The 136,903-nt window shown below is 44.5% G+C and overlaps 8 protein-coding genes, 1 long non-coding RNA gene and 2 pseudogenes across 16 annotated transcripts; 5 read left to right on the forward strand and 6 right to left on the reverse strand.

Annotated features, from left to right (window-relative positions):
- The first annotated feature begins 659 nt into the window (after positions 1-659).
- LOC106583104 (adaptin ear-binding coat-associated protein 2) lies at positions 660-5,430 on the forward strand. Of its 3 annotated transcripts, none has more exons than XM_014166925.3 (8): positions 660-845; positions 2,352-2,452; positions 2,601-2,705; positions 2,890-2,971; positions 3,092-3,200; positions 3,322-3,463; positions 4,460-4,544; positions 4,819-5,430. In XM_014166925.3, exons 1-8 carry the CDS (start codon positions 745-747, stop codon positions 4,856-4,858), a joined length of 765 nt encoding a protein of 254 aa, XP_014022400.1. In that variant the 5' UTR covers positions 660-744; the 3' UTR covers positions 4,859-5,430. The 3 variants fall into 3 exon arrangements, with proteins under 3 accessions (XP_014022400.1, XP_014022401.1, XP_014022402.1); XM_014166926.3 differs by lacking the exon at positions 660-845 and adding an exon at positions 1,331-1,433; XM_014166927.3 differs by lacking the exon at positions 660-845 and adding an exon at positions 1,671-1,900.
- Positions 5,431-26,326: 20,896 nt separating this feature from the next.
- LOC106583103 (uncharacterized) lies at positions 26,327-52,066 on the forward strand. The gene is made up of 36 exons (XM_082967807.1): positions 26,327-27,205; positions 27,337-27,482; positions 33,509-33,700; positions 34,108-34,189; positions 34,353-34,416; positions 34,512-34,677; positions 34,781-34,887; positions 35,020-35,304; positions 35,520-35,610; positions 35,698-35,784; positions 35,919-36,131; positions 36,381-36,580; positions 36,852-37,034; positions 37,145-37,289; positions 37,448-37,594; positions 37,797-38,027; positions 39,794-39,987; positions 40,035-40,204; positions 40,503-40,672; positions 41,013-41,192; positions 41,349-41,483; positions 41,608-41,751; positions 41,839-42,077; positions 42,242-42,401; positions 42,605-42,772; positions 42,947-43,382; positions 43,527-43,702; positions 43,944-44,064; positions 44,228-44,391; positions 45,829-46,044; positions 46,206-46,430; positions 46,545-46,694; positions 46,889-47,089; positions 48,063-48,194; positions 50,175-50,348; positions 50,443-52,066. Exons 2-36 carry the CDS (start codon positions 27,348-27,350, stop codon positions 50,527-50,529), a joined length of 5,970 nt encoding a protein of 1,989 aa, XP_082823933.1. The 5' UTR covers positions 26,327-27,205; positions 27,337-27,347; the 3' UTR covers positions 50,530-52,066.
- A 104-nt stretch (positions 52,067-52,170) lies between these two features.
- LOC106583102 (microfibril associated protein 2) lies at positions 52,171-59,318 on the reverse strand. Of its 4 annotated transcripts, none has more exons than XM_014166920.3 (9): positions 59,188-59,318; positions 56,496-56,557; positions 56,257-56,307; positions 54,101-54,127; positions 53,874-53,957; positions 53,678-53,713; positions 53,442-53,529; positions 53,272-53,345; positions 52,171-53,105 (listed from the first exon to the last, which is right to left on the reverse strand). In XM_014166920.3, the coding sequence occupies exons 2-9, from the start codon at positions 56,524-56,526 to the stop codon at positions 53,002-53,004; spliced, it is 495 nt and encodes a 164-aa protein (XP_014022395.1). In that variant the 5' UTR covers positions 56,527-56,557; positions 59,188-59,318; the 3' UTR covers positions 52,171-53,001. The 4 variants fall into 4 exon arrangements, with proteins under 4 accessions (XP_014022395.1, XP_014022396.1, XP_045561148.1 ...); XM_014166921.3 differs by having other exon boundaries at positions 56,496-56,574; positions 59,188-59,306; XM_045705192.2 differs by lacking the exon at positions 59,188-59,318 and adding an exon at positions 56,683-56,889 and having other exon boundaries at positions 56,496-56,574.
- A 497-nt stretch (positions 59,319-59,815) lies between these two features.
- Positions 59,816-74,848, reverse strand: LOC106583101 (succinate dehydrogenase [ubiquinone] iron-sulfur subunit, mitochondrial). Of its 2 annotated transcripts, none has more exons than XM_082967462.1 (8): positions 74,736-74,848; positions 64,880-65,013; positions 63,617-63,702; positions 63,086-63,222; positions 62,859-62,975; positions 62,622-62,725; positions 62,359-62,479; positions 59,816-62,239 (listed from the first exon to the last, which is right to left on the reverse strand). In XM_082967462.1, the coding sequence occupies exons 1-8, from the start codon at positions 74,805-74,807 to the stop codon at positions 62,159-62,161; spliced, it is 852 nt and encodes a 283-aa protein (XP_082823588.1). In that variant the 5' UTR covers positions 74,808-74,848; the 3' UTR covers positions 59,816-62,158. The 2 variants fall into 2 exon arrangements, with proteins under 2 accessions (XP_082823588.1, XP_082823589.1); XM_082967463.1 differs by lacking the exon at positions 74,736-74,848 and adding an exon at positions 74,034-74,161.
- Positions 74,849-75,241: 393 nt separating this feature from the next.
- On the forward strand, positions 75,242-78,327 carry LOC106583065 (uncharacterized). Its single transcript, XR_014382156.1, has 3 exons — positions 75,242-76,271; positions 76,473-76,523; positions 77,820-78,327. It is a non-coding gene; the product is annotated as an uncharacterized LOC106583065 (long non-coding RNA).
- Positions 78,328-78,856: 529 nt separating this feature from the next.
- LOC106583100 (ATPase family AAA domain-containing protein 3-A-like) lies at positions 78,857-86,524 on the forward strand (annotated as a pseudogene). The gene is made up of 16 exons (XR_014382157.1): positions 78,857-79,163; positions 80,180-80,256; positions 80,376-80,477; positions 80,841-80,900; positions 81,015-81,084; positions 81,337-81,502; positions 81,594-81,663; positions 81,829-81,984; positions 82,134-82,194; positions 82,418-82,542; positions 82,613-82,737; positions 82,930-82,981; positions 83,439-83,494; positions 83,621-83,770; positions 84,813-84,905; positions 85,312-86,524. The product of XR_014382157.1 is annotated as an ATPase family AAA domain-containing protein 3-A-like (transcript).
- Positions 86,525-86,629: 105 nt separating this feature from the next.
- Positions 86,630-94,218, reverse strand: LOC106583099 (transmembrane protein 240). The gene is made up of 3 exons (XM_045705732.2): positions 93,078-94,218; positions 89,018-89,226; positions 86,630-87,875 (listed from the first exon to the last, which is right to left on the reverse strand). The coding sequence occupies exons 1-3, from the start codon at positions 93,161-93,163 to the stop codon at positions 87,730-87,732; spliced, it is 441 nt and encodes a 146-aa protein (XP_045561688.1). The 5' UTR covers positions 93,164-94,218; the 3' UTR covers positions 86,630-87,729.
- A 1,179-nt stretch (positions 94,219-95,397) lies between these two features.
- LOC100217353 (SSU72 RNA polymerase II CTD phosphatase homolog (S. cerevisiae)) lies at positions 95,398-100,150 on the reverse strand. Its single transcript, NM_001142720.1, is given in 5 exon segments — positions 95,398-96,301; positions 96,644-96,762; positions 96,922-97,061; positions 98,637-98,780; positions 99,884-100,150. Coding segments are annotated over 5 exon segments (585 nt in total). The 5' UTR covers positions 99,964-100,150; the 3' UTR covers positions 95,398-96,199.
- A 1,951-nt stretch (positions 100,151-102,101) lies between these two features.
- On the reverse strand, positions 102,102-103,407 carry LOC106583064 (uncharacterized). Its single transcript, XM_014166845.3, has one exon. It carries the CDS (start codon positions 103,305-103,307, stop codon positions 102,192-102,194), a length of 1,116 nt encoding a protein of 371 aa, XP_014022320.3. The 5' UTR covers positions 103,308-103,407; the 3' UTR covers positions 102,102-102,191.
- Positions 103,408-107,024: 3,617 nt separating this feature from the next.
- Positions 107,025-108,016, forward strand: LOC106583058 (olfactory receptor class A-like protein 4; annotated as a pseudogene).
- Positions 108,017-108,977: 961 nt separating this feature from the next.
- LOC106583057 (olfactory receptor class A-like protein 4) lies at positions 108,978-110,636 on the reverse strand. The gene is made up of 4 exons (XM_014166839.3): positions 110,373-110,636; positions 109,757-110,020; positions 109,345-109,599; positions 108,978-109,208 (listed from the first exon to the last, which is right to left on the reverse strand). Exons 1-4 carry the CDS (start codon positions 110,634-110,636, stop codon positions 108,996-108,998), a joined length of 996 nt encoding a protein of 331 aa, XP_014022314.3. The 3' UTR covers positions 108,978-108,995.
- Between the last annotated feature and the right edge of the window lie 26,267 nt (positions 110,637-136,903).

Below are 136,903 nucleotides of genomic sequence, written 5' to 3' on the forward strand. Positions count from 1 at the left end.
TAATTATGCGAGAAATCTCGGGGCAATAACCATCATATCGAAATAAACTTGGAGTCACGCAATGACATGTTGTGTGGTCCTCCCACTACGACTCGTTGGGAAAGCATTCAGTATATTAAACTACAGATTAAATAAATTATAATGAACATCCCAGGGTGGTGAAAGTGTAAGGTGATGAGCTTGATGCGCCTTTCCAATAAATATCGAGGGTCTTATTCTGGTGACATGATAATCGATGCTTGGCTGCCGTTTGACAATTAAAATAATCTCTCTCTTTTGTCCATAATAATAATATCATCATGTAGGCTATACGTCTGCTCTAGCCAAGTGTGCGCAAGATAGCGCTGTTGGCTTGAGCACACGTGCCAATACCATCAGTAGAGGTGAAAATGCAATGAGAACCCATTTAATTAGTATTTTTTATTAGGTACATGGGAATTTAACAGCAAAATCTATTTGTATGTGCATTACGTCATCACGCAGCCACTTTTATTGAAACACATCTCTGGTGTGAAAATTCGCATATTGTTTTTATACGGATTTTAGAGTATTCGCCATGAAAATATTTCGCCAATTATTGGATGGAAACGTAGCTTGTGTCATAAGCACCATAAAAATTGTCGGTCTTTGAAAGCTACTGTAGTAATCATCCTCTCCAAAAGAGTCGCTCTTGAGCTGTACAGTGCAGACTGGTTCACCCTCCCCCATGGCAGTTAGAAGTTTGGAAGTTTTTAACTTGCCAAAATGGCACTGGCAGACGACAGCGGTTACGAGTCAGTGATCTGTGTAAAGCCAGAGGTTCATGTGTACAAGATCCCACCCCGCGCCACTAACCGTGGATATCGGTGAGTTTTTTTGTTGTTGCGGTCCGCACTTTGATAATAAACTAACTACTCAAATGTCAACCTGAAGAAGTGGAGAGGATCCATCAAGGTTGTTGCTAGCTAACGCTAGCTTGACATGATTCAGTTATTAAATGCATAACATGGCGAGAAGATGATTACTTTGGGGATAACGTTTCAATTAATTTAGCTAGTTACCTTTCAATATGTGTTATAACGTGGCACTGTTATGCTCTCTAGCTGCTAGCTAGTTTCTAATGCTAGCCAGGTGAGCTAGCTAGGTAAGATATAACAGTTAAAATAGGCATGTCAGCATTATTTTCAAGCGGTGTGCAATGCTAAACACATCTGCTGTGTCAAATATTTGACAGGAAACGTTAGCAGGAGGCACGGGACATTCTACGGTGGCTCAAACGTTCAGTCAGTCAGTCATGGTACAGTCATGTCACAGAACAATGAGAGAGATATTTCACCGGATGTATAAATGTGAAGCATCCGCTTGGCGTTTCCACTCACTATATGGTAGTGAGAGGAAGCCCAGTGCCTGGCAATGGGAGAAGATGAAAATATATGGATTTTGGCCGACATTCGGTACATTTTCTCATCGATTAAACATTTGATTTCAATATAGTTTTCTGTTCCCAAAACTAGAACCAGTTACGAACAGAGTGGGCTAAGTTTTGTAGACTTTCCCTAAGTTATTGCGCACTTCACATTGTAGTCGTTCCCTAACGGAAATATGCAAATGTCCTGCTAGAACGCGCCGATAGGACCTCGCTAGCGCGTGCTTAGCTCTGCCCACTATGACTCATTTGTTCCCGTTAGACCACAGCCCGTCGTGTCAATCTTCGTTTATTTATAAAAGTATTTGGTTATGTACTATAGCTAGTTAACATTACAGAGGAAAGTGGAAAAGTGTATCTAATGAAAATCGATCCTGGTTCTTATGTAATGATATGTAGCTAATACTATTTTATAGCTAGATCCAGGCTTCATCACATCCGGCCGTGATTGGGAGTCCCATGGGGCGGTGCACAATTGGCCCAGCGTCGTCCGGGGTAGGCCGTCATTGTAAATAAGAATTTGTTCTTAATTGACTTGCCTAGTTAAATAAAGGTTAAAAAAAATACAATTTTATATATATATATATATATAAGTACACAACCAAAATGAAAATCATTCTAGTAGTCTGATGGGCTTATTTCTAATAAGAGAAATAAGGATATATCTGTACTTATGTCAATAATTGTAAATTGTATGCTCTTATATATCCAATAAAAAAAAGAATGCTTCTTCGGGCAAGCAAAAAATATACAAATACTCCTGATTTGCTGGGTGAGAGTGTGATGTTATTTATTTAGCCTAAGACTAATTCTGTTTCATAGTTTGAGATTGCACTAATTATTGAATTACACAGTTTGAATATGTGTTTTTGTGTAGTAGGCCCAATAGCCCTGTAACATAGTGAAGTCATGACATGCAGGTATGGTGCTTCTCTTTGTTTTTCAGAGCAGCTGACTGGAAGCTGGATGAGCCAGCATGGACCGGCAGGATGAAAATCATATCCATAGGAAAGCTTGCCTATATCAAGCTAGAGGACAAAAACTCAGGTAGGTTAACTACTAGATGTCCGACGGTCATGGCTACATCTGCCAGTACTGCTGTTGCGCTCATGTCTGTACTGGCTGTCACCTTGTCTGCTTCTGATCCATACCATCATATCCAACTTTGAGGCAAACTGAATTCTGTATTTCTTAGGAGAGTTGTTTGCCCAAGCCCCAGTGGAGCAGTATCCTGGATGTGTGGTGGAGGCAGTCACAGATTCCAGCAGATATTTTGTGGTGCGGATAGAGGACGGCAGTGGTAAGGTGCCTTCACATCAGAAAGACAGCAGCAGAAATACACCACCATGCAAACTGATATGCTATGCTGAAAATATTTTTTGCGGAAAACAGTACAGTCTGGTATGGAAGGTTAATTGCAGATTAGTCATTTAAATACAGTATGCTTGTACATCTGTCTTCTCATGCACTTCTGTTTTATATAGGACGACATGCATTTATCGGCCTGGGGTTTGCTGATCGTGGCGACTCCTTTGACTTCAATGTGGCTCTTCAAGACCACTTCAAGTGAGTCAACCTCTTATACCTGTCCTCTCTTTGGTCTGGTATCAATGTCCATTTTCAATATAGATCTTCACATTGGAGCATGAAATAAAATCAAACCTATCTCTGTGTCCTTTTCTACAGGTGGGTAAAACAGGAAGGTGAGCTGGCGAAAGAGGAAGCGTCTCAGAGCACAGCACCCAAACTGGACCTAGGCTTTAAAGAGGGCCAGACGATCAAGATCAGCATTGGGGTGAGCATTTGAGGTTACAGAAATAGATGGGAAACATGTTGAAAGGAGAGGAGAAACAAAATGGGATGTGAAGAAAAAGTGAGGAAGACATTTAAAATGTAATAATTTTTCTTTGTCTTAGAACATAAAGAAGAAGGATCCAGGTACCAAGTCTCGGCCCATGGGTAGTGGCCTTCTCCTTCCTCCACCAATGGCTAAGGGTGCAGTCCTTGTATCACCTCCTGGAGGCCAGCAATCACCTCCACCTACACACTCCAACACAGGTAACCTCTTTAGGCTATAGAGCTCAATGATCAAAATGTCCCATTATCACTGCCCTTTCACAGCTTAACATGGATAACCTCCCTGCATTCTAAATCATCTGTGGGGGCTAATTTCTGCATTACCAAATGAGGAGAGTTAAACACACCAGTCTGAGTTAACTACATCTTTAATAATTAAGATACTTTTGCAAAAGCCTCTTTGACCCTCAATAATGCACTCTCTCGAATGAACCATGGAATAAGGTGATTACACAATGGCTACAGAGATATTTTATAGCAAAGATACACCCCCTTCAACGTACATTGACAAACCACAGATACATAGAATGGGTCACAAAGGTTAAGTTTTGTATGACAGATATCCATAAAACACAGCAGGCAGTAATTGCTATGTCAACAGGGTTCATTGTATAGCCCAGTATCTGGTCCCCTTAGAACCGTCCCTCCCTGGTACTTCATAGAACAAAAACACAATTTCATCCAATGGCATATATCAATTGTCAACTCTAGATACTCCCATCTCAAGCAAACCCCCTCTTGACCCCACTCCTGGACAGGCTCACTGGGGGGAGTGAGCCTCTAGGCCATATACTATCACAGGATAAGTGTGAGATCTAAGAGAGGACACACAATTCCCAGACACTACCATAAACCTCCCCACAATAAAGAAAAGGAGGGAGTGACTTGCTCACAGACATTGTGGAGACAAGTCATTGGTTCCCCATTAATCACGCCATCCCTTCACATGGTTCAAGAATAGATAAAGACACATTCACATATAAAAGACAAGTCTGACCTCGCCCCTCTCTGGGCCCCAAGTGACTGAGCCCCAGCTAAGGGAAACATGCAACTAAAACATACCAGAGTCCAAAGGACACTTTCTAATGACAAGTATCTCACATAAGCATATTATACTAATAAAACATCTTAATTATCTATGTTACCCAACTAATTCTGATTCATCCACGACACATCTCTTTGTTTTTACCCCACCAGCTTCTCTTTTAGATTTCGGAGGCCGGGTCCCTGCCGCCCAGCCTACTGCAGACCTGTGGGGAGACTTCACAGCGGCTGGCGCCAGGTCAGTCTTAGAAGAGCTAATGGTTTAGAACAAAGAAGTTGGCAGGCCTTCGGAATGGTGTTGTGGCAAGGGAAACTGACTAGGGATCACAGGGTTACTAGCTCAAATCCCTGATGGGTTCAAGTCTCTCATCACCTTGAGTGAAGCTTTTAAACAGTTTGGTGATTATGGCGGTGTCTATATTAGCATTTTATTGTCATCCATCCATGTTGTTATTGACATTCTCACATTTGTCATTATCCTCATCATCCACTGCATCTCCCCCTCTCCACAGCTCCAGTCAAGACACTGCTAAAGGATGGGTGCAGTTTTAGCTGTGAAATGGACCACATACACACACTCTCTCACACACTCAGGCTCCTTACATTCCCTGGACAGAATGATTGTGGCAACAGAAATGAGAGGTGGGGGAGCTCTGTCAACTGACAGGCTGCTTGACACATGATGCTGTACGTTACCTACACATTTTGCATACTAGATGTATAGATTCAAACTATCAAGTCAATGATTGACCAGCACATCCTTTGTAGACACAAAGACAATATTACTATTTTTAGATACTTGAACTATGCAGTCAGAAGTGACACTTCATTTTGTCGTTGAAGTATTGATACCTATTTTGATGTCACTCTGACCAGGTGAAAAGTATGTGCATTCCATGTTAATAACACCTTAAGGTGGCGGTCCGCTCATTATCTTTATATATCCATCCCTCAAAATGTCTCTCAATTTTTACAAAAATATGGATGTCAACATCTCGCTGTCAACCTTTCCCCTTATCTCTGACCCTTCACCTCATACTACTAACTCTTGCCAGCATCATTCATCATCTCATTGAGTCATCCAACGTTTGGTGTTCATTTTAATATTTGTATGCCTTACTTTTTTATTTGTGTTGGAGAGGGTGAGGATTTGTTTTCTTTTTTATGTTCAAGTATACCTTGTGTCCTTCACTTTTATTTGAGAGAATATGAAGGACAGGTGTATGTCTTTTCACAAGGTTGGGAGTTGACTCTGCTTCAATGTTGCTCCACACCCTCCTTTAAACTGGCCTCTTGGTTAAGATAAAGTATAGTATCTGTTCCTATCAGTCTGATGTCTATAGCAGCCAGATCAAACCAATGTCTTGTTTGGATTTTGGTAAATATGAGGAGGTAGGTCAGAGAAAGGCAACATTGACAGTGTTTTAGAAGTTAACCAGATAAGTAGAATTCTGGTAGATGTGTGTGATGTTTTGTCTTTTTTGTTATTTGTTTACATATCATAAATCTTTAGCAACCTTTCCTGTCCTTTTTGTTGAGTTTCTGTTTGTCATCCCTTATTTTACCCTAGGAGTGCATTTTCAGCGAATGGGGGGAGTTATTGAGGTTTTGGCTTTAATTTGCAACAAATATTTGCTCCAAGTGACTTACGCAAATCAAAATCACCTATATAAAATGTAAAGCAACATTTTTTACTGTAAATAAACAATTTGTCGTTCAGTTCTTCCCTTTATGTTTGCATTGTCAGGTTAATTCCCACTACACAGGCAATGCAGCAGTGGTAAGCTTATTTAACACGTAGTTAGTTTGACTTTAGACGTGGTCTTCATGACTGGTGTTTGTCTGAAGTATGACATACACAAGCCTCCACAACTGTTTTGCTTCAGTGAACAAGAGAGGGAACTATGCCAGTGTGTCATCTGACACCAGAATTCAGGATTATGATTGTCTTAAGGTGTCAAGACTGCCTGGACTAAAACTTGTCTGTCACAGTGGTTACTTTGGAGAAGGTGCCAGGGAGAGTAGAGTGAGTATTCATTTTTATCTTCAGTGTCATTTTATTTCCCGTTGTGTTATGATATATTGCAACATACATCGTTCAAAAGTTTGGGGTCACTTAGAAATGTCCTTGTTTTTGAAAGAAAAGCCCCCCCCCCAAAGTCAAATTGTTAATGTTGTAAATGACTATTGTAGCTGAAAACAGCAGATTTTTTATGGAATATGTACATAAGTGTAGCTAGCCCATTATCAGCAACCATCACTCCTGTGTTCCAATGGCACGTTGTGTTAGCTAATCCAAGTTTAGCATTTTAAAACGCTAATTGATCATTAGCACTAGCGGTTCTGGGGGGGGGGGCAGTGCCCCTGTGACAACAATTTTGGACCCCCTAAATGTGAAGTATGAAATAATTTTTACATAACAAATTTTTGCTATCGTTCTTTTTTTACATCCATTATTAGACAGTGGCAACGATGATGATTATGAACATGGTCTTTTGCCTGCTAATGCCTGCAATGCAGTGAAGAAAACGATATGACAACAATAACGTCTAATGTAACTGGCCCCTCTAACAGTACAACTGGCCCCAGCTTGCCCCCCCCAGTTGAAATGGTCTAGAACCGCCACTGATCATTAGAAAACCCTTTTGCAATTATGTTAGCACAGCTGAAAACTGTTGTGCTGATTTTAAAGAAGCAATTAAACTGGCCTTTAGACTAATTGAGTATCTGGAGCATCAGCATTTGTGGGTTCGATTACAGGCTCAAAATGGCCAGAAACAAAGAACTTTCTTCTGAAACTTGTCAGTCTATTCTTGTTCTGAGAAATGAAGGCTATTCCATGCGAGAAATTGCCAAGAAACTATGGATCTCGTGAACAGTGCAAACTGGCTCTAACCAGAATAGAAAGAGGAGTGGGAGGCCCCGGTGCTCAACTGAGCAAGAGGACAAGTACATTAGAGTGGCTAGTTTGAGAAACAGACGCCACACATGTCTTCAACTGGCAGCTTCATTAAATAGTACCCGCAAAACCCCAGTCTCAACGTCAACAGTGAAGAGGCAACTCCAGGATACTGGCCTTGTAGGCAGAGTTCCTTGGTCCAGTGTCTGTGTTCTTTTGTCGATCTTAATCTTTTTCTGGGCCAGTCTGAGATAGGGCTTTTTCTTTGAAACTGCCTAGAACTGTTGACGTTGAGACTGGTGTTTTGCGGGTACTATTTAATGAAGGTGCCAGTTGAAGACATGTGAGGCGCCTGTTTCTCATTGGGCTGTCTTTGCTAAGCCTTCGATGAAGACAATTGACTATGATTTATAAAGTTAAGAGACTCAGACTTTCACGCATATGTTACAGTACAGTGCCAGTCTCAGTTATCATTTATCAAGTCCCTCCCAGGAAAGGGTTTGGAGAAGAGCTGGAAACAAATTGGCGTCAGCAGCAAATTGCTGACTGCAGTCTTGTAAAACATTCGAAATCCTCAACAGTAGTCAAAGCGTCTTGCTGTCGAGTACGAATGGAGCTGAGAACTATGGACTCACTCCTTATTAATTCTAGGTAAGCTAATGGAACACATGTGTTAATGGGCTGTGATTTTAAAAAGGAAGTAGTGAATGTAACCCATTGGCAGCTTGTAGACTGCTGTTTATTACACAAAAGTAGTATACTCTATTTTCAATGGATGGCAGCGTTTAATTGGGAACATGATCCATAAATTATTGACCCATTCATTCAAGAAGTCGGCATCTTGGCCTCTGTGGAGACAGCCAGATGCGACAGTATCTGACTGGTGATGGGATTTCAATGCATGACTCTGTTTACGTAGCCGGTGTCGCGCACACCGGGTCATAACATTTTGTCACTGAAATTATGTGTTTTGCTCAGTTTGGGGAATACATGATGAACAAGCAATAGGTACGTTTTGCAGATGCGATGAATGTAAAATTTCAGTACCGCTGGCGTTACTCTGGTTGACCTAATTTCTCGCTATTCAACATTGTTTCCGAGTTTTTGAAACATTGATTGGGCGTGTCCGAGGTGGAGGTCTGTCACTGTGATGTGGCCATTGTTGTGGTTGCTTGGTCACAGAAGTCTGGGTTCCACTAATTCAGCAATCAAGTAACCATAGCCTACAACAATGTACACTGAACAAAAATATAAATGCAACCATTTCAAAGATTTTACTGAGTTACAGTTTACATAAGGAAGTCAGTCATTTTAAATAAATTAAACCCTAATCTATGGATTTTGCTGGACTGGGAATACAGATATGCATCTGTTGATCACAATACTTTTGTGTGTGTGTGGATTCTGCTATTTCAGCCACACCCATTGCTGACAGGTGTATAAAATCGAGCACACAGCCATGCAATCTCCATAGACAAATATTGGCAGTAGAATGGCCTTACTGAAGAGCTCAGTGACTTTCAATGTTGCACCGTCACAGGATGCAACTTTTCCAACAAGTCAGTTCATCCAATTTTTGCCCTGCTAGAGCTGCCCCAGTCAACTTTGAGTGCTGTTACTGGGAAGTGGAAATGGCTCAGCCACAAAGTGGTAGGCCACACAAGCTCACAGAACGAGAACGCCTAGTGCTGAAATGCGTAAAAATCGTCTGTTCTCGATTGCAACACTCATTACCGAGTTCCAAATTGCCTCTTGACTCAATGTCAGTACAAGAACTGTTCGTCTGGAGCTTCATGAAATGGGTTTCCATGGCCGAGCAGCTGCACACAAGCCTAAGATCACCATGTGCGATGCCGACTGTCGTCTGGAGTGGTGTAAAGCTCTCTGCCATTGGACTCTGGAGCAGTGGAAATGCGTTCTCTGAAGTGATGAATCACGCTTCACCATCTGGCAGTCCGACGGACGAATCTAGGTTTGGTGGATGCCAGGAGAACGCTAACTGCCCCAATGCATAGTGCCTACTTGGAAGAGGAATAATGGTCTAGGGGCTGTTTTTCATGGTTCGGACTAGGCCCCTTAAAGCTTGACGCTACAGCATACAGCATACAATTACATTCTAGACGATTCTGTGCTTCCAAATTTGTGGCAACAGTTTGGTGAAGGCCCTTTCCTGTTTCAGCATGACAATGCCCCCGTGCACAAAGCGAGGTCCATATGGAAATGGTTTATCGAGATCAGTGTGGAAGAACTTGACTGGGTTGCAGAGCCCTGACCTCAACCCCATTGAACCCCTTTGGGATTAATTGGAACGCCGACTGCGAGCCAGGCCTAATCGCCCAACATCAGTGCCCGACCTCACTAATGCTTTTGTGGCTGAATGGAAGCAAGTCCCTGCAGCAGTGTTCCAACATCTAGTGGAAAGCCTTCCCAGAAGAGTTGAGGCTATTTATAGCAGCAAATGGGGGACCAACTCCATGTTAATGCCCATGATTTTGGAATGAATGTTCGACAAGCAGGTGTCCACATACTTTTGGTCATGTAGTGTACCTTTAAAAAAAAAGTAGGGGTGTGGAACGGAAAACCAGTCATTATCTGATGTGACCACCATTTACCTCATGCAGTGCTACACATCTCCTTTGCATCGAGTTGATTAGGCTGTTGATTGTGGCCTGTGAAATGTTGTCCCACTCCCCTTCCAATGGCTGTGCGAAGTTGCTGGATGTTTGCGGGAACTGGAACACGCTGTCGTACACGTCGATCCAGAGCATCCCAAATGTGCTCAATGGGTAACGAGTCTGGTGAGTATGCAGGCCATGGAAGAACTGGGACATTTTCAGCTTTGAGAAATTGTGTACAGATCCTTGCAACATGGAGCCGTGCATTATCATGCTGAAACTTGAGGTGATGGCGGCAGATGAATGGCACAACAATGGGCCTCAGATTCTCGTCACGGTATCTCTGTGCATTCAAATTGCTATCGATAAACAGCTGTTGTGTTTGTTGTCTGTAGCTTATGCCTGCCCATAACATAACCCCACCGCCACCATGGGGCACTCTGTTCACAACGTTGACATCAGCAAACTGCTCGCCCACACGATGCCATACACGCTAGCAGCCATCGGGTATACAGTGCCTTGCAAAAGTATTCATCCCCCTTGGCGTTTTTTCTATTTTGTTGCATTACAACCTGTAATTTAAAAATATTTTTATTTGGATTTTATGTAATGGACATACACAAAATAGTCCAAATTGGTGAAGTGAAATTTTAAAAATTACTTGTTTAAAAAAATAAAAATAAATAAGTGGTGCGTGCATATGTATTCACCCCCTTTGCTATGAAGCCCCTAAACAAGATCTGGTGCAACCAATTACCTTGAGAAGTCACATAATTAGTTAAATAAAGTCCACCTGTGTGAAATCTAAGTGCCACATGATCTGTCACATGATCTCAGTATATATACACCTGTTCTGAAAGGCCCCAGAGTCTGCAACATCACCAAGCAAGCGGCACCATCAAGGAGCTCTCCAAACAGGCCAGGGACAAAGTTGTGGAGAAGTACAGATCAGGATTGGGTTATAAAAAAATATCTGAAACTTTGAACATTCCACAGAGCACCATTAAATCCATTATTAAAAAATTGAAAGAATATGGCACCACAACAAACCTGCTGCCCACCAAAAGGGGGCCGCCCACCAAAACACATGGACCAAGCAAGGAGGGCATTAATTAGAGAGGCAACAAAGAGACCTCAGACAACCCTGAAGGAGCTGCAAAGCTCGACAGTGGAGATTGGAGTATCTGTCCATAGGACCATTTTAAGCCGTACATTCCACAGAGCTGGGCTTAACGGAAGACTGGCCAGAAAAAAAGCCATTGCTATAAGAAAAAAATAAGCAGACACGTTTGGTGTTCGCCAAAATACATGTGGGAGACTCCCCAAACATATGGAAGAAGGTACTCTGGTCAGATGAGACTAAACTTGAGCTTTTTGGCCATCAAGGAAAATGCTATGTCTGGCACAAACCCAACATCTCTCATCACCCCGAGGACATCATCCCCAAAGTGAAGCATGGTGGTGGCAGCATCATGCTGTGGGGATGTTTTTCATCGGCAGGGACTGGGAAACTGGTCAGAATTGAAGGAATGATGAATGGCGCTAAATAAAGGGAAATTCTTGAGGGAAACCTGTTTTTCTTCCAGAGTTTTAAGCTTAGATGGAGGTTCACCTTTTAGCAGGACAATGAACCTAAGCATACTGCTAAAGCAACACTTAAATGTCTTGGAATGGCCTAGTCAAAGCCCAGACCTCAATCCAATTGAGAATCTGTGGTATGACTTAAAGATTGCTGATCACCAGCAGAACCCATTCAACTTGAAGGAGCTGGAGCACTTTTGCCTTGAAGAATTGGCAAAAATCCCAGTGGCTAGATGTGTCAAGCTTATAGAGACATACCCCAAGAGACTTGCAGCTGTAATTGCTGCAAAAGGTGGTTCTACACAGTATTGACTTTGGGGGAGGGTGAATAGTTATGCACGCTCAAGTTTTCCGTTTTTTTAAATCTTATTTCTTGTTTGTTTCACTCCCCAATAATATTTAGCATCTTCAAAGTGGTAGGCATGTTGTGTAAATCAAATGATACAAATCCCCCAAAAATAGATTTTAATTCCAGGTTATAAGGTAACAAAATAGGAAAAATGCCAAGGGGGTGAACACTTTTGTAAGGCACTGTTGTTGAAGCCAGTAGTCATCCATGAAGAGCACACTTCTCCAGCGTGCCAGTGGACATTGAAGGTGAGCATTTGCCCACTGAAGTCGGTTACGATTCCGAACTGCAGGAGGACTACGAGCACGCAGATGAGCTTCTCACAGTTTTATCAGCTGTCCGGGTAGCTGGTCTCAGACGGTCCCGCAGGTGAAGAAGCCGGATGTAGAGGTCTTGGGCTGGCATGGTTACACGTGATCTGTGGTTTTATTTCACTACAAGGACTATGCGAGACTATGTTAGCCTCCCGGATAATTGTGTTACCTGTTGCTTATTAGCTTCAGCTGGACGCTAGCCTCTTCTCTCTGGAGATGGAGGATGGGTACCGCGCCTACCCAGGCTAGGGGAGACTGTGTTATCTAGCTATAGCTAAGCACCATTGCTCTCCAGAAGTAGGACAGGTGGTTGCCAAGTCGCACCTTAATGTCCAGGCTTCTCATCCTAACTAGCATACTCTCTTACTGGCTCGAGGTGCAGCTGTTGCCAGAGTCTGCCCCTCCCAAAAGATAGAATTTGTAGATAATTGGCCCTCTTTCTGGGACTCACCCACAAACAGGACCAAGCCTGGCCTGTTGAGGAGTGACGGACTCCATCCTAGCTGGAGGGGTGCTCTCATCTTATCTACGAACATAGACAGGGCTCTAACTCCTCTAGCTCCACAATGAAATAGGGTGCAGGCCAGGCAGCAGGCTGTTAGCCAGCCTGCTAGTTTAGTGGAGTCTGCCACTAGCACAGTCAGTGTAGTCAGCTCAGCTTTCCCCATTGAGACCGTGTCTGTGCCTCGATCTAGGTTGGGCAAAATTAAAGATGGCGGTGTTCGCTTTAGAAATCTCACTAGTATAAAGACCTCCTCCATTCCTGCCATTATTGAAAGAGATTGTGATACCTCACATCTCAAAATTGGGTTACTTAATGTTAGATCCCTCACTTCCAAGGCAGTTATAGTCAATGAACTAATCACTGATCATAATCTTGATGTGATTGGCCTGACTGAAACATGGCTTAAGCCTGATGAATTTACTGTGTTAAATGAGGTCTCACCCCCTGGTTACACTAATGACCATACCCCCCCCCGTGCATCCGGCAAAGGCGGAGGTGTTGCTAACATTTATGATAGGAAATTTCAATTTACAAAAAAAAAACAATGACGTTTTCGTCTTTTGAGCTTCTAGTCATGAAATCTATGCAGCCTACTCAATCACTTTTTATAGCTACTGTTTACAGGCCTCCTGGACCATATGCAGTGTTCCTCACTGAGTTCCCTGAATTCCTATCGGATCTTGTAGTCATAGCAGATCATATTCTAATTTTTGGTGACTTTAACATTCACATGGAAAAGTCCACAGACCCACTCCAAAAGGCTTTCGGAGCCATCATCGACTCAGTGGGTTTTGTCCATCATGTCTCTGGACCTACTCACTGCCACAGTCATACTCTGGACCTAGTTTTGTCCCATGGAATAAATGTTGTGGATCTTAATGTTTTTCCTCATAATCCTGGATTATCGGACCACCATTTTATTGCGTTTGCAATTGCAACAAATAATCTGCTCAGACCCCAATCAAGGAGCATTAAAAGTCATGCTATAAATTCTCAGACAACCCAAAGATTCCTTGATGCCCTTCCAGACTCCCTCTGCCTACCCAAGGACGTCAGAGGACAAAAATCAGTTAACCACCTAACCGAGGAACTCAATTTAACCTTGCGCAATACCCTAGATGCAGTTGCACCCCTAAAAACTAAAAACATCTGTCATAAGAAACTAGCTCCCTGGTATACAGAAAATACATGAGCTCTGAAGCAAGCTTCCAGAAAATTGGAACGGAAATGGCGCCACACCAAACTGGAAGTCTTCAGACTAGCTTGGAAAGACAGTACCGTGCAGTATCGAAGAGCCATCACTGCTGCTCGATCATCCTATTTTTCCAACTTAATTGAGGAAAATAAGAACAATCCGAAATGTATTTTTGATAATGTCGCAAAGCTAACTAAAAAGCAGCATTCGCAAATGGAGGATGGCTTTCACTTCAGCAGTAATACATTTATGAACTTCTTTGAGGAAAAGATCATGATCATTAGAAAGCAAATTACGGACTCCTCTTTAAATCTGCGTATTCCTCCAAAGCTCCATTGTCTTGAGTCGGCACAACTCTGCCAGGACCTAGGATCAAGGGAGATACTAAAGTGTTTTAGTACTATATCTCTTGACACAATGATGAAAATAATCATGGCCTCTAAACCCTCAAGCTGCATACTGGACCCTATTCCAACTAAACTACTGAAAGAGCTGCTTCCTGTGCTTGGCCCTCCTATGTTGAACATAATAAACGGCTCTCTATCCACCGGATGTGTACCAAGCTCACTAAAAGTGGCAGTAATAAAGCCTCTCTTGAAAAAGCCGAATCTTGACCCAGAAATTATAAAAAACTATCGGCCTATATCGACTCTTCCATTCCTCACAAAAAATTTTGAAAAAGCTGTTGCGCAGCAACTCACTGCCTTCCTGAAGACAAACAATGTATACGAAACGCTTCAGTCTGGTTTTAGACCCCATCATAGCACTGAGACTGCACTTGTAAAGGTGGTAAATGACCTTTTAATGATGTCAGACCGAGGCTCTGCATCTGTCCTCGTGCTCCTAGATCTTAGTGCTGCTTTTGATACCATCGATCACCACATTCTTTTGGAGAGATTGGAAACCCAAATTGGTCTACATGGACAAGTTCTGGCCTGGTTTAGATCTTATCTGTCGGAAAGATATCAGTTTGTCTCTGTGAATGGTTTGTCCTCTGACAAATCAATTGTAAATTTCGGTGTTCCTCAAGGTTCCATTTTAGGACCACTATTGTTTTCACTATATATTTTACCTCTTGGGGATGTCATTCGAAAACATAATGTTAAATTTCACTGCTATGCGGACGACACACAGCTGTACATTTCAATGAAACATGGTGAAGCCCCAAAATTGCCCTCGCTAGAAGCCTGTGTTTCAGACATAAAGAAGTGGATGGCTGCAAACTTTCTACTTTTAAACTTGGACAAAACAGAGATGCTTGTTCTAGGTCCCAAGAAACAAAGAGATCTTCTGTTGAATCTGACAATTAATCTGGATGGTTGTACAGTCGTCTCAAATAAAACTGTGAAGGACCTTGGCGATACTCTGGACCCTGATCTCTCTTTTGAAGAACATATCAAGACTGTTTCAAGGACAGCTTTTTTCCATCTACGTAACATTGCAAAAATCAGAAACTTTCTGTCCAAAAATGATGCAGAAAAATTTATCCATGCTTTTGTTACTTCTTGGCTGGACTACTGCAATGCTCTACTTTCCGGCTACCCGGATAAAGCACTAAACAAACTTCAGTTAGTGCTAAATACGGCTGCTAGAATCCTGACTAGAACCAAAAAATGTGATCATATTACTCCAGTGCTAGCCTCCCTACACTGGCTTACTGTTATGGCAAGGGCTGATTTCAAGGTTTTACTGCTAACCTACAAAGCATTAAATGGGCTTGCTCCTACCTATCTTCCGATTTGGTCCTGCCGTACATACCTACACGTACGCTACGGTCACAAGACGCAGGCCTCCTAATTGTCCCTAGAATTTCTAAGCAAACGGCTGGAGGTAGGGCTTTCTCCTATAGAGCTCCATTTTTATGGAATGGTCTGCCTACCCATGTGAGAGACGCAGACTCAGTCTCAACCTTTAAGTCTTTACTGAAGACTTATCTCTTCAGTTGGTCCTATGATTATGTATAGTCTGGCCCAGGAGTGTGAAGGTGAACGGAAAGGCTGGAGCAACGAACCGCCCTTGCTGTCTCTGCCTTGCCGGTTCCCCTCTCTCCACTGGGATTCTCTGCCTCTAACCCTATTACAGGGGCTGAGTCACTGGCTTACTGGTGTTCTTCCATGCCGTCCATGGGAGGGGTGCATCACTTGAGTGGGTTGAGTCACTGACGTGGTCTTCCTGTCTGGGTTGGCGCCCCCCCCCCCCCCCCCCCCCCCCCTTGGGTTGTGCCGTGGCGGAGAGCTTTGTGGGCTATACTCGGCCTTGTCTTAGGACGGTAAGTTGGTGGTTGGAGACATCCCTCTAGTGGTGTGGGGGCTGTGCTTTGGCAAAGTGGGTGGGGTTATATCCTGCCTGTTTGGCCCTGTCCGGGGGTATCATCGGATGGGGCCACAGTGTCTTCTGATCCCTCCTGTCTCAGCCTCCAGTATTTATGCTGCAGTAGTTTATGTGTCGGGGGGCTAGGGTCAGTCTGTTACATCTGGAGTATTTCTCTTGTCTTATCCGGTGTCCTGTGTGAATTTAAATATGCTCTCTCTAATTCTCTCTTTCTCTCTTTCTTTCTTTCTTTCTCTTGGAGGACTTGAGCCCTGGGACCATGCCTCAGGACTACCTGGCATGATGACTCCTTGCTGTCCCCAGTCCACCTGGCCGTGCTGCTGCTCCAGTTTCAACTGTTCTGCCTGCGGCTATGGAACCCTGACCTGTTCACCGGACGTGCTTGTTGCACCCTCGACAACTACTATGATTATTATTATTTGACCATGCTGGTCATTTATGAACATTTTAACATCTTGACCATGTTCTGTTATAATATCCACCCGGCACAGCCAGAAGAGGACTGGCCACTCCTCATAGCCTGGTTCCTCTCTAGGTTTCTTCCTAGGTTTTTGGCCTTTCTAGGGAGTTTTTCCTAGGGAGTTTTTCCTAGCCACCGTGCTTCTTTCACATGCATTGCTTGCTGTTTGGGGTTTTAGGCTGGGTTTCTGTACAGCACTTTGAGATATCAGCTGATGTACGAAGGGCTATATAAATACATTTGATTTGATTTGATCACAATACTGTCACTCCTAGCGGGGACAGCATGGGAACTACCAACTGTCACAGGCGGAGGACACATTCTGGCATCCGAATTCCTGCAGCTGTGGGCCTGGCCGCTGAACAGCAAAAATGGTCTGGTTTAGATATTGAGCCCTCTGTTAACATCTTAGAGTGCCAGGGCCCGTCCACCATGTCAACCTATGACACGAGGTGGCACGTGTTCTGCCAGTGGTGTGGGGGGGAGCAGAGGTTTGCTCCAGAATCATGCGGGATAAAAACGGTGCTCCAGTTCTTGAGGTTGTTGTTCGATGTTGGCAGGGCTGCATACACACTTAAGGAACAGTATATGCAGCAGCCATTTCAGCATGTCATGATGAAGAGCAGGATGGTCTGCTTGGCAGCCATCGGCTCATGGCAAGATTTCTTAAGGGAGTCCGTCGATTACGCCCCTCAAGAGCCTACTCAGTTCCCAAATTGGATTTGGATCTGGTTCTTGGAAGTACAATCCAGACCTCCCTTCCCTTTAAACCGTTAGAAGCTATAGACTTGATACATCACTCTCTTAAGATTGCGTTTCTGGTGGCCATCGCTTCTACCAAGAGTGATGGCGAGATCCATCCGTTATCAGTTAATGATGAGTGTTATCGTCTTATTCAAATCTAATTTTATTGGTCACATACACATATTTAGCAGATGTTATTGTAGGTGTAGCGAAATTCTTGGGTTCCTAGCTCCAACAGTGCAGGAGTATCTAATAATTCACAAAAATACACACATCTAAAAGTAAAAGAATGGAATTAAGAAATATATAAATATTACGACGAGCAATGTCGGAGTGTCATTGACTGAAATACAGTAGAATAGAATACAGTGTGTGTATATATATATATATATATATATATATATATATGAGATGAGTAAAGCACTATGTAAACATTATTAATGTGGCCAGTGATTCCATGTCTATGTATATAGAGCAGCAGCCTCTAACGTGTCGGGTTGAGTAACTGGGTGGTAGTCGGCTAGTCGGCTAGCTGTTTAACAGTCTGATGGCCTTGAGATATAAGCTGTTTTTCAGTCTCTTGGTCCTAGGTTTGATGCGCCTGTACTGACCTCGCCTTCTGGATGATAGCGGGGTGAACAGGCCATGTGTCAGTAAATGCTAGGAGTGGTGGTAGGAGTCAGGCGCAGAGAGCAGAGGTAAGGAAATAATGTGTTTATTCCGTAAAACACAAAAACGGTCGACGCCAACACAACCGGCGTGAAATGCGAAGTGCCCAGAACAACAGGTACACAGCACACACATAAAATAACACTAGTCGATCGCCAGCACATCCAATAACAAAAACACACTCTGACGCAAATAATCCCGCACAAACCTGGGCGGGCTACACAGGCTTAAATAACCATAAATCAAGAGAACCAAATGAGGAACAGGTACAAGCAATAAGACATACCAAACGAAAAGGAAAAAGGGATCAGCGGCGGCTAGTAGGCCGGCGACGACGACCGCCGAGCGCCGCCCGAGCAGGCAGGGGAGCCACCTTCGGTGGGATTCGTGACAGTACCCCCCTCCTGACGCGCGGCTCCCGCAGCGCGCCGCCACCGGCCTCGAGGGCGACCCGGAGGACGAGGCGCAGGGCGATCCCCATGAAGGCGGTGGAATTCCCTCAGTAGTGGGGGGTCCAAAATGTCCCTCCTAGATACCCAGCACCTCTCCTCCGTGCCGTACCCCTCCCAGTCGACGAGGTACTGTAGGCCCCCCCCCGAAGTCTGGAGTCCAGAATGGCACGTATCTTATACGCCGGGGACCCCCCAATGTCCAGCGGGGGTGGAGGAACCTCCGGCACCTCACCTTCCTGCATGGGACCAGCCACCACCAGCCTGAGGAGAGACACATGAAACGAGGGGTTAATACGGTAGTAAGATGGAAGTTGTAACCGGTAACACACCTCGTTTATCCTCCTCAGGACTTTAAACGGCCCTACACACTGCGGGCCCAGCTTCCGGCAGGGCAAGTGGAGGGGCAGGTTTCGCGCCGAGAGCCAGACTCAATCCCCTGGTGCATACACAGGGGTCTCACTGCGGTGCTGGTCAGCGCTCTTCTTCTGCCGTCCACTCGCCTTAGTGAGTGCGTCTTGGACGGCTCTCCAAGTGTCCTTCGAGCGCTGCACCCAATCCTCCACCGCAGGAACCTCGGTCTGGCTCTGGTGCCATGGAGCCAGGACCGGCTGGTAGCCCAACACGCACTGAAACGGTGACATGTTGGTCAATGAGTGACGTAGAGAATTTTGGGCTATTTCTGCCCATGGGACGTATCTCGCCCATTCCCTGGGCCGGTCCCGGCAATACGTCCTTAGAAACCTACCCACCTCTTGGTTCACTCTCTCCACCTGCCCATTACTTTCGGGGTGGAAACCCGAGGTCAGGCTGACCGAGACCCCCAACCGTTCCATGAACGCCCTCCAAACTCTGGACGTGAACTGGGGACCCCGATCAGAAACGATGTCCTCGGGCACACCGTAGTGCCGGAAGACATGGGTGAACAGGGCCTCCGCAGTCTGTAGAGCCGTAGGGAGACCGGGCAACGGGATGAGACGGCAGGACTTCGAGAACCGATCCACAACGACCAGGATTGTGGTGTTCCCCTGAGATACGAGAAGGTCAGTGAGGAAGTCCACTGATAAGTGCGACCACGGCCGCTGTGGAACGGGTAGGGTGTAATTTCCCTCTAGGCAGGTGTCGAGGAGCCTTGCTCTGAGCGCACACCGAGCAGGAGGAAACATAAAACCGCACGTCCTTACCCAAGGTGGGCCACCAGTACTTTCCCCTCAGGTTCCGCACTGTCCTCTCGATCCCAGGGTGACCCGAAGAGGGGAGATTATGGGCCCATCGAATCAATCGATCACGGAGACCAAGCGGCACGTACTGAACACCTGCCGGACACTGCGATGGTGCAGGTTCCAACCGTAACGCCCGCTCGATCTCCGCGTCCAACTCCCATACCACCAGAGCTACCAAGCACGACGCTGGGAGGATGGGAATTGGATCGATGGCCCTCTCCTCGGTGTCATATAGGTGGGACAGTGCATCGGCCTTCGTGTTCTGTGAACCTGGCCGATAAGAGATAGTGAAACGGAAACGGGTAAAGAACATGGCCCACCTGGCCTGACGCGGATTCAGTCTCCTAGCTGCCCGGATGTACTCGAGATTACGGTGGTCAGTCCAGATGAGGAAAGGGTGCTTAGCCCCCTCAAGCCAATGTCTCCACACCTTCAGAGCCTTGACCACAGCTAACAACTCCCGGTCCCCCACATCATAGTTCTGCTCCGCCGGCCGAGCTTCCTAGAAAAGAAAGTGCACGGGCGGAGTTTGAGTGGTGTGCCCGAGCGCTGTGATAGCACGGCCCCCACCCCAGTCTCGGACGCGTCCACCTCCACTATGAATGCCAAAGAGGGGTCCGGATGAGCCAGCACGGGAGCGTCGGTAAACAGTTCCTTCAGGCGACTGAACGCTCTGTTCGCCTCTGCTGACCAGCGCAAGCGCGCCGGACCCCCCTTCAGCAGTGAGGTAATGGGAGCAGCAACTTGACCAAAGCCCCGGATAAACCTCCGGTAGTAATTGGCAAACCCTAAAAACCGCTGCACCTCCTTTACCGTGGTCGGAGTCGGCCAATTTCGCACGGCTTTAACACGGTCATCCTCCATCACCACCCCCGAGGTGGAAATGCGATACCCCAGGAAGGAAACGGCTCATTTGAAAAACTCACATTTCTCAGCCTTAACGTACAGGTCATTCTCCAGCAGTCGCCCAAGCACCTTGCGCACCAGGGAGACATGCGCGGCGCGGGTGGCGGAATAGATCAGGATGTCATCAATATACACCACCACCCCCTGCCCGTGCAGGTCCCTGAGAATCTCGTCAACAAAGGATTGAAAGACGGCTGGAGCATTCTTTAACCCATACGGCATGACAAGGTACTCATAGTGGCCGGATGTGGTACTGAATGCGGTTTTCCACTCGTCTCCTCCACGGATACGCACCAGATTGTATGCACTCCTGAGGTCCAGTTTCGTGAAAAAACGCGCTCAGTGAAATGATTCCACCGCCGTAGCGATGAGAGGTAGCGGGTAACTAAACCCTACTGTGATGGAATTTAGACCTCGATAATCAATGCACGGACGCAGCCCTCCATCCTTTTACTTCACGAAAAAGAAACTCGAGGAGACGGGTGACATGGAGGGCCGAATGTACCCCTGTCTCAGAGATTCCGTGACATGTGTCTCCATAGCCAACGTTTCCTCCTGTGACAATGGGTACACGTGACTCCTGGGAAGTGTAGCGTTTACCTGGAGGTTTATCACGCAATCCCCTCGTCGATGAGGTGGTAATCGGGTCGCCCTCTTTTTACAGAAGCGATAGCCAAATCGGCATATTCTGAGGGAATGCGCACAGTGGAAACCTGGTCTGGACTCTCCACCGTCGTCGCACCGATGGAAACTCCCTTACACCTGCCTGAGCACTCCTCTGACCACCCTCTGAGAGCCCCCTGTCTCCATGAAATATTAGGATTGTGATTGGCCAGCCAGGGAATCCCCAGCACCACCGGAAACGCAGGCGAATCAATGAGGAAGAGACTAATCCGTTCCCCATGATCCCCCTGCGTTACCATGTCCAGTGGCACCATGGCCTCCCTGACCAGCCCTGACCCTAATGGTCGGCTATCTAAGGAGTGCACGGGGAAAGGTTGGTCCAACGACACCAGGGGAATCCCTAACCTTAACGCGAGCCCACGATCCATAAAGTTTCCAGCTGTGCCTGAATCGACTAGCACCTTATGCTGGAAAGAGGGAGAAAACAAGGGGAAAGTTACTAATACAAACATATGACCAACAGGGAGCTCTGGGTGAGGTTGGTGCTTACTCACCTGAGGTGGACGAGGAGTGCTCCGCCTGCCATCCCGATTCCCAGAGGAGCTCCCCCAGCACCGGTCGGCAGTGTGTCCTCTCCGACCACACTGGGTGCAGGAGGAGCCTCCTCCTCCGGTTCCCCTCGACGCGGCCCCCCCTAGCTCCATAGGGATGGGAGCTGGAGGGCCTGGAGGTGGAACCAACAGGGCCCGGTCTGGACGCCCGCGGGCAGCCAGCAGGTTGTCGAGACAAATGGGCATGTCTATTAGTTCATCCAGTGAGAGGGTAGTGTCCCGACAGGCTAGCTCCCGGCGGACATCCTCCCGGAGGCTACACCGATAGTGGTCCATCAGGGCCCTGTCGTTCCACCCCGCTCCAGCAGCCAAGGTCCGGAACTCCAGAGCAAAGTCCTGTGCGCTCCTTGTCTCCTACCGCAGGTGGAACAGCCATTCACCCGCCGCCTGGCCCTCTGGTGGGTGGTCGAACACGGCCCGGAAACGGAGGGTGAACTCGGGGTAGTGATCCCTTGCCGAGTCTGGGCCATACCACACTGCATTGGCCCTCTCCAGGGCACGTCACGTTAAGCAGGAGACGAGGACGCTTACGCTCTCCTCTCCCGAGGGAGTCGGACGAACGGTAGCCAGGTACAACTCCAACTGCAGCAGGAACCCCTGGCACCCAGCCGCCGCTCCATCGTACTCCCTGGGGAGAGCCAGGCATAGGGCTCCGGGTCCGGACGCTGGCGGAGGGGTAGCTGGTGGAGGGGGAGTTGGTGCTGGGGATGCGGTAGGAAGGCCACTCCTCTCCCATCGGTCCATCCTCTCCATCATCTGATCCATCGCTGAGCCGATTCGGTGGAGAATGGTGGTATGATGGAGGACCCTTTCCTCCATTGATGGGAGAGGAGGGGATGCTGCTCCTGCTGACTCCATAGCTGGTGCGGGATTCTGTCAGTAAATGCTAGGAGTGGTGGTAGGAGTCAGGCGCAGAGAGCAGAGGTAAGGAAATAATGTGTTTATTCCGTAAAACACAAAAACGGTCGACGCCAACACAACCGGCGTGAAATGCGAAGTGCCCAGAACAACAGGTACACAGCACGCACATAAAATAACACTAGTCGATCGCCAGCACATCCAATAACAAAAACACACTCTGACGCAAATAATCCCGCACAAACCTGGGCGGGCTACACAGGCTTAAATAACCATAAATCAAGAGAACCAAATGAGGAACAGGTGCAAACAATAAGACATACCAAACGAAAAGGAAAAAGGGATCAGTGGCGGCTAGTAGGCCGGCGACGACGACCGCCGAGCGCCGCCCGAGCAGGCAGGGGAGCCACCTTCGGTGGGATTCGTGACACCGTGGCTCCGGTGTTTGATGTCGTTGATTATATTTTTGGCCTTCCTTTGACATCGGGTGCTCTAGCTGTCCTGGAGGGCAGGCAGTGTGTCCCCGGTGATGCGTTGGGCAGACCGTACCACCCTCTGGAGAGCCCTGCGGTTGCGGGCGGTGCAGTTGCCGTACCAGGCGGTGATACAGCCCTTAATTGTAAAAGTTGCTCTTAATTGTAAAAGTTCCTGAGGGTCTTAGGGGCCAAGCCGAATTTCTTCAGCCTCCTGAGGTTGAAGAGGCTCTGTTGCGCTGCCTTCACCACACTCTCTGTGTGGCCGGACCATTTCAGTTTGTCAGTGATGTGTACACTGAGGAACTTGAAGCTTTCCACCTTCTCCACTGCGGTCCTGTCGATGTGGATAGGGAGGTGCTCCCTCTGCTGTTTCCTGAAGTCCACGATCAGCTCCTTTGTTTTGTTGTCATTGAGGGAGATGTTATTTTCCTGGCACCACTCCGCCAGGGCCCTCACCTCCTCCCTGTAGGCTGTCTCGTCATTGTTGGTAATCAGGCCTACTACTGCTGTGTCGTCTGCAAACTTGATGATTGAGTTGGATGCCACTCAGTCATGGGTGAACATGGAGTACAGGAGGGGGCTGAGCATGCACTCTGGTGGGGCCCCTGTGTTGAGGATCAGTAAAGTGGAGGTGTTGTTTCCTACCTTCACCACCTGGGGGCGGCCCGTCAGGAAGTCCAGGACCCAGTTGTACAAGGTGGGGATCAGACCCAGGGCCCTGAGCTTAATGATGAGCTTGGAGGGTACTATGGTGTTGAATGCTGAGCTATAGTCAATGAACAGCATTCTGACATCAGTATTCCTCTTGCCCAGATGGGATAGGGCAGTGTGCAGTGCGATTGCATCGTTTGTGGATCTATTGGGGCGGTAAGCAAATTGAAGTGGGTTTAGGGTGTCAGGTAAGGTAGAGGTGATATGATCAGAGGCTACCCAGAACATATCCCAGTCCGGGTGATCTAAACAATCTTGAAACATGGACTCTGATTGGTCAGACCAGCGTTGAATAGACCTTAGCACGGGTACTTCCTGGTTGAGTTTCTGCATATTGGAATGGAGGAGCAAAATGGAGTCATGATCTGATTTGCCGAAGGGAGGGCGGGGGAGGGCCTTGTAGACATCTCGAAAAGGCGAGTAGCATTGGTATAGTGTTTTTCCTAAGCGAGTACTACATTCAATGTGTTAGAACTTCGGTAGCGTTTTCCTCAAATTTGCTTTGTTAAAATCCCCTGCTAAAATAAATGCGGCCTCAGGATATGTGGTTTCCAGTTTGCATAAAGTCCAGTGTAGTTCCTTGAGGGCCGTTGTGGTATCGGAAAACCGATGAGTGGTCGAGGAGTGTGTCAATTCGTTAGTAGGCAAACGGACAGTCCTCCCCTCCTTGATAGCCTACTTTTGGCGAGGAAGCATAAGTGTATCCTACCGCGGAAGAGTTTTGATATCTGCCACAACCCCTTTGAATCAGCTGTGGTGTTGTCGTCGTCTTCGGAAACCATGCACACGTTTTAAAACGATAGCCAGCATATTGTTTTTATCTATAAATTGTCTTGCAAAACTAACTTCATTTGTTTTTAGTCACTCTACACATTTATTTTGAGAGCCACCTCTGTAAATGTTATTTCTCTGGGTGGAGAAGGACCGATTCATTTTTATACAAGCTCATTTTTGTCCACATTCCATCTCCTCACTACCTTTGACCTTTTTTAAAAAGAGCCGAAAAGAGGTTTGAGAACAGAGACAGAGGATGTGTTGATAAAAGGCCCTTGAGGTAAATGTGTCCCTTGTGAGGAGAGGGGCCTATATACAGATTTTCAGGGCTCTAGTTCAAACGGGGTTAGGGGCATGAGCTTTCAAAGGTTTGCATTTTCAATCACTTGTTATAGGCCAGAACATGATTATAATAATTTCTACATTGCTGTTGCCGACCCCTGTTCTAGGCCTCACCAACTCACAGGAATTTACATTTTTTCACTAAATCGTCAGAAGGAAAATAATAATAATCAACTTCAACAAATACAATAGGGTTTCACTCAGCTTCGCTGCTTGAACCCCTAATTAGTAATTTATAATACTAACATAGTTTATTTAACCTTATAGCATACCTTTGCTTAGTAATAAAGGACCACTTAAGGCCATGCGTTTTTACTCTCTGCATGACCTGACAAGGAAAAATGCTGTGCCCTTAGTTGTAGGCCATAATATATTTGTTATGATTAACCTAATACTATGTTTCCAAGTTAATTTATTCACATAGATTAACATTCTGATCGTGCTCAATATAGTATCTAATACCCTTGAATGTAGTATCTTGTACCCTTGCTTCCATACAATGCAGCACTGCGGGAAACCACAAGAGGGCCCTTAACCCACCAAAAACGCCAGAGTAAGACAAGAGAAATTGAATGATGTGTGATATTTAACATTGTCCAAATATACAATAGTTTTGCAGCAGAATAAAATGGCTGAATATTTGATGCACATCTCTTTTCAAAATGAGAACATGCTGAAAGTTGTGGGCCTGTGGTTAAGGCTGTGCTTTGTGAATAGAGGGGTCTGGTATTGGCATTCTGAGTCCTTCTCTTTTGTGGGCATGTCTGTTACCATGGTATTTCAAGCATTGAAGTGATGTGGCAGGGAAAGTAGTCGAACTGGGCCACCAGATACTGTAAAGTGGATCAAATTGTTTGTTTTTTCCCTTCTTGTTAATTATGGTGTGTGTTTAATTAGTGCCACATTATAAACAGTGACTGACATTTCCCATTCACAGAAGGGTGGATCATGCATGCCCCTTAACGTGCCATCGTCATCTTTATTCTGTGTAGCCTAACTCTTCTTTGGCACATATTCTATAGTATGACTGAAGAAACTATATCATTGATAGGAATGATGTTAATGATGTCTTGATAAAAAACAGCGGAGCTCATTGCGCAGGGTCTGCTAAAGAAATTATATTGTGTGCCCTACAAATATCCTACATTGATTTAGTTGATATCATCAACATTTGCAGCTCATTTTTAATCCAATAATACTGTGTATTGTGTTTCAGTGTAATTGAGTGTAACTATTTTATGAAGGACATGGCTATCTAATTAAACCGCAAGGGTGGCCAGGCGAAGAACGCGAATTGAAAGCTCTCCTCGTGGAGGAGGGAGGGGGAATTTACATTCTGCTAATCCCCTTGTCCTCAATCTTTCTCCGACAGTCCTGTAGAGGATGGAGCAGGACGCACCTGTGGGACGTGACAGAAATCCTGAGATTCCAACTAACTCACAACTTTCTGAACTGTCTGTACAGCAGACATATATTTTTTTGTTTTATAGTTGCTAGTGTGTCGTTCATTTAGATGCGCATTTAACCGCGTGCATCCGTTAATTTTGATCTAAATCGAACGGTTAATCCTATTTGATAACGCTACCAGCGCATGGGACTGGAGCGAAACATTTCTTTTTCGGCCCTTTCTTGCTGTTTTTGGATTAAAATCAACCGTTTCTGAATGAGCGACACGGAAAATTACAGCTCGGATTCCAAATTGGAATCTATAATACAGGTCTTGTCATGGCTCGTGCACTTTTGCACTTCTATTTATCGTTGTTTTTTTTAGCATGTATTGATATTCTTCTGTAAATAATTTATTGTAAATCTTAATAGAAATATCAATAGGCTACCCAATATGTTATAATTATGTAGCCTAGTTGTAATTACAATAGACGTCTTCACTGAGGATGCTGATGGTTTGACACTTCGACAGAGATGCCATGAAATCTGCCCTCTGTGTTATGAAAGTGTATGTATGCGTGCCTTGCAGAGTGTGAGGTCAGTGCTCTATTCTGAACACAGCTCCCTGGTAGACAGGAGTGACTGCTGAGAAGCCACCTGTTCTCGTGGCACTGTGATCTGCAGGGCCCTTAGTTTTAGTCTGTCTCTGAGGAGATTAACTGTAACTATGTGTCTTTGTCTCCCTGCCAGAGGGTGGAGGAGAGTGTGCTGTCTGAGGAGAAGAGGCTGACGGTCCGAGGCGCCTCCCCAGAAGACCCAACTACGTGTCTACCTGCACGGGTCCGAGAGATTGTCACCAAGAACCTCAACGAGAGCTGTGAGTGGCCAACCATCTGATTACTCTACTTTGAATGCATCTGTGATATTTTTGTGTCCTGAATATTGAACAAAGCACTGTGCTCTTCATTAACACGATTGGTTGTCTGACACTCTCTCTCCCCACCCCAGCACCAGGAGCCATGTTCTCAGTGATGTCTGTCCAAGAGGAGAACCGGGTGCTGCAGGTAGAGCTGGGAAGGCTGGAAGACCTGCTGGCCCATAGCAAGGCGGACCGCGATGAGCTGGCTATCAAATACAGCGCAATCAGCGAGAGGGTAAGAGACAGAGAAGAGGAGGAAGAAGATCAGTAAGTAAAATATATAACATTAGATTATCCAGGAAAAGATAACAGGATTGGATGTGAAGCACATAACTAAATGGAGGTTGAGAGAGATAGAATTAAGGCATTTGGTGGGGATTAGTTAGTGAGTTCTCTTCTTAATTATTAGTTTGGACTGGTTGTAGTACTACACTAACCTGGTTTCGAGAGGCCATATATGTGGTGAGTTTAAATGCTTGACCCACCATTGTGGTCTCTAATCTTTCCCGTAAAGGAATAGTAGGTTGAGTTGCCATACACCTGGCACTGTAAAGACCAAGCAGGCCACAGTCAAAGGGACATTTGACAGCCACATATAACAAATACCAATTTACACCATTCCCAATGTTCCTTTCATTGTTTTCTTTGTCTGCTCTGGAGAATTTTGTCCGTCTCCTTGGTTACGGGGACAGGAATGAAGTGAAGTGGCATGTTGCTATGGCGTTTGTCACCCCTGGTGATTGTAAACAGGGGCTTTAGTGGGGAACAGAGGGGGTCAGGTTAGAGGGGGGGACTCATTAGTATGGCATTAGAATTTAGCCTTACTAAATGCGGGTGAACATCAAAGCTACCATGTTATCTTTAATCAGTTTTCTTCATGGTGACACTGATTCAGCTAACCTGCAGTTAAAATGCATAAATAAAGGTTAAATGAAAATAAATAAAAATTAAATGAGTAACTCTTCTGACAAATGAGACTAGTGTAAATTTACCTCTACTGTATCATGAATACACATCACTGCTTAATGGCTAAATGTAGAATACAGAGAGACTTATCTGTATATATACAGTTGTTGGGACCTACAGAGGTTCCTATGGAGACAGGTTTGTGTTTACTACTGAACTGGGGTGTTCTCCATGGAGAGGCCATCATAAACATAACAAATGGTATATGAATTACCATGCCTGGTTTTGCCAATGCACCAAACTGGGCCTGCCATATGGAACCAGGTGGCTGCCAAAAGGTTGAATGTACATATAGTTAGAATCGTAAAAAAATGAATACGTAAATTGTTAGGAACGTAAGAAAAGCCATGCATGAAACGTAATTAGTTCTTTAAACGTACAAACCCTATGCTACGACTATGAATGAACATTTACTACTGGTTCAATTCTTACTTTACGTCTCACTTTACTCGGTTACCGATATACGTACAAACTTTTTTGTCAGGAATGTGGCATCTGCAAAGGACATGAACAGAACATAGCTAGTCGAAGTTAGCTAGTCAATCAAGCAACTCTAGCCCAGATGTTAAGAGTTGCTTTGCAGCTTCTGGTTTAATTTCCAAAATAAAAGTCTAGAGCTTGTTTTAGAACGGCATTTGATAACAACGTTATACCAGTAGATGGCGTAGTATAGGCTTGGGCCTTCAGCAAATGACTTGTGTGAGAATGAAACTATAAAGCCACAGAAGAGCCTTGTCTAGAATGACCGCCTGAGCTGCAAAATAGGAAGTAAATATAATTTAGGCTAGACCTATTCCACTATCTAAATATGCCATGCTGTTGTGTGTTATTTAATGGCCATATAATTGTATAATACATTTTTATAGCCACGTAGGGCTACTGTGGTGATCATGAAACCTAATGAATCTCACTTTTTCCAGTATTTGGGAGCACGGACTGTAGGCCTTTTATTAGGCATTATAGGACTTATATTAGGCTTGTTATAGCCATTTGTGTTGCACAACCCCATCACGCAAAGGCTATATCCATATCAATAAATGAGACAAAACAAAATATGGATTAAGTCTTGGCTATAACCTGTCCTGAGCGAAATAGCCACGGGGTCCCAAATGGTTAAGACTATCTATAGCCTATTCTTACTGCCAGATCTGTTTTCCCTATCAGCCACTGCATGTGCTTCTTCAACTATTTGGTTGAACATTTATTTAGAGGCGTTTTAAGGGTAGTTATAAAACACAAATAGAGTTCTAAAATTATTCCGCAAGACACCAGTTGTACACATCATGCACGCTCTGCGCTTTTTTTGGCTATTAGGCAAATAGGCCTACATTAGGGTATAATGACTTTATGACTGCCTGCCTCCAGTAGGGCATCTTCTGAGGCTGAGGGGTGCTTTTACTAAGGCGCGTGGTGCTGCATGGAGATCACACGCTCTTCAACTCAGCAGCAGTGTCGCGATGGAGGGAATAGCCTATACGGAGACTACCTAAGACCACTGCAACAGAGTTACTGTAAAGTGTAGGAATAAGCTTATGCCAGACCTAGCCTACGTTTAACCTCTCCCTTGTTCATTTCAAAGTCCATATGTTCATGACTCGATCCATATAAATCCTGTCAAATTATTTTAAATTAATATTAACCCTTCCTACAGAATATACTTTGGCAAGATTCTGAGTGATGAAAGAAATGTGAAAATATTCTATAAAAAAATATTTTGAGTGGCAATGACACCAGTGGTCATACATAATTCATAGATTCACCAAACATCTATTATTGTTATTATATGCTTCAATATTCCTGGTAGATACTACTGGTTATGATTCATTATTCCTGGTAGATACTACTGGTTATGATTCATTATTCCTGGTAGATACTACTGGTTATGATTCATTACTCCTGGTAGATACTACTGGTTATGATTCATTATTCCTGGTAGATACGGCTGGTTATGATTCATTATTCCTGGTAGATACTACTGGTTATGATTCATTATTCCTGGTAGATGCTACTGGTTATGATTCATTATTCCTGGTAGATGCTACTGGTTATGATTAATTACTCCTGGTAGATACTACTGGTTATGATTGCAGACAGAGCCCAGAGAATGGGATGGTGCAATATTGAATTAGTCATATTTTGATAAGGTGGATGCATGGGGACGTCCACGTCACCCAGAGATATGCCCATGCTGTAAAGATACACCTAGAGGACTGAAACTTCTCTGTTGTAGCCATAATACAGCTAGTGCTATCTAGACTTGAGCTGGCAAACAGATCCATTACATTAGCTACCTAAATGTGAATTAAACTCAACTGAGGAGTAATAGAGAATGGAGACTTAACTTGAAAACGTGCAGGATACCTCTTTCCGGTTTACCTGACTTCCTTTTTTATACTGTGTTATGTTTGTTCACGTAGCACTCCTCACAGGCTGTTTGGTGTAGGGTTTTTTGTTGGTGAGATGAAACTGCAAAAACTCTAAAAGGTATTATTGTATGTCAGAATTGCAACACAAGATTTGTTCAAGCATAAAATATTAGTCCGTAATCCTAACATGGTGTTTGTATGTTCAAGGATGAAATTTCACATGTACTTTTCATTTTTTACTCATGGTTTTTCTTACGATCCTAACGATACATACATACGTTCAACCTTTTGCCAGCTATCTGGCTCCATACTGCCAGTAGCGCAGATCGGGACATAGACTATATGCTGGTGTGCACTCATGGTCGGGGGGGGGGGGGGGGGGGTGTAATAATATAATATTTAGTAGTTAGCATCCAAAAATGCATTCTGATTGGGCACCTAGCCATGCAATGTCATAAGGTACCGCCTTCATTAGCTTGACAGGTTTTTCTTTTCCTCACAGAGAGGGAAAAAAGGTTGTTTACTTTTGCAGATAGCTACAGCTAGCTTTGTTAAATTTTTGTAGTGGTGCACTGACTGAGTAATTATAGCTAGTTGGCTAATCTTCGATCAGCATGGCTATCCAAAAATGGCTAGGCACTGCCAAGAGCAAAACAACTGAGGACCGATGCCGAGCTCAACGAGCACCCTGCTAGCAGCTCAACCACCGAGGTTGAGGAGTCTAGCAGCAAATACAATACCCGCCCATCTCCCACGCCACCTGCTGACCAACAAGACAGAGAAAGCCATGGCCTAGCACCAGCAGTATGAGGGTAACATCACAACAAGCACCTGCACTGCCGTTACCCCAGCCACTAGCACCTGACGACCTCGGTGATGATGAGCCAGCGCAGGTTTGTCTTACCTGGGCCGCATTTTCATATGGCACACATGCTTATTGAAAGTGATAGAGCCGAGCTTTAAATGTATTACTAACATGAATCACAAAATCCTGGGGCTCTTCGACCCTCCTAACAAGTTACTGCAGTCTGAAGCTACTGATCTGCACACCGGTGTCAAACTTATCTGCAGTATATATGGGCGTGTTGACAAACTGTGATGTGATGCTGGATTCAAAAAGCTTTGGGAGGCATGCCAGGAAAGCACGAGCACACCAGATCCAAGCAAACAAGGAGACTTGTGCGTAAAACGAGTAACGTTATGTAGTTGAAAGCAAAGTGGGTCAGTATGATGGTGGAGATGAGAGGGTGTGTAAACAACAGTTTTTTTTCAGCAGAGTCTTCTTAATGGTAAGCTACAACCATTATGGCCCTGGCCACCATGCCAGAATGATTCATTCATTGGTTGTCCCTCATGTACAGTAAGCCTGGTTGTTTTTTATAAATGTAATGTATAGTTACTTTAGGCCTTTGCTTTTTACTTCAATGCAGGTTAGATTTATCTGTGATTCTTACGTTTAGGTTACATTTATTCGTTTTTGTTGGTCTAATTGCTATATGTGTATAGGGACAATGACCAGTGTAACCTATTGGTTGTCCTCTGAGGTGAGCCCTAGTGCGGTGCTCCTATTGTCCTGGCTGTCCACTTCAGTGGTGCTGAAATTGGCAGCTCATCCTTTCATCCCCCTGACTGGCGGTAGCCTTCTGTCCATGGTCCTGAATTGATGGTTATGGTGTGTGCTGTTTCAATGAGCTCATCTTGGGCTACCAGTCTTCATAGGGATTCTCTTCAACGTTGCATGCTTTCTTGTTTGCAAAATGACAGTTGTTGTTTATATGGCTGCATTTCAGATAGGCCTACATCACAGGAGGTTGGGGAGAACTGGCTCGTGGTAATGACTGGAGCGGAATCAGTGGAATGGTATCAACTACATGGTTTCCAGGTGTTTGATGCCATTCCATTCGCTCCGTTCCGGCCATTATTATGAGCCGTCCTCCCCTCAGCAGCCTCCACTGGACATGTTTTTACATTTTGTATGTTGCAGTAGTATAGGACCAATACCGTGTGCAGCCTACTAAAAGAGGTAGACAAACTTTCACTCTGTTATCATTAATTTGCATTACACACAGTTGTTGTGTGATAGGCTATTGTAAAAGTGATGTCAACACTATGAAGGCACGCAGCTTACTTTATCGCCCCTCCCTGCTCTCTTGCTATAACGTGTGTGTGTTGCTCTCTGAATTGGCATTTACTCTTATTCGCGGCAGATTCAAATTGGCTACTGTCATGTAGGACATTTCACACCAGCTATGAACATAGAATATGCACTTAGTTGTATTTAGTTTGCTTTTCTGAAACTCTCCCATAGAAAATGTTGCACACCTGGAGAAGTGGAGGCTTGGCTTACTATAGATTATGCTCATTGCGTAGTGTCACAGATTCAACTAATGTAGCCTATAGTTGTAGTAATTGATGTTTACATTATGAAGCCTGTGAGAATCTTTGATGGCCTACTGGTGCTCATCCTGTTAGGTGTAGGTCTACCGCAGCTATGGCTGCATTTTGGATGTCATAGTAGGACCAATCTACCTTGTTTTATTAAGACTCTATAAAGCAATACTAGTTGTGCCCCCCATGGATTTAAAATGCCCCCTTAGGCATTTCATCCTGGAGCCATGCCTGGAGGCCAGGAACATTCATTACTGCTGCTTACAACCCCTCAATCACAGAGCCCTCTAAGAAACCATTTTGTTCAGATAGGGTTAGGTAGATGCAAATGGAACCATCTTACGCTATGCAATAATTAATTATGCATTTATAACAGAGAATTATGGTAAAACATTTCAGCATATCTTATTTGACTTTCTAGGTCCGACCACATGGCATACCTGTCCCGAAGAAAAACAGTAAGCAACAGGGGTTACAGTGTGACTCCCCCTGTGTCACATCACCCCCTCAACCTCTCTGTTATGTGTTTTAATCTACATAGCTAGAGCGTGCGCTCTGCCTGGAGACGGGTGACGGGGAGCAGGATTCACCAGAGTCTCGCAGCCTGGCTCAGCAGAACGTGGACCTGCGCCGACGTCTGGATGAGGAGCAGGCGGCCTACAAGCGTAAACTCACAGCCTACCAGGAGGGCCAGCAGAGACAGGCTCAGCTGGTGCAGAAGCTGCAGGCCAAGGTATCACACTATGATGCGTTTGTTTCCATTCACCTCCATTTCATTTGGAGGGTAAAGGGTGTTTTACTAGTTCATTTGTAAGTCTGTAATTGTCTGCCAACCTTGTTAACAGGTTGAGCCTAATGGCGTGTTTTTTTTGTTTGTTTTTTTCCTTATTTTTATTGAAGAACACACAAATGAACACAAAACAGGTAATGGCTGTGTTTTTTTTATGGTTTTAATTTTGGAAGTGAGTTGATGAACCTCATAGATGTCTTCCTGTATGACATCACTGCCTTACATACTCTCCTACTAAGAATTAAAACATTTTATGGTGACAAATAGGAACCTGATGCTGATTATCTAATGTAATCTATGTTATGTCACCAGTCAGAGAGCAGATCACCTCACCGTGTCCTCCCCTCCAGGTCCTGCAGTACAAGAAGAGGTGTGGAGATCTAGAGCAGACTCTAGTGGAGAAGTCCTCGGAACTGGAGCTGCACAGACTGAGTGTTCGTACTGCTCTACATCACTATGGAGACATTCTGAAACAACTAACCATGCCATTTAGTAACAGCATTGAGATCATCTACAATTCACATCGGATGCGTAACTGTGATTCTTATTTCCCTTTAGGGTCGTTGTGTTATGTCCAGCAACAGTCACCGTGGAGAAGAGGTGGATCCATGCGGCGACCTGGAAAATGCTCTGATCCGGTTGGAGGAGGAGCAGCAAAGGTTAGTGATTGTAATCTGCCTGGGCCAATCAGTAATGAAACTAATGACGTACAGAATTCAATGCAATTGATGCAATGCCGTGTTATGCTCCACAGGAGCAGCAGTCTGTCTGCAGTGAACGCCATGCTGAGAGAGCAGTTGGAGCAGGCAGAACTGGCCAATGAGGCACTCAGCCAGGACATACGCAGGCTCACTGCTGATTGGTCCAAATCCAGGGAGGAGCTGGAGCAGAGGGAGTCTGATTGGAGGAGGGAGGAGGAGGTAGGTATTAGAAATGAGTTTTTGTGGATGGCTGTTTTCATTTTTTATATAAGAAACACTTTTCTTATTTTCTGTCACATGCATTTCACAATTTTTCTCTTAGTCTTTCCACAGTTATTTCAGCAGTGAGCACAGTCGTCTACTGTCCCTATGGCGACAGGTGGTGGGCTTCCGTAGGCAGGTCTCTGAGCTGAAGGGCGCTACAGAGAGGTCAGAACAACTAACTGCACAACAAACTGCATGAATGCACCTCATTTTATATTGTGAAGTTGCCACTATATTTGTGCTCTATGGAATTTTTATTCTTTCATATTTCGCCCTCGGTCCCTTTCCCCCTGCCAGAGACCTGTCTGACATGCGTAACAAGCTGGTACAGACCTCCCACTCTATCCAGTCGTCCTGCTCTGGCCTGTCCTCCACGCTGCGCAGCCAGGAGGGAGGGGCACTGGCTCTGGAGCGGGAGGTGGCGCTGCGGGAGGTGGCGCTGCGGGAGGTGGCGCTGCGGGAGGTGGCGCTGCGGGAGGTGGCGCTGCGGGGGCAGCTGGAGCTGCAGCTCAGAGAACGGGTGGCCGAGATGATGAGCCTGCAGACCAGGACAGACGCAGAGAGGGCCGAGCTCAACGCCAGGTCAGGGACAGAGTTGAACACTCTGCTCAGTCATTGCCTGTGTCTCAAATGGCACCCTACATAGTACACTACTTTTGAGCAGAGCCCTATGGGACTCCGACACTGTCTGTCTCTCTGTGTTTACTGAGTGGCAGCCTGGTCTGTCCGGTGGCGGAGGAGGGTGAAGTGTAATGTGCATCTTAGAGATTCAATGGTGTGTGTGTGTGTGTGGTCAGAATGTCAGATGCAGTGCAAGAGTGGGAGAGGCTGAAGGGGCAGACTGAGGAGAGAGACAGAGACATGGCCTCTCTGACCAGGAGACTGGAGGTGAGATTGGCCTGTGTGACCCCAGCATAGAAACTTCCTGTAGCCATTAGCCATCATACCCCTCACTATGGTTCTATCCTCCTACAGGAGCAGAATGGTAACGATGAGACAGACATGCAGGTGATGAGAGCTCATACTGAAACACTGCTGGACACACTGAGAGACATCGCACAGGTACAGCAGTCTCTCACTTATACACACACACACACACACACACACACACACACACACACACACACACACACACACACACACACACACACACACAGCAAACTTTGACCAACCTCCACATTTAAACCCCTCCCTAGACTGTCCTGTCCGATGGGGACTCGTCATCAGAGGCAGACCAGGAGAACACCGAAGCTCCTCTATTGGTTCTGCTCCGTGGCTCCTCCCCTCACCGCTCCTCGTCACCACGGCGATCCACCTCTCCCAGACGCTACTCCTCGTTGGCACCCGTCCCAGAAGCCAGCCTGTCTGCCCTGCGCTCTGCTGTCAACAGCAGACATCTCCAGCTGCAGGTACCCTGTCCCTCTGCTGCAGCTGGACACATTAACACATCTTCTACTATCTAAGTGTTTTTACTGTAGTCATTCCCTGGGATTGGGAATTGAGGCTTCTTATAGCCTGCTTTATTACAATGTTACATTGTCCAACTTTCCTATACAAACATTTCCTATAAAAGTTGTCTTATCCCTTAATTCCTCTGTATCACTTTCAGTATCCAGTGTTCAGTGTCCCACTCTGTCCTCTCTCTCTCTGGTCCACAGGAGGTCCGGGCGTGTCTGTCCTCTGCCCATTCATCATTGCAGACACTGCGCAGACAACTCACAGAGGTGGAGTCAGCCAAGCGAGAGGCAGAGCAGCACAGTCGGACCCTGCAGGGAGAGAGGGATGGAGTTCAGATAGAAAAAGACACCACGCAGAGAGAGAGAGACCGTCTGAAACAAGACAGAGACACACTGGCTAGGTACAACCAGGAGAGTCCGCAAGCAGACTTATAAAACACCTTGGGTGATGGAAAACCCTTTAGGACCATGAACTGTCTTCCCTCAGTGCACTGGTTGAAGAACAGGCCTTAGTATGCATGGAGAGAGGAGTAGCTAATGCTACAGATATTATAAGTACTAACAGTTCACTTTATTGTGAGGAAGCACACATCTATCCTTTCATGCAGTTTTACAGAAATCTCTAATCACCATGTCCTGTGGTCCTCTGTGTCTGTGTGTCTGTCCTCTCAGTGAGAAGATGGCTGTGGAGAAGGCAGCCCAGACAGCTCTGATCAAGGCCCAGATCCTGCAAATGGACGTTGAAAAGCTTCAGCAGGCCGTGACTTTGGCCCAGAGAGAGAGGGATCACGAGAGAGAGGAGAAGGAGGCCGTACTGCAGGAGAAAGACCGAGCCAAGGCTGAGACCGAACGAGTGTGAGTGAGAGAAGAGATCAGCGAAACCAATTGTCATTGATAGGGTGTGTGAATGGAAAACAAACCCTGTGGTCATGTCTCTGTGTCTAACGCTGTCCCTGTCCCCACAGTCAGAAGCAGTGGGAGCAGAGTGAGAGCTGGGCGTCTGTCCAGCGAGGGGAGCTGTCTGTAGTGAGAGAGACCTACCACCAGGCGGAGGTAGAGAAGCAGCTGCTGGAGGGGGAGAAGGCCCAGCTCACTGAGGCTCTGACCCGGGTAAGACACACAGACAGACACGGATGATGTCACTCAAACTCTCTGGATCCTCTTGTTTGGATGTTACTATTTGTTCCTGACTTCCACTCCTTGTAAGTTCATCCCTTAAAAGTTCACCCATCCTCTCTGTCCTGTATGTTTTCTCCTCTGTACCACAGGCTGAGAGCAGTAATGCAGAGCTCTCTCTGCTGGTCAATAAGCTTCACTCTGAGGTGGCTGCCCTCCAAGACTCTCTGGCCAAGATGGGCAGCATGAACGAGGGCCTGGCCCAGGACAAGTCTGACCTCAACTCCATCATCTGCCAGGTGGGACACAGTGGGACTAACACTTGTGGGTGAAGTCATATAGGACTGATGCAAGAGTAACCATCAAAGCAAAGCATCGCTCTGGCCTATTCTATAGGATAGGTATCATGGTATGCCCTCCTGGACCTCTTCAATTTAGGCCTTCCTCACCCGTTCACATCTCATACGTGTCCATGTTTCTCTCTCTCTGTCTGTCTCTCAGCTGGAGGAGGAGAAGGCCCACATGCAGGCGCAGAAGCGTGAGGCGGAGCAGGAGAAGCTGACCATCAGAGATGAGCTGGTCCGAGTGGAGCAGGACAGACTAGAGCTGGACACCGCCCGCCTCGCCCTCCACCAATCACTGCAAGAGTCCGAGCTGAGCAGGGTGGGAATGGAGGCGGAGCTTCAGAGTCTCCGGGCAGATAGATTGAAGCTGCAGGACAAAGTCACTCAGGTAAATGATGAGTCTCCACTCTGAATGGGAAAGTGGCATATGATAATGTGTCTTCTCAGCAACAAGGAGCTTCAGTAATTAACAAAGCATGATCATCACTGAGTTCTGAAACCTCATTGTTCCAATGAATCTGTCTGTAAATGTGTACAGTTTTACTGCATGTACAGTGGGGGAAAAAAGTATTTGATCCCCTGCTGATTTTGTATGTTTGCCCACTGATAAAGAAAGGATCAGTCTATAATTTTAATGGTAGGTTTATTTGAACAGTGAGAGACAGAATAACAACAAAAATATCCAGAACAACGCATGTCAAAAATGTTATAAATTGATTTGCATTTTAATGAGGGAAATAAGTATTTGACCCACTCTCAATCAGAAAGATTTCTGGCTCCCAGGTGTCTTTTATACAGGTAACGAGCTGAGATTAGGAGCACACTCTTAAAGGGAGTTACCTGTAAAAAATACACATGTCCACAGAAGCAATCAATCAATCAGATTCCAAACTCTCCACCATGGCCAAGACCAAAGAGCTCTCTAAGGATGTCAGGGACAAGATTGTAGACCTACACAAGGCTGGAATGGGCTACAAGACCATCGCCAAGCAGCTTGGTGAGAAGGTGACAACATTTGGTGCGATTATTCGCAAATGGAAGAAACACAAAAGAACTGTCAATATCCCTCGGCCTGGGGCTCCATGCAAGATCTCACCTCGTGGGGTTGCAATGATCATGAGAACGGTGAGGAATCAGCCCAGAACTACACGGGAGGATCTTGTCAATGATCTCAAGGCAGCTGGGACCATTGTCACCAAGAAAACAATTGGTAACACACTACACCGTGAAGGACTGAAATCCGGCAGCGCCCGCAAGGTCCCCCTGCCCAAGAATACATATACATGCCCATCTGAAGTTTGCCAATGAACATCTGAATGATTCAGAGGACAACGGGTGAAAGTGTTGTGGTCAGATGAAACCAAAATGGAGCTCTTTGGCATCAACTCAACTCGCCGTGTTTGGAGGAGGAGGAATGCTGCCTATGACCCCAAGAACACCATCTCCACCGTCAAACATGGAGGTGGAAACATTATGCTTTGGGGGTGTTTTTCTGCTAAGGGGACAGGACAACTTCACCGCATCATTTGACGGGGCCATGTACTGTCAAATCTTGGGTGAGAACCTCCTTCCCTCAGCCAGGGCATTGAAAATGGGTCGTGGATGGGAATTCCAGCATAACAATGACCCAAAACACACGGCCAAGGCAACAAAGGAGTGGCTCAAGAAGAAGCACATTAAGGTCCTGGAGTGGCCTAGCCAGTCTCCAGACCTTAATCCCATGGAAAATCTGTGGAGGGAGCTGAAGGTTCAAGTTGCCAAACGTCAGCCTCGAAAACTTAATGACTTGGAGAAGATCTGCAAAGAGGAGTGGGACAAAATCCCTCCTGAGATGTGTGCAAACCTGGTGGCCAAATACAAGAAACGTCTGACCTCTGTGATGGCCAACAAGGGTTTTTCCATCAAGTACTAAGTCATGTTTCGCAGAGGGGTCAAATACTTATTTCCCTCATTAAAATGCAAATAATTTTTGACATGCGTTTTTGACATGCGTTTTTCTGGATGTTTTTGCTGTTATTCTGTCTCTCACTGTTTATATAAACCTACCATTAAAATTATAGACTGATCATTTCTTTGTAAGTGGGCAAACGTACAAAATCAGCAGGAGATCAAATACTTTTTTCCCCCACTGTACCTGTGTATCTCTGCTGACAGTTGTGTGGCGAGGTGAGCTCTCTGGGGGCGGAGTTGGGCATGGCCCGGGGTGAGGAGCAGAGACAGGGCGTGGCCCTGGAGGAAGTAGGGCGGGGCAGGGTGGAGCTGGCTAGAGAGAGGGCGGGGCTGGTTGTCCAGCTGACTGCGTCAGAGAGAGAGAACACCAACCTGACTGAGGAGCTGGCCGTATTCAGGTGAGATCTGTGTGTGTGCACGTGTGTGTGTGTGCACGTGTGTGTGTGTTGAAGAATTGGTCCCTAATGTGTGTGTCGTGCCCCTGCAGGTCGGAGCGGGAGGCCCTGGAGACCAGCCTGTTTGAGGTGCAGCAGCAGCTGGTGCAGCTGGAGTCTGGCAGAGAGCAGCTGGAGACAGAGATCCAGAGCCTGCGGCTGCGCTGTGAGACAACCACTGGTGAGAAATGGAGAGAGGGAGAGAACAGGAGGAGGAACCAAATGAGTGAAAACAAGATGGTAGTGGCAGTGTGACAGAGAGAGCATCAACAAGAAAGACGGGAGTATTGATATGTTAGGATGAAATATTGAGGAGCATTGATGAAGCCATAGAACATCAGAAGAAAGAGGGGAAACCAGATCAAGTGTTAGTAAAAAGGAGTTGAGGAGATTGATGGAGAAATGATGCTATAGCCATTACATGACTGTCTGAACACCGGTGTGGAACTGCTCATCGTGTCCCCTATTGTCCTGTGTAGCGGAGCTGAGGCGTGTGCGTGTTGATGGGGAGAATGCATTGGCACAGAGTGAGCGGGAGAGAGAGGCTCTGAGCCAGGCCCTGAGCAGCATCCAGCAGGAGTCCCAGCAGGCACTACGCATCGCCATCACTGACCACCAGGAGGAGGCAGAGAGACTGATCGCTGAGAAGGTGGGGGGATGGAGGTGCTCAGACTGTAGAATTATTATTTTTCTAACCTTTATTTAACTAGGCAAGTCAGTTAAGAACACATTCTTATTTATAATGACGGCCTACAGTAGTTCTACTAAACTGTCTAGGTCTGTTTGGAGAGGTTTCTGCTCTAGCAGTTAGATTATTGTAAGGATGGTTTTACTTGTATCCAGTACTATTAGGATAATAGTTATTTTTCTTTCTTTTGCCGAAGGTGCCTCAATGTGTGTCTTGATTCTACTCAGTTGTTCGTGTTCTTTATTTGGGCTGGTTAGGTCTTTACAATGAACATCAACAACGGAGTGTGTTTGTTCTCCAGGAGGCCCTGCGTCACAGTCTGGAGTCTGAACAGGAGGGGGCACTACGACGGGTCAGACAGGAGGCCGAAGAGCAGCTCCTCAGAGCCGAGAGAGACCGGGAAGACCTGAGAGATGAAGTGAGGAGTCTGCAGCATGACAGAGACCAGAGTCTGCTACAGGCAGAGACAGAGAAACAACAGGTCAGTCACATCTGAGAGACCAGACAAAGACACCATGTAATAGAGATCAGACTTTGTAATGAAGTGCAGAGCAAATAGTGATAAGAGATAACTACCTTCATGAGGTTGTGATCCATTTGCCCAGTTGTAGAGGCCCTTTCTATTGCCCTCTCTCAGATGCTGTCCCAGAAGGAAGCAGAGAAGGCTGTGCTGTCTGAGAGAGTGTCCATCCTGCAGGCAGAGCTGGGTACTGCAGCCCTGGAGCTGGACAGACTAGCCAGGGAGGCAGCTCATTACAAAGACCAGGAGAGGGTAATTCTAGACCACTTTAGAACCCTGTGCCCGTTCTGTACTATCATGAATTGTTCTAAAATACATGAAAAGGCTAAACATGTATGTGTCCAAACTCTAACGTCTCCCTGACTTTTGTCTGTAGGCCTCAGTGGGGGCTCTGACCGTTGAGTTACAGGAGCTTCGCTCTCAGCTAGAGGATGCTGACAGTGTTCATGATCGGGAGCTACACAGGCTGCAGGAGAACTGCACTGACCTACAGACACACACTGACATTGCACTCAAAGAGGTAAGGGACGGTTAGAGTCAGGGATGGAGCCGGTGACCATTTCTGGTTCAACATTTCTTCACCACTCTCCCTAACTTCCTATTCCAGTTGGAGGAGTGCAGAGCTTCTCTCTCAGCCAGTGAGGAGAGCCGAGACCAGCTGAGGCGGGACATGATGGAGATGGAAAGGTGCCTCAACCAAACCCGGGACACTGGAGAGGGGTACAGAAGGGACGGGGTGGAGCTACGGCGCACCCTCGGTGATGTCACCAGGGAGAGAGACACTCTCAGCCTATCAAATGCCCAGCTGAGAGAGACACTGAGAAGTGCAGATACTGAGAGAGTCAGGTAGAGCTTGGCTGCACACCTCCCACATGTTCAGTACTAGTGTCACTGTTGGGTCGTAAATCCTAAAGAAAGCATCTATACAAAAGTGTGTAATGTTTGACATTTTAGTTTGACTGAACTCTCACTGCAGTAGTTTCAGTACTAATATTGTGTGTGTGTGTCAGTGTAAAGCGTCAGTGTGAGGAGAAGGAGCAGCGGCTGGCTGTTCTGGAGGAGAGCCTGTCGTCTGCCCAGAGAGAGGTGGCGGAACTCCGCAGCTGTTTGAGAGAGGTCGAGAGGTCACGACTGGAGGCCCGGAGAGAGCTGCAGGAGCTATGCAGACAGGTCCATCACACACACGGTCACAACTCTGAAATAATTTGTTTTATAATTTTACATTTATCGGTTTACCTTAAGTGCTGTGGAACACTCTAAATAACTTGACTAGGCATTGAGTTTTTGCTATCCACGTGATCTTACCAGGAAAAACTCCAGACTTTGGCATAGACATAGTCTATAACTTGTCCTCCATCCGATCACTCCATCAGGTGAAGGTGCTTGATGGAGAGAAGGAACAGAAAGGGAAGGAGGTGGCTGAGCTGCAGACGCGTCTCTCCCTGGAGGAGCAGAGAGAGGAGGAGAGAGGGAGGGCGATGTTCTCTCTCAAACAGAAGCTGGTCGAGGCTGACACAGCCAGGATCTCCATCAAGAAAGAGGTGAGGATGGTGGAAGACATTGAGGAGGGTGTAGAGTGAGAGTTTAGGCTTGGTTTAACATAAAACTTAATCAACCTCCCTCTACACATCCCTTTCTGCTGTACCTCTCTTTCATCTCTATCCTTCCCTCTCTCCTCCCTCCCCCTCTCCTCCCTCCCCCTCTCCTCCCTCCAGGTGTCCATCCTCCAGAGGCGTCTGTCAGAGTCAGAGTCAGGCTGTCGGGGCTGTGAGAGGGAGCTGACGGCCCAGCTGCAGGAGGCCCGGGGCTGTGAGAAGAAGCTTCAGGATGAGGCCAGGAACCTGTCCCTGCGGGCCCAGACAGCCCAGGACTCCCTCACCCTGTCTAGCCTGCAGCTCAGCGAGGCCCAGGGCCGCCTGGCAGCCACAGAGGCAGAGCTGGCCCGGTCCGAGGCCGGACGTAGGGAGCTGGAGTTCCGCCTGGGCAGCCTGCAGTCGGCGCTGACCCGTACACTGGGCATCGGGGCGGGGGGCCGGAGCAGTGCCAGCTGGGGCAGGAGCCCCAGGGGGAGCTCCCCAGCAGCATCCCACAGCAGCATCACACGTCACCGTAGCCTCTCGCCCCTACGCTGCTCACTGTCGCCCCCTAAAGGTGAGGGTGAACCCTTGCCAAACATCAATGTGAAAGCGGGCTGTAATGTATTGTATTTACAGAGACAAACAAAATCCTGAAGAATACTTGATGGGATTGGAGTTATACTTGAAGAATTACACTGATTGTCATTTTTTCTTCCAGATTTTGGAGGTTCGACCCCTGACAACACGTTGGGCTGCTCCAGGCCGATCTCCCCAGAACTCCCCGATCTCCCCAACACGCCCCTCCCCATGCCTCTGCCTGAGCTGGACCCTGAGACGCTGCGCTGTGGCCTTCGAGACTTCCTCCAGGAGCTCCGAGACTCTCGGAGAGACAGGGTACTGTAGACATGATGCATGTCAGTCCAGTATCATATAAACATATAGATTCTACATTTTATTTACCATTCCGTCAGACACATTTATTAACAGACTGAACACTTTTTTTCAAACTAAGTGATTTCTCTCAGTATTGTGCTAAACAATTGTACAGTAAATCTCTGTAGCACTGAAATGTGAATGTATATGATAGAAATGGTCTGTCAGTGCACGTTGAACTGTGTTTCATGTTGTTTTTTAGGATGGGGCTCGCTGTCAGTTGGGTGCGCTACAGAGTGAGCTGGAGGTGGTGACGGGGGAGAGAGACTCCGCCCAGAACCACCTTTCTCAGCTACACAACACACTACAGGAGTGCCAGGAGGGTGAGCCACACACAAACCATAAGAGGGCCAAGAGAGTCATTTACACAGTGAAGTCATTCACAGCCATCCAATGACCCAGGAAGGGCTCACATTATGCACACATTGGCATATAGACCTTGTCTGTGAATGCTTCAGTGTTGTGACTGTCTGTGTTTCCGTCCAGGTAAGCGTAGTGTTGACGGGCGTCTGAGCTCCACCCAGGCTATGCTCCAGCAGCAGGAGGAGACTGTGAGGAGGGGAGAGAGGGAGAGGAGGGCCCTCACTGACAGAGTCAAGGTTCTGGAGAGAGCCCTGCAGAATGCAGAGACGGACAGGAAACACACACAGGTACACATATTGCAGAGACTGAAACACACATAGAGTAAACATACTCTCACACAAACACATACTTACTGAATGTAGAAGAACTTCTCTGACTAGGACTCTTGTGTCTGCTAACACAATGCTGCACACTGACCTGCCAACACTGTCATATGGTGACCCTGCAGGGAGCTTTAGCTGGGAGCAGAAAACTGACCGTGAATGTCATAACAACAGATGCCACAGAACACTGAGTAATAAACACAACTTCATGTCATATCTCTGGCCAAAGCAACTCCATATGTCCAGCCCTCACACAACCCTAGGAAACACAAGAAAAGTGCTCTCTGCTTATGAGAGAGAGAATTTATGATTATAGTTAGAGGGTCAAAATCAAATGGTCAGGTGAATGGTTTCTGTTGCTGGAAAGAGAGGGGTTAAATTTGGTTAGAAGAGGGGGGGATTTAAGCATTAGAGGGAGTTGAGAGAAGGAGGGAGGGATGTGGCCAGCTATGGATCAAATGTGTGTTATGTCTGTCTGGCCTCTCTGTGAGAGTGTTTGTGGAGCGTCTGGCCTCTCTGTGAGAGTGTTTATGTCTGTCTGGCTTCTCTGTGAGAGTGTTTATGTCTGTCTGGCTTCTCTGTGAGAGTGTTTGTGTCTGTCTGGCCTCTCTGTGAGAGTGTTTGTGTCTGTCTGGCCTCTGTGAGAGTGTATGTCTGTCTGGCCTCTCTGTGAGAGTGTTTATGTCTGTCTGGACTCTCTGTGAGAGTGTTTATGTCTGTCTGGCCTCTCTGTGAGAGTGTTTGTGTCTGTCTGGCCTCTCTGTGAGAGTGTTTGTGTCTGTCTGGCCTCTCTGTGAGAGTGTTTATGTCTGTCTGGCCTCTGTGAGACTGTTTGTGTCTGTCTGGCCTCTCTGTGAGAGTGTTTATGTCTGTCTGGCCTCTCTGTGAGAGTGTTTGTGTCTGTCTGGCCTCTCTGTGAGAGTGTATGTCTGTCTGGCCTCTCTGTGAAAGTGTTTGTGGAGCGTCTGTGTTTGCCCCTCGTGTCTAGTTCTATAGCTCTCTACAGCAGGGGTACTCAACTACTATTTGAGAAAGTCCAGTCACACAAATTCCCTAAACGGCATAGGTCCGGATGGATATTGTCATTACTTGGCTTAGTAACAAACCCCCACATCGTGACCTATGCAACCCCCAAACTGTTCACACCTCTCTTGTTGGTAGAGATACATTTTTGCAGTTTTAAAGCAAATTTCCTGCAATTCTACACACTTTGCCATGTCTTATGTGTACCTGAGTGACTCAACCAAAACAATGTAGTCGTTGAGTATGGCTGCTCTAGTCTCTAGCCCTCTCATCAGACAAGCAGCCTTTCTGCTGTCAGACTGTCACATACTGTCAGACTGTCTTTCTCTCACTCTCTCCTTCTCTTTCTGTCACTCTTTCTCCCCCTCCTCCCTGTAGGACCAGTTGAGTAAGCAGCGTGCGGGTGAGGTGCGTCTGGAGGCTGAGCGCAGGCGACTGCGGGAGGCCCTGGAGGCTGCCGAGGCCCGGGGGACCAGGGTGGAGCTGGGGAGACGCAGCCTGGAGGGGGAGCTGCATAGACTCAAACTGAGCCTGGGGGACAGGGAGGCTGAGAGCCAGGCCACCCAGGAGCGCCATGACGTACTACTCAAACAGGTAACACACTGGATGGACACTCTTATCCACATGTCTATGAACAGATACATCCCTGATAGAGGCAGGTTATGCTGAGATTTAACCAGAATCAAATGGGAATACACTTAAACCGTATACACACTCAAAGCACTAATACACACTGTGTTGTGCATCTGTCCCAGGTGGCGGAGGGGGAGAGCCGTGTGACGTCGCTCCAGAGAGAGGTGGACAGGCTGAGCCAAGCTCTGTCTAAAGTCCATGAAGGAGAGGCCTGTCTCAGAGAGAAGACCCAGAACCTTTCACAGAGCCTCCAGGAGGCCACGGCTGCCCACAGCGCCACCCAGGGGCGCCTGGTCGCACTGCAGAAGACCCTGGGGCTGGCCGAGCAGGACCGCAGGCATCTACAGGTGGGCGGAGAGGAACCCTTGATGGGACAGTATGGCTGAATGGTTCATCCCTGTAATTTAAATAGGATTACAGCAAATTGTAATGGGCAGTGAATGGAGTGTTGCTGTGTTCAGGAACGAGTGGATGGAGCGCGGGCCTCCCTGGCGGAGGGGAAGAGAGGCATGGTGGCCCTCACTGAGCGAGTGCAGAGCCTTCAGACTGAGCTGACCCAGAGCGAGCTGAGACGAGGAGAGCTGGAGGCAGAGCTGGCCCACACACAGGAGGTGTGTGAGAGAGACTTTTACTCATACATAATCATTACCTCAACACTAACCTTATGCACACACACAGAAGGATAGGGGTAAAGACATAGCAGGGGCATGTGAAGAATTGAAATGGAGAAAAAGAGCGAGAGAGAAAGAGACATAGGTCTGTATCTCATCTGTATAGCTGTTCCTTCACCCTGTTTGTCTTGTAGGCCCTGCGTCAACGGTCCACCAGTCTGACAGAGGCCCAGCACAGTGCCCAGTCTGCCCAGGCAGAGAGAGCGACTGCAGAGGAGAGGCTGCGGGGGCTGCAGAGGGCCGTGGCCATGCTGGAGACAGAGAAGAAAGATGCGGAGAGACAGGCTGTCCGCCTGGAGAAGGACAGAAACGCACTGAGAAATACACTGGACAAGGTGAGACGAAAACAAGACCGTGAGATAAACACCAAACACAACAGGCATCAGGAATATACACGGAGTCTGGAAACACTAAGAACACCTTCCTAATATTGAGTTGCACCCCCCCCCCCCCCCCGTCGTTCTCGCTCCTGTAGTTTCATGCTTTACAATATCTGTAAAGGACGACCTTTCCTCACACAGGAAGTGGCACAGGTCCTAATCCAGGCACTTGTCATCTCCCGTCTAGACTACTGCAACTCGCTGTTGGCTGGGCTCCCCGCTTGTGCCATCAAACCACTACAACTTATCCCGAATGCCGCAGCCCGCCTTGTGTTCAACCTTCCCAAGTTGTCCCATGTCACCCCGCTCCTCCGCACACTCCACTGGCTTCCAGTCAAAGCTCGCATCCGCTTCAAAACCCTGGTGCTTGGCTAAGGAGCAGCAAGGCAAACGGCCCCTTCCTACCTTTAGGCTATGCTCAAACCCTACACCCCAACCGAGCGATCCGTTCTGCCACCTCTAGTCTCTTGGCCCTCCCACCCCTACAGGGGGCCCACTCAGCACAGTCAAGGCTATTTTCTGTCCTGGCACCCCAATGGTGGAATGAGCGTCCCCCTAACGTCAGGACAGAGGAGTCCCTACCCATTTTTCGAAAACGTCTGAAACCCAACCTCTTCAAAGAGTATCTGAAATAAATCCCACAGCACTTGTCTTTTCTTACTAGCACTGACTTTATTGAGGGGAAAATGTAACTACTTTATTGAGGGGAAAATGTACTTCCTACGACTGTAATAGATGGTTTTCTCACTATCTTGAGATGAACTCACTAATTCTAAGTCGCTCTGGATAAGAGTGTCTGCTAAGTGACTAAAATGCCAAATCTAATTTTCTATTAAAATGTGGAATTGACTGAATTAAATATGAAATGGACCCTAACCTTTGAGTGATACTGAGGTGATTGTGACCGTTTGGGACTGTCTCTTGTCAGGTGGAGCGTCAGAAGCTGAAGACTGAGGAGGGCAGCATGCGTCTGTCTGCAGAGAAGGGCCGCCTGGATCGCTCCCTCACCACCGCAGAGCAGGAACTGCAGAACGCACAGAGACAGATAGCACTGCTGCAGGTGGGCAGGGACTAGTAGGGAGAATGTAAACCCTAGAGAAAGGCAAAGAAAGGTGAACTTTACTTCAGAGGGTAGCAGTAAGGTGACAGTGACTGTCATGAGATGTGGCTGTGTTTCCTCAACATGTGGATCATCTTATTTCCCTGCTAAATTAGTAGAATTAATGATGGAGTCAGGAATTAGTTATTCATTTGACCTTTATTTAGTTGGTTGGTTCTGTGTGGGTCAATGTGGTAATGAAACAATCATTTACATTACGTTTTTCCTAGGCGCCCACATTAGTATTTTACTGGGGTCAAACTCAATTTGATAATGCAAAGCAGTCAAGTCCCATAGCATATGATTGTAAGATAAAAATCAACCCCTCCCCCAACCACCAGTAAACCCCTAATTTACTGAGGTGATTGGCTGATGTTGGTGTCCATGTTTTATTTGGCTGCTTTGTGAAAGGAGAAGTTGGTGGACGTAAGAAAGAAAAATGTCATTTTCTATGGCGAGTGTCTCAATGTCCGGTGTTTGTCTAGTCATTGCCGTAATAGAAGACCAAGCTAATTTCTACTTTGTAGTTTGTCTGAAATTCTCTGTACAGATAAGTGAGGGTCTAGTCAGGTGAGATGGTGCTTTTGTTGCAGATTATTGTACTTTCCTCTTCATTAGTTTGACCCTCCCAGAGCGCCTGTCTGTTATTCCCTGAGCTCTGGGGGTCATGTTCACTTTAAAGTCAGCCAAATGAAACCCCATGCAGGCGGGAGTTGGAATCACTACAAAATGGCTGAAGCCCCTGGCCCTCTGGATCTAAAAGCATCTGCTGCTAGTTAGATGTCTAATGTTGAGCAGTTAAGCAGAATTGTTTGGCTTGTTTGTTCTTGGTCTGGACCCTGATGGTATCTGTTACGACTGAAGTTTTATAAGAACGTGCACATCATCCTTGACATACATTTTGTACATAAATGACGTGATGTAGCCTAGCTAGTAGGCCACTGTTGAATAGTATTTTACTGTGGACACTTTAAATAGTTGGAATTGTAAGAGTTATTTCCCAGTCCCTTTCTCTGTGATTGTCATTCTGAATGGAATACAGAAAGAACAAAAAAAAACTGTCCTCAAACATTTACATCAAAAGTTGCAAAGTTATGGGCAAAGACACAAAACATCCACATCAAATTAAATATTTGTCTTGATCAAATAACATGGAAAACAACCACATTTTGTGCAGTATTCATTTAACATCCTTATAAAACACTTTTACACAATGTAAATGTACATTAGTGTATTGCACATAGGCTGGTCATCTAGGTTTGGACCTGTAGACTTTCCATCACCATGAAGAAAAACAGTACAGTAATGGAGTAAATCAAATGGTTTGTGATGATGTGGCTAGAGCATGGTGCTTGCAATGTGGCTAGAGCATGGTGCTTGCAATGTGGCTAGAACATGGTGCTTGCAATGTGGCTAGAGCATGGTGCTTGCAATGCTAGTGTTGTGGGTTCGATTCCCTCGGGGGACAAGTACAAAAAGTATGAAAATATATGCACTCACTACTCTGGATGAGAGCAGCTACTAAAATGGAAAAGGAATGAATAGACCATTTCAGTTTTCACATAGAAATAAGTTGCATTTGCAAAGTATTTCAAGAAACTGGAAAACATATATCAAGTATTATCAGATGAACTCAAGATACAAATGCTGGTAAATACATTTAGTTAAAAATGTTCTGTACTAGTCCTGTATTAACAGACCTATATAGACGTCTGTAATACTGGGCCTTTACTAGTCCTGTATTAGTGGACGGATATAGACATCTTCAGCACAGGCATATTTTTTATTCTGCATCCCCGAACTACTATGCCATGTATTGTTGACATACCTCTTGTTAGCACCTAGAAAACTACCCTTACCCTAAGTCTCTGACTTGGTGTTTCTGTGACCCAGTGATTAACACTCCTCTCTATCTGTGTCTATGTCTCTCTGTGTATCCAGGCCCAGCTGGCTGAGATGGAGCAGTCCCACAGTGAGAGTGAGAGCTCTGTCCTCCAGCGTGACGAGGTGCTGCGTGAGACGGAGAAGCTGAGGGTCACCCAGAGGGAGGCAGAAAGGATTCTGGCTGCACGGGACAGAGCCCACCGCCACCGGGTCAAAGGCCTGGAGGAGCAGGTGTGTACAGCCACAAGGTCAGAGGTTAAAGCACAAGAAGACAAACCCTGAATGTCTGTGTGTCAGTCCCTGACCCTCTCTGTCCATCCCACAGGTGTCCACTCTGAAGGAGCAGCTACAGCAGGAGATGAGTCGTAGACAGCCCTCTCTACCCACCTCCCTCATATCTGGGGGGAACTGAGCACTGAGCAGCGCTCCCTGTGTCCCTCCATGGGTACTACAGCCCACTAACAGCTCCGGAACCAGTCACATCATCAGCTCCTCTGTCTTGACACATGTCTTGACACGCGCCTCTCCTCCTACTCAGGGAGAAAGTCAGCGACACCACGGGAGGAGACTGTGGGTGATAGAAGTGTCATCCAGTACAACAGAGGAATGAGATCCTCATCTCTGCCAGTATATACAGTTGACCAGGGTTCCCTTCCACACACACAAAGGGAGAACAGTCTGAGTCACTGTTTGAGCACTAGGCAACAAATTGATCAGTCCTATGAAGAAACTACTGTACCGCCCATCTTGATAGTATTTGGTTGAGATTGACCCAACTAGTTTGCCTGGACCAATAGATGGACACTGTTATATGTAGAGCACATGATGGGACCACATGAGATGAACTATTTATGCTGTGTGTGTGTGTGTGTGTGTGTGTGTGTGTGTGTGTGTGTGTGTGTGTGTGTGTGTGTGTGTGTGTGTGTGTGTGTGTGTGTGTGTGTGTGTGTGTGTGTGTGTGTGTGTGTGTGTGTGTGTGTGTGTGTGTGTGTGTGTGTGTGTGTGTGTGTGTGTGTGTGCTGAACAAAAATATTAATGCAACAATTTCAAAGATTTTGCTGGGTTACAGTTCATAGAAGGAAATCAGTCAATTGTACTAAATTCATTGGGTCTTAATCTATGGATTTCACATGACTGGGCAGAGCAGGCCCACCCACTTGGGAGCCAAGCCCAGCCAATCAGAATGAGTTTTCCCCACAAAAAAGCTTTATTACAGACAGAAATATTCCTCAGCACCCCCCATCCCCCTCCTCAGACGATCCCGCAGGTGAAGAAGCTGGATGTGGAGGTCCTGGGTTGCACGTGGTCTGCAGTTGTGAGGCCAGTTGGATGTTCTGCCAAATTCACTAAAACAATGTTGGAGGCAGATTATGGTAGAGAAATTAACATTGAATTATTTGGCAACAGCTCTGGTTTTTGCAGTCAGCATGCCAATTGCACACTCCCTCAGAACTTGAGACATCTGTGGCATTGTGTTGTGTGATAAAACTCTACATTTTAGTGGCCTTTTATTGTCCACGGCACAAGGTGCACCTGTGTAATGATCGTGCTGTTTAATCAGATCCTTGATATGCCACAACTGTCAGGTGGATGGATTATCTTGGCAAAGGAGAAATGCTCAGTAACAGGGATGTAAACAAATTTGTGCCCAATTTGAGAGAAATAAGCTTTTTGTGTGTATGAAACATTTCTGGGATCTTTTGTTTCAGCTCATGGGACCAACACTTTACATGTTGCATTTTATTTTTGTCCCAATTTGTAAGTCGCTCTGGATAAGAGCGTCTGCTAAATGACGTAAATGTAAATGTTCAGGATTCTTGTAACAAACTAGAAATAGCACATATCGAAGTGCATTATTGATAACTATTAGGATTATGGATTATTTGAAAATGAGGGAACAGTTGTGTATCTGGAAGAAATTAATGTTGATAAAGGATCTTTGACTACAATGCCTGTTTGTTTGAGTCCATGACAATCCACTCAACAGGGCAGATTGATCCGTATAAAGTGCCAACAAACAAACTCATCACAATAAAATCACTCCAAGCTGAAGTTGTAGTAAAAAAAAAAACATTTATTTTCTTCTCCATTATAGTGAAAGGGTTTTACAAAGCAGTAGTACAGTAACAATTTATGAGCCGCCACTTCTTGCCACTGATATGTGAAATTATGCACTCACTGCAAGGTCACCAGCCACCGTAGGTCTAGTCACGTGGCCGACCGTGTTACACAAAAACACTTTCAGGAGAGATCAGGCGTCAGGTCAGAATCCGTCTCTTCAAGTTTGATTGTGGATGCTCGCCACCCAGGCAGTGCAGAGGCAGTGGGATGATGATTGAGTGCTGATAATGCCTCTGTTGTTGAGGTCAGTGCACAGTGGCTGCCACTCTTGCTGTTCCCTCATTACTATGACTGATTTCAACAAAGGTACAGTAAATAACAAACACCACACAATGATGCAGAATATAGGATACAGTAAGGCAAAAAAACAAGATCAAGATTGTTTTATGTGCATCTCTGAGTGCTGATTTCAATTCCTTAGCACCAGTATGTTAGTGATTGTTTAGCACCAGTTATTTTATGTTATACTGTCATCAATGTATGAAATAATATATTTAGACATACACACGTTCTACTGATCCCACTTTGCATTATGTATAATTCTGAAAGAGAGATGAAAAAAGGGATGACTGGGAAAGTCACTAGAGAAGTAGAGAAAATAAACAAATAGGAGTTTTTTTGGAACCAAAGATTATGTGGAATACAGTCGAAGATTAAACAGGAAAAGAGATGGGACAGAGGAAGAGAAGGGTGTAGGGAGTGGGATGTGGACCCTAGAGACGTGGCAGTATTTGGGCTGGGGTTCTCTGATGTGTCCATGTTCTCAACAACCTCCACAGCTCTTCCCACAGCTGCTCCCAAGTGACCCACACTGGCCACTCACTGCAGCTACACCACAACGAGAGAACTGGTCACGGCACATGTCAGCTACAAGGAGAAAGAGAGAGAAGGGTTACAAGTTTGCTCCTGTACTGTCTGTGTCCACGTCTGAGTGTGTCCGTCTGCGTGTAGGTGTGTGTGTGTTTCTTTATTAGGGACAGTGGGTTGTGCACCATAAACAAGAAAATGAGGCACAAGTGTAGGCTGACCTCACCTCTTAGCAGCTCTTCATGCGCACACACGGTCCTGACACACACCTCCTTGTTGATCACATACACCCTTCGCAAGCTGAGGAGAGAGGAACGGGGTTACGGTGTGATATTGAACACTATATAAATCCACTGTCAATACCCTCATGGTAAAAACTAAGGTGCAGTAGCATACCTGTAGAAACAGAGGCTATTCAGACACTGTTTGCATGGCTTGTGAACAGAGTAGAGTCTGGTGCAGGGGTACTGCTCCTCTCGGCAATCTACACAACACAAAACAAGTGAGCCATGCAAGAAAATACATACAACCCTATAGATATCGCAATAATACTTCAACACAAAGCCAATTATTCATCAACCACTTTACACACGGGCCCTCCCTTCCCCTCTCTCTTTCCTTATGTTTCTTACCTAGGGGGCCAGGTTCTGTAGGCTCTGTCTCTGGCTCTGGAAAACAAAATAGAAACTCAACTCCCATTGAAATGGAATACTTCTGTTAATGTGACAAAAGAACATGACAGTGGGTGTAGATGTTGAACTGTAGATAATACATGTTGAAGAGTAGATCATTGTTGAACAGTAGATAATGAGAGGTGGGCGTACGTACCAGATGGCCCAGGACGTTCTGCCTCAGGGAATGGTCGAGGACCATGTAACAGGACCTGCTGCTGGACATCCGTGTCAGGATTCTCTGACAGGGAGAGAAAGAGAGTTTTCAGTACATCATCAAAAGGCAGAGAAGCTTTCTACATCAGTTTATCAAAACTACGTTTTTATCAAAACTGATGATACTACCAGAGTAATATAGGTAACAAGCTCACACAAGTATCTTACCAGGAAGATAATCAGGGCCATAGTCCTCTGTGAAGCAAAACGAACAACGGTACAGTATGAGATATGCTTTTGTTACATTGACTGGTAACGTATTGTGAAAAACTTAGACAGACAGACAGACAGACAGACAGACAGAGACAGACAGACAGACAGACAGACAGACAGACAGACAGACAGACAGACAGACAGACAGACAGACAGACAGACAGACAGACAGACAGACAGACAGACAGACAGACAGACAGACAGACAGACAGACAGACAGACAGACAGACAGACATTCATGACAGATGACTAACAGATCTACTCAAGCACAGTGGGGATTTCACATAAAACGCTGCAAGTGTTGTGAGCGTATAACATCGACCACCTGCTTTAAAAATTGAGAGGAAATTTATTGGAGATTGTCTTTATGCATTACTTCATATTCAAGATGTTAGCAAATGATGAAATAGTAAGTGGTATTTACAAAAGACTAGTGACATTATTTACACTACATGACCTTCTTGTCGAACATCTCATTCCAAAATCATGGGCATTAATATAGAGTTGGTCCCCCTTTGATGTTATAACAGCCTCCACTCTTCTGGGAAGGCTTTCCACTAGATGTTGGAACATTGCTGCAGGGACTTGCCTCCATTCATCTACAAGAGCATTAGCGAGGTCGGGCAGTGATGCTGGCTCGCAGTCGGCGTTCCAATTCACCCCAAAGGAGTTCGATGGGGTTGAGGTCAGAGCTCTGTGCAGGCCAGCGATCTCGACAAACCATTTCTGTATGGACCTCGCTTTGTGCACGGGGGCATTGACATGCTGAAACATGAAAAAGAGCCTTCCCCAAACTGTTGCCACAAAGTTGGAAGCACAGAATCGTTTACAATGTCAATGTATGCTGTAGCGTTAAGATTTCCCTTCAATGGAACTAAGGGGCCAAGCCTGAACCATTATTCCTTCTCCACCAAACTTTACAGTTGGCACTATGCATTGGGGCAGGTAGCGTTCTACTGGCATCCACCAAACCCAGATTTGTCCGTCGGACTGCCAGATGGTGAAGCGTGATTCATCACTCCAGAGAACGCGTTTCCACTGCTCCAGAGTCCAATGGCGGCGAGCTTTACACCACTCCAGCCGACGCTTAGCATTGCACATAGTGATCTTAGGCTTGTGTGCGGCTGCTTGGACATGAAAACCCATTTCATGAAGCTCCTGATGAACTGTTATTGTGCTGGCGTTGCTTCCAGAGGCAGTTTGGAACTCGGTAGTGAGTGTTGCAACCAAGGCCAGACAATTTTCACGAGCTACACACTTCATCAGTCGTCGGCCCCGTTCTGTGAGCTTGTGTGGCCTACCACTTTGCGACTGAGCTGTTGTTGCTCCTAGAAGTTTCCACTACACAAAAACAGCACCTACAGCTCACCAGGGCAGCTCAAGCAGGGCAGAAATTTTACAAACTGACTTGTTGGAAAGGTGGCATCCAATGACGGTGCAACGTTGAAAGTCACTGAGCTCTTCAGTAAGGCCATTCTACTGCCACTGTTTATCTGTGGAGATTGCATGGCTGTATGCTCAAATCTATACACCTGTTGTTGTCGCTGAACACACTCATTTGAATGGGTTTCCAAATACTTTTGTATATATAGTGTATTTATTTGTATTTTACTTATTTTATACTCATTTTACCAGGTAAGTTGACTGAGAACACATTCTCATTTACAGCAACAACCTGGGTAAAAGTTACAGAGGAGAGGAGGGGGATGAATGAGCCAATTGGAAATGTATAAGGTTCTCTCTCCTCCTCACTGTCAGTCTACCTCCACACAGAACCCATGGCCCAGCATCGTCCGGGTTGGGCCGGTGTAGGCCGTCATTGTAAATAAGAATTTGTTCTTAACTGATTTGCCTAGTTAAATAAAGGTTACATTTAAAAATGTAATTTAAAATAGAGAGCAACCATGAGAGTCTTCCTACTGCTCTCCATGCCACACACAGGACATGAAATGTTTCCATCTACCTGGTCAAATTGAACATTTGACATGGTATACCCTCAGGGCAGGTAGACAAAAGACGTGAAAAATGACCAAATGTGGTGAGACAGTACTGAGTCACGGTATGTTTGTACACATGGACAGATAGTGTAATAATGACATGGATGAACTCACCCAGGAAAGGAAAGGGTTCTTGGTAGAGTGGGGGCTGGGCTAGCAGAAGGACTGTTGAGGCAAAGTTAGCTAAATGTTTAGGCAAAGGTGCTGGACAAGTGTTTTGTGGTGGTGCTAAGCACAATGTGAAAAACAGTATTGTATAGAATGAGTATTAGGTTGGTCTATTGTTGTGTGTACACTACAGTAGAGTTGTGTATGTTGTGTATATTATGTAGTGTTCAGTGTGCTAGACTCACCTGGCATGGAGAGCAGTAGGAGGACTCTCATGGTCGCTTTCTGTGTTGTAGGTAGACTGACACTGAGGAGGGAGAAGACCTTAAACATTGTCAAATGAGTTACTGATTCCAAGTGATATAGAGAGATCTGTCACATAGTGTTTACGTGTCATATATGTATTTCTATGTAGCTTTTCAGAATCTTTACCCATGGGCCTCTTGTCTTTTCCCTTCCATCTCTCCTGTCTTGCATTCTAGCCTCACCTCTTCCCTTTCCCTGGACTCACCGCTCCTCCACCTCCTCCACTCTCTCCTTCATTCTGCCCTCCCCTGGCCCCAAAAAGTCAGGGGGAAAAAGGAAAACTTGGACAGAAAGAATGTGGCATGTCTGTCTTTCTTAACAATCCCTCTGTTTTTCTTCTTTTCTCTGTTCCACTGCGAAATGCTCTAAAGCAGACAGACCAGTGGCTAAATTCCAGGAAAATAACCACTGAGCCCCTCCACTCCACCCTCCCCCATCTTCTATATCCCTCTCTCCACGTCTCTCATTTTCCCTCTGTCACCCTCTGTCATTTCCCTTAACCACTCCACCCTCCCCCATCTTCTATATCCCTCTCTCCACGTCTCTCATTTTCCCTCTGTCACCCTCTGTCATTTCCCTTAACCACTCCACCCTCCCCCATCTTCTATATCCCTCTCTCCACGTCTCTCATTTTCCCTCTGTCACCCTCTGTCATTTCCCTTAACCACTCCACCCTCCCCCATCTTCTATATCCCTCTCTCCACGTCTCTCATTTTCCCTCTGTCACCCTCTGTCATTTCCCTTAACCACTCCACCCTCCCCCATCTTCTATATCCCTCTCTCCACGTCTCTCATTTTCCCTCTGTCACCCTCTGTCATTTCCCTTAACCACTCCACCCTCCCCCATCTTCTATATCCCTCTCTCCACGTCTCTCATTTTCCCTCTGTCACCGTCTGTCATTTCCCTTAACCACTCCACCCTCCCCCATCTTCTATATCCCTCTCTCCACGTCTCTCATTTTCCCTCTGTCACCCTCTGTCATTTCCCTTAACCACTCCACCCTCCCCCATCTTCTATATCCCTCTCTCCACGTCTCTCATTTTCCCTCTGTCACCCTCTGTCATTTCCCTTAACCACTCCACCCTCCCCCATCTTCTATATCCCTCTCTCCACGTCTCTCATTTTCCCTCTGTCACCCTCTGTCATTTCCCTTAACCACTCCACCCTCCCCCATCTTCTATATCCCTCTCTCCACGTCTCTCATTTTCCCTCTGTCACCCTCTGTCATTTCCCTTAACCACTCCACCCTCCCCCATCTTCTATATCCCTCTCTCCACGTCTCTCATTTTCCCTCTGTCACCCTCTGTCATTTCCCTTAACCACTCCCCCTTACCTCTCTCTCTCTCTCTCTCTCTCTCAAGCAGAGAGCACTTTTCTTGTAGAATGAGCAAATACTCCTCTGCTTCTGCTTAACTGTACTGCACACAATCAGACAGTCCAGCTTATGTGGGTTTTGTGCACTTATCATGTGATCATCAGTGTGTGTATGTGTGAGTGTCATCACATATAATATTTCATATTATGAGGTGTGTGGCCTACATGTGCATATGATTGGATGTAATGTGTGAGTGTACATGTATGTATGAAGGTATATGTCACCAAAGTGTGTGTGTGTGTGTGTGTGTGTGTGTTCAGACATTCCTCTTGTGCATCACAGTGGCTATTGGAAACCATATGTTTTCACAGCACACATCTGGGAGCTATTACACCCCCCCTCCTCAACCCCATTTCATTTCTCCCCCCTCCCCAGCCCTCCCTGACCCCCTCCCCCAAAGCATAAGGACTTGGGAACAATGCCACCATGAAAGGGGAGAGCCCTGTCTCTCCTTATCCTTCCTCTCATTCCTACTAAACACAGTTTGTTTGTTTTCAAGCGCTATGTAAAAAAAAAAGTGCATATAATTTCCCTCCAGCTCTCCTCCTAGCTCTAATCCCCGCCCCTCTCCCTCTTCTTCTAATACTCTTTAATAGCCCTCATTCATTTTCTCCTTTTCCTCTGTTTTATTTATGTTGGCCAGCCCCTCTCCATTGTATTGTCATGGCCCCCAGCAATAACCCCACCCTCTGGAGTGCAGATAGCCCCATCCAGTATAAACAGACCAATAAACAACCTCAAGTTAGTTTAGAACAATCTTCAACTAAAGTACCATTCTGAATAAATTAAATTATTAAAATACTTGTGAAATAACTACATTCCATTAGACCCAACCATGTCGTGAATTGCAAGGAAAATACCAGTTTATAGAGTTGACAGGTCACCACTGTTTGAATTGACCCTACTATTATTGAACTTGGAGAGTTTGCGTGATTTGATAAAAGTTGTAGAGGTAGGCTATAACTTCCAGTACTGATGATGGATACATACTGTACATGCATATTTCAAATAACTGATAAGTGATTCATATCGCACACCACCATGACAAATGGTTAAAAACTCCACAACTCTATAGCCTACCTACTACTCCCTTTGAAGTCAAAGTAGTACAACTCCCTTTGAAGTCCTTTGAAGTCAAATATTAAAATTAATCAAAATAAGCACACATGATTACAAATACATTTATGCTATGTTTTTGCAATTATTTAATATTTGGACATATTCGTTTTAACTTGTATCAATTTGTAGCTCTTACCTCTCGTTATTTCTCTTTTCTCCAGCGATCCGCAAGTCTCATGCGTCCGTCTTCAGCACTGTCTGACCGAGCGCCACATTGTAACGCCCCGCCTTCAAGCCCCCCCTCCCCGCCTATGTCTGTCCCATCGCCCACTCCCGCCAATCACAGTCAGGAGACCATGGCACTGACTGACTACACAAAAACCCCCTAACCCTTCAGGATGGATAAATTGGTTTGAAAGCAGTAGACTGTAGATATGATTGATTCTAGTGGCCCATTTTCTTCTCCCTTTTCACTACGAGTGTACATATCTCTACTCCAGGATTAGTCTGTGAAAGGCTGACACCTACAGGACATGGATTGCAATTCCACACACGTATATGACACAGTACACTAGCCTAGTGGGTCAATTTCTGCAACAAAAGTGATGAAGCACGAGTGCTCCACTGTTTTGGTTCCCTGGTTAACACGCTGTATACAGCGTAAACCGAACTGGTGCAAATGTGCAGATACTGTGTGACAGCAAAGTGTTGCATCTCGCTCATCTCAATATCTCTGGTGCTGCCCCTGGCCACATCATTTTGCGGAGTCCACCTTTAAAAAGCTAAAACACAAACTGCAGGACTGACAACCAGAACATACAACGTTGAATAAGCAAAGCAGGGCTTTATTGTTGTGTTGAGCTGATCCTAAAACCCATCAACATTTTAATGCTGTACATGATTCTTCAGCACTCCACAATGAATGTGATGTTAAAAATTACTTTTAACAAAATACTATAGGACAGACAGCACGTTTGATCACAAGCAGGCATAATAACCAGGGATACAACGGCAGGCATTAAAGCATTATATTTAATACACATTAAAACAAAGACTCCCGTTATATATACACACAGTTGAAGTCAGAAGTTTACATACACTTAGGTTGGAGTCAATTAAACTCGTTTTTCAACCACCACAAATTTCTTGTTAACAAACTATAGTTTTGGCAAGTCGGTTAGGACATCTTTGTGCATGACAAGTAATTTTTCCAACAATTGTTTACAGACAGATTATTTCACTTAAATCACAATTCCAGTGGGTCAGAAGTTTACATACACTAAGTTGACTGTGCCTTTAAACAGCTTGGAAAGTTCCAGAAAATTATGTCATGGCTTTAGAAGCTTCTGATAGGCTAATTGACATAATTTGAGTCAATTGGAGGTGTACATGTGGATGTATTTCAAGGCCTACCTTCACACTCAGTGCCTCTTTGCTTTACATCATGGGAAAAGCAAAAGAAATCAGCCAAGACCTGGTGGTCCCGTGTGGCTCAGTTGGTAGAGCATGGTGTTTGCAACGCGAGGGTTGTGGGTTCGATTCCCACGGGGGACAAGTACGGCGAAGGAAAATAAATAAAATGTATGAAATGTATGCATTCACTACTGTAAGTCGATCTGGATAAGAGTGCCTGATAAATGACGAAAATGTAAAAAAAATGGTAGACCTCCACAAGTCTGGTTCATCCTTGGGAGCAATTTCCAAATGCCTGAAGTCACGTTCATCTGTACAAACAATAGTACGCAAGTATAAACACCACGCAGCTGTCATACCGCTCAGGAAGGAGATGCGTTCTGTCTCCTAGAGATGAACGTACTTTGGTTCAAAAAGTGTAAATCAATCCCAGAACAACAGCAAAGGACCTTGTGAAGATGCTGGAGGAAACAGGTACAAAAGTATCTATATCCACAGTAAAACAAGTCATATATTGACATAACCTCAAAGGCCACACAGCAAGGAAAAAGCCACTGCTCCAAAACCACAAAGACAGACTATGGTTTGCAACTGCACATGGGGACAAAGATTGTACTTTTTGGACAAATGTCCTCTCGTCTGATGAAACAAAAACAGAACTGTTTGGCCATAATGACCATTGTTATGTTTGGAGGAAAAAGGGGAAGGCTTGCAAGCTGAAGAACACCATCCCAACCGTGAAGCACGGGGGTGGCAGCATCATGTTGTGGGGGTGCTTTGCTGCAGGAGGGACTGGTGCACTTCACAAAATAGATGGCATCATGAGGTAGGAAAATTATGTGGATATATTGAAGCAAAATCTCAAGACATCAGTCAAGAAGTTAAAGCTTGGTCGCAAATGGGTCTTCCAAATGGACAATGACCCCAAGCATACTTCCAAAGTTGTGGTAAAATGCCTTAAGGACAACAAAGTCAATGTATTGGAGTGGCCATCACAAAGCCCTGACCTCAATCCAATAGAAAATTTGTGGGCAGAACTGAAAAAACATGTGCGAGCAAGGAGGCCTACAAACCTGACTCAGTTACACCAGCTCTGTCATGGAGGAATGGGCCAAAATTCACCCAACTTATTGTGGGAAGCTTGATGAAGGCTACCCAAAATGTTTGACCCAAGTTAAACAATTTAAAGCAATGCTAGCAAATACTAATCGAGTGTGTAAACTTCTGACCCACTGGGAATGTGATGAAAGAAATAAAAGCTGAAATAAATCACTCTACTATTATTCTGACATTTCACATTCTTAAAATAAAGTTGTGATCCTAACTGACCTAAAACAGGGAATCTTTACTAGGATTAAATGTCAGGAATTGTGAAAAACGGAGTTTAAATGTATTTGACTAAGGTGTACGTTAACTTCCTACTTCAACTCTATATAGTTATGATGGACGAGCAGATCATAGACATATTTCTTGTCTGTGAATCCATCACCCTCAACTCAAACCCACCCACACCAGACCAAACAATGGGAATGAACCAAGGAAAGCACCATCATTCTAGTGAAGTATGCAGGTCATGTCTCACATCTCTCCCTCCCTCCCAACCGTTGCCTTGGAGTCCAATGTCGTGCTGGAGTGTGGAGTTGGTGAAGTTCAAAAGTGTGCAGGCCCAGCAGATCTCACTTGTAGGGCATTTTAATTGTAGATTAATTTAAGGGGGGGGGGGGGGGGTTCGCCAAGGGTCATGACCCCAGAGTTCAAGCAACAGCTGATTTCTTCTCCTTGTAAGTGGCCATCATCTTCTTAATCTCTGCAATCGCCTTCCCTGGGTTCAGGCCCTGTAAGAGTAGGAGAGAGGTGATGAGTTTGACAACAATGAGAAAGTAGAAGTGAGTGCTAGTGAGCAGTGAAGTTTACCCTTAGAAGGGAGGAGTAATGTTTATTAGACCGAGGTTACCTTGGGGCAGGTCTTAGTGCAGTTCATGATGGTGTGACAGCGGTAGAGAGAGAAAGGATCCTGCAGCTTGGAGAGACGCTCCTCTGTGAACTCATCTCTCGAGTCGATCATCCAACGGTAGGCCTGGAGAAGGACAGACATGTGAGCTCACAAACAGTCCAAGGTGCATACGCACATTCACTCATCAGTGTCCCGTTGATCAAAATACAACAACTCTGAATCAAACTAGTCAGACTAGTCTAAACTCATACACAAAATCACAGGCCTGCATTAGGACAGCAGGTCCCAGGTACTTGTCTCCATTCCACCAGTAGCTGGGGCAGCTGGTGCTGCAGCACGCACACAGGATACATTCATACAGCCCGTCCTGGCAGGGAGAGACAGGACAGTAAGAAAGAGGGCACAGAAGACATTTTGACAAAATGGACACAGTTGCAGCACACTGTTCAACCATCTAAATTCTGCTCATTGTCAATGAACCAGAAGTAATTTGGGTGTACCAGTTTTTGTCTGTCCTCCACAGTCTGATGGTACTGTTCCTTTCCCTCATTTGTCTCATCCTTCTTCTTCAGGTAGGGCTCAATTGACTTGTACTGAGCATAGAAATTACTCATGTCCTGCAACCAAAACAACGCCATCACAAAATCACTCCAATTTTAATGTGGGATTGACAATTAAAATAATACAGCCAGTTTGTGACAAGCTTGTATGAAATGATGATACTCACAGGGACCAGATCTTTGACCACATACATGTGTGGCAGAGGGTAGATCTTGGTAGCCTTTCTGGTGTTGGTGTCAATCTTGTTCAGACAGGCCAGTGTGTTGCCTCCATTGATGTTCATTGCACAGGATCCACAGATACCTGCACCATAGCAAACACATACAAACAACACATACAAACACTGCCTTACTCACATTATATGAAGTTGCAAAAGGAACGGATCCGTGTTATTATTCCTTGACTGGGGTATATCCATTGGAGGATAGTCAGTCACTAGAATACACCTAGCTAATCTGGTATCACCCCTGGACAACCTGTTCTAAGATAATTCCATCCTGGACACTTTCCAACCTTGACGCCATCTAAATCCCTAACGTAACAAAAACACAGTAAACCAACATTTAAGAACACTAATCCCAGCTCTTCTCTCACTCCCCAAAGAACATTAGTGATTCACCACTAGAATCATTTCAACCATTTCCTCTATTCATCAGTATCCCCAAAATAACCCTACTTTCCCTCCACACACACTGACCCTCTCTGCAGGAGCGACGGAAGGTCAGAGTGCCGTCCATCTCATTCTTTATCTTGATGAGGGCGTCCAATACCATGGGTCCACAGCTGTGGAAAGGAGGGAAGCAGACAGTCCACTTATTGTTAAGAACCACATCTGTCCACTGAAGATGTATGAGAACAGGATTGACACCTATATACTGAACAAAAATAGGCCCACCCACTTGGGAGCAAGGCCCAGCCAATCAGAATTGGTTTTTCCCCACAAAAGGCCTTTATTACAGACAGAAATACAGCTAAGCATCCCCTCAGACAATCCCAAAGGTGAAGAAGCCGGAAGTGGAGGTCGTGGTTACACGTGGTCTGCGGTTGTGAGGCCGGTTGGACGTACTGCCATATTCTCTAAAATGACGTAAGAGGCGGCTTATGGTAGAGAAATTAACATTCAATTATCTGGCAACAGCTCTGGTGGAAATCCCTCCAGTCAGCATGCCAATTGCACACTCACTCAAAACTTGAGATATCTGTGGTATTGTGTTGTGTGACAAAACTGCACATTTTAGAGTGGCCTTTTATTGTCCCCAGCACAAGGTGCACCTGTGTAATGATCATGCTGTTTAATCAGCTTCTTGATATGCCACACCTGATTATCTTGGCAAATGCTCACTATCAGGGATGTAAACAAATTAGTGCAAAAACATTTTTGAGAAATAAGCTTTTTGTGCGCATGGACAATTTCTTGGATCTTTTATTTCAGCTTATGAAACATGGGACAGCGACTTTAAATGTTGCATTTATATTTTTTTGTCCAGTATAGTATACAAATCCATGCTATGATAGTACTTCAGGGTATTTTTGTCACAATGCCTCATTGCCAGAACTGAGCCAACAGGATTGGACAGATGGAGAAAGAACAGGAAGAGGACTGGGAACCTGTCCAGAGTATCAGGGTTATCCTCCTTAATTCCATATGAAGGGTGCTGATGATTCCCTCTAGAACAAATCCAATTTTATTTGTCACATGCACCGAATACAACAGGTGTATACTTTACCTTGAAATGCTTACTTACAAGCCCTTTCCCAACAACGCTTAGTAAAACAAATGTAATAAAAGGAAATGGCACAGTAAAATAACAATAACGAGTCTATATACAAGGAGTACTCCATCACCACCAAACACAAGGGGAGGTCTGTACTAAAAAGATCTGAAACTGTGATAAATTACAAAGTGCCTGTTCCAATAACCTAATGGAAGTGTTAAACTGATAAGGCGGGCTGTACTCACGTGTTGAGATCAATCTCAAAGGTCTGCATGCGGGGCTTGTCCCCCACCGTGTCTGGGTCCCAGCGGTACACCTGGAACTTCTTGACTCTGGGCTGGGGTGCTGTGGCCGCCGCTGTCTGGGCGTACCGAACCGCCTGAAGTAACACAGGAGGAGAGAGAATGAGGACTGCTTAGCCTGTCTGTCACGAACCACATTACAAGCTGTGGGATAGAACAAGTTCTTCATGAATGACGACTCAATGCTCCTGGTAGAAGAATGTGTATTGGCAGTGTTGAGTGTATACACAACATTAAGAACACCTGCTTGACCAGGTGAAAGCTATGATCTGTTATTGATGTCACTTGTTAAATCCATTCAGAATCACTGTAGATGAAGGGGAGGAAACAGGTTCCAGAAGGATTTTTAAGCCTTGAGACATGTTTTGTGTATATGTGCCATTCAGAGGACGAATGGGCAAGACAAAAAAGGTAAGTGCCACTGAACAGGGTATGGTAATAGGTGCCAGGCGCACCAGTTTGTGTCAAGAACTGCAACGCTGCTGGGGTTTTAATGCGCAACAAATCCTTCTTTAACCTCTCTTCTCCCCTTCATCTACACTGATTGAAGTGGCTCTAACAAATGATCCCTTATTGATGTCACAACTTTCACCTGGTCTGTCTGTCATGGAAAGAGCAGGTGTTCTTAATGTTTTGTATACTCTGTGATCATATATAAATGTAAACAGGGTTTGAAATTATTATGTTTAGTTAAATATCTGCTTGGGCTTTTTGCAGTCTACAAATTATTTGTAATTATGTTCCGGCCCCCTGAATATACGCTAAAGAAAATATCTTCAGCCCATGGATAAATCTAGTTGATGATCCCTGGTATATATATATATATATATAGTATACTGGGGTATTTTGAAATACCCATGGTTTCTATCGATAGATAGATAGATAGAAACCATGGGTATTTCAAAATACCCCAGTATACCATATACACATACATACATACATACATACATACATACATATATAGCTCAAAAAAATAAAGGGAACACTTAAACAACACATCCTAGATCTGAATGAAAGAAATAATCTTATTAAATACTTTTTTCCTTTACATAGTTGAATGTGTTGACAACAAAAATAATCAATGGAAATCCAATTTATCAACCCATGGAGGTCTGGATTTGGAGTCACACTCAAAATTAAAGTGGAAAACCACACTACAGGCTGATCCAACTTTGATGTAATGTCCTTAAAACAAGTCAAAATGAGGCTCAGTAGTGTGTGTGTGGCCTCCACGTGCCTGTATGACCTACCTACAACGCCTGGGCATGCTCCTGATGAGGTGGCGGATGGTCTCCTGAGTGATCTCCTCCCAGACCCGGACTAAAGCATCCGCCAACTCCTGGACAGTCTGTGGTGCAACGTGGCATTGGTGGATGGAGCGAGACATGATGTCCCAAATGTGCTCAATTGGATTCAGGTCTGGCGAACGAGCGGGCCAGTCCATAGCATCAATGCCTTCCTCTTGCAGGAACTGCTGACACACTCCAGCCACATGAGGTCTAGCATTGTCTTGCATTAGGAGGAACCCAGGGCCAACCGCACGAGCATATGGTCTCACAAGGGGTCTGAGGATCTCATCTCGGTACCTAATGGCAGTCAGGCTACCTCTGGCGAGCACATGGAGGGCTGTGCGGCCCCTCAAAGAAATGCCACCCCACACCATGACTGACCCACCACCAAACCGGTCATTCTGGAGGATGTTGCAGGCAGCAGAACGTTCTCCACGGCGTCTCCAGACTCTGTCACGTCTGTCACGTGCTCAGTGTGAACCTGCTTTCATCTGTGAAGAGCACAGGGCGCCAGTGGCGAATTTGCCAATCTTGGTGTTCTCTGGCAAATGCCAAACGTCCTGCATGGTGTTGGGCTGTAAGCACAACCCCCACCTGTGGATGTCGGGCCCTCATACCACCCTCATGGAGTCTGTTTCTGACCGTTTGAGCAGACACATGCACATTTGTGGCCTGCTGGAGGTCATTTTGCAGGGCTCTGGCAGTACTTCTCCTGCTCCTCCTTGCACAAAGGAGGAGTTAGCGGTCCTGCTGCTGGGTTGTTGCCCTCCTACGGCCTCCTCCACGTCTCCTGATGTACTGGCCTGTCTCCTGGTAGCGCCTCCATGCTCTGGACACTACGCTGACAGACACAGCAAACCTTCTTGCCACAGCTCGCATTGATGTGCCATCCTGGATGAGCTGCACTACCTGAGCCACTTGTGTGGGTTGTAGACTCCGTCTCATGCTACCACTAGAGTGAAAGCACCGCCAGCATTCAAAAGTGACCAAAACATCAGCCAGGAAGCATAGGAACTGAGAAGTGGTCTGTGGTCCCCACCTGCAGAACCACTCCTTTATTGGGGGTGTCTTGCTAATTGCCTATAATTTCCACCTGTTGTCTATTCCATTTGCACAACAGCGTGTGAAATGTATTGTCAATCAGTGTTGCTTCCTAAGTGGACAGTTTGATTTCACAGAAGTGTGATTGACTTGGAGTTACATTGTGTTGTTTAAGTGTTCCCTTTATTTTTTTGAGCAGTGTATATTAAAAAAAACTTCATGACAATCCACTCGAGCAGCACAAGAGGTGATCAAGTTACACTTGAAGTTCACTACTGTTTGCCAGCTAAATATCTTCTAAGTGTCACTCAGTGGTGACCCATCATTCAGGGCTTTTTTGACCCCCACATTTAACTTTTTAGGGGGGGCTTGCCTGTTTTGCATGTTATTTTGGCATTAATAGATGTCACATATCAGTTTGCAAACAATGTAATTATAGCTAAAACATAGCGGTGCTCATCGGCCACAAACATTACACAAGTTGGAAATCGCAAATTCAATAATGAGTTGTTTGGAAGGAATCAGTGACAGTGGCTAACTGCAAACATTGCAAAGCAATCACTAGCCTGCTATTAAGTGGAGTGGCTGTGTCGTCCCAAATCTAGGATGAAGGGTCTCTTTTCCAAGTTTAAAATGACATTGGCCATGCTGTCAATGAAGCATGATTTGTGCCGCGCTCAAAGCAACTGTTAACTCGGAACTGTGAAAACCAGACTTCAGTGAGTTAAAGACAACTGGGAAGTCAGGCATAAACGAGCTCTGACTGGGAAAATACGTTTTGAACTGTCATCCAACTCGGAATTGTTATTCCATCCTCTTTCTAGAGCAACGACCTGAAGATCAATGACGTCATCATGATTTGACCTTATCGCCCCCCCCACCCCGAGTCCCCAGTTGTTTTGAAAGGACCATAAATCCAGAGAATGCCAGACTTTGATGACAAAATTTGCCCAAGAAGGACAACCGCGCCCCCTTCCTGTTTTAGTGAGCACAGCACAACAAAGGTGAGTCCTAAAATGTATTGCATGCTGCTGTACAAATGATGTAATATGCTATGGAAATATTTATACTGTAGATAAGAAATGATACTAAGTGTATGTTGTGTAGTAAGATGTTAGTAGCCCATGTGCCTCACCCTAATAATTTGGTCTATTAACCCCTCTTAATTTCACCTACTGTACTGACTTGGTGGTGCACATGTAGCCAACAGTATAACCTGTTCTAGAGAAATGTAATAATCGAATATTGTAAGAGCTTTCATTGTCTGCTTATATGACCCATTTAAATGTATCCTACGGTTCTGACTTGATGTACAGGAAGAACACTAAGAATGGCCTATGTTCTGAATTCTGTCGCTGTTCATTTCAAAGGTGCTAAACAAATCGTTATATTGACTACATCCGTCCTAGCTCGCTCATTAACGTCTTAATCGAAATTACAGATTGCCTCTTATCCACTCGTCGTCCCCTTATGCCATAGTTTGTACATCTCAACTGTCATTAGAAACCACAAAAGTTTAAGCAAGTCAGCCAGTAATTGAGGCTGAATGAACTGTTTTGCTGCCAGACAAGGCTCTGCTGATACCACTGCTACACCTGGCTAAGGTGTTGGGACTGTTGTTGGACAGCTTTATGTAGGCCCTAACAGTTTGTGGGCACCAGTTGTCACCGTTATAGGGAAATTAATGTATTGTGTTTTGTAGTGGCTTTGCTGGCATGCATCCCACTTTCTTTTTTTTTTTTTTTCCCCCAACCAAGGTTTCGCCACCGGTTTCACTAAGGTCAAATAATTTCACTCAAGCACAGGGCTCCAGCTATGCATTTGGTTTGCTAACTTGCTCACTAAGTGTCCAGCTTGCAAGATCAAGCTTCTTGGTTACAGCAGAAACAATCAATCCCCTCCCGAGTCATGGATCAAGATCCCTGCTGTCTAATATTTGTTTTGTGCGTGCAGCAAACTGCGACCTCTGCCAAGTGAGCTGTTGTTTGATAAACGGAGAAGGAGCAACCCTGTCACAGCACGGGAATTTTTTTCCGTTTTGGCAGGGGAAACAGTGAATTAAAATAAAAATATATATATATTCCAACTCTATAACAAATCATGACAAGCACAGGTACACAGTAAGTGTTAAATAATTGACATTTATAGAAGTATCTAGTGGTAGTGCATGTTTGAAGTCACTAATTTCATACACCATTGGAAAACAGTGGATTACGTGGCGCAATTTGACAGAGGTCACATAGAATTACGTCTTTAGAAAAAACTACAGATTGCAGCACCATATGGTTCGGAGTATAGAATGGACATTTTTTAAAGTATCAACTACCACTGACTCGATATACAGTCGTGGCAAAAAGTTTTGAGAATGACACAAATATTAATTTCCAAAGTTTGCTGCTTCAGTGTCTTTAGATATTTTTGTCAGATGTTACTATGGAATGCTGAAGTATAATAAGCATTTCATAAGTGTCAAAGGCTTTTATTGACAATTACATGAAGTGATGAAGCAAACAGTCAATATTTGCAGTGTAGACCCTAATTGTTCAAGACCTCTGCAATCTGCCCTGGCATGCTGTCAATTAACTTCTGGTCCACATCCTGACTGATGGCAGCCCATTCTTGCATATTCAACGTGTTTGTCAGAATTTGTGGGGTTTTGTTTGTCCACCCGCCTCTTGAGGATTGACCACAAGTTCTCAATTGGATTAAGGTCTGGGGAGTTTCCTGGCCATGGACCCAAAATATCAATATTTTGTTCCCCGAGCCACTTAGCTTTTGCCTTATGGCAAGGTGCTCCATCATGCTGGAAAAGGCATTGTTCGTCACCAAACTGTTCCTGGATGGTTGGGAGAAGTTGCACTCAGAGGATGTGTTGGTAGCATTCTTTATTTATGGCTGTGTTCTAAGGTAAAATTGTGAGTGAGCCCACTCCCTTGGCTGAGAAGCAACCCCACACATGAATGGTCTCAGGATGCTTTACTGTTGGCATGATACAGGACTGATGGTAGCGCTCACCTTGTCTTCTCCGGACAAGCTTTTTTCCGGATGCCCCAAACAATCGGAAAGGGGATTCATCAGAGAAAATGACTTTACCCCAGTCCTCAGCAGTCCAATCCCTGTACTTTTTGCAGAATATCAGTCTGTCCCTGATGTTTTTCCTGGAGAGAAGTGGCCTCTTTGCTGCCCTTCTTGACACTAGGCCATCTTCCAAAAGTCTTCACCTCACTGTGCGTGCAGATGCACTCACACCTGCCTGCTGCCATTCCTGAGCAAGCTCTGTACTGGTGGTGCCCCGATCCCACAGCTGAATCAACTTTAGGAGGTGGTCCTGGCGCTTGCTGGACTTTCTTGGGCGCCCTGAAGCCTTCTTCACAACAATTGAACCACTCTCCTTGAAGTTCTTGATGATCCGATAAATGGTTGATTTAGGTGCAATCTTACTGGCAGCAATATCCTTGCCTGTGAAGCCCTTTTTGTGCAAAGCAATGATGACGGCACACGTTTCCTTGCAGGTAGCCATGCTTGACAGAGGAAGAACAATGATTCCACCACCACCCTCCTTTTGAAGCTTCCAGTCTGTTATTTGAACTCAATCAGCATGACAGTGATCTCCAGCCCTGTCCTCGTCAACACTCACACCTGTGTTAACGAGAGAATCACTGACATGATGTGAGCTGGTCTTTTAGTGGCAGGGCTGAAATACAGTGGACATTTTGTGTGTGATTCAGTTCATTTGCATGGCAAAGAGGGACTTTACAATTAATTGCAATTCATCTGATCACGCTTCATAACATTCTGGAGTATATGCAAATTGCCATCATACAAACCAAGGCAGAAGACTTTGTGAAAATTAAGATTTGTGTCATTCTCAAAACTTTTGGCCACGACTGTTGTCGGAGGCACACTACTCCGCCAAACCTCATCACCATCCAACTCCATTGAGATGTGATGCACATATCGTGGAGTTGAGAATTTCCAGCTAGATAGGGGAAGGATAAGCTGATCCTAGGAAATATACCTGGTGGAGCAACTTCTGTAACCCCATTCAGACCTACATTACATGACCAAATGTATGTGGAAAACCTTCAAACTTGTCTATTTGGCAATTTCAGCCACACCGGTTGCTGAGAGGTGTATAAAAATTGAGCACACAACCATGCAATCTCCATAGACAAACATTGGCAGTAGAATAGCCTGTACCGAAGAGCTCAGTGACTTTCAACATGGCACCGTCATAGGATGGCACCTTTCCAACAAGTCCGTTCGTAAAATGTCTGCCCTGCTAGAGCTGCCCTGGTCAACTGTAAGTGTGGTTATTGTGTAGTGGAAACATCTAGGAGCAACAACGGCTCAGCCGCGATGTGGTAGGCCACACAAGCTCACAGAACGGACCACCGAGTGCTGAAGCGCATAAAAAAAAAAAAAATAAAAATAAAATAAAAAAAAAAAATAAAAAAAGAAATCGCCTGTCCTCGGTTGCAACACTCAAAACCAGGTTCCAAACTACCTCCGGAAGCAACGTCAGCACAAGAACTGTTCATCTGGAGCTTCATGAATTTAGTTTCCATGGCCAAGCAGCCGCACACAAGCCTAAGATCAACATGTGCAATGCTAAGCGTCGGCTGGAGTGGTGTAAAGCTCACCGCCATTGGACTCTGGAGCAGTGGAAACACGTTCTCTGGAGTGATGAATCACGCTTCAACATCTGGCAGTCTGACGGATTAATCTGGGTTTGGCGGATGCCAGGAGAACACTACCTGCCTGAATGCATAGTGCCAACTAACGTTTGGTGGAGGAGGAATAATGGCCTGGGGCTGTTTTTCATGTTTCATGCTAGGCCCCTTAGTTCCATACAGTAATGGTTTGTCAAGATCGGTGTGGAAGAACTTGACTGGCCTGCACAGGGCCCTGACCTCAACCCCATCGAACACCTTTGGGATGAATTAGAACACAAACTGCGAGCCAGGCCTAATCGCCCAACATCAGTACCCGACCTCACTAACGCTCTTGTTGCCGAAGCAAGTCCTCGCAGGAATGTTCCAACATCTAGTGGAAAGCCATCCCAGAAGAGTGGAGGCTAGACGTTTCCACTTCAAAATAACAGCACTTACAGTTAACCGGGGCAGCTCTAACAGGGCAGACATTAGTTGGAAAGGTGGCATAGTGTATTTTGTGGCATTCCCATACCAGTCCCCCCTAAAGGTCACATAGCTACATTACATCAAGTGTTTCAAAAACACATAACCTTACACTACTTATCCAACTTATTCTGCCCATATTTACTTAATTTTAAACTTGTGAACAAAACCTCTATATGAAGTATTGACAAGCAACAGATTAATCAAGATCAAACAACATTCTAACACATTACAATGAAACTGTCCAGTGTGTGTGACAATATGTATTTTTTACTCTTGTTTACTAGCTAGGTAATGTAATCTAACTACTAAGTAATGTGCCCAGATACAGTGATGAAAGGTAGCTAGTTAAATACTCAAGTGACAGCACTGACAACTAACATTAGTACCTAGGGAGGACAGGTGTAGCTTTTAGTGTTCCTGAGTTTACGGTGGCAGTGACAAAAAGAGCAATGGATAATTTATATGTTTACACAATGGAGTTGCTGGCCATACTTTTGGCTGCAGAGTGGGTGGAGGATTTGAGGACAGACAGGATATTCATCTTCTCTGAATCCAGTGCAGCACTGATGAGCTTAAATTAATTTGTGTCTCAGAGCAGACTGTATCATATGAGGTTTTGTCATGCTTGACTAGGGTGAGAAAGATGGGGTTATTTGTGATGTTCCTCTGGGTACCAGCTCATGTGGGAGTAGAGGGGAATAATGAGGTGGATGTTAACACCAAGCAGGCTCTTAAACATCCTAATGTTGAGATGGAATTGTCAATCAGTAAAGCAGAAACCAAGGAGTTGATAAAAAAAAGTGGCTAAAGACAAATGGAACGATTTGTGGAACGGGGAGGGAAAGGGAAGACACCAGCATAAGATGCAGGGAGGTCCTCAGGTCGAGGTGAGAAGGGAGGAAAGGGTAATCACAAGGCTGAGAATGGGACACACAAGGCTCAAAAGTACATTGAAATTGGTAGGAAAACATCTGACTGGGAAGTGTGATCATTGTCAGGAAGAGATGGAGACAGTGGAACACATATTTCAGTGGCAGCAATATGGGAGGGAAAGAGATTGTTATTCGATTTAAGGAGTAATGGGGTTGAAGAGCCAATATTAAGTTAACTGCTGGGGTTCATCTTCAGGGGATGTAGTATTTAGTTATGCATTTCATTTCCTTTGACTTAAAGAATAACGGGTAGGATTCAGACCTTCCCTCAGTTCCGTCTCTGATTCACACTCCAGTCCAGTTGGAGGCGGTAATGCACCTTAAAGTTGGTTGCCAACCGCGTTATAAAATCCACAGAAGAAGCCAAAAACTCAATTTAAATGTGAATCGATTCTCATTTGCTGTAATATTACGGTTCTAGAAACATAAATCCCTCTACTTTAATATCACAAATAAGATTACAATTTGAAAATGTACTGTACACTAACAATTGCAACCATAGTATTTTTCAGTGACAACACGATTGTGGCGTACCTTCCATTTACACACAAGTGTTTGGAGACACAAATAGCTAATTAGCACAGGTAGTCCGACTTCCGTCTGTTTTCCGTAAACAAGCGCTGTAACATGGAAATGTGGGAACCTAACCCTATAAAAAGGTGTGCAGTAATTGAACCTTTTTATTATTTCTCACCGATATGAAAGATACATTCCTTATAATTCCAAAACCATACGGAAAGCGATGGGTGTTCATGTTTAGAGTAAGCGTCGGGGCTCTTAACAAAACATCCAAGATCAGAAGATATTATCGTCAAAAAGAGACACAGATGTGCCAGATATTTTACCGGATGTATAAATGTAAAGCATCCGGTTGGCGTTCCAACTCACTACCAATATGGTGATGAGAGGAAACGCAGTGGGATCAAATGGAGTGAGTTGGATTTTGGCCAACATTCTGATCTCCACACACTTTTCTGCTTCCAAAACTATCTTCTGTAACAAACAGTGGTCTGCATTTTGTAAACTTTAACCTTTGCCAAAGTTTCACAAAATTGCGTTGTTTAGGAGTGCAAGGGCGAAATTAGTTATTACACACGGGCACTTCATTCACTAAATGAAATATACAAATAAAATATTTGAACGCGCCAATAGGATTTCACTAGTTCGTGCTTGGCTCGGCACATCCCCTTGATTGTTCTGCCCACTATGATTAATTTACTCCCATTGGAAACGACAGGCTCTGGTCGATCTTGGGTTAGTTATACAAATCTTTGCTAAAGCAATTGGTGTCTATGGACATGCTAGCTGACAAGCGCACGCCGTTCGAAACGATCAACAAACCGCATTAATTTATTAGGCAATTGTTCAAATGGACACAGTCTTAACACAGCCTTACCACCATTCCACTGGAAGAACGGAATGCCACGGTGCTACAACGACCCAAAGACGATAGACAAACGACCGACATCTTGCGCAATCTGTGTTTCTCTGACCTCTCTCTGGTATCTGCTATCCCCGAATGCACCGCGGTATTTCCTTTAATAAAAACTGATCTGTGATCAGTGTTAAACGTCTTTGGTTTTACCAAACTATGCAGATTTGCAAAAATTATATTTTGTTGAATATTGTCACTGTATGATTGATTCGCAGATTAGATCATTTGCGCAACGCTGGGTACAAAGAGGCTGTCTGCATTGTAAACCCTCTTCCAATATACAGATTTCACAAATGATTGTGTCTGTTTAAATAAATGCACATACTATACACATGATATTCCACATGTTCAGTTTATGCCAAACAGTTGTTAGTAAACTAACAGAGTTTAACTTGATGTTTTGCTCAAACAAATGTGGGACCACTACACGCGTGCGTAGTCAAGTGAAGTTGTCAGATAATATTTGAGAGCAACATTACAGCATTCGTCTCCTGTCCTATATTATTAAAATCATATAATCCAGTGAGGTTGGCAAAGGGAAAAACGACAGGATTGTAGCAAAAATCGTTAAAGGTGGTGTTTTTGACTTTATCTTGTTGTATCCGCAATCGTGGGCCTGATAGATATTAGGTTCAAGAAATTATCAGTAATGCACGGGTAAATTAGCTCTGTAGCCATTTAGCTTATTCTATTTAATTGACATTACAGAATTTACTTTGTATGCAACATTTACTCACCGTAGTGACAGTTTCACACTACAGGTAACTCATCAATTGACGTTATAGTTAGTTATGAAGCTTGCTAAAATGGTTACCTAACTAGTTACAGACGAAGCATTTGGCTAATTTAACAAAAAAACTGCCTGGCACTCAGTTCAGGGCTAGCAACTCTCATTCCAAAGAGAGGACTGTTCCAATTTTAGGGCTGTTATAGATACACATAGGCCTACTCACCTCTTGCTGAGTTAGCTGGCAAGGTGGTTAAAAAAAAACGAGTCTACTGATGACGCACCGGTGCGTCAATATAAGTAAAATAATACAAACATCCCTGTCAAAATCTGTAAATTTAAGGTAGAGATATGTTTTACATGGGCTTCGGCTCAATATGCCTATGGCGGCCTTCCGCAACTGCGGAGATCATCAGCAGCCAATTAACGTTAATAAACTAAAAACTAATGTACCTTTCCATTTGGGTTTAATTCTATTTTAATCCTGTAAAATCAGGGGATTAATTAAAATTGGGCAATATGGTTTAATGAATTTCAATTAACTTCCTGTATGGTCAGTTCAAATGAACTTGACCCCAAACAGCCCTGATACCCTTGTAGTGTGTTGTCATCCTTTTTGCCCTTTCCTATCATCTGTATTTCTCTTCTCCTATCTGTGTGTCCATCAACATTTCAGAGGTAGAAAGAACAGATGCTACAGGCTGGCAGTACGAAGGGCCTTTGTATATGCCACCAAGGCTCTCAAGATCAAACGACGTAACATGCGTATGGTAAGAGCATGCTCAGAATTATAGCCATGTCATTGATACATCTAATTTGAAGGTGTAGCTATGCTATACCCTGAATCTATATGTGCACCCTTACATGTCATCAAGATCACTCCTCTGTCATTATCATGTGCTTATGATAAATCAGCTACATGTAGATGTGTGCTATTGTGAGTGAGAACCTAAAACAATGCTTTTCACCAGTCACGGGAGCACAGCATGAAGTACCCCACCCTTATGCACAACCTGGTGAAGGTCAGTACAGTAGGCCAACAGTAGGGATCATCAACTAGATTCAGCCACGGGACAATTATTTTTCTGGAGCGGATGGTCAGGGGGCCGGGATATAATTACAAATAATTTGCAGACTGCAAATTAACCACAGGAAGCCCAAACAGATATAAAATGTGACTAAAACATCATTTCAAACCTAGTTTACATTTGTATATGATCACATATACACTAGTATGTGGACATCTGGTCATTAAAGATCTCATTTCAAAATCATGGGCATTCATATGGAGTTGGTCCCCCCTTTGCTGCCATAACAGCCTCCACTCTTCTGGGAAGGCTTTCCACTAGATGTTGGAAGATTGCTGCTGGGACTTGCTTCCATTCAGCCACGAGTATTAGTGAGGTCGGGCACAGACGTTGGGCGATTAGGCCTGGCTCGCAGTCTGTGAGCTTGTGTGGCCTACTACATGCTACTACTTGCTCCTAGATGTTTCCACTTCACAATAACAGCACTTACAGTTGACCGGGGCAGCTCTAACAGGGCAGAAATTTGTTGGAAAGGTGACATCCTATGACAGTGCGACATTGAAAGTTACTGAGCTCTTTAGTGCGGGCCATTCTACTGTCAATGTTTGTGTACGGAGATTGCATGGCTGTATGCTCGATTTAATACACCTATCAGCAATGGGTGTGGCTGAAATAGCAGAATCCACTAATTTCAAGGGATGTCCACCTACTTTTGGCCAGTTAGTGCATCTCATGTATAGTTGTGCATGCATGGGAATACTTTGGAACAGATTTCAAAAATGTAAATCACTTGGAGCTGATTTGCTGGTGTTTTTACAGTCTTTCATGTCCAACTAAAAAATTAAATAAAAGTTGGGGGGCCAAATAAAATCTCCCACGGGCCACCAGTTGGAGAACCCTGGCCTACAGTATGTCTTAACCTTGTTACCACACTATCTCTCGGTTCCAGCTTGTGATAATTCAGTACAGCTCTGTAAGGCATGTTTGTTCCCAAGGTTTGATTTACAATGTTGCTCCAACTCACAACCACATGTAATCAGAGCACAGCAGACACTTATCGTAGAACAGAAAAACCTTAGCTGGAGGGGATTCACTGAAAATTGAAAATATTATTAACAAATATGGATGAATGGTACAACGTGAATGTTGTCACATGATTGTATATACTGAACTGTAAAAACCCTCTCATCCCATTCCTTAGTCCTTACTGTTGTTTCTCAGATCCTCTCTCACCCTTTCCTAGGATCACCTAAGATTTGTGTCCATCCCTCCTCTTCTCTCCCCTTACAGAGTAGTGTTCTGAGCGACCATGCCATCACAGAGCCTAAGTCATTCCTGTCTCTTGCAATGCTGGTCAGGGCGAGGCAACAGGAGGGATTCGGTGCAGCGTTAGGCGATGGCAAAGAGCCTCCTGGTGTCATTTCACGCATCATCACACTACAGTGATCTATCCACCTCCTCCATAGACAATTGCAATTGACTCCATACCACCTCTTTGCTGATCTCAGCAAGGGCCCACACATCCAATAACCCAGTTTCCTTACTAGCAATACGACCAACACAGTGCTGCCCTGACACCATTCTACTCCCTTTCTGAATCATGGCTGCTGGAGAGATGCTGACGTAATCACTCCACACCTCACTCAATATGATAGTATTCATAGGAGAGGTTTGACTGACTGGGAGGAATACTTGGCCTTCATTTGTAATGCCTTGTGTCTATGTACATATGTGTGATTGTGTGTTTGCCTGTTTTCCTGTAAAAAATGTGGAAAATCATTGTCTAGTAAATAAAACATTTAGCTACTTATTCAGTGTTCTGATGTTGTTGCTAATATTACAAATATTACAAAAAAATGATGCACTATGACTCAATTTAGGGTTTTCAAGACGGACTACTAAAGGACTTCACCTAAGCAAGATCATTTTAAATTACTGGCCCAAGTAATTGTGGTACTGTTACATAGACTGTTAATAAGTATTTAGTTCCTGTCAATGAATTTGTTCAAGGAGAACGTTTTGAAAAGATTCAGGTTTCCCTGAAATGCTACTGCAATGTATTACTTAAATCTAAACAGCTCTCAATGTAAGCTTATGAAAAATGCAATGAATTTAAAATGCGTTCTGTTGACAGAAGTACAAAAAAACTCCGCAAATGATGCAACTATCACATTCATTGTCTCAAATGGCCTTCCAGTGTGGTTATTCAGGGTCATTATAAGACTTACGTTTTGGACCACTGCGGCTACCATAGCCTCTTACGGATGGGCTATACGTTTGATCTCGACAAAGGACAACCAATGAGAGGAATAGTCTTTTCCTAAACCAATCAGCACGAGTGTCCTTCAGGAGAAAAAAATATATATTTATTGTGATCGTTCAAAGACGGCAGCAAGTGTAGTGACAGACTGCCAAGCCTGATCACCTCCACTTGCCTGGGCCAGCAGTTTATTTTCTGTTTACCGTAACATGTCCAGGCTGTTCGGCCTGAATAAGGGGCAGCCTGAGGCGTCCTCGGAATCCCCAGTTCCACCGCCACCCCCTCCACGGGTTGGCAGCTCCGGTGGTGGTGGCGATAAACCCAAGGACAAATGGAGAGAGCGGCCCAGGCGGTAAAGGAGCTCGACAAGTCTCGTAAGTGTCTTGCATGATAACTAGATTATATAGGACTGTATAACTAGTAGCTAGCTAGAAACATATTGGTAATCATTAAAGAAAGAGCGATGCACCCGCAGCACGCTTTACAGCCTCAGCAGTGATGCTGATGCAACACCGGCCGGTGTCTTGACAGCGTAATCTCCTAGCTAGTTTCCACGGGTATCTATCTAGTTAATTAGTCTTCATGACAGCTATCAGTAGGACAACACTAGTAAACGAGAATGACATGTATCACATTGAACGTTGTGCTGCACATTTTCATTCATGTTGGAAGTTGATCGAGAGTGCATTACATTTACGTCATTTAGCAGACGCACTTATCCAAAGCGACTTACAAATTGGTGCATTCACCTTATGATATCCAGTGGAACAACCACTTTACAATAGTACATCTATATCTTTTTTTTTGTGGGGGGGGGGTTAGAAGGATTACTTTATCCTATCCCAGGTATTCCTTAAAGAGGTGGGGTTTCAGGTGTCTCCGGAAGGTGGTGATTGACTCCGCTGTACTGGCGTCGTTAAGGGGGCTTGTTCCACCATTGGGGTGCCAGAGCAGCGAACAGTTTTGACTGGGCTGAGCGGGAAGGTAGGGGGGCCAGCAGAGGTAGGGGGGCCAACAGGCCAGAGGTGGATGAACGCAGTGCCCTTGTTTGGGTGTAGGGCCTGATCAGAGCCTGAAGGTACGGAGGTGCCGTTCCCCTCACAGCTCTGTAGGCAAGCACCATGGTCTTGTAGCGGATGCGAGCTTGAGGTTCAAGGTGAAAGGTGCAAAGGGTATTCCTTCATACAGTTCAGTTTGCCAGATAGCTCTAGTTACATTACATTTAGTATAACTTAATTCAGCCAGGTTTAAAACCTTGTATTACATTATTTTCCAGAACATTGAGTTAATTTTTCTGGAACTTCTAATTAGTTTGTATATAGTCTACTGTCATTAAATTAAATGTATGTCTCTTGAAGATGAATGTCCCTTTCCCTTGACGTTATTTCAGGTCATGCCAAAGAGGCCCTGGATCTGGCTCGCATGCAGGAGCAGTCTGTTCAGATGGAACATCAGACCAAAATCAAGGTACTGTTGCACTTAAACAAGGCACATGCAGAGTAATGTGTAGGACACCAAATACATTATACTATTAATCCAATATCTGATCATGCTATTTGTGTTCCCTCTGTGTGTGATGGTGGCAGGAGTATGAGGCAGCAGTGGAGCAGCTGAAGGGGGACCAGCTGCGTATTCAAGGGGAGGAGAGAAGGAAAACTGTCGGTGAGGAGACCAAGCAGCATCAATCGGTGAGAGAGCTGGTACTGAGAGGGTTTAGTGATACCGCAGAAGCGGTGATTGTGCAGTAGTATTCATTGTACTGCAGAGTATGGGGTCAATGATGGGCTCATAGCATGGATCATAATGCAGAGATATGGGTAAACTGTAGAAGCAAGCATTTGCCCTGTAGTTGTTAGATGTCTTTGAGTTTGTAGAGAGTACAATTGTGTCGGTACGTTTAGAGCTTGAAATTGTTTGCACAATTGGCTTTAATTCTGAAACGGGCTACAATGAGAGATGGAGAGGAGCTTACATATAGGGGTTACATATCTGTCCACCAGAGGGCGACTAACGCGTTACTATGGTTACCGTCTCCTCTTATCCCTTTACAGAGAGCACAGTTCCAAGACGGACTTGCCAGACATAGGTATGAGGATCAACTCAAACAACAGGTAAGACCAACTGCCATTAGCTGCAATGTCTACTCAGTCCTGTTTAGGCTAGAAAGAAGTAGAGTGAAAATGCTGTGTCCACCTGACTGAGTGTCGCCTCCTCTGTGTCCTCAGCAAGCCCTGGATGAGGACAACCTTCGCAAACAGGAGGACTCTGTGCTTAAACAGGAGGCTATGAGGAAAGGTACTGACCTCGTATAATACAGTCACACAGCCTCCAGGAATATGGTTCTGCTTCTATTTTCACTGGCCATTATAGCCATATGGGGTCTGGCAATCACAAAATCTGTATGGGATGATCAACGAGGGGGTGGGTATGTGTTCTATAGAGAAATAATGCATGCTCTAGAATGCCCTTCAAGCCAATAAGAAGTGAGTATTCAACAATGCTATGGTAAAATGATGTTATATCCACTGATTTACCCGCTCCACATAGCAACAATCGAGCACGAGATGCAGCTGAGGCACAAGAATGAGCTGCTACGTGTAGAGGCAGAGTCTAAAGCACGTGCACGTGTTGAACGGGAAAACGCAGACATCATCCGCGAGCAGATCCGCTTGAAGGCAGCAGAGCACAGACACACTGTACTAGAGACTATATGGTGAGACAGACTTAGTGTATTACATTACAGACCATACAGAAAGATACCATATTGGATACCTGACTTTCTCTGTATATTTCTGTAATTTCAGGACTGCAGGTGCTGTGTTTGTGGAAGGATTCCAGGCCTTTGTGTCAGACTGGGATAAAGTCACAGCTACGGTGAGACCTGCCTTCCACTCTACTTCCTCGTTTCTGTTAATTAATATGCAAACTGCCAATGACTCCTAAATAAGTACATGATATCTTAAAGGTTTATTTATATCTGATCTCAGCTGTTGTTGGAGCGTCTCTAAATGTAGTGTATTTGTTCCCTCACACCACTAGGTGGCAGGACTGACCCTGCTGGCTGTGGGTGTATATTCTGCCCGGAACGCCGCAGCTGTGGCAGGGCGCTACATTGAGGCCCGGCTTGGGAAGCCCTCATTGGTCAGAGAGACGTCTCGCATCACTGTGGCGGAGGCGATCAAGCACCCCATCAAGGTACAGCGGCCCTGCTGTGCCTTGTATAAGTCCTGCGTCTGATGCTTTTTCTTTCTTTTTTGTTGCAAGTAAATTAAGTTTGCTAAACACTTATGTCGAAGTACTATGAAGTGATGGTGAGGTGCATTTTCTTATTTTTCCTCTTATAGATTTCAAAGCGCCTGACAAGCAAACCTCAGGATGCCCTGGAGGGAGTAGTGCTCAGTGTGAGTACCAACACTCAGCACACACCTGAGCACCAGAGAGTCATACCTTATACAGTCTCAACACAACTATACCTGGGAGATATTATACCCAGTACATGTATTAAAGAGACATTCATAGAGAATGCTGTGTACACATCTTGTGTAGAGTGAATATATGTTTTTGCAGCCCTGCTTTGAGACAAAATGTTGATCTCCCTGATATGAATTATTCCCTCCACTCCCCACAGCCTAACTAGAAGAGCGTGTACATGACATCGCCATAGCAACTAGGAACACACGGCAGAACAAGGGGCTCTACAGGAACATCCTCATGTACGGCCCCCCAGGTACCGGCAAGACCCTCTTCGCTAAAGTAGGCCCCTTACAGAATCACTTTGACAAGAGGTGTTATGTTGGTAACTGTCTCTCTGTGGTTTGAGTAGAAGCTAGCCGTGCACTCTGGGATGGACTATGCCATCATGACGGGTGGAGATGTGGTGCCCATGGGCCGTGAGGGCGTCACCGCCATGCACTAAGTCATTGACTGGGCCAACACCAGTCGCCGTGGGTATGCTACCCTCACTTGCAGTACTATCATACTATTGATAGAACTTAATGTAAATGTAACCATGATATAACCATGTAACGTAAGAATATACATTTTAACTTGCCAGCTGCACTGGTCTTAATTCGTTCTCTGTATATCATTCCAAGTGCCTGTCTGTTTATGGCTAATGCCATCCTGTGTCCTGTCTGACAGCCTATTGCTGTTTGTTGATGAAGCCGATGCATTTCTTCGCAAGAGATCTACTGTAAGTGTGTTGTGTACAACCTGGGATCAAATACGTACGTATTTGGTATTTAAAATACCTTTTTCTGTGTGTTTGAGTATTTTAAAATACACAGGCCAAAACAATAATTTTTATTAGAGTATTTGAATGGTTATTTGTAAAAAATAAAATGAGTACTGTACCAAATTGTATTTGAGAGTATTTTCAAATACTTATCTTAAATACTATTTTCAAATATCTGGATTAAATGCATGGGAGTGTATTTGAGTATTTTCAAATAAAGTTAAATATTCAACTACTTGCCTTTTCAACTATAAGATATCTGAGTACTTACTTCGAATGTATTTGAGATATTTCAAATACTATTTGAACCCAGGTATTTGTACCTCCCTGTATTGAAATGATAGCGAAACCAAAACGATGATCTTGTCGAAATATTGGAAAATAAAATTCAAGGTTTGTGTCTTTTTGTTTGCAGGAGAAGATCAGTGAAGAGCTCAGAGCAACTTTGAATGCATTCCTGCAGAGCAACAAGTCAGTCCTCATTAACTCTAAATTCACCATATCTATACCCAACACACTGAATTCTGATGTACAAACTTCCTCAAATACCACAGCATTCTAACCCTAATAGCCCACTGGTGTGTTGTCTTCCTCCAGGTTCATGATGGTGCTGGCTAGTAACCAGCCGGAGCAGTTTGACTGGGCCGTTGATGAGATAGTCAACTTTGCTCTGCCGGGTCCTGATGAGAGGCTGGTGCGCCTGTACTTTGACAGATACGTGCTTGAGCCTGCCACAGAGGGGAGACAGTGAGTCATACAGCGTTACGCCCACACAGCACAGCAGCACAGGTTTAAATAGGGCATTCTCACAAGCACACACACACTGGGATGTATAATGGAACAAGTTCTAATGCCAAGTAATTAGCTACTCCCAGACATACTTGGAGTCATCCGCATTCCGTGGCACACACACACACCTACCCACACACATGGTGGAGGGAGGCCCCTCTCTGTATTGTTCCATCAACATAAGCTCTGGCTGTGGAGTGTGTCAGGAGCAGGTCTTTAAGAGCAGGTGTCCCAGCAGTAAGCAGCAGCAGGATCCCAGTCAGCCGTAGCCATGCTGAGTCACTAATTACAGTGGGGCTTTGAGGGCCTGGAGCCTGAGGGGCAGGGGGTGATTTACACACAGGGCACAGGAAGCTGGACCAGGCTCAACAACACTCAGATAACCGAGCCAGCTGGTGGAGGGAGCTTGGCCACTTAAGGAGTGGCTCCCCAGATAAGAATCAGACAAGACCTCATAACGCAGACCTGTTTCCATTCTGCCAGACAGGATGTCATTCAGACCCGTATCTGTCTATAATCCCCCTCTCTGTCTCTACCTTCCCTGTCTGTAATCCCCCTCTCTGTCTCTACCTTCCCTGTCTGTAATTCCCCTCTCTCTGTCTGTAATTCCCCTCTCTCTGTCTGTAATTCCCCTCTCTCTGTCTCTACCTTCCCTGTCTGTAATCCCCTCCTCTCTGTCTCTACCTTCCCTGTCTGTAATCCCCCCCCTCTGTCTCTACCTTCCCTGTCTGTAATCCCCCCCTCTCTGTCTCTACCTTCCCTGTCTGTAATCCCCCCCTCTCTGTCTCTACCTTCCCTGTCTGTAATCCCCCCCTCTCTGTCTCTACCTTCCCTGTCTGTAATCCTCCCCTCTCTGTCTCTACCTTCCCTGTCTGTAATCCCCCCCTCTCTGTCTCTACCTTCCCTGTCTGTAATCCCCCCCCTCTCTGTCTCTACCTTCCCTGTCTGTAATCCCCCCCCTCTCTGTCTCTACCTTCCCTGTCTGTGTTTGTCCCTGCAGGAGAATGAAGCTGGCTCAGTTTAACTGTGGTCAGAAGTGCTCGGACATCGCTAAGCGGGCAGAGGGATCTCTAAACTGGGCGTGGCCTGGCAGGTATGTGATGCGTTTCCCCTGTTGTTCATAGGTCAATGCTTTCTGCTGAGCTTTTTGAAACGATAACAACCAGAATTATCCAATTACGCCAATTTGACATAAATGATTTGTTGGAAGGAGAGCCTGTGTAGCAGGTCATAGATGGAAGGTTAGAGATGGCCACAGCAGGCAATTCTGACCCAAGGTGATTTGGTTACCAAGGAAGTCCAGACCCATTTATTCTTCAACTATTAATAGAAGCAGAGCTGAGAAGTGGATCACTATGTATGTCACTGTTCCTTCCCTTCTGCTGTGTCATGTTCATCTCTCCTGTGAGACTCATTCTGTGGACAAGAACTGTAATGATAAAATCTTTATTTAGATTAAATGTAATGTAATAATCCATGTATTCTATGTCCTCCTGTAGGCGGCAGCATACTCCTGAGAGGACGGCGTCCTAAGGGAGGCCATGATTGATGCTCGGGTGGACGATGCCGTGCGGCAGCACCTCCAGAGGATGGACTGGCTGCACGGGGAGGCTGCACGGGGAGGCTGCACGGGGAGGCTGCACGGGGAGGCTGGGGCCAAGAGCACAGCCTCTCCCAGCACTGGACCAGTAGACAGCAGAAATATAGGCTCTACTTCTAGGGGAGACACCACAGCCTCATGAGTACCAAACCCGGTCCTGGAGATGGACAGCAGACCGGAGACCCGTGTCAATCGGGAGGAGCTGAAACTGCAGAATCAGCCCCACCTTCCTCAGACAGTACCACCCTGCCTGCGGAGGAGGGGACTTTCCCGGCCAAAGGGGAGGGTGTAAAAGCAGAAGCAGTGGTAACACCCCGGGGGGAGGGGTAGAGGGTGTAGCCCAAACTGATGCAGCCCCTAGCAGTGAGGGTGGGACAGAAACTCCTCCAAAGGATGGGACTCCAGTTTAACATTAGGGGGGGAAGGAAGGAAGGGGGCTGCTTTTTGGGATTAATGGGTTTACAGGAGGACGCCTCCTGTTCCTCCTGACTGTCTGTATACGTCTGTCTGACTGAAAGAGATGGGGGAGGGGGGATATTTAATATTTATGTTGATGTGGACTGTAAGAGATGATACTCTATTATTCAAATGGTGTGGATGAAAATGATCCAGGTTTCTTACCATGGCTGCACCTATGTTATGATTGTAATGGGATGGTTTCATAGACTTAAAAGTAGTTGTAAAAACCATGTGACCAACAGATGCTGATATGGTGATGAACTGTATCTTGAACCTGTGTAATGACACACCAGGACTCTGTCACTGTTAACCTCCAGTAGTCCGTTTTAATCAAACAAACGTTTTCATTTTTACAACACCGACGTCTGCACAGAGAGACGGGGGGGTGGTCTAGGGAGGATGGGAAGTGAAGTGAAAGGGGGCTTCATCCCGCTCCCTAAAGACTAATTCATAAGGGAGGAACACTCAGGATCCCAATGGGTCACAGTCCTCATATAGTATCACTCTTCAATGCCATGACGAGCATGTTGCACCTTTGATATAAGTTAATACGCCACAGGCAGTCTCTTTCAAAGCTACTATTATGGAGGCACTCTACAGCTGGCTGTTCAGTGTAAAGTATTTCGTCAACTATAAAGAGTTCCTGAGTGTAACCCTCCTCCTTGGAATTTCATCTTCAGGTTTCCATGCTGATGACCCTCTGGACCAACTATCAAATAAAACCTTTAACCCCTTAACAACACACACATACACAACAGTGACATTCCTAATGGTTCTTTAATGTTGGCACACTGCATATACTGTACACACCACGCAGTTAGATGAGCAGGCAGCATTTATGTTCTCTTCCCCACCCCAAATAATGTGTAATTATTGACATCAATAACCAAGAAAGAAATGACACCCACCCACGATGAATACATTCCCTAGGCCCCTTTCAGTACAGCTTTCACATGCCAAGTTTTTAAATTAGACAGAGTACTACCAATACACAAATCCCTCTCAAAATTTGACCACACTCAAGCAAAATAAATATTTTTATTTCAAAACGGGCATATTCAGGCAAAATAAACAAACTGTTCTACAAACTGACAAACCCCAAGCAAAATATACACCCTATCCCCACTTCTAGCAAAATTGACATTCTAAAACCAAATATATATATATACACTATTTTGAAAAACTGACACGCTTTTATCAAATTGCTTACCCCACTACTAACTGGACCCTCAATTACCTACATCCTTTTACATTAAATCATTTCCAGTCAAGACAAATATGGACGGTGAGGAGTTTTGCACTGTGTGTGAAGGCCATTGGGCCAGTTAAAGTGCTTTATCCAGTGGCAATAAGAAACAGTATGGTTTGAAGGATTTATCTTGGATAGTCTTTGTTTAGCTGCCCTTGTGTCTAGAGTCTGGTTGGTCAGTTGTCAGCAGGTCCAATGCTCTCAGAGTTGGCGTGGGCTGGGGTGTCCGTTGTCCATGGCTCAGAGGTGTTGTGGGCTGGGGTGTCCCTTGTCCATGGCTCTCAGAGGTGGCGTGGGCTGGGGTGTCCCTTGTCCATGGCTCTCAGAGGTGGCGTGGGCTGGGGTGTCCCTTGTCCATGGCTCTCAGAGGTGGCGTGGGCTGGGGTATCCGTTGTCCATGGCTCTCAGAGGTGGCGTGGGCTGGGGTGTCTGTTGTCCATGGCTCTCAGAGGTGGCGTGGGCTGGGGTGTCCGTTGTCCATGGCTCTCAAAGGTGGCGTGGGCTGGGATGTCCGTTGTCCATGGCTCTCAGAGGTGGCGTGGGCTGAGGTGTCCGTTGTCCATGGCTCTCAGAGGTGGCGTGGGCTGGGGTGTCCGTTGTCCATGGCTCTCAGAGGTGGTGTGGGCTGGGGTGTCCGTTGTGGTACAGCTTCTGCTTAATGTGCACCATGTTCCCACTTGAGTCCTCTAGCTTTCTCATGTGCACCCTTCTCCCCAGGTTACAGAAGCGAGGAACCCATGACCAGGAGAACGCATCTGGACACAGTAAAGGAAAAAAAGATGGGGGTTGGGGAAGATGTACGACATTGATTGAAAGATTAAGGATGTGTCCTCCATTTAGTTTGTGTGCGAGTGTGCATGCATTTTTTCACTTGCTGGCTCTGGGATTCAAGTTAGCCACCTTTCGGTTACTGGTGGGAGGGGGAGATTGAGAGAGGACGAGACCACTCCACCAAACTACTAAAGCCCACAAACTTTTCACAGGATAGACAGAAATAAACAACATGAATTTGGTGAGATGGGAGGGAGAGATAAATACTGAATTTTAAATACTGAATTTTAAGCGAGGGAGAGGGAGAAGAAAGAGAAATCACAAGACACTGAAACATTGCAGTAAGTCTACTCTGAACTCACAGTTTTAAAACCACAGACACTCAAATGAACGCGTGTGTGTGTGTGCATTAGAGGAAAGATCAATTTGAAAAGACATGAAGCTATACATGACTAATTTCTACACCAACCAACCCCATCACTTCATACACGGCAAGCAGCTCTGGCTGGGAATTATACTAATCCCACAACTGGATAAAGAAATATGAAGAGAACTCTACACACAGGAAAAACTGTGACTAGACTAAAGGGGAAGGATGTTTGATGACTTTATCAGTGCCAACAGTTTAATGTAGAAATATGAGGAGGGGGGGGGGACTCCCACTGTCATATATAAGCCTGAAAAACACTGATCCAAAATGAATTTTAGGAAATCAATAGAGAAACAGCAGCAAGCTGGGGAATATTGTGATAAAGTGGGTCGATGGCTGAGTCACACTTATAAAAGTCATTGAACCGTAGACAGGTTTACACACTGTACTGTAGTCTCCGGAACGGAGGCTGCTCACGATACTGCAGTTTTCATCAAACAAGGATAATTCAAAGTTGAGACATCACACCTCTGCACCTTTAGACATTTGTTCTCCTGTACATTCCCACACACACCCAAAGAACATCCTATTTTTACCCCCACCCCATGAACAAAAAATCTGTATTCCTTACTAACTTTCTACTGCTGCTATATTTAAAACTCAGAGCTGTGTCAGGCTTTTGAGACCAGCTCCCCATACATTGTCTCTCTGCCTCTCAGAGCCTGCCTGTGGGGTTGTGGCCCCCTGCTGACTCACCATGGGGCTGTTTGGCCCTCCAACTTCTGAGGGCAGCGTGCAGTGCCCCGTCCAGGCACAGCAGCAACCAGCTGAGGAGGAAGCCCAGCAGCAACCCCAGCATCAGGTCCAGCTCCTGCTTGGTCACACTGTCACTCACAAAGTAGTTCTCTGCAGAGTCCACCAGAGACTGGTCCCCATCATACGGGATCACATAGTGTACATGGTGCCTGAAGCCCAGAGGGAGGTGACAGAGGGAGAGGGGAAGGGGTGAGGTGAGGAGACAAGGAGAAGAGAGAAGGGAGCAGGACACGTGGAGTGGGGAGGGAGGAAAATGGGAGGGAGTGGAGCGAGAGAAGAGAGGAGGGACAGGAGGACGGGGGGGGGAGTAAAAATTGCATTGAGGAAGATGCATTGACATAAGGGAGTAATTAAATCTACCATACAAAGACTGTATATGGTTAGGCTATGTGTGGTTCTATATACTTCGCTGTAGCGCTGTGTGTGGGTGAGTGGGATGGTTGGATGGATGGATGAGGTTGGGTGGGCGTGCTGCTGTCAGCCCCATCATTGAGCGGTGAACAGCTGCAGCTGGAGGGCAGCACAGGAAACGCATCACTAACAGCTGGCCTCGCTGCCCCATGGGAGGTGGGGCGTGGGGGGGTGCATGTGGACCAGCTGCAGGAATCACTCCCAGTAGAGAGAAACCATAGCAGCAAGAACAGTGTTGACGTGGGCACCCACTGGACAAAACCTTGTTGGATCAATGTGGTTTCCACATAATTTCAACCACAACTACAATGTGATGACGTTGAATCAACGTGGAAAACTGATTGGATTTTCAAAAAGTTATCAACGTAAGGGAATTTTGTCTTTTTTTCACCCAACTTTTAACCTAAATCCAATGACGTGAATTTTTGGGGGGGATTTCATGTTGAATTCTCGTTAGTTGACAACAACCAAAAACTAGACATTAAAACAGCGTCTGTCCCCAGGGGACAGAGAGTTGCAAGGGAGAAAGGTACTGTATGTGCCAACAAAAAAAGGAGGATGTGGAGAGCACAAACAAGTCAATCAATATAGTATAATATCAATTAATCAATCAATGTGCATGAGTAAGCAGAGATATTAAAACAAACTATTCTTAAAATCAACATGCAACAAAGCATGCTGGGAAATATAATAATGAGGCCACTCCCACATCTTTTTCTATCTGAGTGAGTAAATGGAAACCTTAGGAGTTGATGGAAAACTTGACAAGTGATGTGTTTTAATAAACAAATTAGGCACATTTGGGCAGTCTTGTTACAAAATTTTGAACAGAAATGCAATGGTTCATTGGATCAGTCTAAAACTTTGCACATACACTGATGCCATCTAGTGGCCAAAATCTAAATTGCACCTGGGCTAGAATAATACATTATGGCCTTTCTCTTGCATTTCAAACATGATGGTACAAAACAAATACAAAAGAATGATTGTTTTTTTCTTAGTATTATCTTTTACCAGCTCTATTGGGTTATATTCTACTACATTCCTTTCACGTTTCCATAAACATCAAAGTGTTTCCTTTGAAATTGTACCAAGAATATGCATATTCTTGCTTCAGGGCCTGAGCTACAGGCAGTTAGATTTGGGTATGTCATTTTACGCAAAAATGTTAAAAAAAAGGGGCTAATCGTTAACATTATTAATTAATCCCACAAGACCTTTAGTAATGACCTAGTTATTGACATTGTGGTTTGAAAATCCTGGCTCATGGGCCACATCAGACCTGCAAGTCACAATATGCTGGTTTGTGAAGTGATTAGTAATTCCTATCGGAATCCAGCCAGATGGAGGATACCCAAGAATTGTACTCTTTTATTACCCACAACCTGCACTCAGAATGACTGCTATGGTGAAGGACTAAACAAACACGACTACCTAAAATATCTAAACTGGAACAACCATCTCAGTAACGGGTGCAATAAGTCCAAGTAACAGATTGGATTAGTTTAGAAAATATACGCTATTTATCTCAAAACAAAAAGGTTTTTTGTCATAGGCGCCGAATACAACTGATCTGGACTTTACTGTGAAATGCTTGCTTAGGAGCACTTCCCAACAGTGCAGAGTTTAAAGATAACAAATAAAATAGTAACACAAGAGGAATAAAATACACAGGAATGGAGCTATGTACAGGCAGTACCAGTACCAGATCAATGTGCAGAGGTAAGAGGTATTTGAGGTAGATATGTACATGAAGGCAGGGTAAAGTGATAGATAATAATAAGGTATTTGAGGTAGATATGTACATGAAGACAAGGTAAAGTGATAGATAATAAGGTATTTGAGGTAGATATGTACATGAAGGCAGGGTAAAGTGATAGATAATAAGGTATTTCAGGTAGATATGTACATGAAGGCAGGGTAAAGTGATAGATAATAATAAGAGTAACCTAAAGATCAGAGCAGCAGCAGCAGGTGATGGGTGTAAAAGTGTGTATGTATGTGTGTTTGTGTTGTGTCAATGTAATGTGTGTGAGTGAGTGTGTATATGGTTTGTATACAGTATATAGTCTAATGAGTGTGCGTAGGATCAGTGCAAGATAGAATCAGTGCAACTAGTTTGGGTACCATTCATTAACTATTTAGCAGTCTGGATATTTAGCAGACTGGCTATTTAGCAGTCTTGTGGCTTGGGGGTAAAAGCTGTCTCAGAGCCTGTTGGTCCGAGAGCCGATGCTCTGGTACCGTCTGTCAGACGGTAGCAGAGTGAACAGTCTATGGCTTGGGTGGCTGGAGTCTTTGGCAATTTCTCAGACCTTCCTCTGACACCGCCTGATATAAAGGTCTCAGATGGCAGGGAGCTCGGCCCCAGTGATGTACTGGGCTGTCCACACCACCCTCTGTAGTGCTTTGGGGTCAACTTTTTGAGGATCTGAGGGCCCATGCCAAATATTTTCAGCCTCTTGAGGGGGAAGAGGCGCTGCTGTGCCCTCTTCATGACTGTGCGGGGGTGTGGACAATGTTATGTCCTTAGTAAAGTGCAATTGAGATTGTGTCATCTTTGTATCTGTTGGGGCAGTATACAAATTGGAGTGGGTCTAGGGTGCCTGGGATGATGGTATTGATGTGTGACATGACCAGCCTTTCAAAGCACTTCATAAGTACCGATGTGAGTGCTACAGGGCGATAGTCATTTAGGCAGGTTACATTGGAGCTCATGGGAACAGTGGTGGTCAGCTTGAAACATGTTGGGATTACAGACATGGTCTATCAATGGATGGTCCATCAACATTTTGTTGTTATTTATAAGACAAAGAATGTTGACAGTTCTGTTTATGTCGACTCACCTCAGAGATCACTGGTGAACTAGTGATGCAAAGCATCTGGAATAATGCATTATCTGCATGTAGCCTACAGCATCTCCTATCACTTTTATCATCTCATTACAGTCTGTACATCAACGATGTATGAAACAGCTGTTGAACTATGTTGAACTATGTTGAACTTTGCTCCTGTACATGATGGAAATGACTGGGTCGACATTCCCACAGTGTGACACGTCACATAAATGTATAATTTGTCTTCATAAAGGGTTTACTTTTCATTTTAACACATTCACATAGGCAGTCACTAGGTGAAGGCTTCAGGAATATAAATTATTGAATGCAACAACCATGCCTTTGTCACTATCTGTCACTATCAAATACAGTCATTGGTGGGTATCTCTCACATTCACTTGAAAGGCATGCTGGGAAGAATGCAAATATGACTTTATCCTACAGTGTTAAAATAACACCCTCAGTGTTTAGTGTTTAAAACCTAAACGCCCTGTGCTGAATACACGTGTTCATGTGTTTAAAAGTGTTACAACGAATAAACATGTTCTGGTGTTTACAATCTAAACACTGTGACGCGCTATCATTGATATTCTAAATGCCTTGATGCGTTTAAAAAGTGTTGCAGAAAAGGGTTTAGTTATGTGCTCAGATCCTAAACACTTGGTTTTACAGTGTGGTTTTAAACAAACGGTTTACGTGTGCTCTTGTTTTGCATAACATTAAATCACATAATTTGGGAAAGTTTGTTTTACCTTCCACAGTTGCAATGGCAGACGTGGTCCTCCCCTCGTAAATGTGGTAAAATATAGTTGTGAAAGCGGTCCAGTAGCGCGTTCATGTCCGTTAGACACGCTACAGCCTGAAAAGAACCACTGAAGTCAACTGGGACAAAACAAGCCGCATTCCCATAACAGCATATGTTGCCCGACTTCTCAGGTAGATGACACAGAAAAATTTAAATTCTAAAAAGAATTAAGTGTCGTTACTCCAGAAAAAATGTTTTCCTTGACAGTTTATTGATTGTTTCGCCTCATGTAGGCCACGTTGATGTATAGGTCGTTTGAAATAACCATTTGACAGCTTTGAACAGATTCAATTGTTACACATAAGGGTGTGTGGGGAATGAGGATAACGGTGTTCTTCTTACCATCACAAATAAATCCCCCAAAACCATAAAGATCGTGGCGGTTGTGCACGTTTGAATCAAAACTTCCCTACAGCAGTTTTTTGCTCTCCCTCCAGAACTATCCTGTGATACCTGTGCCAAAAACAACACCCTGAAGTGAAGGCTCTCATGGATGCAGCGTCAGTGTCCAACTACCCATCATTGCATCGTCTATCCGATGTTCCTTTCTCCGCGACATGAGGAGATGAGGACCAGTCTCATTTCGCTCCCTTTTGAAAAGCACTCTGTGCACCAGCGAAGATGGTTAATCGAGGTGCGTGCAACGGGGAGGCGTGGTGTGAAAGCTGTAGCGTATGTCAGAAAATGATTGTTAGGCTATTCCAGAGCACGGCAACACAGTTGATATCAGGACGAAGTCACGATCCATGCGTTGTTGTGATGCCAGCCACTGCACAGTTCCTGGTGTAGCCTATTTACCTGGACGCATCCACTAGCATTAGGCAAGGAATCATCGATTCGTGTTTTCTTCTCCAATCAGGTCGTTTTCCTTGTTAGCTCCCTCTAGCAGGTGTTTGTTCATTGTCAGGCTATCTATCATTTCTCATAGTCCGACAGGATAGGCTACTTTGGCGCAGCTGAAAGAGAATACGGAGCCTCCCACTGTGCATTCCAGTTGATAATAGCGGAGGCATTTTTAGGCTCCTTCAGAGAAACAAATTATAGGCTGAATCAATTTCCACCCCAAATTTGCCACCAAAAGCTTAGTAGGCCCGCCTATACATATGTCAAGGGTTTGGTTTATGATAATGATGATAGCATGCGTCAACATAAATTAACAACGAATTAACATAACTGGTCATAACTCTCTCTTTCTGACAATCAGCAGTTCAAATATGTATTCTACACCATTCTGTTGGGCGGGGCTTCGTTTGTGACAACACATTGACTTTATTGCCGACGTCTATCAGGGAAAAGCAAACAAGAGGAAGATGAACTGGGCCTGAGTCGATTGGGGCCCCGGGAATGCCAGCCCCGTGCCGGCCATGGTTAATAATAGAATGTCACATATTGAAATGCTTTTTTTTTATGCTGTCCTGACTCTAACCTGCGTGGAACCAGTGTTTCCTTATAAGGTCGTACACATAAACAATTCAGCACCATGTACAGCGCCGCGAAGCGTGCCAGCTAACGATATAGCACCATGAACAGCCCCATGACGAGCGTAGGCCTACACTAGTCACCTGAAATCTAAAACGTCACAGAATCAGGTTTTGCCTTATTATATTGCCATGACAAACCAAACCACCCTGGTCTTATAAGCCTATTGTAAGGCCAGGACAAGGTCATTTATCCATTTATGTCACTAGAGATGACAGAGGGAGGTTAGGATATGGGAATGTCACTTTAACCCTAGTTCTGTCTCTGGTGATTTTCTTTTTGCATTACCCATAAATCAGTGACCTTACAGCCCTCCCATCCTTTCCTCTTCTCTCCCAGTATGAACAAACTGCTGCATCAGTCAGATAATATTCCCGGACATTATTATAGTCCATGTGCAACTCAAGGTGAGCCAGGCTACGGTGTTCCTGCCACTCAATTGTTTCTGTGCACCGAATATAACAACTGTATTGCTCATCATTAGTCAGTGAAATTGGAGTAAGCTCAGGACTGAACATTTTTATTGGGCATGCTGTTAACGCCATGGGTAACTGCATAAAAAGGCCTGGGATAAAACACATATTTGAAATGGTATACAGTATCATGTCACCATGGACATGGGCATCAGCAGATGGAAGAGGACATTTTTTTCCATCTTTATGAAAGCGGTCATTTGGCTATAGAACCTTTACAAGATACATTTGTTGATTAAAATCTTCCATCTGCATGCAGTGGTGTATCCAGGATCGGTGCAATGCACTAAAAATAAGTCAATTAATCAAGTTTTTCTAGAGATGTTTATTCATTTAATGGATTCATATGTACATACAGAAATATTCAGGCACTCTGGACTGAACTCTCAGCTTGCAAATAATTACAATATTTTCATTCTTTTCAGTTTTCAAAAGAAAAAAATATTACACCCTGAAAAGGTAGCAGATCTTCTGAGTTTTTAAACATGAATCAAAACATAATGGAACGAGGGCAAAAGAGAACCTCGTGGTCTCTATTTGGTTCATTATTATCCCCCTATTTTGATGAATTCCTAATTAACTACTGGTATACATTCACACACTGAAACACATTCATGCCTAACCAGTCTCCACTCTATCCCATCCGTGTCAACAATACTACTCTCCACCATCAAGAGTAAATGTGACAAATCATACTTCATAAAAACAATATCTATTCACCATTCTTAAAAAATGAATTAAATTAAATTGTTGCTCAGCAATCAGCATCACTGTGCAAGACTTAGAAAAACATCCTCCTTTAGAGGTAGAGGAGGACGTGTTTGACAAAAGGGGCATTTCTCTTTGTGGGAAGGCGGGTCAGTGGTTTCACTGTAGGATGGGGGGAGGACCTTGGGCCCACCTTGGCCCTGAGGAGGAAAGGCAGAGCAGGAGGGATGAGCCTGCCTACTTGAGCGCAGAGAGCATTCATCCCTGTCCCCTCAGCCCTGACCAACAGCAGAGGGTGTGTGTGTGAAAGTTAATCAGTAAGTGTATATGGAAGTGTGCATGAGTTTGTGTATAAACGTGCATGTTTGGTCAGGGGGCGTATGATACTGCAGATTTGGTAGCATGGGCATCAGTAGAAGCAGACAGTATGGAGGAAAGGCCTGTTGCTCTTGTCCTCAAACTCCTGCAGCAGCTCGTCCATCTCGTTTTCCATATCATCCGTGTGCTGGATCTGAGAGAGGGAAGGGACGGTCAGACATACAACACCTGCTACATGGGTCAAGGCAAGACATCCATACACTTTAGGGCTCAGTGTAATAGAATTACAGTGACATACCACTTACTCATACAACATTACGCATGTATTTATCACCAAAATAATTTGCACACCTACGTTCCAAATCATTATGGTCAGATACACTATGTATCTTGCAGAAACACAAATCCCACTGTAGCAACAACATGACACTATGTACCCATACTACCATATATCCCTGATATTCATGCTATGACAATGTAACAGTGTAATCCTGTGGTAATGGTTGCTGGTGGCCAGGCAGGCAGAGACACTCACACACTGACACAGCTCACAGATGAGGAAAGCCCCCAGTGTGGCCTCCTCGTGGTTGTCCTGGATGTCCACATTGATGACATGAACCGGCGTGAAAGTCTCCTGCTCCCGAGAGCTCAGGTCTGAGTGGGAGAATAGTGATCGTTGATCAACATGAATCCAGAGTGACCTAGCCCGAAACTGTAACTTCATTTTATGTGTATTCACTATTCCTAATTGATATTTCACAACTTCACATGAGAAGCCCCCAACCCCCCCTTCTGTCCCAGGTCCCCTCTCACCCTCTAGCACTTGGTCGTAGACCCTCTCCTCACAGGTGATGACCAGGTCAAACTGGTCCTTACAGCTCTGGAAGCGTTCTGGTCGGGACTTGATCCGCTTGTTGCGGTCCAGCATGTGCAGGATTCCATTCTGTGTGTATCTGAGGTGCTCAGGGTCAAGGAACACAGCAAGATGAAGGACCAACACACAAGACCTCAAACATATGAAACTTAAGGTGTTAGTCAGTCACTGTGAATACTCAAGACAATGCCCCCTAGAGGCCCAAACTCACTCAAAACATATTTGATCTTTGGAAGCTTCTAATAAATGTAACTAATAACTCTTATTGTAACTGGTTTCAAATAACTTGAACTACCAGTGCAATATTATAGGAAGTCACCTACCTTATCTACTCAATTTAAATTGAAAAAATGTGCCATTTTTTTTTTAGAGCAAAGACCAAGATGAACAGTCAAGAAAATATTAGAAATTATCTCCAATCCTTGCCTGCATTGTAAGGATAAGGTCCCACTCTTGTATACTCCCAAATAGGGACTTGGCCAGTGAAAGGAGTGCTATGGTGTTCCCACTAACAATTTTTACTAGCATGCAGATCTCCTTACACAAAAATACACTTTTTTGTACATTTAAACATACCTCTTTAACCATACCCACCCCAAAACACAACTGAGCATGTCTTCCAACACTAAAATGTTTTAAATACGCTGAATCCCAAATGGATCGCTAGCTCCTACCCCACCATGTACTTCAGTAGATCTGAGAGGATTTAATAGGCATCTACAATATGGTAATAGCTCCACCTTTTCACCTTAGTGCTTAAACATATCTAATTTTCTCAGATCTCAGGTGTAAAGGGAGTAGGAGTCCATTTAAGGTTGGTCCATCTGGGTTCCAGAGTTGTCGTATGAATGTATACCTATTCAAAGAGGTTGGCTCCAATGGCAAATTTATTTTCTGAAGTGTTGTTGAGAGCCCTGTAGTGGAGGGAGGGGCTCCAATTCTTTACATGTGAAAGCATATACTAACACAGCACAGAAGGAAATAATGTTCACATTCAAAAGTAATGCCCTTGACTAAACAATATGCAAGATTAAAAAACTACTCTGACTACTAGTTGGGTCGAATACATATAGTGTTATACAAACCAGCCCTCCTCTTTTGTTTAAAGTCTACATCCAGGTCCTGATATGGAAAGACTGCGATATGTTCCCTAGAAGTGTTAGTTTCTGGGCCCAGAAGCAACCTACCTGGTTATAGAGGGTAAATGGCTAATGTTTACATGTTGAAACCTGCTGAAAGTTAAATATTCCAAGCACACCACCATTGTTAAAAAAAGCATTGTGACAGCATGTGAGAAATCTCAAAAATAGATGTAATGGACTAGCCTGAGTGGCAGTCTGTATGTGCTATCATGCCAGCTTCTTGTCATTCTGTCATGCCAATGTTTGGATTAACATGGGCAGCAATGGTGTTCGCAAGAGCACAAACAGATCTGAGATCAGGTTAGTGAAGGACATCCTTTACTACAAAATCACCTAACAATAAGCACTATGAAATACTTCCCTGTTCAATCAGCCTTAACAATTTCATACTTCTAATTCTGTATATTTTCCTGTGAAGATAAAGAGAATAACTCACTGGAAAAAAGAAACATGAAGAGGTAGGGCTGTGTTTATGTTGTGTCTGTGTGTGAATGCAAGAGTGCAGGGGATACAGCTCCTTGTCCTTGCGGACCAGGTCGTTGTACATCTGTTCATAAGTGGTTTTGAAGTCGTACACATTGGGCTTGTCCGGTGCGGGACCAGGTAGCTTCACATGGGACCCTGTCCCAAAAGAGCGAACTTCAAAGCCTCGCTTGCTGTATAAACAAAGAAAATGATGGGGGGGGGGGGGGGGGGGGGAAATGGTTACTTTCAGACCAGCACATGCAAGACAAAAAACATACAGACCACAGAAGGGGAAATTTGTGGATCAGTCATCATCAATAAAGTATCTCATCTCAAGAGCCATACAACAGGCGTCATTCCCCAATAGGCAGGCTCTCCTTACCTTTCTCTCCACGCATGGAGATTTTCCAACTTTAATTTTTTATTCACTCAGTAAAATGACAAATTAGTCTAAGATACATTTGTTTAGTGTTAAGGCCAAATCAAAAGAAACGCGAACAAGCATTGCTTCGCGTAGAAGCGAGAAAGGACTGGTCGCGAACGACAACGCCGTCAAAAGCTTCATGCGCTACAAATTAGATAGCACGTCTATTTCTCTCGCATCTACGCAAAGCAACGCTCGATCGCGTTTGATTTGAACTTTACCCTACCTAAAAAGTTTCTACATTTTGAATGTAGAGGCTGCGTTTGATTTGACCTTAACCCTACCTAAAAAGTTTCTAAATTTTTAATGTAGAGGCTGTTGAGTGACAACTACTTTATGACGCTTTCGTGGAATAATCCCGAACCTGAAAGTACGTTGTAGGTGATGCATGGCAGGTCTCCCTATTTTTTTTATTTTTATATTTCACCATCTTTTTACAATTTCAGGTAGTTCACTGGTTGGTTGCCTAGTTCTAACCAGAGTTTGATCTAGCTACCTCCAGTTAGTGACTGACGGAGCTATGCGGATGGCCACTGCACTGAACAAAAAAATGCCCTACTTCCGGTAGTCGTAACACCGGCGAATAAAAATAAATTAGCTTTATCTCCATGTGTGCCACAGGGAACTAGTTGAGTTTGATACAAAAATAAATACGTATACGTCTCTGTCGTGTAAATATGGAAGTTAGACATTGTGTATTGTAATAAAATGCGTCGTTTGCCGGAAACAGACTGCGGTCTGCGTAGTGAGCCCATTGTTGTGTCGAGGAGGGTGAACTCTCAGCCAGGTAAAAGACCCAGGCCGATGAAAATCAAAGGTCCTTGCTTCTCGGCATGTCGTCGTTGTTTAGTTTTCTTCCAGTAATGTTACCTGAGGATGTTGTGCGCTTCCATGCTGCGGTTCTGGTTGCTCGAGCACACAACCGCCACGCGCAGCGGGTGGCTCGGCATTGCGAATGCTATTTTTCTGAAATAACTAGCAATCGAATGTTAAGTACAACTAGTTAAAATGTGGTAGAAATGTAACTATCACAAAAAGACTGCTGGGAAGGCCTTCGATCTAGCTAACTAAGCAAATACAACGGGGTAAAAGGTTTCAAGGCGATGTGACAATCTTCTTTCTGTGAGCCTGTTAAAATGGCGGCGGGGACTTTTAACCAAGGTTTTACAGTTGATGTCATAGGGGGCAGGGCTTCACACCAAATCGATTTTTTCCTCCTGTGCATGCATGACGTCATCCAAACATAAACTTCTCAAGTGTCCTCAAGCCTTGATGATGCTGGAAAAGACTGTCACTTTTTATTTTATTTAACCTTTATTTAACTAGGCAAGTCAGTTAAGAACAGAGCAAATTAAGTTAAGAACGAATTCCTATTTACAATGACTGCCTACACCAGCCAAACCCAGACGACGCTGGGCCAATTGTGTGCTGCACTAATGAACTCCCAATCATGGCTGGTTGTGATACAACCTGGATTCGAACCAGGGTGTCTGTAGTGATGACTCTGCGCCACTTGGGAGCCCCCACTGTGCCACATGTATCCTACATTAATTGTACAAAAAGCCTAGGCATAGCCATCTATATTTTATTTGTACAATGGATGGATGGATAGATAGACGGATAGACACAAATAATAATATTTTTCTGTACCCATTAACACATACAAAAATCATATGCTCGCAGTGTTTTATTGAAATCCACAGGGCCTCCTAAACTAGAGGTTGGGCACAGTATATTTGGCAGACTGCAGAGCAGACCAGCCTGTCGAAGGTCTACAACATATATTGAACAAAAATATAAACACAACATGCAACAATTTCAAAGATTTTACTGAGTTACAGTTCATATAAGGAAATCAGTAAATTGAAATAAATTCATTAGGCCCTAATCTATGGATTTCACATGACTGGGCAGGGGCGCAGCCATGGGTGGACATGGAAGGGCATAGGCCCACCCACTGGGGGGCCAGGCCCGCCCACTGGGGAGCCAGGTCCACCCAATCAGAATTAGTTTTTCCTAACAAAGGGGTTTTATTACAGACAGAAATACTCCTCAGTTTCATCAGCTGTCCGGGTGGCTGGTCTCAGACGATCCCGCAGGTGAAGAAGTTGGATGAGGAGGTCCTGGGCTGGCGTGGTTACACGTGGTCTGTGGTTGTGAGGCCGGTTGGATGTTCTGCCAAATTCTCTAAAACAACGTTGGAGTTGGCTTATGGTAGAGAAATTAACATTCAATTTTCTGGCAACAGCTCTGGTGGACATTTCTGCAGTCAGCATGTAGATTGCACGCTCCTTCAAAACTTGAGACATATGTGGCATTGTGTTGTGTGACAAAACTGCACATTTTAGAGTGACTTTTTATTGTCCCCAGCACAAGGTGCACCTGTGTAATGATCGTGCTTTTTAATCAGCTTCTTGATATGCCTCACCTGTCAAGTAGATGGATTATCTTGGCAAAGGAGAAATGCTCACTAACAGGGATGTTCAGTATACATAGATCTCTACATCCAGGAGAAGGTAAGGCAAATAGGAATCATTCTTGGGTGCCTGAGGGTGCATTGTTGACATTAATTAAATTAACCCTCTCTGAGGTGAAAAGTAAGAAATCATTAATTCAATTACCTACTGTGCTTGCACTTATTACTTACCACTGAACATATGTAATTACTGCAAATATATAACTGGACTCCAAAAAAGAGTAATTGTTCTAAATACTGGTTCATAACATTGCTCAACTATAGAATATGTTTCACTCTTAGGTAGGCCTACTGACTAGCAGCTTACTATCTCTAATACAGAGCACTTTGATTACTAGCATAAAGGCTAATGAGATAAATACACGAGGAAAATAAACACACAAATTAATGCTCACACAAACAGGGAATTCTCTGAGCCCTATCATTTGAAAAGTATTTCATAGTATTTGAAAGTGTGGTGGTCTGTTGTGAGGCTTAGTTCATCATTCTTCCACAAGCTTACAGATCTAGTAGTGTGTAAGGTGCAATGCCCTGAATCCGAGTGAGATTTGTATTATGTGTGTGTGGGTGTTCAACCACAGTATGTTACATAAATGGGTTTTTAGTGTATTGATTTAGATGTGGGATTAAAATAAATGACTGCGATATTGCTGAATAAGGTTACGTGTGCACACACATGCGTGCGCGTTTGTGTGAGTGACATTAGCGGTGAGAGTGGTATGTGGAGTGTGAGTGCTGTGTCGTGGGGCTCATGATGTTCTCAGTGATGTACGCCACCAGCAGGCAGATGATGACCAGCATCACACAGATGGCTCCTCCCACCGTTGTCATGGCAATCACAATGTCCTGCATGCCCAAGGGTGAGACAGTGAACTCCACACAGTCCCCCAGGTCCTCCCTCTGGCCTGCTCCTTCTGAGTGGAGCGGTGGGGTCAGGGTCGAGGCAAGCGGATGGAGGCAGATGCGGTAAGGGACATTCTCATGCAGCTCAGTCAGCAAGAAGTCCCTGCAACCAGAGCCAAGATGGGTGTTAGCGCACTCAAACTGTGTGTAGCTCCCGTTCCACCAGCAGCTTAGCCCAAACCCACCCCTTCTGACACGTCGTCCACCGAATACCCTCTTTGGTGGGGCAGTTACAAACCTGCTCTCTTCCCTAAGGCCTGTCCCAGGGGCCCCTTTCTGTCCCTCTACACTTGTTCCTCTAGTCTCTGTCTCTTGTTTATCTAGGTCATGTCCAGCTGTGTTTCCTTTGGTTGTCCTTTGAGCCTCTCCCCTCAGATCTTCATATGTCCACTGTAGTAGCACGCTGCCGTTGGTCAGAACGTTGGCCACCAGGGACCCTCCTGCAGATGGAACAGTCCGGCAGTCTCCACGATGACACCTGAACCCCAGCTGTGTGTGTCGAAAACACAGCCGCCCCCCGATTCCCTCCTCCATCACCCGGTAGGCACATATTGGTGCCACTCCTCCGTCCATGGCCCACCCTGTTCCACCTTGAACATGGTCTGGCCTGCCAAATATCATAGTGGTGCCTGTATTGCCTCTGCTGGTTTTGAGGGAGGAAGTGCCATTCCTATGGCTGAAGTCCCCCTGCCGCCTTGGTGAGCCCATTGTTTCATTCTTACTGAAATAATCAACATTGTAGATATGCTGTTGGCCAGAGATTGGGGAGACACCCACGTCCTTCTCGCTTCCCTTCTCTGATGATGTGGATGATGTTTGCGCGTCGCGGCCGCCGCGCGTCCGGTTGGAGACGATTGTCGCGCGGCACAGACAGAACAGTACTGCCGAGAAGGCAACCAGCGATTTTCTTCTCATTTCTTCTCTTCTTACCAGTTCACTTTCACTGTATTTAGTGCAAATGCATAGTGGACAGCACCGTTACTGTCGGCGGAGATCCGAGGCGAGAAAGAGAGTTATGGGTGCAGGTGGCTTCCATAACACAGTCCTACACCACCATCAAAGCGCTGTATTCCTCCGATGGCCAGCACGAGAACAATCTGCGATATAATCGGACAATAAAAATGATATACCATAGAATAATAGATGGCTGATTGATACAGACCACACTTTTAGAGAATAAGACAGACTGCTATCACTTACGCATGCTTTGTTTTAAGCCATACACCACATGTTGGTTACGCACGCAACTCAACAGACCAATAAATAGGTCACACGGCTTATTAGAATGGTTAACGTAAAGGGAAATACATGTAAGATGGAATTTGGCTATTGAGAAGAGAACTTACATTTCTAGGTTTTCGAGAACGAAGACGGCGGCAATTATCTTTTCAGGTACATTTGTCTCAGTCTTGTCCTGTCTGGCTGTCTGTGATGTTGTCGTGGGGAAGAGTGTGTGTTTTTGTGTCTGTCAGTATGTTTGTAGCGTAGTCATCAGCAGTCAATTACATGAGTCATCCTTTCAAGTCCCTACTCCAATCTTAATTTCCCTGCCACCCTTTCTGTTTTGTGTGCCTTTCCATCCTTCCACCCAACCGACCTTCCTCCAGTTAACTCCCACTCCTTACTCCCACATTGGGTGCTAGGCTGTAGTCTTCAATGCTGCTGTGTGTAGTCTTTTGTCCATGCTATCAAGTCAGGCAGATTATTGGAAATGCAATATAATGAGATTGTTTTGTGCAAAAAATAGTTTCTTATTTTCAGGCATAATTGGCTTGTAATAGCCTAAGCATGATATATTCATACTTATTCAAAATTGTAGCAAAAAAACTCTGATAAGAGTTTCTATCACATTCGTCATGATATAGGCAGATGTTACCAATACTAACGAACATCTGGATATTGTCAGTAGTGGGCTATAATGTAAAGCTGAAATCTAGGGCTATAGTTTGTTTTGATGTGATGCGATTTCCAAACCTAGACTCTAAAAATCAGGAGTTCAACAAGGGCTCTTCTAAGATCCTCAAAGTTCTTCGAAGACCCTTAGGGTTCTTGGCACTGAAAATGAATCAAGGAACCTCCTTAGTTGGTGGGGGTTATTGCAGGAACCTAAATGCCCAACTTGGATTTGAATTTGAAAGAACAGCAGGTGCAAGGGTTGTCCCTTGTATGATCTAAATTCATATTGTTTTACGATGATACTCTCTATCTTTTCATATTTGTGCAAATCTTTCTAAAACAGAAAATGGACACAATTCGATGGATATCAATCAACAAAGAGTTAAGAATATTTTGGCTATAATAATTTGTTGAAGGCTAGCTGTATTGGGTGCAGATGACTGAACTGATCACCTATTACCTCATATTTAGATTTTTTTACTCTGCATTGCCACTAAAATCATAATAAACACTGACAACTCAAATATTGTGTTATTGTTCTTGTTGTTATGCATATTATTATTATTATTAATAATAATAGGGGAGTGTGGGGTAGTTAAAAAATGATCCCCAAAAGGTTGTTCAAAGGGTTCTTCGAGGATCCATTAAAAGGGGTTATTTGAAGAACCCTTTTAAAGGGTTCTTTGAAGAATTTATAGAGGCTCCCCCACAGTTTCAATTTGAAGAACCCCTTACTCCAGGAACCTTTTCTTTTTAGAGTGTACAGTGACCTCAAGTGGTAATAATTGATAGTTGGTCTACAACATTCTACAACAAGCCTGGGTTTCTTTTGCACACATTCAAACACTTCTGAAGTTTTTGCTGAAACATTAATGTCTGGTTAGATAAACAACCTCTTTATAACTTTAAAATAGTATATAATTATGGAGAATTAGAACAAGGATAATCAGAGCTGGATTACATCAATTTAAATACACATTCATTGCTAATCATCTTATAGGTAATAAAACTCACAGTTTAACAACACCTACTGGCAGTTATAATGGTCACAAAAAGCTTCATATCTTTTTGTGAAGATATTTAATTTGAGAACATTTAATCTTTGATCAATTTTGACTCAGCAGTTCTATGTGGAGGTTATTGGATGTCCATTCCCAAAAGGAAAAAATTGGCAAACCAGCAAGGTAGTAGTGCCAAGGGAGAGGACAGGAACAGTGTGCAGCATCAGTGGAGGGGATGATTTTAATAAGACCGCTGGGAAGCCCCCGGGGGATGCTGGGTAAATGAGTCTAATGATGACTCTCTACGATCCGCCCCTCTGAGCAATGGGAGATAACAATGTGCGGGATGATGACATAACACACAAACATCTAAACATACACGAATGGGCCAACAGATATCTGCCACAGTCACATACCCCTTTTAAAATGGGTCGATTTTGCCATGTTTTATTTGTTTGAATTGACAACTTACAGCCAGGTTTGTTAAAGGGCAACAAAGAAATACATGCCTGAACGCTCTCTCATTTGAGCTACGATTTGTATGAAACCATTTTATATATCTTTATAGTATAGATGGTCTCAGGTGTTAGTCAGCCTCACATGTCTTGTTGATGTGACCTGTCTGTGTGGTATGAGTGGATACACTATATATACAAACATACGTGGACACCCCTGCAAATGAGTGGATTTAGCTATTAGCTGTATAGTTGTACTCGGTTCCAACACTCACTACCGAGTTTCAGACGGCCTCTGGAAGCAACTTCAGCACAATAACTATTCGTAGGAAGCTTCATGAAATGGGTTTCTATGGCCAAGCAGCCACATACAAGCCTAAGATCACCATGCGCAATGCCAAGCGTTGGCTGGAGTGGTGTAAAGCTCGCCACCATTGGACTCTGGAATTTGGGTTTGGTAGATGCCAGGAGAACGCTACCTGCCCCAATGCATAGTGCCAACTGTAACATTTTGTGGAGGAGGAATAACGGTCTGGGGCTGTTTTTCATGGTTTGGGCTAGGCCTCTTAGTTCCAGTGAAGGGAAATCTTAATCAATAACGTTATAGATGATTCTGTGCTTCCAACTTTGTGCCAACAGTTTAGGGAATGGCCCTTTTCTGTTTCAGCATGACAATGCCCCCGTGCACAATGCGAGGTCCATACAGAAATGATTTGTCGAGATCGTTGTGGAAAAACTTGACTGGCCTGCACAGAGCCCTGACCTCAACCCCAACGAACACCTTTGGGATGAATTGGAACGCCGACTGCGAGCCTGGTCTAATCGCCCAACATCAGTGCTCAACCGCCCTAAAGCTCTTGTGGCTGAATGGAAGCAAGTCCCCACAGCGATGTTCCAACATCTAGTGGAAAGCCTTCCCAGAAGAGTGGAGGCTGTTATACCAGCAAAATGGGAACCAGTGGTGTGTAAGTGGTGTGTGTTCGCTGCTGGCCAATGCAGTGACAAATCTGCATACCTAAGCAGCAGGCAAGGGCATGGAAGGCCTATCTAGGCGACAAATGATTGGAGTAAATTTACCCTGAGCCAGGTCAGCAACACTGAAGATGCTGAGTTTGTTTTTGGGATGGCTTTGTTTGTGTATGAGTGCGTGTAGGTGTCTATATAAATAGTTCACAATTAACAGGATAGAGGCAGAGGTAGAATTGAGATCCTAGAATAGTAATAATACATGTAGGCAATGAATAACAAAGAAATTGTGGCGCCATGCTGAGGAGGATACGATGTCAAAGGTCCTCACTGTAGATGCTATTCTGTTCGGGTTGCTGGTCCTCTCTGGCATCCTGTGAAACATACTGATCGTCCATGAGGTGAGGAGAAATAGAACCCTAACTGTCAATAGTCATGAAATATCTCCGCCTGAGATAACATCACATAATTAGTATAATAGTTCATTATACTCTTTCTCTCGCCCTCTCTCTCAGGTGTTCGTCGGCCATTAAAAGTCTGTCTTGTCGGCTCCCTCTCTCTGACACAATCCTGGTGAACCTGTCGCTGGCCAACCTGCTGACGTCTCTGTTCCGCACGGTGCCCATCTTTGTGTCTGGACATGTCCCTGGCCCTGGACTGGTGCCACCTCTTCTTGCTGCTGTGGGTGTGGTGGCGGGCCGTGGGCTGCTGAGTGACTCTGCAGCCCACGCCAGGAGCTGTGGGGCCCCTAGCACAGCAACGTGAAAGGAAGAGGGTGTGGATGGGCCTGGTCTACGGGGTCAACCTGGCCTTCTCCCTGCTGGTGCTGGTCAACACCACCCAGGTCCACGGCAACGCCATGGTGGAGCTGATGGTCATTAGCTGCACCACCAGGCCCCTGCTGGGCTGTGTGTGGGATTTCCCCTCTGAGGAGCAGGGCTCAGCCTTCGCCTCCTCCTCCCTGGCCCTCAACAAGGTGGCTCCCCTGGTGCTGATGGTGGGCACCAACCTGGCTACACTGGCCAAGCACGACGGGCAAGGCAGGGGGAGGGATGCAGGGAGAGCTGGATAGTCATGTGGTCAGTGAACGCAAGGGTAGTCATGTGTCATGATGACGCTGTTTGTGGTGTGCTGGGCCCTGCAGGTTGCGATGGTGACGTACTACAACCATAACGGGGGGCACCATGCGGAGGGGTTGCTGACTGTGTCCCACTTCTCTACCTCTCTGTTTGTGGGCTTCAGCCCCATGGTGGTGGCTCTGGGAAATGACAAGCTGAGGAGGAGGATCACCGTGGATTATTGTTGACTGTGCTGACAGGGTCAAATGTCAACAGGAGGAAATAGTGGAGGAATGCAAAGCTCCAGACACCATGGGAAAGAAGGTAAAATAAACTGTTTTCACTATTCAGTAGGAGAGAAGTAATCAAAGTACAGGAGAGAGTTGAAGCAAATATCAAATTATTAAAAAAATATGTGACTGAATAAATGAGTACGACTTTATATGGAATAATTAAATAACCAGTGCTTGCCTTCCCCTCATTCTGTGTTTAAATGTCCACATATTTATACAGGATTTTTATATATAAGTAATAACCCATCCAATCAATACCTTAGAGCATTTAAAGTAATGGAATGTTTAAGATCTGGATTGTTGAGAAATTGTGATAAGCTCTCACATTCTGCAAAGACAGATCCTGTTGGACTGTTCACTCCCTCTCAGTGAGCTTCATGTAGAGGAGCCTCTGGCATAAACTGTCTCAGAGATTGAGAGATTGTACAAATAAAGGCCTTTATTTTGACTGTTTTTTAAAGAGCAAAAAAGACAGAACATGTAACAACAACTATCTATAGCTAGGAGTGCCCTTTCACGTACAGTCTATACATCAAAAACATTCTGTCGCTCACAAAAGGGCAGGTTGCCAGAAATAAATTGTGTTAACGTAGTCTCACTGACATGTACAGATTAACACATTTTGTTCCAATGATGAACTCTACAACCTTTTCTATCAAACTCCTCCGAACAACTGACAGTGCTATTCCTCAGTACTGATGAATCAATAGAAATTGTGATAAAAAATAAATGAATGGGTTTGTGTCTCATAGGTGCCATGTTAAAACAGTCTGCCTCTGGAAGAGAATCAAATGGTTGCCAACATATAAAGAGGAATGCCAACAACCATGTAATTCTAATGTATTGTTAGGCTATGTTAAGGCAAGTGTACTATTATTATTCCACTGACTTCCCCATAATGTCTGTTGCAGTGTGTGTCAGGGTGTGGGATCTGTCAGTGAGTAAGAAAATACTTAATGACAGCACGCAGCCGCCGGTGACCCAGTGCCAGCACGATGGGCGAAATGGCGATGAAGATGGTGTTGGCAAAGCGAGCTATAACCAGGAGGAACCCGGCTGACAGACCTCGGTTGTAGTTGAAGTAGTTTATAGAAATGATGCTGGTTCCCCAAGACCCAATGAAGAGCACGATCAGGGCTAGAATCACCTGGAGAGAATCATTTTAACAACAATAACAATGTTACAGGTCCAAATCACGTGTTGTACTTCTTTCCATCCACAATAACCAGGCGGCAGGCCACACACAACAAGCCATCATTCTGAATCATTCCAGTCTCTCTCACCTTGGCAGCCCGTCTCTCAGCCGGTATCCTCTTGATGACGGGCGCGTCCTGGGTCATGTGTGCTGGGTTGTGGGTCCTGCCGTGGGTGTAGAGTGTGTAGAGGGAGCCCAGGTTGGTGATGGCCATCAGGATGATGGGCAGGATCTCGTGGATCACCATGGAGGTGGTGGCGTATGCCAGGCCGTTGTAGCTGGATGGGAAGTTCCACACACAGCCCAGCAGAGGGCGCGTGGTGCTGCTGACCAACATCAGGGTCTGGAGGAGGCGTGGAGGGAAGAGGAGACGAGGAGACGAGATGGGATGGGGAGGGAAGAGAAGGTAGAGAAAGGGTGTAAGACATTTTCCCACAATTCAAAGAGGAATACACATCACAATTGTCTATCTCTCCACTTGTATTGAATCAGGGTCCTACCTCTGTGCTGTTCTTGTTCCCCTTGGTAGAGTAGATGTGTGCAGGTACAGCATAGATCAGGTTGAGGAACCAGATGAGGCCCAGGCTAATCAGGAGGGTCTTGGGGGGCCTGCGGGGTCCGTGAACAGTCCCAGGGGGAGGGGCCACGCGCCTCAGTGTCTGGAAGTGGAAAGCACTGAGGAAGAGTGTTGACCACACGTTGACTGAGCGAAGCCACACCCACACCCCCATCAGGACGTGACACCCATCTCTGGAAGTGTTCAGCTAGAGAGAGAGAGCTGGGTGTGAGGTTTTATGTGTGTGTACACTATAGTGCCGACCTGAACAATGCTCTTATCAGTAAGTATGGCATGGTATATTGTCAGATTGCTTTCTTTTCACATGGCATATCTCTAGCTACAGCCACACCACCCTCCATAACATTTGCATTTTAAACTACCATTACTCAAAGACTAGCCTAAATCTCAAGTATCACAACCATTTTACTTAGAGCCCAAACCACACACAATCAGCATACCTGCCTCCTTGTCTCAAGCACCCACATACAGCCCTCATTCTTCATGGCACCCCCTACCACAGTGCCCGACCCCTGTAACAGTCCCATCCAGCTCCTTACCTCCAGCCCCAGGTCAGAGATGACCAGCAGGACGTTCCTCAGAACAGACACCAGCAGGTTGGACAAGGCCATGTTCATCAGGATGATGTCTGAGTTACGTACTCCACTCGGGTCTTTGAACACGCTGTCCAACATCACGCCAATCACCGTGGTGTTACCCACAATGCCCAGTAGGACCAAGATTATGTAGAATGTGGTCTGGGTGGGAGACGTGGTGACACGGAGCCCCACACCCACTGGCTCCAACTCTTTCAACTCCGGCATTGGGGTCTCCATCTCAGCTACTGAATTAGAGTTAGAGTCCTGGGTAGAATACTCTTCAGTCTCTCTGCATCCTAATCCAGGGCCCTGTTTTCCCAGTTTCTTCTAAGAGTAGTTATATTCCAGTAACTGTCTGCAGCCTCTAATCCCCTCCTAGATGTTTTATTCCAAATATGAACACCCTGTTGGTCATAGATCATAAATACAAATGTGCAAAACACATATATTGATTGCTTCCCATCTATTATAGCTACACCTGTATAGACACTCCCTATTTTTGTAGCATTGAACACAAGCCCAACCTCCCACAGAACTACCAATGTAAAATCACCATGGACACCAGACAAATACAAAGTAGTTCCTGCCATACCCATCCACCTAAAATCACAGCAAAGGGGTCTTTCCCTAGTTACCCAACCAACCTGTGCTAGGTCAGGTGTACTGTACCCACTGGGCACAGACGTCAGTTCAATGTCTAGTTTTGATTTACATTTGGTTGAGTTGTCAACTAACATGAACTCAACATTAAATCAACAGAAAATGTCACCATGTCATTGGATTTAGGTTAAAAGTTTGGTGAAAAATGCCCTTATGTTGGTGACTTTTTGCAAATCCAATCAGTTTTCCAAGTTGATTCGACGTCATCACATTGATTTTTGGGTTGAAATTACATGGAAATAACATTGAATCAATCAGTTTTGCCCAGTGGGTATACCCATGGGACTGTCAGTGTTTCAACCTCAGAGTTCAGCTTCCAAGCTGAGAGTGCATATAAATGGAACACAAGAGATTAATCAACTAGCCTAATTGAATCATGCTGCCTTAACAGCTATCTAGGTTCATTATAACGCCACACTAGCTCCCCCAGGGACAAATAGAGAGGTGTATTTGTTTGTGGTGCTCAATACGAAGTCCTCACTTGATGATTCCATTCATAAAACAAGACAAGAGATCATCTAAAAAGCATTTCATATATTGTTTGAACAAAAGCGTTGGACTATGATCTTTGGGGGGAATTCAGACTTTTTTCTCTCCACACGGATTTTAAGCATGGGGAAACGCATGTGCCAACCAGTTACGCTTTTGGGGTGGAGATCCCAATAACGGAGGTGTGGCAGAGGTGTGTAATATCATAGTGTTTTTAAATCTATGCATGGGTTCTGAAACGGACATGAATATGTATATGTTTTGATGGCAATCTTTCATTGATATCCATATTCTGAAAGCATTCTCCATAGGCTATACTAGTGTTGTTCCAATCAAATTCTAATTAAAAGTACACAATATTTAAAGGGATTGCTTTAGATAAATTAACTGAAAAAACGAACTGAATGAAAACTCCCTGATAGCCGGAAAAAGTGTCCCAACCAAATATGGTGGATAAATTAAACGTCCTACTCGGTCCATTTACAACTGAAAAAAAATGTCCCAGTTCCGATTCTTCCATAGGCACCAATGCATTAGCAACTGGGTCTGGTCTGATTTCTCGCTTCCTCTTCTGTCCCAAAAAAGGAGGGAGTCAGAGACAGAAGAGGAAGCAAGACACTTTTTTCTGGTTCAAAGAAAGTCAATGAACTAAGAAGACCAGGAGCAACATCTAGGAGCAACAACGGCTCAGCCGCGAAGTGGTAGGCCACACGAGCTCACAGAACTAGACTGTAGAGTGCTGAAGCACGTAGCGTGTAAACATTGTCTGTCCTGAGTTGCAACACTCACTACCGAGTTCCTGCCTCTGGAAGCAACATGAGCACAATAACTGTTTGTCTGGAGCTTCATTAGCAGCCACACACAAGTCTAAGATCACCATGCGCAATGCCAAGCGTCGGCTGGAGTGGTGTAAAGTGATAAATCACACTTCACCATCTGGCAGTCTGATGGACGAATCTGGGTTTGGCGGAATTCTGGGTTTGGTGGAAAATCATGTTAGTTTATGTCCTGAGTAAACTATCCATTTAAAGATGGCACAGTGTGTGTTTGAAACAAGAATACTTACCCTCAGATGGATAAAGAGGTTCAAAGTTGTTTTTGCTAGGCATGGCTATACATTTGTCTGTAGTATTTTTTTGTATTTTAATACAATGAATTGCAGTTTTCGACCTTTTCAGTGGCATGTTGAAAGAGTCATACAGTAATTGAGCATTACAACTTATTAATACTTATCTGTACAAAATATATTTGGTTTAAAATGATTATCTACACCTGGGGCAATGGACATTCGGGAGAATGGGCATTTACAGAATGTTCAGCTAGAAATGTACTGTGTCGATCAAATATGATCTACTGTCAGATAGATTGGAATAGTATAGAAATTGTGTGTGCATTCTTTTTGCAATTCCAGATACAGCCCTGCCATTAGTTGAAAGCAGCCAATCCAATAGTTTCTGAAAATAAGTCATCTCCTGAGATCTGTGTTCAAATATATTTTTTTAAGTAGTTGCTTTTTCAAATCTGTTTTCAAATAGTTAAAACAATTAGACGTTTTTGGGGATCTGTATTGAAATAGTTGTAGTCAGCTCCAAAGTCCCTATTTGTTGCCCCCAACAATTGTTACTTTCGACAAAGCATATTTAAAGGTGCACTGTGCAGAAATAGCGCCGCCATTTCCTGGTTGCTAAAATTCTAATAGTTCTCCTAATTTCAGTTTATATGACAAAACATGCAAGTATAGTGTAGACAATCATTGTACAACCTAAACTGCTGTGAAATATATTTAATTAAACGACTATATTGTATTTTCAGCTGTTTGAAGCTGGTGTAGAAAACAGAAAGTAAAAAATGCAAAAATGAAACGTAAGAACGGGAAGCATAGAAACAGAGCACATAGAACAGATCTATCGCTTCTTAGACTTGCTTTCAATGATAATGACTGATCTGTAACTCACATTTCCATGTTTTTTATTTAACCTCTATTTAACTAGGCATTTCAGTTAAGAACAAATTCTTATTTACAATGACAGCCTAGGAACAGTGGGTTAACTGCCTTGTTCAGGGGTAGAATGACAGATGTTTACTTTGTCAGCTCGGGATTGGATCTAACAACCTTTTGGTTACTGGCCCAATGCTCTAACCACTCTAACCACCTGCAGCCCAAGGTGAATTTGGTCGGGTCCAAAAAGTTACATATTGCAGCTAATTCTAGACTATATAATAAGATTAATATCTGATAGCCCACAACCATGTGCTAATGATCATACAGTGCCTAGTGAAAGTCTACACAACCCTTGCACAGTCTTTTCAAGTATTGTGGTGGCAGCATCATGTTTGGGTACATTTGTCATCAGCAAACCCAGGTAAAAAGTTAGAAGAAAACCTGCAGTAGTCTTCTGAAAATCTAACCCTGGGATAAGAGTTTTATTTTTCAGCGGGACAATTACACAAATGTTTATCCCAAAGACACACCAGAAATTCTTTCCAAGAGGTGGTGAGCAATGTTCCCTTTAAATTGCCGTGTGTGCGCTGGCGTGCAGCTCCCCCCGGATTGCCACACAGAAGAAATATCAGCGCTCACAGAGAAACACGAGATTGAACTTCACCTATCAATGTTTCACTCTACTGTGGGAATTGTGATCGAATCAACGGTACATTAGCCCCTTTCGATGCAACATACCGAAACAAAACTAACTATAGGCTACAAGAGATTTTGTTGTAGGCAGAACGCATCCGAGTAGGATTGCATTGACAAACACGACTCGGGGAACGCACTCTACACAGACCGACGCAGTAGGCCAATATGCAAATAGACAGTGGTGTAAAGTACTTAAGTAAAAATACTTTAAAGTACTAATTAAGTAGTTTTTCGTGGTACCTGTACTTTACTATTCATATTTTTGACAAGTTTTACTTTTACTTCACTACATTCCTAAAGAAAATAATGTACTTTTACTCCATACATTTTCCCTGACACCCAAAAGTACCCATTACATTTTGAATGCTTAACAGGATAGGAAAATGGTCCAATTTATGCACTTATCAAGAAAACATTCCTGGTCATCCTACTGCCTCTGATCTGGCGGACTCACTAAACACACATGCTTAGTTTGTAAATTATGTCTGAGTGTTGGAGTGTGCCCCTGGCTATCCATACATTAAAATAACAAGAAAATGATGCCATCTGATTTGCTTAATATAAGGATTTTTTTTATTATTATTTATACTTTTACTTTTGATACGTAACTATATTTTAGCAATAACATTTACTTTTGATACTTAAGTATATTTAAAACCAAATACTTTTAGACTTTTACTCAAGTAGTATTTTACTGTGTATCTTTCATTTTTACTTGAGTTATTTTTTATTAAGGTATCTTTACTTTTACTCAAGTATGACAATTGGGTACTTTTTCCACTACTGCAAATAGAACACTGCCATATATATATTCACTTTGAACTGGACTGTTTTTACAGAATGAGCATGTCTTGAGATCAAAGCGAGAGCTACATGTAGCGCAGTGTTCGTTCATAACCTTTGCTAGTGAGTGAGTTATTAGCCCAGTTATATATCATTTGTAGTCAGCAATGGGGGAGTGATTGCTTCCTACAAGAGCACAAAACGTGTGCATTTCTAGACATCTTTGAAAAGCGAGTCAGTTAAAAATCTCTTAAGGATCGGACCCTTTTTTTCCCATTTTCGCTTAAAATAACATACCCAAGTCTAACTATGCGCAATTTAGATTTTGTCCACTAGGAGAGAGAAAAACAGTAGTTGAATAGTTTTGAACATTTTAATTTCTTCAAAAATGAAGGAGAAGCAAGAGAGAGCTAGCTACATTTCATTGTTTTTCCACTTTCACTTACTTAGCTAGTGAATGCAGCTAGCTAGTTTAGCCTACTCAAACACCCGACTCAAACAGAGACGGATTCTATGGTACCTAACTGGCTATGGCTATCCAACACTGGAACTCATCTAAGTCAAGGTAGCTCAAGGGTTTTTCCTACCAAACATGAGATAAACGGTGCGAAGCCAGTTGTCTCGTGCTCTGTGCAGTTGTAGCAGAAGATCATCATCTGTAGCATTTGGGGTCACTTGGCTTTGGACTTTGGAGGCAGAGCTCTGATCGTACCACCAAGGGTTCTATTGAAGCGTTCTGTAATCCTATTCCCCATAGGATGATAGGGAGTAGAGTGTGATTCCTCCACACCAGCTAACTCCAACACTTCTTTTATCAGCCTGCTTTCTAAATTGTCTCCCTGGTCAGAGTGAATACACCTCGGAAATCCATATATGCAGAAGAAGTCATTCCACAGGCGACGAGCTAATTGCTTTGCAGACTGGTTCTTGCATGGGAATGCATGAGCGACTTTTGTGAAGTGGTCAGTTACAACTGAAACATCTATGGACTTATTGTCATTCTGTTCTGCAGTCCAAAAGTTGATACAAACCAATTCCATTGCTTCTGAGGTGCAAATGTTTTCAAGTGGAGCTCGAGCATGGGGCTCCGCAGTCTTTCCAACAATGCGTCGATGGCCGTTCTTCACATGATTCTCAATGTCACGCTCCATCACTGTCCAAAATAATCGTTGTCTTGCAAGAGATAGTGTTCGAGAGCGCCCTTGGTGACCCGCTGTATCATGAAGCCCATGGAGAACTTGTTGCTTCAGGGAATCAGGTACAACATATTGGAAGAGCTTTTGTTCATGTGATGGGGTATATTCTCCTTGTACAGTATACCATTGTGAATGGTGAGCTTGTTCAGGTGCTTCAGTAGTTTGATCACGCTGCAGGGTTCAGATGCACGCTCACGCCTGTTGGGTCTTTGATGTCTCTGAACGTAGTATAGGGCTCTACTCACAGTACTGTCTTGCTCCTGTAGGCTTAAGAGCTTACTCTGAGGGAGAGCAGTGTGTGGTCTTTCTGTTGTAGCTGAGGAATGGCTGCCCCTTTTCCCAGTACTTGACTCGGGCTACCAGTGCAGTGAGCATCCAAGATAGCTGAGATTTCTTGAGAGATAATGGAACCATGTGTTGAAGGTGAAGGGACTTCATCAGTATTCTCTTCAGGTGAGTCTCCGTCTGGTGGGCTCCCCACTGCTTGGCAGTTGTTGCTTGCTCTGAAGGTGTCTTGTACAGTCCTATTGGCCACTCCATTGACTCGATCTAGGGGCGGTGGCTAATACATGACTGGACGAATGGTTCTTTGCTCAAAGTGTTGGCTATTATGTTCTTAATTCCAGGAACATATTTCAGGTCAAAGCTATATGATGCAAGCTTAGACACCCAACCTTGCTCACATGCATTGATTCTGGGTTTCGTCAGTATGTATGTTAACGTGTTGTTGTCAGTCCAGGCTGTGAAGTGTTGTCCCTTTAGCCAGTGGCAAAACTAGTCACAGACTTCCCACTAGTTCATCTGAGAACGGGAGAGTGTTCTACTGGCAAAAGCCATGGGTTTGGCTATCTTTTCACCCTTGGGTGTTTGAGAAAGCACTCCTCCAATTCCATCAAATTAAGCATCAACAGCAAGAATGAACAGCTCATTGAAGTCTGGGTGAGCTAAGGTCACATTAGTCACCAGGTCTAGTTTCAAGGTCTTGAACACTTCTTGGCACTCTGTAGTCCAGTCAGAAGGTGAGAGCATGACATATGCTGTTTTCGGTTTAGGTTTTCATCCTCTTCTCGCTGTGTTATGTTTGGTTGGCTTGGCTGTGAGTTTGAAAAGCATCTTGGCCTTGGCTGAACAGGTTTCTATGAGGTGTCCATAGTAGAGAACCATTCCTAGGATCGAGCGGATCTTCTTTTGACACGGTGTAATTCCATCAGAGTCCATTAGTTCAGCTTTCTGGACGTTGTTGATGGCCTCAACTTTCTCTGGGTCTGTTTGCACACCATTTTCACAGCTGATGTGACCGCGAAATCTGACAGATCTTCTTAATTAAGAAGTGGCACTTCTTGGGAGACAGTTTCAGTTTGTGTTTTGACAGACGAGAAATACCATCTGGAGGCGTTCAAGTGCTAGCTGCTCAGTAGGTGCAAAGACCATTATGTCATCGAGATAGCACAGTTGGCTTGTGAAGTTCTCATCACCAAATATAAACATCATCATGCGCATGAACGTTGCTGGACTGTTCGATTGGCCCTATTGGCCCTAACCTATTGTATTCATGGAGTCCAAACGGTAATGAAAACGCAGTATGCTTCTTGTCCTCTTTTTATTTATTTATTTTATTTTATTGTGGGTGGATCAGCTTAAATATTGAGGATAGATTGTTGCTTCCATCATTGTAATTGTCTGCATTATTTCAAACCCCAAAATGTTTTTTTGGGGTAAATATATATATCCATATACATACATACTGTACATACCCATATATATATATATATATATATATATATATATATATATATATATATATATATATATATATATATATATATATATATATACAGTTGAAGTCGGAAGTTTACATACACTTAGGTTGGAGTCAATTAAACTCGTTTTTCAACCACTCCACAAATGTCTTGATAATAAACTATAGTTTTGGTAAGTCGGTTAGGACATCTACTTTGTGCATGACACAAGTCATTTTTCCAACAATAGTTTACAGACAGATTATTTCACTTATAATTCACTGTATCACAATTCCAGTGTGTCAGAAGTTTACATACACTAAGTTAACTGTGCCTTTAAACAGCTTGGAAAATTCCAGAAAATGTCATTGCTTTAGAAGCTTCTGATAGGCTAATTGGCATCATTTGAGTCAATTAGAGGTGTACCTGAAGGATGTATTTCAAGGCCTACCTTGAAACTCAGTGCATCTTTGCTTGACATCATGGTAAAATCAAAAGAAATCAGCCAAGACCTCAGAAAAAGAATTGTAGACCTCCACAAGTCTGGTTCATCGTTGGGAACAATTTCCAAACGCCTAAAAGTACCACGTTCATCTGTACAAACAATAGCACGCAAGTATAAACACCATGGGACAACGCAGCCGTCATACAGCTCAGAAAGGAGACGCGTTCTGTCTCCTAGAGAGGAACGTACTTTGGTGCGAAAAGTGCAAATCAATCCCAGAACAGCAAAGGACCTTGTGAAGGTGCTGGAGGAAACAGGTACAAAAGTATCTATAACCACAGTAAAACGAGTCCTATATCGACATAACCTGAAAGGCCACTCAGCAAGGAAGAAGCCACTGCTCCAAAACCGCCATAAAAAAGCCAGACTACGGTTTGCAACTGCACATGGGGACAAAGATTGTACTTTTTGGAGAAATGTCATCTGGTCTGATGAAACAAAAATAGAACTGTTTGGTCTTAATGCTCATCGTTATGTTTGGAGGAAAAAGGGGAGGCTTGCAAGCTGAAGAACACCATCCCAACCGTGAAGAACGGGGGTGGCAGCATCAGGTTGCGGGGGTGCTTTGCTGCAGGAGGGACTGGTGCACTTCACAAAATAGATGGCATCATGAGGCAGGAAAAGTACATGGATGTATTGAAGCAACATCTCAAGACCGCAAATGGGTCGCAAATGGGTCTTCCAAATAGACAATGACCCCAAGCATACTTCCAAAGTTGTGACAAAATAACTTAAGGACAACAAAGTCAAGGTATTGGAGTGGCCATCACAAAGCCCTGACCTCAATCCTATAGAAATTTTGTGGGCAGAACTGAAAAGCGTGTGCGAGCAAGGAGGCCTACAAACCTGACTCAGTTACACCAGCTCTGTCAGGAGGAATGGGCCAAATACTAATTGAGTGTATGTAAACTTCTGACCCACTGGGAATGTGATGAAAGAAATAAAAGCTGAAATAAATCATTCTCTCTACTATTATTCTGACATTTCCATTCTTTAAATAAAGTGGTGATCCTAACTGACCTAAGACAAGGAATTTTTACTAGGATTAAATGTCAGGAATTGTGAAAAACTGAGTTTAAATGTATTTGGCTAAGGTGTATGTACACTCCCAACTTCAACTTTATACATAAACATACATATATATACACATATTAACACTGCTCAAAAAAATAAAGGGAACACTTAAACAACACAATGTAACTCCAAGTCAATCACACTTCTGTGAAATCAAACTGTCCACTTAGGAAGCAACACTGATTGACAATACATTTCACATGCTGTTGTGCAAATGGAATAGACAACAGGTGGAAATTATAGGCAATTAGCAAGACACCCCCAATAAAGGAGTGGTTCTGCAGGTGGGGACCATAGACCACTTCTCAGTTCCTATGCTTCCTGGCTGATGTTTTGGTCACTTTTGAATGCTGGCGGTGCTTTCACTCTAGTGGTAGCATGAGACGGAGTCTACAACCCACACAAGTGGCTCAGGTAGTGCAGCTCATCCAGGATGGCACATCAATGCGAGCTGTGGCAAGAAGGTTTGCTGTGTCTGTCAGCGTAGTGTCCAGAGCATGGAGGCGCTACCAGGAGACAGGCCAGTACATCAGGAGACGTGGAGGAGGCCGTAGGAGGGTAACAACCCAGCAGCAGGACCGCTACCTCCGCCTTTGTGCAAGGAGGAGCAGGAGAAGCACTGCCAGAGCCCTGCAAAATGACCTCCAGCAGGCCACAAATGTGCATGTGTCTGCTCAAACGGTCAGAAACAGACTCCATGAGGGTGGTATGAGGGCCCGACATCCACAGGTGGGGATTGTGCTTACAGCCCAACACCGTGCAGAATGTTTGGCATTTGCCAGAGAACACCAAGTTTTGCAAATTCGCCACTGGCGCCCTGTGCTCTTCACAGATGAAAGCAGGTTCACACTGAGCACATGTGACAGATGTGACAGAGTCTGGAGACGCCGTGGAGAACGTTCTGCTGCCTGCAACATCCTCCAGCATGACCGGTTTGGCGGTGGGTCAGTCATGGTGTGGGGTGGCATTTCTTTGGGGGGCCGCACAGCCCTCCATGTGCTCGCCAGAGGTAGCCTGACTGCCATTAGGTACCGAGATGAGATCCTCAGACCCCTTGTGACACATATGCTGGTGCGGTTGGCCCTGGGTTCATCCTAATGCAAGACAATGCTAGACCTCATGTGGCTGGAGTGTGTCAGCAGTTCCTGCAAGAGAAAGGCATTGATGCTATGGACTGGCCCGCCCGTTCCCCAGACCTGAATCCAATTGAGCACATCTGGGACATCATGTCTCGCTCCATCCACCTACGCCACGTTGCACCACAGACTGTCCAGGAGTTGGCGGATGCTTTAGTCCAGGTCTGGGAGGAGATCCCTCAGGAGACCATCCGCCACCTCATCAGGAGCATGCCCAGGCATTGTAGGGAGGTCATACAAGCACGTGGAGGCCACACACACTACTGAGCCTCATTTTGACTTGTTTTAAGGACATTACATCAAAGTTGGATCAGCCTGTAGTGTGGTTTTCCACTTTAATTTTGAGTGTGACTCCAAATCCAGACCTCCATGGGTTGATAAATTGGATTTCCATTGATTATTTTTGTGTGATTTTGTTGTCAGCGCATTCAACTATGTAAAGAAAAAAGTATTTAATAAGATTATTTCTTTCATTCAGATCTAGGATGTGTTGTTTAAGTGTTCTCTTTATTTTTTTGAGCAGTATATATACATACAGTCATGGCCAAAGGTTTTGAGAATGACACAAATATACATTTTCATTTTCTGCTGGCTCAGTTTGTATCATGGCAATTTGCATATACTCCAGAATGTTATGAAGAGTGATCAGATGAATTGCAAGTAATTGCAAAGTCCCTCTTTACCATGAAAATGAACTGAATCCCCCAAAAACCATTTCCACTGAATTTCAGCCCTGCAACACAATGACCAGCTGACATCATGTCAGTGATTCTCTCATTAACACAGGCGTGAGTGTTGACGAGGACAAGGCTGGAGATCACTCTGTCATGCTGATTGAGTTCGAATAACAAACTGGAAGCTTCAAAATGAGGGTGGTGCTTGGAATCATTGTTCTTCCTCTGTCAAGCATGGCTACCTGCAAGGAAACACATACCGTCATCATTGCTTTGCACAAAAAGGGCTTCACAGGCAAGGATATTGCTACCACTAAGATTGCACCTAAATCAACCATTTATCGGATCATCAAGAACTTCAAGGAGAGCGGTTCAATTGTTGTGAAGAAGGCTTCAGGGCGCCCAAGAAAGTCCAGCAAGCGCCAGGACCATCTAAAGTTGATTCAGCTGCGGGATCGGGGCACCACCAGTACAGAGCTTGCTCAGGAATGGCAGCAGGCTGGTGTGAGTGCATCTGCACGCACAGTGAGGCGAAGACTTTTGGAGGATGGCCTGGTGTCAAGAAGGGCAGCAAAGAAGCCACTTCTCTCCAGTAAAAACATCAGGGACGTACTGATATTCTGCAAAAGACACAGGGATTGGACTGCTGAGGACTGGGGTAAAGTCATTTTCTCTGATAAATCCCCTTTCTGATTGTTTGGGGCATCCGGAAAAAAGCTTGTCCGGAGAAGACAAGGTGAGCGCTACCATCAGTCCTGTGTCATGCCAACAGTAAAGCATCCTGAGACCATTCATGTGTGGTTGCTTCTCAGCCAAGGGAGTGGGCTCACTAACAATTTTGCCTTAGAACACAGCCATGAATAAAGAATGGTACCAACACATCCTCCAAGAGCAACTTCTCCCAACCATCCAGGAACAGTTTGGTGACGAAGAATGCCTTTTCCAGCATGATGGAGCACCTTGCCATAAGGCAAAAGTGATAACTAAGTGGCTTGGGGAATAAAACATCGATATACCTTTATTATTCTCCACAAATCCTACCACCCCTCCTCTAATTGGAGAAAACTAATAAACAATAACACTTAGGCTTCTACCTTCAGTTTATGCATACTATACACATTTTACAGACATTATCTATTTTACAATAGTTATATTTTGCTTGTTTTTAGTCCTGACCTTCCTATTTTTCTTATGTCCATCCAGTTTGACTTCTATTTGTAACTGTGCTATTTCACAAAAGTTCTGAACCTAAACTCAGGAAAAAAGAAGCATCCTCTCACTGTCAACTGCGTTAATTTTCAGCAAACTTAACATGTGTAAATATTTGTATGAACATAACAAGATTCAACAACTGAGACATAAACTGAACATGTTCCACAGACATGTGACTAACAGAAATGGAATAATGTGTCCCTGAACAAAGGGGGGGTCAAAATCAAAAGTAACAGTCAGTATCTGGTGTAGCCACCAGCTGCATTAAGTACTGCCGTGCATCTCCTCCTCATGGACTGCACCAGATTTGCCAGTTCCTGCGATGAGATGTTACCCCACTCTTCCACCAAGGCACCTGCAAGTTCCCTGACATTTCTGGGAGGGAATGGCCCTAGCCCTCACCCTCCGATCCAACAGGTCCCAGACGTGCTCAATGGGATTGAGATCCGTTCTCTTTGCTGGCCATGGCAGAACACTGACATTCCTGTCTTGCAGGAAATCATGCACAGAACGAGCAGTATGGCTGGTGGCATTGTCATGCTGGAGGGTCTTGTCAGGATGAGCCTGCAGCAAGGGTACCACATGAGGGAGGAGGATGTCTTCCCTGTAACGCACAGCGCTGAGATTGCCGGCAATGACAGTCCGATGATGCTGTGACACACCGCCCCAGACCATGACGGACCGTCCACCTCCAAATCGATCCCGCTCTAGAGTACAGGCCACGGTGTAACGCTCATTCCTTGGACGATAAATGCGAATCCGACCATCACCCCTGGTGATACAAAACCGCGACTTGTCAGTGAAGAGCACTTTTTGCCAGTCCTGTCTGGTCCAGCAAATATGGGTTTGTGCCCATTGGCGACATTGTCTGTTTAGGACCTGCCTTACAACAGGCCTACAAGCCCTCAGTCCAGCCTCCCTCAGCCTATTGAGGACATTCTTAGCACTGATGGAGGGATTGTGCGTTCCTGGTGTAACTCGGGCAGTTGTTGTTGCCATCCTGTACCTGTCCCGCAGGTGTGATGTTCGGATGTACCGATCCTGTGCAGGTGCTGTTTCACGTGGTCTGCCACTGCGAGGACGATCAGTGGCCATCCTGTTTCCCTGTAGCACTGTCTTAGGCGTCTCACTGTACGGACATTGCAATTTATTGCCCTGGCCACATCTGCAGTCCTCATGCTCAGTCCTCAGTCCTCAAGTTATTTGGATTTTTACGAATGATCTTTGAAAGACAGGGTCCTGAAAAAGGGATGTTTCTTTTTTTGCTGAGTTTATATAGATTTTACAGACCGCGTATGTTTTACATTTGTTAACTTATTACTCCCACCATTCAGCTCCATTCAACCCCTCCCATCTATCTCTTACTGACCACTTCAGGATAGGGGGCAGTATTTTCATGTTCGGATGAAATACGTGCCAATATTAAACTGCCTCCTACTCAAACTCAGAAGCTAGGATATGCATATTATTATTAGATTTGGATAGAAAACACTCTGAAGTTTCTAAAACTGTTTGAATGATGTCTGTGAGTATAACAGAACTCATATGGCAGGCAAAAACCTGACGAAAAATCCTACCAGGAAGTGGAAATCTGATGGGTGGACTCTTTTCAAGTCATTGCCTATCGAACACACAGTGACGTGGTAATCATTGTGCACTTCCTAAGGATTCCACTAGATGTCAACAGTCTTTAGAAAGTTGTTTGAGGCGTCTACGATGAACAGAGACTGAATGAGAAGGCTGGGAAGTTGTAGACCCAGGGAAGGACATCAGTTCATTGGCGCGCATTCACGTGAGGAGGTAGCTCTGTTCCAAAACATTTTTCAAGACACTGGAACCATTCGGTTGGAATATTACTGAATTTTCACATTCTAAAGGCCCTAAAGATTGATGCTTTACAACGTTTGACATGTTTGAACGAATGTAAATAGATTTTGTTTTTACTTTTCGTCGTGAAACTTTTGGCGCGCTTCCTACATTTGGAGTAGCTGAACTGAACGCGCAAACAACAAGGAGCTATTTGGACATAAATTATGGAGTTTATCGAACAAAACAACATTTATTGTCGACCTGGGATTCCTGGAAGTGCCTTCTGATGAAGATCATCAAAGGTAAGTGAATATTTCTAAGCTATTTAATATTTTAGATGACTCCAAAATGGCGGCTATCTGTATTGCCTAGTGTATTTTTCTGAGCGCAGTACTCAGATTATTGCAAAGTGTGCTTTCCCAGTAAAGTTATTTTGAAATCTGTCAATGCGGTTGCATAAAGGAGATGTTCATCTATAATTCTTTGAATGACAGTTTAATATTTTATCAATGTTTATGACGAGTATTTTTGTAAATTGTAGTGCTGATTCACCGGAAGTATTGGAGGCAAATGCATGTATTGTGTAACATGATGTCCTAGGAGTGTCATCTGATGAAGATCGTCAAAGGTTAGAGCTTCATTTAGCTGTGTTTTGGTTTTTTGTGATGCATGTAGTTGCTTTGAAAATGGCTGTGTGGTTATTTGTGTCGATGTACTCTCCTAACATAATGTAATGTTTTGCTTTCACTGTAAAGCCTTTTTGAAATCGGACAACGTGGTTCGATTCAGGAGAAGTGTATCTATAAAATGGTGTAACATAGTCCTATGTTTGAGAAATTGAAATGATTAGATTTGTGGTTTTGAATCTGGCGCTCTGATTTTTCACAAACTCGATCCCACTTACGGGATCGGTGTCAGTAAGAAGTTTTAACACCATCCATTTTGGATTTCTATTTGCCATATATGTTTCAACTATGCTGTGATGCTTCACAAAATTACTGAACCTTTCTATTGTCATAGTTTCAACAGACTGTAAATTAAAGAAACATTTTTGCTAAAATAATTATATTATTGATCGATTGAAATCACCCAATATTGCTCTCTGCAGCGTTAGTTCTAGGTAAATGTTGCAATTCTTCAGCCATTCCTGTACCTGTGACCAAAAACGAGCTACATATGGACAGTACCAAAATAAATTATCTAATGACTCTGCCTCCTCTTAGCAAAATCTGCATAGCTGGGAAGATTGTATCCCCCATACAGTGAGTTGCGAAAGTATTCACCCCCTTGGTATTTTTCCTATTGTTGTTGCCTTGCAACCTGAAATTAAAATTGATTTTTTGGGGGTTTGTATCATTTGATTTACACAACATGCCTACCACTTTGACAAGAAATAAGACAAAAGAACAGAAAACTTGAGCATGCATAGCTATTCACCCCCCCCCCCCCCCCAAAAAAAAGTCAATACCACCATTTGCAGCAATTACAGCTGCAAGTGTCTTGGGGTATGTCTCTATAAGCTTGGCACATCAAGCCACTGGGATTTTTGCCAATTCTTCAAGGCAAAACTGCTCCAGCTCCTTCAAGTTGGATGGATTCCACTGGTGTACAGAAATCTTTAAGTCATATCACAGATTCTCAATTGGATTGAGGTCTGCGCTTTGACTAGGCCATTCCAAGACATTTAAATGTTTCTCCTTAAACCACTCGAGTGTATGCTTAGGGTCATTGTCCTGCTGGATGGTATACCTCTGTCCCGGTCTCAAATCTCTGGAAGACTGAAACAGGTTTCCCTCAAGAATTTCCCTGTATTTAGCACCATCCATCATTCCTTCAATTCTTACCAGTTTCCCAGTCCCTGCTGATGAAAAACATCTCCACAGCATGATACTTCCACCACCATGCTTCACTGTGGGTGGGGATGGTGTTTTCAGGGGGATGAAAGGTGTTGGGTTTGCACCAGACATTGCGTTTTCCTTGATGGCCAAAAAGCTACATTTTAATCTCATCTAACCAGAGTATCTTCTTCCATATGTTTGGGGAGTCTCACACATGTCTTTTGGCGAACATCAAATGTGTTTGCTTATTTATTTATTTCTGGCCACCCTTCCGTAAAGCCCAGCTCTGTGGAGTGTACGACTTAAAGTGGTCCTATGGACAACGCTGTGCAGCTCCTTCAGGGTTATCTTTGGTCTCTTTGTTGCCTCTCTGATTAATGCCCTCCTTGCCTAGTCTGTGAGTTTTGGTGGGCGGGCCTCTCTTGGCAGGTTTGTTGTGGTGCCATATTCTTTCCATATTTTAATAATGGATTTAATGGTGCTCCGTGGGATGTTCAAAGTTTCGGATATTTTTTTAGAACCCAACCCTGATCTGTACTGCTCCACAACTTTGTCCCTGACCTGTTTGGAGCGCTCCTTGGTCTTCATGGTGCCACTTGCTTGGTTGTGCTCCTTGCTTAGGGGTGTTGCAGACGCTGGTGGCCTTTCAGAACAGGTGTATATATACTGAGATCATGTGACACTTAGATTGCACACAGGTGGACTTCATTTAACAAATTATGTGACTTCTGAAGGTAATTGGTTTCACCAGATCTTATTTAGGGGGTTGATAGCAAAGGGGGTGAATACATATGCACGCACCACTTTTACATTTTTAAATTTTTTTTTTTAAAACAGCTTATTTTTTTAATTTCCCTTCACCAATTTGGACTATTTTATATATGTCCATTACATGAAATCCAAATAAAAATCGATTTAAATTACAGGTCGTAATGTAACAAAATAGGAAAAACGCCAAGGGGATAAATATTTTTGCAAGGCACTGTATATATAACATTCTATTTGTTGCAATAATTTTGTATAATAATTTAAATAAAAAAATTCTAAGTTTGGAATCCAGCGTCGTTATGCATGTCAATTCATGAACCATGTGCCATGGAATCGGTACATCGATGTAATGAATACTCAGGGAGAAAAAAGTGTAGAGTCACATGCAGAGTGCGGCAGGTGTTTATTTCACCTTTGCAGAAGGCAGGAATCATGGTCACAGGCAGGCAATGGTCATACACAGGTAGGCAAACAGGCAGGTGAATCAAACCTAGGAATGAAGGCTATAACTGGTTCTTACAAACAAGCTAGGAAAAGGCTTAGAAGAGTCAAAACGAATAATACCTCAAAGGCACAAACAGAATGAACTGAACTAAATAAGGAGCTGATGAGAACAGGTGAGTAACCAACACAGGTGAAATCAATGAACAAAAATTAAAGACAGGGCTACGTTCAAGAACACAAAGAAACAGGGCTATGTTCAAGAACACAACGAAACAGAACACAAGGTTGCCTAAGGAAATAAATACAGAACCTTACAATCGAAAATCTCTTCCCAACTATTTTGCAATTTATACGGCACAGCTGTCAATGTTTTGGTCCATAAATGAAACTGGTCCATATTTTTAGTTATCACAATTTTCTTTAACCATTTTTTGTCTTTAGTGCAGGGCTGACAGACAAGTTCCTTACTTTTCCCCCCTTCCACTTGCCTCTTCCATTTTTGTATTAATGCTGCAATTAGTTGGTTGTAATTTTGGGTAGAGCAGACATTTCCATATGTCTGTGTTAGCTGCATGTGTGAGATAACTCCACCAGTCCTATTTATGATATAATTTACAAAGATTAAACCTCTTTTTTTACTATCGAAAAATGTTTTTGTTTTTTTATCAATTAGTATATTTCAGTTTAACCACAATATTTGTTGTATTATTTGTTCTGTTTTTTCAGGTGGATTAAACTGAAATTGCAAACAACTTCTAAGGCTTGTTTAAAAAATAACGATATTTTGGAGATGATTTCGTATTCAAATAATGGAAAGTGAGCAGTTGTAATCTGAATAAAGGGGAAAAGGCATTTCTTGAACATGGGATGAGACATTCTTACTAATTTACTAGAGAACTAGTTCGGATTTAAGTATAACTTTTGTGTGACTGATGCCTTTAGTGAGAAGTCTAATGCTTTAATATTTAATCATTACTGCCCTCCGAATTCATATTCATTATATAAATAGGCCCTTTTAATTTTGTCTGGCTTGCCATTCCAAATAAAATTGAATATTTTTTGTTCATATAATTTAAAAAGCAGGTCACTAGGTGTAGGCAAAACCATAAGCAAATAGGTAAACTGTGATATAAAGAGTTAATCAGGGTGATTTTTCCACAAACAGACAGGTATTTTCCTTTCCATGGTAGCAATATAGATATTTATATTCCTTCTCTTTTAGCCAGGTAAATACTGATTGTCTTTTCTTATTATCTGCTAGGCCATTACAATTATAACTGGCTATACTTATTTCACCAATTACCATAATGAGACACAAATTTCAATTCTATTTATCATAATATATGTTTGTAAACGTACCATTAAATATTAACATGATGATTGAGTGTCTATATAGCTGTACCATGATATTTGCATTGCTACTAAGTAAACCTCTAATTTGTCCCCACTTTCCCACTCGCTAAAACCCAGGTGTGTAAAACAGGTGTGTAAAATATACTGTCAGTTCTTCGAATTCTCTGTGCCATTTTGAAAAATGACATTTTTGTTGTCAGGGATACTATTGCTGTAAAGCTTGCATCAGGACTCACAATCTTCCATATAATCAGTGATAGTGTTGGGAGGTTTACTCTCATGATCTGCACTGTCCTCACCTATGCACAGTCCGGTTAGTTTCCCTGCTGCATCTGAGTTGTGGTTAGTTTTGTCTCTGGACAGTTGCGTATGGAATGGTGAGCTGAATGACACTGCAAACACAGCCTATTCTCACGACAATGAGTGAGAGCAGAGTGAGTGCAATCTTTGCACACAGAACATGGTGTGGCATTCAGACCTTTAGTCTTGGGTAGATTACTAGCAGTCCGTTTCCCTGAGTTCTGAGCTGGGCTAGAGCCACGCAGAAAGACCTCTAGCATATCAATTACTCTCTCTGGGCAGAGTGATCTGACCTCTTAGGTTGCTGTGGCTCCTGTATATCTGCGGAAGGGACTGAAGTGGAACTAACCTCAACTGTATTCACTGTGATTCTCTCACCTGTTACTCTGTGTACTTTTGTAGTGGCTTTGAAGCTCATCTCTGCATGGAAGTCGTTTAACACGTCTTGTACTTCATGTGCAGACCACTTGTCAATTGCTTTTGGCTCTGAACATGAAGGCTAGTTCTTTGCTTGGGCAGCTCCTGATGAACATGCGTGTGATGTCCGTGCTAAGATCCTCATTTGCCTTACCCTGTTTCTTCAGGCCTTCTGTAGCAGTGTCTGCTGCACTGTTCAGTCTTAGCCAGTATTCATTTGGGTCCTCCTGTTCTTTGGGTAGAGTCGTGTAGAAATCTTGGAGTGAGATATATAAGTATTGAATGCAGCTGGAATGCTTCCTGAGGAGATTATAGATGGCATCTGGGTTAGCTAGAATGTCAATGTCACTATTGCTGATTCTGATTTTGACTACATCTTTTACTCTTTCCCTTGAGATGGATGAGAATCTCTTCGGCCTGTTCCTCTATTTTCATGTGTCCCTTTTTAATGAAGTTTCTCCTGGCCTCTTCCCATTTATCAAAGGTAATTGTGTCTGATCTCTCCCCGCTAAAGGAAGCTGGTTCTTTGACTTTTCTTTGGGTGACTACTTGGACTTGGGAGAAGTATAGAACTTGGCTAACTGGAGGGTCAGGTCTGTGTCTTGGTTAACTTTGGCTAGTGGCTGTAGCTCCTGTTGGACTACTAAAGCTGAAGTGCATGATAATGCTATCAGCTAGCTGCTGTCCTATCTGTTGGACCTATGGTACCCATCTGGCCTATTAGCATTGCATCATCATTGTGTTAAGAGTGGAGGTGCAAACAACCTGGGGCCTAGGTGAGTTGACTGCATGATGACCATGAGATGCTGCATTGTCCCCACTGACTAAAGGAACTTCCCCTACATTTTCACTACCATTGACATCACCACTGTCACATCCTGACCAGTAAAATGGGTTGTTTGTTATTGTAGTTTGGTCAGGGCGTGGCAGGGGGTGTTTGTTTTATGTGTTTCGGGGTTTTTTGGTTTATGTTCTGTGTTGGTATATTTCTATGTTCGTTCTAGTTTTTCTATTTCTATGTTTAGTTTATTGGGTTGACCTTCAATTGGAGGCAGCTGTTCCTCGTTGCCTCTAATTGAAGGTCCAATTTAGTAGGGGTGTTTTTCTATGGGTTTTTGTGGGTAGTTGTTCCGTGTTTAGCTGTGTGCCTAACAGGACTGTTTCTCGTCGTCGTTTTGTATTAAGTGTTTGTTTTGGTTCTCTTCGTAATAAAAAGAAGATGAGCATACACATTCCCGCTGCGCCTTGGTCCCATCTTTACGACGTATGTGACAACCACACACGCTAGGACTACCTGTTGGGAAAGGAATAGGTAACCCCAACACACCCCTTCTTTACCAACATTGACAGGTGTAAGCAGATCTGAACAACCAATACGGTTGAAACTCATTGTAGTAGTTCAAAATGAAAGTAAAAAAAAAACGTATAGAATGACAGAAATAACTGAGACAGAGGACAGTGTTGCATCAACATTACAGCTTGTTGTGTTTCTTCTCGTTGCCTGTACTCTAAGAAGATAGGACAGCTCCCAGTTCGATGAGGAACACCAATCTTGATTGATGATCCGGGTCATGGCACCAATGTGACCTTCCTGGTCCCGTCCCTCAAGTTAGTGAGTCAACACAGAAAGGAGCAATGGATGGAGAGTTCATTTATTTCCAAAGCTGCAATGATGGGACACACACAGTATGGATGAATGGTCAGTAGTCGACGGGATATAAATAGCACTCCCACAGCAATTCTCCATAAATCTGCTATATATTATACTAACAAAAAAAAATATCAAAATGTCTATCAAAGTCATTGCGATTGTATAGTGGATTTAACTAATTTACTATAATAAAAACATAGTTTCCATGTGTAATATCATATTTGGAAGGAGGTGGAGCACCACAAGTTTAAGACCATGCTTAGCCATTGTTCTCCCTCTTTGTCTGGTTTTAACAAGAGAGTGGTCACCGTTGTTAGATACTGTTTCCTTGGTTTATTTGGCGAGGGCTACGGCCAAACAGTAGCCTGTGTTGAGTTTGGTTTATAAACCGGGAATTCGTAAACGCAATCCTCTGTCTGGACATTTGTTCATTTTCAATTTACTCACAGCAATTCTCCATAAATCTGCTGTGGATTACTCAGAATCCCATAATTTTATCACTGTGTGTATTAGCCAATGTAGACCCACTAAACTACCAGGAGGTGGCATAATAACAATTTTCTGCAGGAATTTAACAATTTAATTACTATGTTACACTGAGAAGAGCGAGTAGATGGAAGAAGCAATTATACAACGATCTAGCTGCTATGAAAATAAACTGTGTTCGCGTGTGGTCAGGGGTGTATTCATTCTGCCCATTCTGTTGAAAAACCTTTCTTAAACAGAAGCAAACTCAACGAAACTGGGATAAACGTACCTGCATTTGTGTAATAGAAACTCTCGTTTGCAACTGTTGGACTAATGATTACACCCTAGATCAGCTAGATGCAGGCAAGATTGTGAAAGGTGGTATTGAATGTGTCATTGTCTGTCACCTTGATAACTCAAATTACTCTTGGCCTGTGCACCTACGTTGTAAACTTTCATTCATAGGTTAGGTTGTAGCAACCTCATGATGGGTATAGGGGAAATTTGCGTATCATGAAGTAGCCTAAACCTATCCATGTTACATTGAGCTGGGTGAATGGAATATGAATGACACTCATCCAATATGCTGTAATATAAATATGGCCATGCTAATATATTTTTTTAACGTCCTCTCTCATAAACAGCACCGACCGCCAAATAGGTCACCATTTTGGCTATTGAGAAGACAATTTATGTGTCTGGGTGGTTATCTTTCCAATCACATTTGTCCCAGTCTTGTCTGGCTGTATGGTTGTAGTGAGAAAGTGTTTGCGCTTGTGTGTTTGCTCTTGTGTGTTTATGTGTCTGTCAGAATATCTGAATATTGTCAGTGGTGGGCTATAATTAAAAGCTGTTACCTAGGGCTTTGTGATGCTATTTCCATACCTACAGCGACCTCAAGTGGTAATAATTGATAATAGTTCTACAACATCATACAACATTCGGGTAGTTCAACAATAGAGAACTTGAACAGATCTTACGTTTCTTTTGCACACACTCAAACATTTCTGAAACATTCATTTCTGGTTAGTTATACAATCTATTTAGAAACTCTTTATTCCTTTAACCTTATTCTCAACCGGCTGGTAGAGCATGGGTTGACAATGGATTTAGAAGTGGATATGAACATAATCTTCACTTGAACTTCATTGGTTAACTACCCCAGCCCTCCTGCATCAGTTCGGAAACCCTGGCCTGTAAAATTATGTCTATAATAGTACTAAAAAACAACACAATGTAACTCCAAGTCAAACACACTTCTGTGAAATAAAACTGTCCACTTAGGAAGCAACACTGATTGACAATACATTTCACATGCTGTTGTGCAAATGGAATAGACAACAGGTGAAAATTATAGGCAATTAGCAAGACACCCCCAATAAAGGAGTGGTTCTGCAGGTGGTGACCACAGACCACTTCTCAGTTCCTATGCTTCCTGGCTGATGTTTTGGTCACTTTTGAATGCTGGCGGTGCTTTCACTCTAGTGGTAGCATGAGACGGAGTCTACAACCCACACAAGTGGCTCAGGTAGTGCAGCTCATCCAGGATGGCACATCAATGCGAGCTGTGGCAAGAAGGTTTGCTGTGTCTGTCAGCGTAGTGTCCGGAGCATGGAGGCACTACCAGGAGACAGGCCAGTACATCAGGAGACGTGGAGGAGGCCGTAGGAGGGCAACAACCTAGCAGCAGGACAGCTACCTCCGCCTTTGTGCAAGGAGGAGCACTGCCAGAGCCCTGCAAAATGACCTCCAGCAGGCCACAAATGTGCATGTGTCTGCTCAAACGGTCAGAAACAGACTCCATGAGGGTGGTATGAGGGCCCGACGTCCACAGGTGGGGGTTGTGCTTACAGACCAACACCGTGCAGGACGTTTGGCATTTGCCAGAGAACACCAAGATTGGCAAATTTGCCACTGGCGCCCTGTGCTCTTCACAGATGAAAGCAGGTTCACACTGAGCACGTGACAGATGTGACAGAGTCTGGAGACGCTGTGGAGAACGTTCTGCTGCCTGCAACATCCTCCAGCATGACCGGTTTGGCGTCGGTCAGTCATGGTGTGGGGTGGCATTTCTTTGGGGGGCCGCACAGCCCTCCATGTGCTCGCCAGAGGTAGCCTGACTGCCATTAGGTACCGAGACGAGATCCTCAGACCCCTTGTGAGACCATATGCTGGTGCGGTTGGCCCTGGGTTCCTCCTAATGCAAGACAATGCTAGACCTCATGTGGCTGGAGTGTGTCAGCAGTTCCTGCAAGAGGAAGGCATTGATGCTATGGACTGGCCCGCCCGTTCCCCAGACCTGAATCCAATTGAGCACATCTGGGACATCATGTCTCGCTCCATCCACCAACGCCACATTGCACCACAGACTGTCCAGGAGTTGGCGGATGCTTTAGTCCAGGTCTGGGAGGAGATCCCTCAGGAGACCATCCGCCACCTCATCAGGAGCATGCCCAGGCGTTGTAGGGAGGTCATACAGGCACGTGGAGGCCACACACACTACTGAGCCTAATTTTGACTTGTTTTAAGGATATTACATCAAAGTTGGATCAGCCTGTAGTGTGGTTTTCCACTTTAATTTTGAGTGTGACTCCAAATACAGACCTCCATGGGTTGATAAATTGGATTTCCATTGATTATTTTTGTGTGATTTTGTTGTCAGCACATTCAACTATGTAAAGAAAAAGTATTTAACCTGTTGGGGGTAGGGGGCAGTATTTGCACGGCCAGATAAAAAACGTACCCGATTTAATCTGGTTATTACTACTGCCCAGAAACTAGAATATGCATATAATTATTGGCTTTGGATAGAAAACACCCTAAAGTTTCTAAAACTGTTTGAATGGTGTCTGTGAGTATAACAGAACTCATATGGCAGGCAAAAACCTGAGAAGATTCCTTACAGGAAGTGACCTGTCTGACAAGTTCTTGTTCTTCTTAGCTCTCTTTAATGAAAACTGAGGATCTTTGCTGTAACGTGACACTTCCTACGGCTCCCATAGGCTCTCAGAAGGCGGGAAAAAGCTGAATGATGTAATTCCAGCCACTGGCTGAAAAACATTAGCGCTTTTGTTAAGTGCTCTATCAGAGGACAATGGGACGGAGGCGCGTGCACGAGTCGACCCCATGTTTTTATTTTCTCTCTCTTTGAACCTAAACTCGCTTTCCCGGTCGGAATATTATCGCTTTTTTACGAGAAAAATGGCATAAAAATTGATTTTAAACAGCGGTTGACATGCTTCGAAGTACGGTAATGGAATATTTAGACATCTTTTGTCACGAAATGCGTCGTGCGCGTCACCCTTATTTACCATTCGGATAGTGTCTTGAACGCACGAACAAAACAGAGGATATTTGAACATAACTATGGATTATTTTGAACCAAACCAACATTTGTTATTGAAGTAGAAGTCCTGGGAGTGCATTCTGATGAAGAACAGCAAAGGTAATAACATTTTTCTTATAGTAAATCTGACTTTGGTGAGGGCTAAACTTGGTGGGTGTCTAAATAGCTAGCCCTGTGATGCCGGGCTATCTACTTAGAATATTGCAAAATGTGCTTTCACCGAAAAGCTATTTTAAAATCGGACATAGCGAGTGCATAGAGGAGTTCTGTATCTATAATTCTTTAAATAATTGTTATGTTTTTTGTGAACGTTTATCGTGAGTAATTTAGTAAATTCACCGGAAGTTTGCGGGGGGTATGCTAGTTCTGAACGTCACATGCTAATGTAAAAAGCTGGTTTTTGATATAAATATGAACTTGATTGAACAAAACATGCATGTATTGTATAACATAATGTCCTAGGGTTGTCATCTGATGAAGATCATCAAAGGTTAGTGCTGCATTTAGCTGTGGTTTGGGTTTATGTGACATTATATGCTAGCTTGAAAAATGGGTGTCTGATTATTTCTGGCTGGGTACTCTGCTGACATAATCTAATGTTTTGCTTTCGTTGTAAAGCCTTTTTGAAATCGGACAGTGTGGTTAGATTAATGAGAGTATTGTCTTTAAAATGGTGTAAAATAGTCATATGTTTGAGAAATTGAAGTAATAGCATTTCTAAGGTATTTGAATAACGCGCCACGGGATTACACTGGCTGTTGAGTAGGTGGGACGATTTCGTCCCGCCGACCCTAGAGAGGTTAATAAGATTATTTCATTCATTCAGATCTAGGATGTGTTATTTTAGTGTTCCTTTAATTTTTTTGAGCAGTGTATTATCTCAGAATGTAGTCTGAACATGTGGGAAAGATTGTGGAAGAACCTCATGAGAGCCAGTCATAGCCAGTCATAGCGTTTGATGGTTTTTGCAACTGCACTTGATGAAACTGATGAAACTGAATATCCAACACAACACTGGAACTCTTCCAAGTAAAGGTAAGCTTTTGGTTTTACAAATTCATTACCACTGGAGGCTGCCAGTGTAAGTGCTAAATTGCTTACTGACTGTACACTGTAACGCTGCTGCATGAGCACAGCCGAGAGCTGCCCAGTGGCACGAACCTCTCAGACGAGCTAAACTACTTCTATGCTCGCTTCGAGGCAAATAACACTGAAAAATGCATGAGAGCACCAGCTGTTCCGGACGACTGTGTGATCACGCTCTCCGCGACCAATGTGAGTAAGACCTTTAAACAGGTCAACATTCACAAGGCCACAGGGCCAGAAAGATTACCAGGACGTGTACTGCGAGCATTAGCTGACCAACTGGCAAGTGTCTTCACTGACATTTTTAACCTCTCCCTGTCCGAGTCTGTAATACCAACATTTTTTAAGCAGACCACCATAGTGCCTGTGCCCAAGAACACTAAGGTAACCTGCCTAAATGACTACCGACCTGTAGCACTCACGTCTGTAGCCATGAAGTGCTTTGAAAGGCTGGTCATGGCTCACATCATCACCATTATCCCAGAAACTCTAGACCCACCCCAATTTGCATACCGCCCCAACAGATCCACAGATGATGCGATCTCTATTGCACTCCACACTGCCCTTTCCCACCTGGACAAAAGGAACACTTATGTGAGAATGCTATTCATTGACTACAGCTCAGCGTTCAACACCATAGTGCCCTCAAAGCTCATCAATAAACTAAGGACCCTGGGACTAAACACCTCCCTCTGCAACTGGATCCTGGACTTCCTGATGGGCCACTCCCAGGTGGTAAGGGTAGGTAACAACACATGCGCCACGCTGATCCTCAACACAGGGGCCCCTCAGGGATGCATGCTCAGTCCCCTCCTGTACTCCCTGTTCACTCATGACTGCACAGCCAGGCATGACTCCAACACCATAATAACATTTGCCGATGACACAACAATGGTAGGCCTGGGT

Source organism: Salmo salar, chromosome 22 (assembly GCF_965601325.2).
Source record: "Salmo salar chromosome 22, fSalSal1, whole genome shotgun sequence".
NCBI lineage: Eukaryota > Metazoa > Chordata > Actinopteri > Salmoniformes > Salmonidae > Salmo > Salmo salar.

Bases quoted from the DNA above. Each gene is read 5' to 3' on its own strand.
- LOC106583104 (XM_014166925.3), top strand. From the start codon at position 745: ATGGCACTGGCAGACGACAGCGGTTACGAGTCAGTGATCTGTGTAAAG. The intron at 2,453-2,600 runs GTAGGTTAACTA...TGTATTTCTTAG, and splicing joins GCTAGAGGACAAAAACTCAG to GAGAGTTGTTTGCCCAAGCC. The intron at 4,545-4,818 runs GTCAGTCTTAGA...CCCTCTCCACAG, and splicing joins TTCACAGCGGCTGGCGCCAG to CTCCAGTCAAGACACTGCTA.
- LOC106583103 (XM_082967807.1), top strand. From the start codon at position 27,348: ATGTTCTCAGTGATGTCTGTCCAAGAGGAGAACCGGGTGCTGCAGGTA. The intron at 33,701-34,107 runs GTATCACACTAT...CCTCCCCTCCAG, and splicing joins TGCAGAAGCTGCAGGCCAAG to GTCCTGCAGTACAAGAAGAG. The intron at 41,484-41,607 runs GTAATTCTAGAC...TTTTGTCTGTAG, and splicing joins ATTACAAAGACCAGGAGAGG to GCCTCAGTGGGGGCTCTGAC.
- LOC106583102 (XM_045705192.2), bottom strand. From the start codon at position 56,727: ATGCAAGACAGGAGAGATGGAAGGGAAAAGACAAGAGGCCCATGG. The intron at 54,128-56,256 runs GTGAGTTCATCC...TTTGCTTCACAG, and splicing joins AGAACCCTTTCCTTTCCTGG to AGGACTATGGCCCTGATTAT. The intron at 53,714-53,873 runs GTACGTACGCCC...TTTGTTTTCCAG, and splicing joins AGAACGTCCTGGGCCATCTG to AGCCAGAGACAGAGCCTACA.
- LOC106583101 (XM_082967462.1), bottom strand. From the start codon at position 74,807: ATGTCGGTCGTTTGTCTATCGTCTTTGGGTCGTTGTAGCACCGTGGCA. The intron at 63,703-64,879 runs GTGAGTACAGCC...TCCTTTCCACAG, and splicing joins TTTGAGATTGATCTCAACAC to CTGTGGACCCATGGTATTGG. The intron at 62,240-62,358 runs GTAACCTCGGTC...CTACTCTTACAG, and splicing joins GCACTAAGACCTGCCCCAAG to GGCCTGAACCCAGGGAAGGC.
- LOC106583099 (XM_045705732.2), bottom strand. From the start codon at position 93,163: ATGAACGCGCTACTGGACCGCTTTCACAACTATATTTTACCACATTTA. The intron at 89,227-93,077 runs GTAAAACAAACT...TCTGGGCTTCAG, and splicing joins TGCCATTGCAACTGTGGAAG to GCACCATGTACACTATGTGA. The intron at 87,876-89,017 runs GTGAGTCAGCAG...TACTGTGTCCAG, and splicing joins GAGGGCCAAACAGCCCCATG to ATGCGTTCTCCTGGTCATGG.
- LOC106583064 (XM_014166845.3), bottom strand. From the start codon at position 103,307: ATGAGAAGAAAATCGCTGGTTGCCTTCTCGGCAGTACTGTTCTGTCTG.
- LOC106583057 (XM_014166839.3), bottom strand. From the start codon at position 110,636: ATGCCGGAGTTGAAAGAGTTGGAGCCAGTGGGTGTGGGGCTCCGTGTC. The intron at 110,021-110,372 runs GTAAGGAGCTGG...CTCTCTCTCTAG, and splicing joins TCTCTGACCTGGGGCTGGAG to CTGAACACTTCCAGAGATGG. The intron at 109,209-109,344 runs GTGAGAGAGACT...GATTCTCTCCAG, and splicing joins CTGAGAGACGGGCTGCCAAG to GTGATTCTAGCCCTGATCGT.